The sequence below is a fragment of the Triturus cristatus genome, chromosome 6, assembly GCF_964204655.1.
Source record: "Triturus cristatus chromosome 6, aTriCri1.1, whole genome shotgun sequence".
NCBI classification, from domain to species: Eukaryota; Metazoa; Chordata; class Amphibia; order Caudata; family Salamandridae; genus Triturus; species Triturus cristatus.
Window position 1 is genome coordinate 484579459 of NC_140589.1, and position 144179 is coordinate 484723637.

Below are 144179 nucleotides of genomic sequence, written 5' to 3' on the forward strand. Positions count from 1 at the left end.
TGCAATCCATCCTGCACACTGCTCATTTGGCCACTGACCTCCATAAGGCGCTCCACCATGATTTCTTATAGCATGTCTGCTCAATTATATGGACAGAGACACAGCGCTGCAGTTGGCCCAGGAAAGGGTCCTCCTCAATACCAGGGTTCGAATATCCCCATCTTCCCTGATTTCACTCCAAACGTACTGGAAGCTCGGCGGAAATACCCCTTTAGACGCCAAGGGCTACAACAAAACTATCCATGCTGGATCTTCATAGAATGACCATGCACCCCCGGATGCTAATGGGACACAGGGACACAGGTGCCCACCCACCACATCTCGAAATGAGAATGGGGGTGTGGTTGGCTGCTGGATCTGATATCTGATACCCTTGCTTCCTTTCTTGTATATACATCAGCAATGACTCATATTCAATATCTCCTTGCTTGCATATCCGAATTCATGGTGGCAAGCACCGCATTCCAGCTTTGACTCGTTACTTTGTAGGAACTGCTGGAGACCGAGTTGCTCCCATGCCCCCATGGTGAACACCATTTTAGATTGTTGTGGTTTATGTTTTTCTTTCTTTCTTGAGGGACTAAATGGGATTCACAGGATAATGTTGGATCTAGTGTGGGTGGTACTCTACTGTGGGACTCTTTTACTAGAGTTGAAATGTTTTTTGATGTTGCACATAACATCTTAGCATTCACCACCTACACTGTTGTAGGGGACAAGGCCCTTGGTCCGATGTATGATCTAACTCTACAACATGGTCAAGTCCATCGACCTAGGTGTAGTTACCTGCAATCTACGCGGTATTAACAATGCCCGCAAAGGGAAACAGGTACCGACATATCTTAATAGATATTCCAATAAAACTGGTTTTCTTCAGGAGACCTATTTCTCCCCATGTGCTGAACATACGTTTGCTAGGAACTGGGACACACATTGATATTTTTCATGTTACATTTCCTACTCGCGTGATACCTGTATCTTAATTCATAAAACTGTACCTTTTCTTTATCACTCCAACTACTCGGACATGGCAGGCAAATATCTGTTAATACATTCAACGCTGGGAGACAAAAGTACATTATTAGTCAATATATATGCCCCTAACACTGACGACCCTGATTTTTTTTAAACCTCTTTTCCCGACAGGACAGATTTGAGGTGTACCATTTTATTATTGGTAGGGATCTTAAATTACCACTTTGTTTGGACACAGATTCCGCTAGCACACTCCCGTTTGACAAACATAGGGCCCGAGACTTATATGCTGCATTATGCATGATGCATGGCGTACCCATCACCCTACGCAATCCAGATACACCTTCTGTTCAGCGTCCCATTCGGTCTGGACTCGATTAGGCTATTGGCTATTGTCGGCCACAGCTCACTAGTGGATATCCGAGGTAACAGTGCTCCCCAGAACCCTCTCAGATCACCGTCCAGTATTATTGAAACTTCAGATTACATATGGAAGTGGCCTCGAGTTCAGCTGGTGTTTCAACAATGATTCTCCCTGGGACCAAGTGTTCTGTAATGAGATTCATAGGTCCATTCTTTAATATTTTGAGCATAATGCAGGAACTGTGCCCTCACAGGCGACCTTGTGGGAGACTTTTAAGGCCTTCAGCAGAGGTATGTGTATATCCAAGCAGGTGGGTATTCTTAGAGATATCCGCATGCAACTAAGCTGGATTGAAACAAAACAGCTGGAGCATAGTGAGGAGACTGATCGAGCGCCTGGACTGACTCGATGGGCAGAACTACTGGCCGAATATCGCGAGTTGGCAGAACGGGAAACCGCATATCAGAGTAAACACTCCCAAGCTCATCGCTACTGTGAGGGCAAGCGACCTGGCTGCACCCTTGCTTTCATTCTACACCCCAACAGATCGGTTAAATATGTCGCAGACTCCGAGCGGAGAATGTAGGGGCCATTACGAGCACAGAACGTATCATGGCCACGCTCTGTACTTAATACCAAAAATTTTACTCTTCTCAGGCAACTAACTAATGACCCTGAGACACTATCAGCATACCTAGCGGATGCTGCCATGGTATGGCTTGAGGATGGTCAGAGACAATTCCTCACTGAGCCACTCACCTTAGAGGAGGTGACCCAAGCTATTGGCACTCTAGATGGCTCAAAAGCGCCTGGGCTCGACGGACTAACAGGGGGGCATTTTATAAAGTGTATAAGCAACAACTTGCACCAAGATTGTTGGCATTATACAACAAGGCCATGCAGTTTGGCACTTTACCCCCCATGCCCCGAGAGGCAGTCCTCACCTTGCTGCTGAAACCCGGTAAATATCCTGGTAATTGTGTGTCACATCGCTCATTATCTCTGTAAAAGTTAAATAATAAAATGTTGGCCAAGGTGCTAGCAACCAGATTATCCTTGCTAATGGAGGAGCTTGTCTCCTCAGCACAGTATGGGTTCGTTCCACACCAGTCCACCTCCTTTAATCTCCTTACTGCTTTTGCCGTGCTTGAGAAAGTTTCTCCCGCCATGCCCACTGTAGTGGCATTTCTCGATGCAGAGAGGCCTTCGACGCCCTCAAGTGGCCTTTTCACCGGGCTGTGCTAGGCAAACTGGGCTTTACCCCCAGTTCATATCACTAATTATGCTACTATATTCCAATCCGACGGCCTGCATTAGAGTGAACGGTGCTATATCAGATGCGTTCCTGATTCTGCGTTGTATTCGGCAAGGGTGCTCATTATCCCCCCTTTTATTTATAATGGCAATGGATCCTCTGGTCCAGGTGATGCAGGAGCGCTATTTGCATCGTGGGTTCCAACTCACCCATGGGCTTTACTAATATCACTGTATGCAGATGGCATTTTACTGTTCATCTGCAACCCCCACCTCAATCTCCCCCTTCTTAAGCAGGAGATAGTCAGATTCAGTGTCTTCTCAGGCCTCAGTATAAATGTGGCCAAATCAGAGCTATTTCCGTTAACGGACACTACGGCTCCTCCCCCGGCTGAGCTCCCCTTTAAATGGGCACCGAAACTAAATACTCGGGCATCCTCATCCATAGAGAAAGGAGCAGGTACTGCAACGAAATTACGGGCCAGCTCTGTCAGATCTCAATGCACAGGTGGAGCGTTGGATAAAACTACTTTTGACCAAGTGCTCCAGCAAAGTGGAAGTAATTCTGTGACTTCTCCCCAGACCCGCTCCATCACCGGGTGCTCCCAGACCATGTGGTCAAAAACCTTCCTCATGTGCTTTACATCTGGGGCATGCAGAAGATGCTGTAGGAAACATGTGCTTGATTCGCTGCGGAGTGAGGTGTGCCTGATACGAATAGTTAAATTGCGTGTAATGGAAGTGTGGATTACATGAAACCTCCATTACATGTTGTAACACCTGGGTCTAGAGACTGTCTGTGAGTTGCATCTCGAGGTATGCCATTCATCAGTCTTTAGCCCTGTCATACGACTCACAGTGGGAAGAGTACAACGCAACATAAAGGGCCATAATATTTTTCTTTGTGACAGGATTGCGTGCAGTGGTGGTGTAGTGTAGTGATCGCATGCTGTCCGGCCTGATATATCAAGAAATGGCCTGCCACAATGCCATATGTGTCCATAATCTCAAAAAGTGGATTAGTGCAGCCACCAAGAAAAAGTCACCCATATGGTCAATCTCTGCCTCTCTCCAAGGCGACATGTTATGGTGTTGTTGGGTCACCTCCTGGAGTGCCATCAACTGTCAAACTGGGATCTGTTGGGAGTATGGAGGATGGGGCCCATTGCCTTGCTCATATGCATGCCAGCACACATGTCCTATCTTTATTTGATGCGTCTCATGTGGTGGACGAGCCCTGGGGTCCAGCAGCCACATATATATGTGTCCATCCAAGAAGCTTGTGAATGGTTGCTCTCTCCGGTCAAGGGGCTGTGCCCAGCCAGCACATCGGCCACTGCAGCTGAGCTGCTGCATAGTACAACTCATAATTGGGACCACCCTCATGAAGCAGGCACTGGAGTATGAAGAACACCACCGTATCCTGCCTGAGCCCCATATCAGCTCCAGCAGGAGACCATGGAGGTCCTGAATGAAGCGCTTGGTGAGGGAAAGTGGTAACGCTGCAAAGTACAGGAGTCATGGCAAGATAAGCATTTTGAAGATTAGCCCCCGGCCCAGTGGGGACAGCTGCAAGAACAACGATAAGGGAGGGACTTACAGATGTAGTCTGGGGCCCTACCCATGTTAACATTGCCCCCCAAAACTAAAGTCCTTATCCGAGTGGTAGATCTGTGCAACCAAGTACTTCAGCATGTCACGGTGCTATTCCAGCTCAAACCGTGGCAGGGCCCTCCTGCTATGCTCATGAACTGGAGAGAGGGGGAACAGGCAAGACTTAGAACAATGCATTCTGAAGCCTGATGCTATTCCAAATTCCACCAGTGTCTCCATCAGGGCTGGAAGTGTGGCAGTGGCATCATACATATAGATAGGGTCATTCATCATGTGCTTATAAAGAAATGATTTGGTGCTTGTCATGTACTAGGAGACCCCAAAGCTGCACTTGCAAGCTCAGGCAGCACGCCAGGGGCGCCATGGTCAGGGTACAAATAAACAGGGATAGTGGCAACCCTCACTGGTGCCGCTATGTATGTCAAAGCTGTCAGATATCAACTGTACCATCCTGACTCTTGCTTTTGGGTTCTTATAGAGGGTGCATATCTAATTAAGGTACCCCGGCCCAATTACAATTTCCTCCAGAGTCGCTAGAAGGTAATTCCACCCCAGTATGTCAAACTCCTTATCTAAGTCAAGCGACACCACCAACTGTTCCCCCGTCTCACTCAAGTCAGGTTTCATCAGATGAAGTAGTCCTCGTATGTTGAGAAAAGAATTGCATTCTGGAATAAACCCACATTGATCTACGTGCACTAGGGTGTTAGCAACAGGGAACAGCTAATTAGCCAGGGCCTTCCCTAATATGAGCTGACCCTTCTTCCTTGCTTACTTAAAAACTTCCAAGAGAATCTTGGAAAGGTGTGCACTGAAGGTGGCATAATATTCTAGTATGACTCCATCCGTACCTAGAGTTTTATTTTTGTGCAATTTGGGTGATATCCACCCGTATCACATCAATTTGAAGGAGCTCATCCAGTTCAGCTCATTGGAGTGGAATCAATTGGTAACGGTAGCCCGTGAAGAAACCCTTTGATCCTGTTAACGGGGGGCTATGTACACCTGCATACAGGGAGTGATAGTACTTTGCAAAAGTGGCATTAATGGCCACTTGTGTATTAACCACCATGCCACCACCCAACTTGATTGCTCCTACTGATGGGTGTGCCTAGTACTCTTTAACGAGCCATGCCAATAGCCTGCCCGAGCGATCCCCTACGCATGGAGAAGGGGAAGGCTGATAGTTTAGTCATGTTTCCCCTACGGCCCCTCTGGATCCCTGTGACTCTTTCTCAGCTGACTGTGTCTTTCCGTCCCATCGGCCCACCATGACACCTCAGTCTCAAGTAGTGTCAACTCCCACTCCATGTCCAGAAGCTTCATGTGCAGGGCCTTACGTACCCCCTGACGTAGTGGCAAAGCATTGCCCTCTGATGACCACCTTCTGGAAATCCCACTTCAGCGCCCTGGAGGGGGTGGTGCCTGGGTTAAGTTTGAAATATTGAGTAATGCCTTGGTCTGGAACCTCCAGGGCTGTAATGTCATCAGCAGTGGGCAGTAATCTGAAAGGGTGCGCACCAAGGACTCCAGCACAGTTATCTGCGTGCCCAATGGTTCATTGAAGAGAAAAAGATCAAGATTACTTTGGAGGTCATGGACCAGGCAATAAAACAAGCCAGATTGTCCATAACCAGATGGTGCAAGCGTCATATATCGAACACGCTCTTGTTAACCATCGAGTCCTGAAAGTAATGTGACACCCTGACACACATAGTGTAGATCAGCGGAGGGGTGGAGCAGTCCCGGGCAACATCAGGAAGACAATTAAAGTTGCTGCCCGATGTGCTTGGATATTGTATGGGTCCCAGAAAATAGCTGGGGTGAGGAGACCTAAAAAAGTAGAGTGAATAGTGTTGGGGGCATAAACAACCACCAGCATGAGGGGAGCACCATCCATTTCTTCTTCCACCACCTAGTACCTATTCTCGGTGTCAACTCTGTGCATGTCTTTCACAATTGGTACCCCCGGGGCAATCCATATTATGACCCCCTTTGCATATGGGATGCCGTAGTGCTATACACCTGCCCCCTCCATTTTGCATGTACTTTTTGTAAGTCTGCCTGTGTCAAATGCATCTCTGGCAAAAAGCTATGTGTGTGCAACGCCGCCTAAGATATGTATGAACCCAGTACATCTCTGTGGTAGTGGCCATGCCCTTCACATTCCAGGTCAGCACGTTATAGTGTGGAGTTGTGTGGCCTGTAGGTGTGCCCATTGGGTATGGTGGTAAGTAGTGATGAATCACATTCAACGATACCCATTCCCCAAAACTTAAGTGTGAAGGCAACCCCAAATGTCCGAGCAACGATAAAGAGACCAGTGGAGTACAGGGCCACGCCACAGAATTATATGTAGAAAACTTCATCTGTGCATCAAAAGAAAACACAAGATTTGAAACCCACTGACCAGGACTCCCCTGAGTGACTAGCCATAACCATCCAACAAATGAACAACAACCAAAAAGAAATGTGTAATAAAATACATGTCCTGTTTGGAGAGGTCAGGGCTCACGGACACAAGGGTCTTCTCCAATGATCTGGGCATTCAATCTTCTCTCGTGAGGTTCCAAGGTGTCTCCAAAAGTTACTGGTGCACAATCCACACCACTTCTCACACAGCAAAGCCCAAACCCCCACCCTATATAGCAGATTATCCGCCAGTCATGGTGTCAACTCCCACCCCTGGGAGTACTCCCAAGCAGGGGCCATTGTCGTGTAACTCCTACAAATCTATATAGGATCTGTGCGTTTAGATAACATAAACTAGGGGACTGGTGTCCAGATTGATTCCAGGAACCCCCAAAGGATATGTTAGTCTGTAGACCAGCTAGCTCACAGTGTCACTATGAGCCCTTCTTACCAAGGAGTGAATAGTTCCTGCAACTATTGAACATGACAACCCTGACTCCTCAGGGATCGTGGAAACAGTACAATACATTACAATCAGTCACTCGTGCTTACATTGTCTCAGAGAGATACACAGAATAAACAGTGGGGACATTTTCAATAAGTATTTATTGAACCAGCATAATTCTAGTATAGAATACGTGTGCTGCAACAACCATGAGACAGAAACAGATATATATGATTATATGATTATGAGCACTAGTAGAGTAAAGAAAAGGTAGAATTCTACCATAGTGCTAAAACAAATGACTATATGCAGGCATATAGATATATAACAGTAAAAATGCGTACTCCTACAATGCAGACCCTAACTAGATGTACCTACATTTACCTAGCATGGATGTAGTTGTATAGCCAAGAACCCCCTTAGGGTAGAGCCAACCTCATTACCTGATGTGGGAGAGCGAAGAACCCTGTCTTGGTCTCGAGATGGACACCCCGCAAGGGATGTCAGACCACTGCGTGCTGCAGTGTCTGCATGCAGAGACCTCAGCATCTCACATCAGCATGTCCGGATGTCGCCTTCCTAACAGAGACCTAGATGAACGACTCCTCCGCACCCGACATCGCCATAGCCATCCAGACGGCTATAAGATCACCCGCAGAGACCGCACCAACAGAGTCAGAGAAGGACTCGCCATCGTCCACAAGACAGCATCAGGGTCTCGACCAGCACCGACGACACTCTCAGCACTGCCGAACACATTCACTTCCAGATCTACACAGAACCCAACTCCACCCTCAGAGGCATCCTCATCTACAGACCCCCCGAACCCCGACCCCAGTTCAGCAACTCCATTGCCAACTTCATCAGCACGCACGCCCTGACCTCCTACAACCACATCCTCCTTGGAGACCTGAACTTTCACCTATAGAACAACAATGACAGCAACTCGACAACCCTGAACGATAACCTCGCCAACCTCGGACTGAGGCAACTCGTCACAATGCCTACCCACTCCGCTGGCCACACACTTGACCCCATCTTCACTGCAAGCCCCCACGTCGCCTTCAGCCACATCACCGAACTCCTCTGGACCGACCACCGCTGCAGCCACTTCTCCTTCCAGAAACCCACCACACACCACCGCACCCAACAGATCCCTCGCTGCTGCTAGAGAAAAATCACCGAAGACCAACTACACGCAAACCTCGCTCCCAGCCCACCCACCGAACCCTCCAACACCAACGACGCTGCCCAGAGCCTCAGACGCTGGATCGAGTACTGCACCAACAGCCTCGCCCCGCTGAAGAAACCCCCCCACAGAGACACCAGCAAGAGAGTCAGCTGGTTCACCCCAGAACTCCTAGCCTCCAAGCGAGCCTGATGGAAACTAGAGAAGAAATGGCACAAAGAACAAACTCCGGACAGCCACGCAGCCCACAAGGACGCCACCCGCAGCCGCCATCACCTCATCAGAACCGCCAAGAGGACCTCCTTCAAAGACCGCCTCGACAACAACGCACACAATAGCAAGGAGCTCTTCAACATCGTGAAGGAACTCTCCAACCCCAGCTCCAACACCAACGACATCCCGCCGTCACAAACCCTGTGCGACTCCCTCGCCACCTCCAACGCAAGATAGCAGACATCCACGACAGCTTTAACACCCAGACAGCCCCAACAGACAGCAACCCAACAGACTCTCCGCACACCATCGACCACGACCCCCTACTAGCCTGGACCAGCGTGAGCATCGATGACACCATCAAGACCATGAGCACAATCCACTCTGGCTCCCCGTCTGACCCATTCCCGCACCACATCTTCAACAAAGCCAGCAGCTCCATCGCACCCCACCTGCACAACGTCATCAGTCTCTCCCTCGAGACCTCGACCTTCCCATAGAGCTGGAAACACGCCGAGATCAACGCCCTACTCAAAAAACCCAAGGCAGATCCTAGAGACTTCAAGAACTTCCAGCCTATCTCACTGCTCCCGTTCCTGGCCAAAGTCATCAAGAAGTTCGTCAACAGACAGCTAACCCGATACCGCGAAGAAAACAGAATCCTGGACCCTTCCCAGTCAGGGTTCCATAGCAACCACAGCACCTAGACTGCCCTCATCGCCGCCACCGATGACATCAGGACACTGCTGGACAATGGTGAGACCCCGGCCCTCATCCTCCTGGACCTCTCTGCCGCCTTCGACACCATCTGCCACCGCACACTACGCGTACACCTCCACGTCATAGGGATACGAGACAAAGCCCTGGAATGGACCACCTCCTTCCTCTCCAGCAGAACCCAGAGCGTCCGCCTCCCCCATTCCGATCCAAAGCCTCCGAGATCATCTGCGGCGTACCCCAGAGTTCCTCCCTCAGCCCGACACTGTTCAACATTTACATGGCCCCACTCGCACACGTCGTCTGACAGCATGACCTCAACATAATCTCCTACGCGATGACACTCAACTGATCCTCTCTCTCACCAAGGACCCGATCACTGCCAAAGCCAACCTCCATGAAGGAATGAAGGCCGTCGCCGACTGGATGAAGACCAGCCAACTGAAGCTGAACACGGATAAAATGGAGGTCCTCCTCCTAGGCTCCAACCCTTCAGCCTGGGATGACGCCTGGTGGCCGATGGCACTGGGGGCAGCCCCGACACCCACCGACCATGCACGCAACCTGGGAATCATCCTCGACTCAACGCTCTCCATGACCAAGCAAGTCAATGCCATCTCCTCCTCCTGCTTCAACACCCTCCGCATGCTCCGCAAGATCTACAGGTGGATCCTGACAGATACAAGAAGAACAGTCATCAAGGCCCTCGTCAGCAGCAGACTCGACTACGGAAACGCCCTCTATGCAGGAGCCCCAACCAAGCTCATCAAGCGACTGCAACGCATCCAAAACGCCTCGGCGTGACTGATCCTCGACTTACCATGCCACGGCCAAATCACCCCCCACCTGAGAAACCTGCACTGGCTGCCCGTCAACAAGAGGATATCCTTCAAGCTCCTCATCCACGCACACAAGGCACTCCACAAGACCGGCCCAGCCTACCTCAACAAACGACTTTCCTTCAACATCCCCAACCGCCAGCTCCACTCCGCCGACATCGCACTCGCCACCGTCCCACGCATCCGAAGAACAACCACCGGCGGGAGGTCCTTCTCCCACCTCTCCGCCAAGACCTGGAACACCCTCCCACTGAGCCTACGACAGACCCAAGACCTGCTGACCTTCAGAAGGTTACTCAAGACCTGGCTGTTTGATCAATAGCGCCCCCCCCAGTGCCTTGAGACCCTCACGGGTATGTAGTGCGCTCTACAAATGTTCGATTGATTGATTGATGTCAGAATGGGAGTTTTTCTCCTCTTGTTTTCCCAGTGAAGATGTAGTGCTTATATACCCAAAAGGTACCCTCAGGGATTCTACCTAGAAATATACAATGGGCATGTCGGGCACGGATGAGATAGAGATGGCCCTTACACAGAGTTATTATGCAGAAGATGGTGATCCTGCATTGATACTGAGAATCCTAAGGCATAATGAATTAGGCTAGTTTTCGGAGAAGACCACACGACAGTCATGTAGCACCTAACTAGGTAAAAGGTTAGCGCCAGACCCGTTATGTAGAACAAAGGTAGGACAGATGTAGGTAAAGGGTCATGTAACTCCCTAGGCCTATATTGGGGTACATTGGGGTTCATAACACCATGGAGCCATTGGTATCTGACTGTCAGAGGCATGGTTTGACTGCAACGCCTCAAAAGAGTTCTGGTCATATTGCAGCACCACTTGCCCTGCCTCTGCTCTCTCCCTGGCTGTCTGTGCCATGAAGGGGCAGCCCCAGGTCCCCCCTCCTCCTAAGCCTCAGTTGCAATGCCAGCCATTTACTAACGTTCCGGTCATCTGATGTGGGCTTCGCAATTCGCATGGCATGAAACCAGAATTATGCATCTCCAGGAGTCAAGAAAGAATGGGTTCACTCATCATCCATCAATTCAAGTTTAGCAGGATAGAGAAGAGCATACTTCAGGCCTAGCTCCTGGAGGAGTTGCTTGACCACAGTATGCAACTTGCGAAGATGCTGCATGTCCACAGTAAAATCTGCCCTCAAAGTGCCAAGGACCTTTCATTCAAAACAACTGCAGAATCAAGTCTCAGGCTCTATCATTAAGTTGTTTTGCACTTACAGTACACGTATGGGCCCCCAATGGTGGTGACCTCCCTGGTAGACAATGTGCTCTCTTCACAAAGAAGAATTTAGGTACATTGCCTGTCAGTACTGTGGGCATCTTCCACTATTCGAGGAAGAGTTCCATACTCAGGCCCCCCCACCATTCCAGAAAGCTCAAGAAGTGGACATTATTATGCCTCGAGAAGCCCTCTGCATCCTCCGATGTGGAGAGGTCATCTCCACCCTAATGTCCTTCAGATGGGTTTGGAGTTTCTGCAATGTGGGTTGCATCATGGTTAATCTGGATTCAGCATTGTCCACACAGTCCACCAGTTTCCTGTGGTCTGTACAGAGCAGGTTCACATCCAAGGAGACTGCCTTGATCTTGGACTTCAGCGTGGCTTTTGTGTCCAGAATTGCCTGCAATATCTTTTCCAACTGTAAAGAGTTACTGCGGAGAGTGGCCTAGCGTGCCGACTCCATTATCAGGAGGAGCGGAAGGGCCCGCTGCATCCCCAGTGCCTGAGATGAAGTTCTTAGCAGATTTCGTCTTCACCATCATGCCCACATTGGTATCAACCCCAAGTGGATGCTCCAGCAGGTTCTAGAAAGTGCACCATCGCCCCTGACTCTCCACCAGGTTTGAGTCGTGGGTAAGTGCAGTGCAATGCTGGAGCTGCGCGTGTGTTAGAATAGAAATATTCATGTTTGTGCATTGCCCTATGTAAGTTAGCACTTGCGGCACCATTTTCTATTCAGGTGCCATTTTGAATCATGATCGAAACTAATACTTTGCTATTTCTGAGAAAAGACCTAGGTTAGGTTTTGTTTCTGCAGTTTTGGGGTTTAGCTTCACTAATGAATAGACTGATCATATTAGTGCATACCTTTCTGACCAGATAGAGGCCTTCTCCCACTTGTCTGGTGGTGGGTGCAAGGTGAAACGACCTTGGGTTGTATTAGGTGGTGTGAGATATGAGAACCAAAACTTATTTTTGTATTTCACTGTCCAGCTGCCCCTGCCTGGAGAATGTCACTGTGGGCATGCCTTTGCCCAGTCATGAAACGTACAAAATGTATCTTTATGCTTGTTGATTTCAGTCCCTCTGCAGCACTCCTAGTGACTGGGCAGACTGGGCTCCCATCTGAGTGTATATGAATAAACAGTTATTGGTTTGTATTATCTACTGTCTGACCAACTCTTCATTTAGTATGGAAGGCTTAGAGGTGGTCATTAGTGACCCGGTGACCCTAATTGGGCCACTTCCTTCACATGGTGTCTGTCACATTCCCTCATAGGAACTGAATGTAAAAGCTTGTGGAATATTATCAAAAATGCAAACAAATACTATAATCTGCTATCAATTAAAAGACAACTTTAGGTGGAAAATGGCTAAAGGGTAACCGATGAAAAGTAGGGGATTTGAGATATTACAGCCCATGCAAAAGCTGTAATATTTAGTATCCCCGTAGTAAGAGATGTTAGAAAACACAAGAAAGGGTGCCAGTTGGTAGAAAAATACTGTGCTCACCAAGCCAACATAAGGCCATGTCCAATTGAACCCAGGTAATTTATAAACCTTGATGATACAAAATATTAAAGTCAGTATGGGCCATTAAATCTGGAATTCCCCAAAGGAACCGGATGTGAAAGTTTGCGGAATTAAATCAAAAATGTGAAAAGAGACTGCAATCTGGTATCAAGCCAAAAGGCATCTACAGTTGGTCAATGGCTAAAAGGTAACCCTTGAAAAGTAGGGTATACAAGATATTACAGCAACGCATGAGCCGTAATATGTGGTATCCCCATGGTAAAAGGTGTTTGAAAACTCACAGGAGGGTGCCATTTTGCAGAACAATACTGTGCTCACCCAGCCAACATAAGACCATATCAAATTGAATCCTAGTAAGTTCTAACCCAAGGAACACATGGATACTAAATATTATAGCCTGTATATGCTACTATATTTGGTATTCGCTAAAGGAACTGGATGTAAAACCTTGTGGAATGATGTAAAAAATGTGAAAAGAAACTGTAGTCTGCTGTCAAATAAAAGACAATTTCAAGTGGTCAATGGCTAAAGGGTAACCCATGAAATATAGGGGATACGAGATATTACAGCAATGCGTGAGCCAGCACATTTGGTATCCTCATTGTAAACGATGTTGGAAAGCAAAAGGAAGGGTGCTGTGTGCCATAGAAATACTGGGCTCATCCATCCAACATAAGACCATGTCAAATTGAATACTGGTAAGTTCTAACTCCCGAAACACAGGGGATGCCAAATATTATAGCCGGTACAGGCCATTATATATGGTATTCCCATAGAGAACCTGACGTAAATCTTGTTTAACAATGTAAAAAATGTAAGAAGATACTGTAGTCTGTCATCAAAGAAAAGACAACTTTAAGTGGTCAATGGCTAAAGGGTAACAGCTGAAATGTAGGGGATACAAGATATTACAGCAATGCGTGAGGCATAATATTTGGTATCCTCATTGTAAAAGATGTTGGAAAGCAAAACGAAGGGTGCTCTTTGCCATAAAAATACTGGGCTCAGCCATCCAACATAAGACCATGTCAAATTGAATACTAGTAGGTACTAACCCCAGAAACTCAGGGGATACCAGATATAATAGCCGGTATAGACCATTATTTTTGGTATCCCCTAAGCGAACCGGATGTAAAATCTTGTAGAATGATGTAAACAATCTGAAAAGATACTGTAGTCTGCTATAAAATAAAATGCAACTTCAAGTGGTCAGTTGCTAAAGGATAACCCATGAAACATAGGGGATATGAGTTATTACAGCAATGCGTGAGCCATAATATTTGGTATCCCCTTTGTAAACGATGTTGGAAATCAAAATGAAGGGCGCTCTTTGACATAGAAATACTGAGCTCATCCATCCAACATAAGACCATGTCAAATTGAATACTGGTAAGTTCTAATCCCAGAAACCCTGGGGATACTAAATATTATAGCCGGTAAAGGCCATTATATTTGGTATCCTCTAAGGGAACAGGATATAAAATCTTGTGGAATTATGTAAAAATTCTGAAAAGATACTGTAAACTGCCATCAAATAAGTGGCAACTTCAACTGGTGAATGGCTGCAAGGTAACCTATGAAACTTAGGTGAAATGAGATACTACAGCAATGCGTGAGCCATAATATTTGGTATCCCCATTGTAAACAATGTTGGAAAGCAAAAGGAAGGGTTATAATTAGCAAAGAAATACTGTGTTCACATATCAAACATAAGGTCATGTCAAACTGAATCCAGGTAAATTCTAATCCAAGAAACACAGGGGATACCTGATATTATAGCCGGTATAGGCCATCATATATGGTATCCCCTAAGGGAACCGGATGTAAAATATTGTGGAATGATGTAAAAAACTTGAAAAGATACTTCAGTCTGCTATCAAATGAAAGACAACTTCAGGTGGTCAATGGCTAAAGTATAACCCATGAAACGATGTGGATCCGAGATATTACAGCAATGCATGAGCTATAATATTTGGTATCCCCATAGTAAACGATGTTGGAAAGCAAAATGGAGGGTGATATTTGGCATAGAAATACTGTGCTCACCCATCCAACATAAGACCATGTCAAATTGAATACTGCTATGTTCTAACACCAGAAATACAGGGGATACCAGATGTTATAGCCAGTAAAGGCCATTATATATGGTATCCCCTAATGGAACCGGATGTAAAATCTTGTGGTATTCATGTAAGAAATCTAAGAAGATACTGTAATCTGCTATGCAATAAAAGGCAGCTTTAACTGGTGAACGGCTAATGGGTAACCAATGAAACATAGGGGATACGAGATATTACAGCAATGCGCAAGCCATAATATTTGGTATACCGATGATAAACGATGATGGAAAGCACAAGGAAGGGTTATAATCATTTGGTATCCCCATAGTAAACGATGTTGGAAAGCAAAAGGGAGGGTGATATTTGGCAGAGAAATACTTGCTCACCCATCCAACATGAGTCCATGTCAAATTGAATACTGGTATGTTCTAACACCAGAAATACAGGGGATACCAGATATTATACCCGGTAAAGGACATTATATATGGTATCCCCTAAGGGAACCGGATGTAGAATCCTGTGGTATTCATGTAAGAAATCTAAGAAGATACTGTAATCTGCTATACAATAAAAGGCAGCTTTAACTGGTGAACGGCTAATGGGTAACCAATGAAACATAGGGGATACGAGATATTACAGCAATGCGCAAGCCATAATATTTGGTATACCGATGATAAACGATGATGTAAAGCAAAAGGAAGGGTTATAATCAGCATAGAAATACTGTGGTCATCCATCCAACATAAGACCATGTCAAACTGAATACTGGTATGTTCTTACCCCAGAAACATAGGGGATACCAAATATTATAGCAAGTATATGCCATGATATATGGTATCCCCTAAGGGAACCGGACGTACAATCTTGTGGAATGATGTAAAAAACGTGAAAGACTACTGTAATATGTTTTCCATTAAAACGTGACTTCAAGTGGTCAATGGCTGAAGGGTATCCTATGAAACGTAGGGGGTACGAGATATTACAGCAAGGCGTGAGCCATAATATTTGGTATCACCATTGTAAACGATGTTGGAAAGCAGAAGTACTGTGCTCACCCATGCAACATAAGACTATGTCAAATTGAATCCTGGTAAGTTCTAACCCCATAAACACAGGGGATACCGAATTTTAAAGGCGTTATGGGCCATTATATATGGTATCTCCTAAGGGAAGCGGACGTGCAATCTTTTAGAATGATGTAAAAAATGTGAAAAGTTACTGTAGTCTGCTATCAAGTAAAAGGCGACCTCAAGTGGCCGATGGCTAAGGGGTAACCCATGAAACATAGGGGATACGAGATATTACAGCAATGCGTGAGCCATAATATGTGGTATCCCCATAGTAAATGATGTTGGAAAGCAAAAGGAAGGGTGTTATTTGGTATACCAATACTGTGCTCCCCCATTCAACATAAGGCAATGTCAAATTGAATCCTGGTAACGTCTAACCCGAGAAACACTGGGGATACCAAATGTTATAGGCCGTATAGGCTATTATATTTGGTATCCCCTAAGGGTACCGGATGCAAACTCTTGTGGAATGATGTACACTATGTGAAAAGATACTGTAATCTGCTTTCAAATAAAAGTAAATTTCAACTGGTCAATGGCTAAAGGGTAACCTATGAAACATAGGGGATACGAGATATTACAGCAATGCAGGAACCATCATATTTGGTATCCCCATAGTAAGTGATGTTGGAAAGCAAAAGGAAGGGTGCTATTTGGTATAGAAACACTGTACTCCTCCGTCCAACATGAGGACAAGTGAAATTGAATCCTTGTATCTTCTAACCCGAGAAACGCTTGGGATACCAAATATTATAGGCCGTATCGGCTATTATATTTGGTATCCTCTAAGAGTACCGGAGGCAAAATCTAGTGGAATGATGTACGAAATGCGAAAGGATACTGTAGTCTGCTGTCAAATAAAAGGCAAATTCAACTGGCCAATGGCAAAAAATTAACCCATGAAATATAGGGGATTCGAGACATTACGGCAATGTGTGAGCGATAATATTTGGTGTCCCCATAGTAAATGATGTTGGAAAGCAAAAGGAAGGGTTCAATTTCATATAGAAATACAGTGCTCCCCCATCCAACATAAGGTTAAGTCAAATTGAAACCTGGTGACTTCTAATCAGAAAAACACTGGGGATACCAGATAATATAGGCCATATAGGCTATTATATTTGGCATCCCCTAAGGGCACGGATGCAAAATCTTGTGAAATGCTGTAGAAAATGTGAAAAGATACTGTATTCTGCTCTCAAATAAAAGGCAATTTCAAGTGGTCAATGGCTAAATTGTAACAAATTAAACACGTGATACAAGATATTACAGCAATGTGTGAGCCATAATATTTGGTATCCCATAGTAAATGATGTTGAAAAGCAAAAGGAAGGGTGCTATTTGGTATACAAATACTGTAATCCTCCATCCAAGATAAGGCAATGTCAAATTGAATCCTTGTAACTTCTAACCAGAGAAACCCTTGGAATACCAAATGTTATAGGGCGTATAGGCTATTAAATTTGGTACCCCTTAAGGGTACCGGATGTAAAATCTTGTCGAATGGTGTACAAAATGTGAAAAGATACTGTGGTCTGCTTTCAAATAAAAGTCACTTTCAACTGGTCAATGGGCAAAGGGTCACCCATGAAACAGTGGCTATGACATATAACGGCAATGTGTGAGCCATATTATTTGGTATCCCCATAGAAAATGATGTTGGAAAGCAAAAGGAAGGGTGCTATTTTGTATAGAAATACTGTTCTCCGCTATCAAACATAAGGCAATGTGAAATTGAATCCTGGTAACTTCTAACCCGGGAAACACTGGGGATACCAAATACCGTAGGCCGTATCGGATATTATATTTGGTATCCCCTAAGGGTACCGGATGCAAACTTTTGTGGAATGTTGTACAAAATATAAAAAGGTACTGTAGTCTGCTATCAAACAAAAGTCAATTTCAACGGGTCAATAGCTAAAGGGTAACCCATGAAACATAGGGGATACAAGATATTACAGCAATGCAAGAGCCATAATATTTGGTATCCCTATAGTAAATGAAGTTAGAAAGCAAAAGGAAGGGTGCATTTTGGTATAGAGATACTGTGCTCCCCCATGCAACATAAGGCAATGTAAAATTGAATACTGGTAACTTCTAATCCAAGAAACACTTAGGATACCAAATATTGTATACGGTATGTAAAATCTTGTGGAATGATGTAAAAAATGTGAGAAGGGATTGTAGTCTGTTATCAAACAAAAGGCAACTTCAATTGCTCAATGGCTAAATGTTAACTCGTGAAACATAGTGGATACAAGATATTACAGCAATGCTTGATCCATAATATTTGGTATCCCCATAGTAAACATTGTTGGAATGCAAAAGGAAGGGTGCTATTTGGCATAGAAATACTGTGCACACCCATCCAACATAAAACCATACCAAATTGAATCCTGGTGAATCCTGGTGAGTTTTAACTCATGAAACACAGTCGATACCAAATATTATAGCTGATATAGACCATTATATTTGGTATCTCCTAAAGAAACCCATTGTAAAGTCTTGTGGAATGATCTAAAAAATGTGAAAAAATACTGTATTCTGCTATTGTTAGAAATGGGATTTTTGGTAGGCTAGAAACCACCACTCCTGTCAGGATAAGGGAGTTACACTCCTAAACTAATCCCTGCTCACCCCCTTGGTAGCTTGGCACGAGCAGTCAGGCTTATCTTAGAGGCAGTGTGTAAAGCATTTGCACATAACCAACAGTAATACAGTCTAAGCACTACAAAAGGACACCACACCAGTTTAGAAAAATATCCAATATTTTTATATACTTAAGATAAGACCAAAAACGATAAAAATCCACAATAAAGTACTTAAAAATCTTCAGTGATCAAAATATGCTTGAAAAACAGTTACTTGATGTCAATAGCCCCGTCCTTGGCTATCCCTGCGTCGTGAACAAACAAATCCAAACAGTTCTGGCTGACCGCAGCGTCGCGGGCCAGCTACGGTGTTGGGAAGACCCACAAACAGTAACTTTTAGAAATGCTGGCCATCGGCGACCTCTTGTTGAGCTTCCGAAAGCACGGCGTCTGCAGGCGTCGGTTCCAGAGGTCGGTGCAGGAGTCGTCGGGACCTCGAAATCACACGCATTGCAGATCGATCTCCTCTCTGTTGGAGTCAGGAGCACTGGTGTCGTCAGGCATCGGGTGCTGTGTTGCGAATGACAGCGGTGTGGCGTGTAGTACCCTCAGGTCGTGGTGCGAGCAGCGGTTCGGAGGCAGCATCAGATGGCGTCGCTGGTGAGACCAGGGTAGCAGTGTGAGGTGAAGCCGGTGCTCATCTTGGTGCTGGCCAGTCACGGTGCAGGCAGCGGCGTCATCGTTGCTGAAACGCTGTAGTCAGCTGAAGAACTGGAGTTGATGAGTGGTGAGTTTTGTAACTTTATGAGTGTGGCCTCGAACCACGGTGCATGCAGCGGCATCCGTTTTGGCGTGGAGCATCATTGTCAGGGATACCAAGGCATCATCATGAAGCGAGGCGATGCAGAGTGCAATGCCCACAGTTCGCGGTGCGAGCAGCGGCTCGGTGGCGGCGTCAGCAGGTGGCGTTGGTGAAACCAGGGTCGTGGTGCGGCATTGTGGCAGTGCCTTCTGCAGTGTCTTCAGTCGGCAGCGGCATTGTAGACGTTGCCGGGTTGCTTTTCTTCTGTTGCAGCACAAAACACACATTCCCCAGTGCTGAGGGCAGAAGAGCTTGAAGTCTTTGCTGTTCCTGAGACTTCTTGAACAGGGGGAAAGCTCTACCTCAAGCCGTTGGAGAAACTCACAAAGTAGATTGTAGAAAGTTCAGTCCAGTCCTTTCACTGCCCAAGACAGAGGCAGCCACTGCAGGCCAACACAGCAAAGCACACAGCAAAGTGGTAGTTCCTCCTCACAGCTTCTCCAGCTCTTCTTCTTGGCAGTCCTCTTCGTCCAAAAGAGTTCTAACATTCAGGGGTCTGGGCCCCAATATTTATATCCCAAAATCCTTTGATTTCTTAGGCAGAGAGTGTCTGTGCCCAGCCAGAACCAGTTCTGCCTTCTCTGGTGTGACTTCCTGGCAGGAGGTGGAGACTGCATGGTCAGATGCAGACCAGGCCCTTTGAGGTGCAAGGAAATCTCCTCCCTGTTCCCCAATTGCATCCCAGATCTATTAAGCCCTTTCCTAACCCACCTTGACTATCTGGAGCCACTCCTGCTCCCCAGCCTTCTGTCATCCAAAACCCAGACAGTCAATTCACATTCCAGCAGAGGCACACAGGATGACTGAGCAAGAAAATACCTACTTTCTAAAAGTGGTATTTTCAAACACGAATGTAAAAATCACCTTCTCTAAAAGATGCATCTTTAGATTCTGAGTTCAGTCATGCTAAACTTTATTTTCCTACCTAATTCCCCTGGCCAGTTATGTTTATAACATGTTATAAACAAACTACCCATTCTGTCCTATGGGGAACAGTTAGCCTTGTAATAGGGAAAAACGAAATTGGCCGTAATTCGCTATCAGGACATGCCACACACACCATGGCATGTCGTACCTTTCACATACACTGCACCCGGCCCTCAGGGGTACCTTAGGCCTACCTTAGGGGTGGCTGACATGTAAGAAAAGGAAGGTGATTGACTGGCAGGTGTGTGCACTGGCCAAGTCGACAAGGCAGTTACAAACTGCGCGCAGACTCTGCAATGGCGGGTCTGAGTTACCTTTTCAGGGCTACTCACGTGGGTGGCACAATCAGTGCTGCAGAACCACTAGCAGCATTTGATTCACAGGCCCAGGCACACTCTGTGCACTTTACTAGGGACTAAAAAATAAATCAAATATCCAATCATGGAAACACCAATCCATAACACAATTTACCACAAGAGCATTTGCACTTTACCACTGATCAGCAGAGAGAAAAGTGCACAGAAACACTACACCAGTCAAAACTGGGAGGTCAGAAAGCAAAAACTCAGGAGAAACACATTATCGGCAAGAAGAGGATGTGGTCCGTGGGCTAAACTGCCTACTTTGGTGCTAGAAACCAGAGTTCGAGCCTCGAGGTCGCGTCCACATCCTGTGATTCTGGGCAAATCACTTAATCTCCCAGTGCCTGAATGTGTAATGTAAATACGGTGCTCATGTAAAGAGCTCCAATACCTTCGGGTCGAGTTTGCGCTATATAATTATGCAAAAAAAAAAAAGAAACAATGACAAAAATAGTAGGTCTGCATTGGCATCCAAAATGCGAGACATATTGGCTTTTCCAATGCTTGGTCTACTTTTCGTTTTTTTAATCTCTGCCATTGTTTCCCTTCTCGGTCATTCTAGCTCCTCGTGTTATTTTTTTTTACTATCTGATTTCATTTCTTTTAAAATAACAAAATACCATTCTTTTACTCTGACCTGCATTTAATGTTCATTTATTTTCCTTCTTTTTGCTGCTCCCGGTTTGCTTTCTGTGCAGCTGTGGGTCCGCGATTAAAGAAACGTCAGGTTATTTATAGCCTGTGTTTATTTGGTGGTATCCCGTGAAATCGTCTATCCCTGCACTCAGCCCGAGCAGAGCTCGACTGCTTCTGTCTGAACCTGCCCGGGTTGAGTTTGTTCTCCAACACCGGCACTCCAGCTCAACAGCCCCGTGCCACATTGTCACCGTCAACCACATCATCCTGGCACAGCGGCTTGAAAACCTTGGTATTTCAGGGCCGGCCCTCTCTTGGCTCAAATCTTATCTCTACAATCGCTCATTCCAGGTGGCGGAAGGCGACTTTATCTCCAGGGAGACCCCTATACGTTGCGGAGTGCCTCAGGGCTCGTCATTGAGCCCGACGCTCTTCAACGTGTATATGTCGCCCCTGGAAAAAATTGTCATCCCGTATGGTATTAAACTCCTGACCTACGCGGACGACACTCAGCTGGCTGTCTCCCTCAGTCGGCCAGATAATCTCACCATCGACCTGCACTCCTGACTGGGGGACATAGTCAGCTGGATGAACGCCTCCCATCTAAAACTCAATGGGGATAAAACGGAGATAATGGTGATGGGCATTCAGTCCCACTTCCGACCGGAGTCTCTATGGCCCCCGTGCATGGGTCCTCCCCCAACCCCCAAAACTGACATCAACAGCTTGGGGATTTGGTTGGACCATAACCTGACCCTAAACACCCAGGCAAGGAAAACGGCTGGAACCTGCTTTGGCTTACTACGTACCACCCGCAAGATCCTCCACCTGCTTCCTTTCCAGTCAAGAAAGCTACTCCTACAGGGCCTCATCCTGTCCAGATTGGACTACGGAAATGCCCTATATCTCGGTGCACCAAAAAAAGTCACAGCCAGGCTGCAGGTGGTGCAAAATGCTGCCGCTCGGATTCTCACGGGCACAAAAAACCGCTGCTCTGCCAAACCGGCGATCAGAGCACTCCACTGGCTGCCCGTGGAGCAAAGGGTGCAGTTCAAGGCCCTGTGCCTAACCCATAAAATCCTTCATGGAAAAGCCCCGCCCATCCTTAAAGACCTCGTGGTCCCTCATACCACGACTAGAACCCTCCGATCCTCTAATGCCCACCTTACCCAAATACCCAGGATTAAGAAAGCACGCTCCGGAGGCCGGCGGTTTTCCTATCAGGCGTCCATGATGTGGAATGCCCTTCCACTGGACCTCCGTGCCCAACCTAACCTTCTGCCCTTTCGAAAGTCTTTAAAGACTTGGCTGTTCCCTTAACCACCTTCACGCTTCCGCCTGATCTATCCAGATTTTCTGTCAGCGCTGGGACGCTCTCGGGCAGCCATGCGCTTTAAAAATCTTATTCCATTCCATTGTCAAAACATTGCTAACAGTCTAGCTCAGCCAAACAGCTTAACTATTATCTTGATAGGTCATCAACCCTACCAGTGCACAAGCAACCCCTGTTGATAGCAAGCATTAAAAATGCAACAGGTCTCGTCTTTATTAAAGTCTTAGCAACGCTGTTTTCATTTATTTTCTTTTTTTAGTGTTGCTTTTTAGTAGTGTTTTTCATACTTTCATGTCCTTAATATGCATATGTTTCTATGTATATTTATGGCTGCATCAATATTTGTATTAATATAAATATGCGGATGTATTTATTTATGTTCCTAGATGTATGTATATATACACATGTAAACATACATATTTCGAAATGCACACGCATATATATACATATATATATATGCATACATATGCATATGATATAGATGAAATATTGAATAACAGTAATAAAAGCAAATGTAAAAAGCTTTTGATTGCTCTCTAGTGCCTTTAGTCAAAGAGTAAACGTTTTAAAAAATATGACGCTGTTTTGGCATATTGTGTTTTAGAGAGTGAGTAGTATACAGTGAGTTGAGAGTGGGTAGTAGAACATGAGTAGTAGAGAGTAGCAAAGAGTACGAGAGTAGCAATAGGTAGTAGAGAGTGTCAGTAATAGACTAGTAGTGTGATTACTAAAGTCTGTAGTAGAGTGAGCGTTAGAGAGTGAGCACTAGAGAGTATTAGTAGAGAGTGAGTAGTAGATAGTATAGAGTGAGTAGTAATCTGTAATAGAGAGTAGGGAGGAGTAGGCAGTATAAGAGAGTGAGTAGCACATATCAGAGTAGTAGAAATTGAATAGTAGAGTAGCAAAGAGTACTAGAGAGTAGTAGAGGCTAGTAGAGAGTATCAGAGTAGTAGTGAGTAATTAGATAGTAGAGCGAGTAGTATATAGTAGATTGAGTAGAATAGAGTGAGTAGTAAATAGTAGGGAGAGCAGTAGATAGTGTTTAGAGACGAGTATTTGGCTGTGAGTTGCAGAGAGTACTATAGTGTAGTAGATAGTGAGTAGTAGATAGTAGAGTGAGTAGTAGGTATTTGAAGTAGTAGAGAGTGGGCATTAGATAGTAGAGAGGAAGCGATAGATAGTAAGTAATGCAAATAGTAGAGAGTGAGTAATAGAGATGTAGTGAGTAATAGAGAGTAGTAGAGAGTGAGTAGTTAGTACTGGAGAGTATTAGACGGAGTAGACAAGAGTATTAGAGTGATTTGTAAAGAGTGAGTAGTAGATAGTAGTCTAGAGAGTAGAATAGAGTTATAGGTGGAGTGAGTAGTAGAGAGTAGTAGTGCTTGAGTAGTAGTGATTGATTAATATACGAGTAGAGAGTAGTAGAGAGTGAGTCGAGAATATTAGAGGTTGAATAGAGAGTATTAGAGTGAGTAGTTGAGAGTGAGTAGTTGAGTAGTTGAGAGTGAGTAGTCGAGAGTGAATAATAGAGAGTGAGTATAGTAGTAGTGAGTACTGGAGTGTTTTAGAGAATAGTTGAGTGGGAGTAGTTTTGGGTGAGTAGTACAGGCTGGCAGTAGATAGCGAGTAATACATGAGTAAGAATGTTCATACATATTGCTAAATATGTATTTATATATTTCTCCTTTTATACATATATATGTATGCATATTTGTTGGAGTATATATGCATTTTTATGTGCATACTCTTGAATATGTTTATAGAGTGATGCATATGTATGCATTTGTGAATATATATTTGCATACATGTAATGTAGTTTATTTTGCATATTGATAACTAGTAAGCAAATGGGGTTGTCATGTTTTTTATTAAGTTTACAGGTATAAAAAAAATATGGAACATATTTTTATAGTGCTATTTTATGACGTTTGCTTAATGTACAAGTTGACAATCTTCAATTATGTCTATTATGCAGCCATTGGAAAACATGACATCAATTGTTTTTGGCAAGTATGGCATTAGAGCGTCTCCAAAATCGTCAAAGTCTGCTCCTATATCTAGAAAGTCCATTAGGATGGTATTGCTTATGTCCATAGATTTAAAATGTTCACTGTCTTGAACTTGTACTGTTAGAGTACTTTTTTCTTGGGATGAATTTTCAAGCCCATAGATTGTGATTGTCAGCTTCTCCTGAGGTGGTTCTATTATCTGCAAAGTAAAGAAAATGTGTTAGTAATGTAAATTCTGTCTGCACTTATTGTATTGGCTGTAGGCCATTAGTGGCCTGATATGATTTATTGGTAGTCCATGTGCTTTAATTTAGTATTTTAGAGGCGATAGAAAGACACAGATAGAGACAGAGACATTTAAAGGCACAGTGTAATGTAATGAGGTGCTTATATAGCACTCTATCACCCGACGGGTATCCTGACGCTTAAAAAGGAGAGTCACCAACAGAAGTTAATAGGAGCAGCCGAGGTGTGGCACAGGAAGCTAGAAGAAGAGAGAGTTAGAGTGGGGGACAGGGGTAGAGATAGATAGTGATAAAGACATACAGTTGAACATAGAGAGAGATATAGAGTGATTTGGAGATATAGAGAGTGAAAGTTATATTGGGGGAGATAGTCATAGATGGAGGGAGGACGAGAGAGAGAGTGAGAGATAGAGTGGGAGGTGGAGAGAGAGAGTGAGAAAGAGGGAGAGAGGCAGAGGCGTTTGAGGGAATTAGAGGGAGACAGACAGAGTGGAAGATATGGAAAGGGAAAGGTAGACTGGATGGAGATAGGAAGAGACCTAGAAAGGGAGAGATAGGGATATGGAAGGTGGGAGGGAGATGGTTAAAGGGAGGGAGCGAGAGAGAGAGAAGAAATGTAAAGAGTGTGAGAGAGAGAGTGAGATATAGAGGGAAGGAGAGATTTAGAGAGAGGCAGGTATAGGGAGTGAGTTATAGGGAGGTAGGCAGAGGGAGAGAGAGAGGGAGACAGTAAGAGTGGAAAATGTGGGAGAAAGAGAAAGATTTGGTGGCAGACAGGAGGAATAAGTGACTTAATGAAGGTATGCAACAACATACGGGCCTTTTATTCATGCCTACATTTGTTTTACCTCTATATCCTTGGTTTCTTAAAGTAGTGATGTTACTCTATTGATGTACCCTTTCTATAGGTCCTTTCCAATATGTGTTCATTTTCACTGATGTGGCAATTGCTCATAAAGCACATACTAGGCAGGAAGGTAGAAGGAGTGAGTTACTGGTAGACAGAGGGAGGGCGACAGATGGAGCTAGGGAGAGAGAGAGGGAGGCAGCAAGAGGGGGAAGTGTAAAAGATAGAGAAATAGAGAGAGGGAGAGAGGGAAACAGAGAGGGAGAGATAGGGAGATGGAATGTGGGCTGGAGATGGTAAGAGAGATAGAGAAGCAATGGAAAGAGATAGAGAGTGAGAGAAAGAGTGCGGGAGAGAGAGATAGAAGGAGAGAGATATAAATAGAGGGAGGCATGTATAGGGAGGAAGGCAGAGGGAGGAAGGCAGGGCAAGAGAAAGAGACAGGGTGACGGCAAGAGGGGTAAATGTTAAAGACAGAGATAGAGTGAGCGATGGAGACAGGCAGGAGGAGAAAGAGGTGTTTGTTGTGTTTTGTGGCTTAATGTAGGTATGTCTCCACAGCAGGGCCTTGTTTTGTTATGATCACAGCGTATTGCATTTCTGTAGCCTTTCTTTTTCCAACTGATCTTTCTGCTATTGGTGTACATTTTTAACTGGTCCTTTTTAATACTGTCTCATTCCCAATGGTGTGGCCTTTGCTCATAAAGCACATAGTAACATTGTCCCTATGAAATAAAGTTTGAGAGTATGCACGGTATGTAAGTCAAATTAATGCAGACATGTATTTTTCCTTATTGTACTTACTTGAAATTGTGTGTGTCGAGTCGAATTTAGTATTTTTTGCCCATTAAACTCATGTACAGTTAAATTAGTTATTTTAATATATGTTCCAAGTTGTATAGGAAAGTCTGTTGCCTCTCTCCATAGTGTTATTTTAACACTCAGTCAGTTGTATCATCTACTGTTAGCGATTTGAGTTTTGTTTCGTGGCCTCCAATAAATATAGTTTTGGTTGCTTCTTCCTGCAAAAGAAAAAAAAAGTTTGTTGTAATTTAAAAAAAATTAGTTACAGTGGAGTAGGATTGTTGTTAATATTTTTTTGAAGAACCATATACAGATAATTTTTAGGGGGGGGAAAGTTTTGGTATTAATATTTAAGACTTTAAGTACAGAATCACTAAACTAGTGATTATGAAGTTGTTAAATTGGTATGGGAAGGTAACTGGCTAAGAAAGGAAATCCTGTCTTTATTAAAAGTTCTGTTACCCAGCAACTTAGTTGGAGACATGCTTTATCTTTTGGGGCTCTCTTGAGTTTCCGAATGCAAATTAGGTGTGCTTCAAAACCAGATCACAAGGTAGTAAAAATCTTTTGCATTATCTCATGGATGATATTTAAAAAGCAAAGTTTTTTTAGATGGGGGTTACTTCTAATTACACTGGGGTATAAGTACTGAAAAAAGCAAGTAGTAATTACGTTGTGTTAAACCATATACAATATGTGATGGTAAGTATGGAAGAAAGGAAATACAGCAGCATTTATGTTGTGGTGAAATATGTGCAAGATGCGATGCTAAGTGTTCAAGAAAGGAGCAACTTCTCTGTGCTCAAAAACACCTGATGACAGTGGGGTGGTATTGTTGTTTATATTTGTGTGTAAGATACTTTAGCCCCTTGCCTGCTCATGACGGAACCACTCCGTCATGAGCCACGGGTGCCGTGTGCTCATGACGGAGTGGTTCCGTCATGCTGCGGCCGTTGCGGCCGCTCCTCCCACGCGGCGCTGATTCCCCGCCTGTGCGGGCGAATAATGCAAGTGGGCGGAGTCGAGATGGAACCACTCCGTCATGAGCACAGCGCGCCCGTGGCTCATGACGGAGTGGTTCCGTCACGAGCATGGCGGCGCCGCGCTCACCCCGAACCCCCCCATCACCGCGGCAAAATTCGTGCCATGCCGAAGGGGTTAAAAGTTCCCAACAAAGAAAGTAGTAAATATGTTAAGATAAAATATTGACAAGATGGGATGCTAAGTGGGCATGAAACAAAATAGTTTTTTTTTTAAAATACTGCACACTCATTAACATAGTTTGTGACATGCTTTATCATTGTTGTTCTACCTTAGTAGTAGAATGCAATGTCGGTGTGCTTCCACAACTGATTACAGAGGAGTGGGGTTGGTTTTGTAGTATTTTGTGGAAGATACGTTAAATAGAGAGGAGGGAAGAGTAATCTATATATGTGTATATGCACATATTTATGTATTTGCATGTGTAGCCACATATAATTTTTGTAATAGGATTCTAAAGCAATTTTTGCGACATTACTAAATTGTATCCCATTAACGTAAACCCAATTGTGAATACTCTTGAATGCATTTTTACTTCAAAAGCAACGTACCTCCGATATAGACCCAGATATGCTCATTAGCGATTTTAAGTTTGCTTCTTTGACTGTTATGATTGGTGAAAGTGGAGGAGCAGGTGGTTGCAGAATGTATGCAGCTCCTTGCGTAATTGATTGTGGTATTGTTAAAGGTGGCATTCTTGAAATTTTGGTCTGCTTAGTTAATATTACCATATTGTTCTTGATAAGATAATTTCTAATGATAATTCCATTCATTTCTTTTGTTTGGTTATAATAATCGTCATTGTAGTAAGTTGCTTTTATTGACCCACTTTCATCTGCTAGAGCAAGATGGTATAAAATTTTGTTTTCTTGCTTAGCATTCCTGTAGTGGGTTTTGGTCGAACATTTAATGATGTTAGCACGTATTGCCTTTTGATAAGGTTTGCTTTCTTTTTGTTTTGTCTGTTTAATTTCAAGTATAGTAATCATCTGAAACGAGAAAAATATGTGAGTATACAGTCTGTACATCAGATTGACAAACATACACATTGGATGAAAATCAAAAAAACTTATTAAATTAAAGATTTTGCATATTAAACTGCTACCCATAATGCTTTATGATCACTGTAATATGACTCAAATATACCATAGTGTGTTAAGTCCACATTAGTATAGATAAGATCTAGTATAGAATTGTAGTCTGTTGTGTAGTCTTGTATTTTTTTGGTTACATCTAAATTGGTTGTGCATATATTGTAAGAGTAGTGTTGTGTTTAGTGAAACTTTTGTTAAATCTATGTTGAAGTCACCCATGATGATATATTTATAATCAGGATAGAAGTTCAATAGGTTTGTTAATACTTCTAATAGTTTTTGTAAATGTACATGTGGTGGCTTGTATAGTACTATAAATAAGTAATCACAAGAATTAAAGCTCTAAAATGTAAAATGTCAATTTCGTGGTGCGTTTCATAGATTGGCAATAAGAAAATGTTTTTTTGTAATAAATTGCTATTCCATGCTTTGTTGGTTGTTTGTGGAATTTATCACATAAGACTAGATGGTATTGTTCAATTAGAAAATTAGTGGCATCTGCTTTTCTAGTTGTGTTAATTTCAGTGAGGCATAGGATATCTGCATTCATGATATTATTGTCTGTTCTTATTGCTTTGTAATGTTTTTGTAGTGATCGTATGTTATGTACAATAATATTAAAATGTTGGTTAGTCATGTATTGGTGGTATTGATATTTGCAATTGCATATTTTGCCTTAATCGGGTCATTTCTTCATGTACTTTAGGATGTACAACTATTTTGTCTTGATTAAAGTTTTTTATATATATGTTTGATAATGACTTTGCTCTGCTTAAAGCTACATAATGCAAATGATGTATTTTGCTATTGTTAAAGTGTATATAAAGTGGTTCAATAGTTTCTCCTTGTGTCCTATGTATAGTAAGTGCAGATGATTGGCGTATGGGAAATTGTTTGCGTATAATAGTGATAAATTTCTGTGTAAATTGGAAATGTCGTGCGACAGCATGTATAGGTGTCAAATAGGCAAAATGTTGCTGTGATATAGGTGTCTGTCTTGCTGCCTTGTTAATTTTCAAACGTTTTCATGATCAAAATTAATCCATATTACATTACGTGTGCTATTTATAATCTCAACAAATTAAACTATACCTGTAGCACCATTTGTTAAGCCATCATTAACATTTATTTTGCAAGTTAAAGCATATCTTAATTTTAATGCAATATGTAATATGTAGGGGAGGCCCATTGTTTTAGTTGGGTCCGTGGGTAATTGCTTTAGTATTTTTTTCTTTACTTGTTCTGTTAGATCAGATGCAACTGTATCTATTGCGTTTGCTGTGTACACAGGATAGTTAATTATATGCTTCAATAAAACTTCATTGTTAATGTTATTAACTTCCTTATTAGTTGACATAATATAAGGTATAGTTTTACTAATGTCTTCTGGTGGTTCTACTTCTCGTGATTGTATCTGTATTATATAAGGGTGGGCGTAGTTCGCGAAGTAGCACTTCGCGAAGCTACGCAAAGTGAAGTTCGCACTACGCGAGCTACGCGTAGCACTTCGCGAACTGCGTAGTAACATGTTCGCACTGTGCAAGATGTTGTTTTCAATGATTGCACAGTGCGGACAAGCAACCGGCACTGTGCAATCATTGAAAATGGCATCTTGCACAGTGCGAGCTGTAGTTTTCTGCTGCTCGAGTAGATTTTTACTCGAGCGGCAGCTTTATCAACGCGAACTGGTAGTTTCTCATCGCGAGCGGTCGCGAGCATACGCGACCCCTCGCAATGAGAAACCTGACCTCCTCGCGTTGGGAATCTCGCCGGGAGGTTTATTTTCCATGCTCGCGATCGCGAACAAGGAAAAAGTCTCGCCAGGATGTCATTTTGCTTGCTCGCGGTCGCCAACTTGACGTTGAGGACCGCGAGCAAGCAAAAAATGACCGCAGCACTACGCAACACTACGCTACGCGTGTTCGCACTGTGCTACGTGCAGTTCGCGTAGTGCGAAGTAGCGCGAACTTCGCAAACTACGCGAGCGTAGCGTAGTGCTTCGCCCAGGCCTAGTATTATATCTGTGTCTGTTTGTTTCCCTTCTCGTAATCAGTTTAGTAGTTCTGCAAAGGGTAGGTCATTTAGTTGCCTCATAGTTTTGGTTAGTTCAAATAACCTAAATTGTGTTTGCCATAAATCAGTACTTACTGGTCCATAGGAATGCCTAGAATTTTCAAATATGTATGTGTCAAAAACTGGCTTTAATTGATAAAAATCTCCAATTGCTAAAATGGATTTCCCTCCAAATGGGAGGTTAGACATCTTGATTTCTTGGAGTCTATTATGGATGAGTCAGTGGTTTAAGAGTTAGGATTTGTGAAAATGATATTTTAAAAGTACTATGTAGTGTTTTACCATTAATGTTATGGTCTGCTTTGCCTGTTGGAGCTGTAAGCAATACATAGATGTTATCTGGATTTTTGCCTGTTTTTGTATTGTAGTAACGTACTAACGTTTGGTAAAGTGCAGTAATAAGGAAGCTTTTACCAACTCCTGCACCACCAGTACAAAATGTGTAGCATGGTGTTTCTTTTGTTTTTATCCAATGCAAGTGATGGTATATAAATTGGAGTTGTTCTGTAGTTAGATTTTGCATTATAGCATCATATTGCTCATTTGGTATTATATTATTAGTTAGTGCTTCTTCTACAGTTGTACTACGAATCCCTAAATCAAACGCCAAGTCATATAGTAGTTGTTCATTAATTGGGGCTTTATAACCTATGTTGTGTGTTGTTTCTGTATCTATTGGAGGTATTGTTAATGTGGGCAATGTATTGTTGTCATTGCTAGTAGTTGTGAGTGTTTCATTATGCTTATTATATTTGTTATGATTTGAGTCAACTGTGTCTTTAATTTCTAGATATTGTTCATAATACGTATCCTTATTACCAATTATTAGTTGTTCTACTCTCCAGGGGTAATAAAGCATTAGCAATTCTCTGTAATAACTTTCTGAGTCATTTTTTTTGTTAAACCTGCAATAGCTAATTATTTTGGGTTTTTTGCGTTTAGTAAAGTCAGCTCCTATTGTTTCATCCAGAAAGTTAATCTCAAGTTCTTCCTCACCTGAGCTATAAAAGTTATTTTCGGTGAGGAAATTGTCATGGTCAGCTTTTATTTATTTTTTTCCTGGTTTTATTTTTTTTCATTATACATAGATGCATAGTCAGCTAATGTACATTTTTCTAATGGTTTTGGTCGTTTACTGTACTTAACAATAATATTATTATATTGTATGCTACTAGATGTATCTGGCAAGGAATTTATAGTATCGATGTCTCTCAATAAGTATGTACGCTTTTCTGGTGGGCTAGTGTTGATGAATACGAAAGATCGAGAACTCTTCCGTAAAAGAATTTGAAGTATTAGATAGGTTGCTTCTTGTGCACTTATTTCTGTACAGTTTAAGAACTTGTTACCTATGTGCTTAAGTTGATCTTTAATACTTGGATTATGATATACTTCTTTTGCTGCTTGTGCAATTATTCTGCTCATTCCACGTTGGGATTTACTAATATATGAAACAATATCTACGGCACATGCATATGCATCTAGTATGTATTGTATATCTATGTTTGCCTGCCATGCTTGTAAAATTGTAGCATTGTAGTTATTCATAAAACATTCAGCTGGTGTTCTTTTTATAAACATTTTTTTTTTGTTATAATAGACTGTACACATAAAATATATTGTTTTACATCTATTTGCATATAATCTAAAAATTGACTATAAGTGTAACTTTGGAATTCTTGTGTGTTCATTGTTTCTTGTATTAGCTAAATTTGCTGTACAAGCTCCTTATCAGTTTTGTCTAGTGGTAATGGTTCTAATATTAAAGTTTCAGGCATTGGGTATTTTGGGTACTGATATTTGCATGTTCTTTTTTGTTTGATGCGGCAATTTTTGGTATGTCCATGCCTTTGTAGGGGTAATTCATCCTCTATATTTGGGTCTTGTGTGTTTGCACATGTAACATACTTATTTATAAAAGTAATTACTTTATTCAACTCCGATGTTTCATACTGTGGAGCATTTTCAATCCATATTAAAGCATGTATATGTGGTGATCCCCGTTGTTGGAATTCAACTCTATAAAAGTAATCTAGAATTTTTCCAATTGGGTTACTTTCATGTAATAAAATACAATTAAAAATTTTCCTAACTTGAAAGTCAAAATGTCTTGCACATGTTATTGGATTCTGTTGTATTAATGTGCATTTTGTTTCCCATGACATATTTTCAAATTCTTCTTTTGTACATTCTTTTCTATTTTCAGTACGTAATAATATGTTAATTAAATGATACCATTTTGTTTCTGCATCTGATAATGTTAAAAAAAAGGTTGGGATTCCCAATTGTCTAATCATAGCAAAAAGGTCTTTTTTGCAATGCTCCCAATAGGGCGGGGAACTACGAATAGTTTTAAGTATCTTGTACCCCTCATTAAATTGCAAAATGCTGTCTACTTTTTGTTTGATGTCTTTAGTAGTTATAATGTTGCCATTAGTAAAGTATTTTCTGAGTGATATATATACTTTGCTATGTATTTGTTTAATGTGCAATTTTTTTAATTTAAATAAAATATTTCTCTCTATCATAACTTCGTAAGTCCCATTGACATATTGTGCTGTAATGTATTGGTACATGTCTATCTTTATTGGTTGGCCTTCGCTGTCCACAAAATATTGTAGGGAAAGATAAATATTCAGAATCTTTATCTTCATATACACCTCTTGGTGTGTTATATTCTGCAGGTGCTAAACTTAAGATATTAATGTTTTCTGTAGTAATAGTTTCATTAGTTAACATAGCATCTAAGTTACCTGCTGCAATGTTGTCTGAGGAATCAGATGTATTGTTTGTATCAGATGTTTCATTACAAGGTGTTAAGTTGTTAAGTGGAGAAGTGTGGCTCAATGGTTAGAACAGGCAGACCCTGATGCAGAGTTCTGGCCCAGGACCAGGGTTCAATCCCCCGCCTGGGCGGGTATTGGATTCAATTCCATCGGACCTGATAATTCTCTCCTTGGTGCCTATTCTAATCGTGGGTCCCACGCTGCAACTCTGGGCAATAGCTTGCTTAATCTCCACAACGGCCCCCACAGCTCTAAGGATGCCTGCCTTTCACCTTGGGGTGCCCAGGAGTGGACATCTCACAGGAAATACCAGGAAGGGTTCCACTGTGGTATGAGTACAAGCGCCGGGATGCCTCAGGGTAGCTGTGCGCTATACAAATACTTCACATTTACATTTATATTTGCAGGTGTATATTCCGAATCTGGATTAATGGTGACTCCATATTCCTGGAACATACTGCTAGTATTTGCTAAATATACAGCTGCACGTTTGACTTTATTTGGCCTAACATTCTCAAAATGTGTATATGATTTATAACTTAACTTTCTTTTTAATTTTATGGGAATTGTCATGTTATCATTCATTTGTAGGCCTGGGCGGTAAATTCCGTTCCGCTCGCGGAATTTGCGGAATTTAGGTAATTTCACGTTCCGCGGAGAATGCGGAATCACCCAAAATTCAGCTTTCCGCGGCTTCGCGAAATTTTTGCTTGTTCGCGATCTCAAAATGCATGTTCGCGAGATATTTCCCCCCGAGCACGCAATCAGCGGTCGCGAACAGGAAAAAAGCATCGCGAACAAGTAATTCTGCGTGTTCGCGGAATTTCTGCGTATTCGCGGAGATTTTAAACCATTTCGCGGAGATTTGCATAACGCGACTACGCAAATTCCGCCCACCCCTATTCATTTGCCTGGGTAATACAGTAACTGTTGTCATAACATCTGCAGGCACATTAATTACTGCACCTGAGAGTGATTTTTGGAACCCACGTGGAAGTGTTCTAATTTGCAAAAAGGGAATTCTTGGTGATACCAATCTTTCCTCTAAATTATGCAAGTGCGATTCTGGTGGTGTAATGGGGAATGTCATTCCATTATATAAAGAACAGGGTGGTATTTTGTCCTTACAAATATATGTGTAACATGTATTGCATATATCATCAGTTTTGTATTTGCTAATGTTACATTCTATAAATGTTGCCTGTTTTTTTATAGTGTGTGTTTTTTGCATACATTGTTTATGCCATAATTGATTGCAAATAGTGCAAGCATGCTCTGGTCCATCTGCTATTTGTGCATGAAAGTTACAAATGATATTATTGGTTGTTTCTAAGGGTATATTGGTAGTACTGTTGTCTGCATTCTGTCTGTGTTCTGGTGTCTGTTTTCTTTTTCTATTACTAGGTTTCTGTAGTGCTTGGCTTGTAGCTGGTGTGTGAGGATGAAATTCAGCAGTAGGTATCAATGTGTTTGTTAGTGCATTAAGATTGATGTTATTTATATTCGAAGACACATTATTTAGGGTTCTAGAAGGCGGTTGTTTATTTGCTTGTCTATTGCAGTTTGTGTTTTGCACATTTGTATCTTGTACTTGTAAGGTAGTTAATGGCATATGTGTAAATGTATTTGTATGTGTTTTTGTAGTATGGACATATAGCTCCTTGATAGTTTTTACTTTTTTTGACTGTGGTTTCTCTGTGTTGCTCTAAGTGAAGTTTTGCTAATTATGTTTATTTTTACTGGAGTTAATTGCAATGTAATAATATCCAAATGTGGTAACTTTACTTTATTTGCAAGCTTTATGATGTATTCTAAAACTGTATTATAGGAATTGATTTTAATAGCAATGCACGCTCCATTAGGATGAGGTATTGCTTTCTCATCTTGGCTATGTGAATCAAATATAAAGTATGCATGGTTAGTCTTAAATACTGAAATTCCATATGTATCCAGCATGATTATTCAGTGTAGAACTTAATGTTCTTATAATGTTTACATCCAAAGGCTGTGCTGGTTTTATTATGTCCTTCATAAAGTTGTTTGGGAACCTAATTGAATATATGGTATTATTGTGCTCTATGTAATTTGGCAAATATTGTGGTTGCATAATTATATGTTTCTTTATGGAGTGCATCTCTGTATATAAAGCATGTCCTAGATCCATAATGTAATGTACATCTTGGGTATCCCAAGCAGATGCTGGTTTCCAGTAGTTATGTAGAATTGCAAATATACTATTTGGTAGGCATTGTGCACATATTGGTGTCTCTCCAATGTTTGTATCCCCTTGATGTCTTTTTGTGGAATTTAGAAAAAATAATTCTGGCTGTGTCTGTGCTAAAAAATGATTGCCTAGATTGTTATCCTCTGTTAAATGGTGCCTTTTTGTCAATATGCTATTGCTAGTATTTTGCAGAACTATAATTGTATTATCTTCAGTAATAGGTATGCATGTATGATGGGAATCATCTGTATATGTGTTTGTATGTACATTATCTGTTGATGAAGTTGGTTGTTGTACAATATTTGTGTTTATGCTGTTACTATTTACTGGTGTTGCACTGTATTTTTCTGTGTTGCACTTAAGTGTTTTCTTAACTACATTTGCATATGTGTCAGTAATATTTGTATGTTGTAGTGTAGCTATGCTATTGAGGTTAGTTGTGGACATCTTTTTAGGTGTAGGTAGTGTTGTAGGAAAAATGGTATTTGGATATCTTTCATTAATATGGGTATTATATAATGAGGTAGATGGCTGGTCCAACAAACTACTGGTATTTGTTTCCCAAATTTTATTTTTTGCTGTTTCTATACGACTTTGGAGTGTGTGTGAAGAAGAATTAGTACATGCTTCAGTAGAATACACGCAAATGGTTTTTAGTGGTAGAGAAGTAGCACTTTTTTCATTAATTAGCAATGCCTTATGAAGTGAATTTTTCTTAATGGTATTTATAGCTATAGGAGTTCATTCATATGCTACGCAATTAGAATTTGGTGGCTTTAGACTATGTGCAAGCTTAGTAATGTGCTCTATAAGTTTTTCTAAAGTTATTTGTATAGTAATACATGTACCATTTGGGTGAGGCATTCCTGTGGTATCGCGGCTATGTGAATCAAAGACAAAGTATGTATTGTTATTGTGTATAATGGATATAACATACATATCCATGCAAAGCCATACACTAGAATGCACATTTAGGGCCAATTGCAAAGCTGTTTGTATAGTTGGCAACAATGGATCGAAAGCTCTTAATATGTTCCCATAATAAGGTTTATTAAGCTTAAAAGAATAGATGGCATTATTGTGTTGTGTAAAATTTTGCAAATCGTCTGGGTGCCTAAGTTGCTCTTTAGTAATGGAATGCATATCTGTATATAAAGCATCGTCTAAGTCCATAATATAATGTATATCCTCTATAGTCCATGCATTTGCAAGTTTGTTGTGGTTGTGTACAATTGCAAATGTGCTATTTGGCAAACATTGTCTACCTCTTGAAGCAGGTGAAAATTTTTCATGCCCTTGATGATAATGTGCCAGGAGTATTTTAATCATATTTACAGTAAAACTGAAACTATGTGTTTGCAAACCGAATGCAATAAATTATATTAGATATGTTTCTGATATATTTAACTGCATTTATTTTGGACTTTACCTGTTATATATATATATTTATATATATATATATATATATATATATATATATATATATATATATATATATATATATATATATATATATATATATATATATATAGATAGATATATATATATATATATATCCCAATCCCCTGCAAAAATCCAAAGGATGACGACGCCTTGTCCTGGCTCAGACTAGTTTATTGTACAGTCAGCCGGTTGTACGCGTTTCGCCTGCCCTGCAGGCTTGATCACCAACAGTCGATACAAACTTAGACTCATTATTTACAAACTTTTTTTTGTGCTCGTGACAGGTCACGTGATGTGACTCCAACTTTAGTGCATTAGAAAACAGACTTGTAGTTTCCAACGGGAGATATCGCCATTTCGCTAATAGCTTATTAACACAAAATTATCAGTGCAAGTCATTGCTCTTTAAATTACAATATTTGATCTAGCGCACACATTACTTTGCCCAAAGATCGTACTGATTACGTACAAGTGTAAAATTCATTACACATTTGGTCGTTTGCTTAAAAGAGATATATATTAATATATATCGGCAGCGATATTATACAAACCCATGTGGGTATCGTCAAATCGACTATATGTGATATTTCAACAACAAGCTGGTTACATTATGCATGATTAACATGATTAACAATTAAGCCCAAGTGGGCCTACGACTCTCCCTTTGCTAATACAAAAAATGAAAACAATGTGTACAGTGCACAAACTCAAAAAAAAACAATTTTACCATTAAAAACAATCACGAGGGGGATTGCTGCTATTGTCTAACATTAACCATACTCAGGTCTTTAAAGATGTGTTATTAAGTCTTCCTCCATATTGAGACCTGTGGGGGTTTGTGTATTGAGTGCAAGGATGTAACAAGATTCAAGTTTCCTCAGGTTTTTCTCTCGATTACCCCCTCTTGCATTGGGCGGTAGGCAATCAATGACAAAATACGATAAGCCTTTCTCATTTTTCTCATGGTGAGACTCGAAATGGCGTGCCACAGGATAAGTACTGTCGCCATTTCTAATAGCCCTCAGATGTTGCAAGACCCTCTTATGAACCGGATGGATTGTGCTGCCCACGTACCTCATGCCACACCGGCATTGCAGGACGTAGACAGAAAAATCTGTCTTACATGAATAGCATCCTTTGATCTTCTTTGTTCTTTTCGAGAGGCCTAATGAATAGGAGGTGGTATTCTTGCCGTAACTGCAGGCCTTGCATTTGTTGCATTTCGTAGAGCCTACTCTTCTCGTTAACCAGGCACTACCCATTGAAACCTGTTTCTTCGATGTTACCATATTAGTCACTAACATCTGTTTAAAAGAGCGAGCTTTCCTAAAGGTCATCACTGGTTTCTTCTGGACTAGTTTCCCCAGCAGAGGGTCATTGCGGATTAAGTGCCAATGTTTGGAGAGAATGCCCCTAATTTGTCTATGGCTTTTATTGTAGGATGTAATCATCCGTATTTGATTATCTTTGCCTTTTTGTCGATTACTTTTACTCTGACTCTCATTAAAGAGAATATCCTCTCTAGTTCTTTTTTTGGCTCTTGTTACTGCAAGCTAAATGACCTCATCTGCATACCCTCTGGCTTTAAAACGGTTATGCATACAGGTGAGCTCTTGCTCAATTACTGCCTCCTCACTACAATTCCGAATTGTTCTTAAGCTCTCGCCATAAGGAATGCTTCTAATCAGGCTATAGGGCTGAAAGCTTTTTGCATGCAGTAATGTGTTGCTCGAAGTTGGTTTCCTAAACAGTTTAGTGTGCACTTTCTCCTCTTTGATGTAGATCGTGAGGTCTAAAAAATTCACTGCGGTTTTACTGATTGTGCTCGTAAATTTTAGATTTAAATCATTGATTTGCAATTTGTCAATACATTTTTGTGCCGTTACTTCCGACCCCTTCCAGATAATGAAAAGGTCCTCAATATAACGACTCCACAGCAGCACATTTTCCTCCCATTCACTCTGATGGGTGACCCAGACCACCTGCTCCTCCCACCAGCCCATATGCAAATTCGCATAGCTGGGGGCGAAGCAGGTGCCCATCGCTGTGCCGCAGATCTGATGGTACAGTTGGTCATTAAAGAGAAAAAAGTTATTTTGGAAATCATAGAGAGCAGCATTTGGGTGTGTGACCACAGTTTAATTGGGCGGCTGCCCAGAAAATGCTTAATGGCTTTAAGGCCATCTTCATGTCTAATGCTGGTATATAGTGTGGACACATCTATTGTAACCAGCAACAGATCTTCTTCCCAAGGGAGGTCATAGATTTTTTTTTTTAAATCTCCTGTGTCATGGATAAAGGCTGGAAGAGTTCACACCAGGGGACATAAGAAGGAATCAATGAATTTGGATCTGTTTTCAAAAGCCCCCCCTATGGCAGATATAATTGGACAGCCTGGGGGGTTCTGTATGCTCTTATGTACCTTGGGGATCAGATAGAATACTGGTACAACAGGATTGACAATTTTTAAAAATGCTAGTTCATCTTGTGTCAACAAACATTGACTGTACCAAACATAAAGCTGATCATTAAACGCTTTATAACTTGAGTGCATCATGGTATCATTAATCTTGGCATAGTTACTGGAGTTGTTCAGTTGTTTGTAGGCCTCTGTGAGGTAACTGCTCCTGTCCCACAGGACAATATTACCCCCTTTGTCAGCATTGCGAACTATGCAAGTGTCATCTGTAGCAAGTCTGTTAATCAGTGCAGTATATTCTTGTTGGTGCTTGGTCAACGTTTTATATTTGACGCTTGTACATTTTTCTAAGTTTTTTAAGTCATTCACGACTAGTTCATTGTAGACATCCACCGAATCTCTAGTGGTTTGCGGAATGAATCTAGTGAGTTAGTGAGTGAATGACTGTCTCAATAGTGTCTTTATGTGTTTATGAGTAGCTGCATATGTTTTAAACTAGTATATGTGACTATTGGTGTATATAAGTGAGTATATGTGAGTGTGAGAGATTGGAAGAGTTCCTGTATGAATAAGTATGTGTTTCTATAAGTGATTGTTTAAAAGACTAAGTATGTGTGAGTTTCTGTAGAAGTAAGTGTGGTGGGGTGTGTATAACTGTATATGCAAGTAAATGGATGTTTGATTCTTTATTAGCATGAGTGACTATGTGTGTGAGTAACTCTATGGATGAGTGGCGTTGTGTAACAGGATGTATAGGTGTATGAGTACATATGATGAGTGAGTACATGTATGAGTAACTGTATAGGACTGTTGGTGAATGAGTGGATGTGTATGTGGATCTTAGAAATACTGTATAGGTTGTTGTAACTGGTATTGGTATGTCCATTGTTTTGAAAATTGTAGTTTCTATTTTTGAATGTGTGTATCAAAGGTTATATTAGGGGGAGAGGAGGTCTGCCACTCTATCACAAAGATGATGTCATCAGTGGTGTCATAAGTGATGTCATTTGCGATGTCATCAGTGATGTCATGAGTAATGTCACTGACAATGTCATGAGTCATGTAATATGTGACGTCATCAGCAGTGCATTGCGGGCGCGCAAGTTACAGTTAGCTGAATTAACTATAACGGGGGAATTTCAATGGTTTTGTATGAGTGAAAAGTCCAGCTAACTATAACGCCCCTGAAACCTATGGTTTTTTCAGTGAATTTTTAAGGTTTTTTAAATGCTAATTCCTAACTATAACGTGCCTGAAACCTATGGTTTTATCAGTGAATTTCAAAGGTTTTTTAAATACTAATTTCTAACTATGCCTACTGAGATAGGACTTGTGAAGAAAGAAGAAAAACGCACAGAAAGAAAAAAAAGAAATGCAGAAAGAAGCAACAGAAGTCCTCAAAGACGAAGAAAAGTGCAGGAAGAAGGATAACGTGCCGAAAGAACAAACAGAAGAGCAGAAAGAAGCCTTGTTGCAAAATCATCCTGTACCCTCAACTTTTTCAGACGGATACTTGTGGTAACTGAGTCTGACTAACCAGTCCTAGAGCCAGTGCTATGTTAAAAGACACTCAGAATACAGTGAAAACACCTACATACACTAGGGAACACTATGCGTTGGGGTCCCCCTGTGATTAGCATGACCTCCTCTGTAAGCCCCTAGTATGTCATAGGGCAGGCGATTGTAAAACTACCTCTTAAAACACGCCTCAGAGTGTGGTTGCACACATCACCTCAGGCCCCGTCCCCTCCCTTCCCCACTGTGTAAACACGCTTTGTGGCTGTTTTAAGTTGGGAGGTTAAGTCCCCTTGAATCCTGAGGGTCCCTAGGAACTAGACCACTTTGTACCTCCAGTAAGCGCCACAAAGCTGCGTTGCAGAGAGATGTAAAAAGGGGCACGGCCTAGACCACCTCTCTGCAACGCAGCGCAGCGCAGAGGCACTTACTGGAAGCACCTGGTGGGCTACTTGGCCCCCAGGGTCCCTCAAGATTGAAGGGGAATTATTTCCCCAACTTAAAACGCGCCACAGGGCATGTTTGCACACGTTAACTCAGGCCCCGTCCCCTCCCTTCACCACTGTGTAAACACGCCCTGTGGCCATTCTTGGTTGGGAGATTAAGTTAATTTGAATCCTGAGGGACTCTAGGGTCCAACTAGCCCACTAGGTACCTCCAGTAAGCGCCACAGAGCTGCGTTGCAGAGAGGTGTAAAAAGTGGCATGGCCTGGACCACCTCTCTGGAACTCAGCTCAGTGGCGCTTACTGGAAGCACCTGGTGGGCTAGTTAGCCCCCAGGGGCCCTCAGGATTGAAAGGGAATTATTTCCCCAACTTAAAACGCGCCACAGGGCGTGTTTGCACACGTCACCTCAGGCCCCATCCCCTCCCTTCACCATTGTGTAAAACGAGCCCTGTGGCCGTTCTAAGTTGAGAGATTAAGTTCCCTTGAATCCTAAGGGTCCCTAGGGTCAAACTAGCCCACTAGGTACCTCGAGTAAGCGCCACAGAGCTGCGTTGCATAGAGGTGTAAAAAGGGGCGTGACCTCAGAACACCTGTCTGCAACGCAGCTCCCTGGCGCATACTGGAGATACCTGTTGGGCTAGTTGGCCCTCAGGGACCCTCAGTATTGAAGAGGAATTAATTCCCAACTTACAACTGGCCAGGGGGCACGTTTGCAGAGTGCTGCAAGGAGGGGGCGTGGCCTCCGGCGCGATGCCGGTCTTTTATTTATTTGATTTTTTTAAGAAGGAGGGCTGTGTGGCCCCCCTTCTTTTTCTAATTTATTGGCCCTGGGGACCCCATCCACCAGGGCCTGCACCCTAATTTTTTTTGTTGAAAAAAATTATTTTGGAAGGGGGCCGCGTGGCCCCCCTCACAAGGCCTTAATCGGACCCGGGGATCCCAACCCCCGGGTCATGGCCTTTTTTTTTTTTAATTCTTTAGGAGGGGGGCTGAGTTGCCCCCCTCCTCAGGCCACTTATGGCCACGGGGACCCCATCCCCCGGGGCAGGCCTTTGTGTTTTTATTATTTATATATTTATAGAAACACCTAGGACATGCTGGACAAACCGTATGTACCTATCACCATGATGATTTGCGTGATATTCATTAAAAGGCGACTATGCATACAATGCATCCACGTGGAATGTATTTACACCGCTAGTGAAGCTCTGACGTGTCTGACGCCCTACCTTGCCTAATCCCGGTGCTCCCACCAGTGGGTACTCTCCAAGTAGACACACTTGTCGTTTATTTATACAAACATGCTATTGACGGGCACATTTAATACACACTCACACCAAGCAATTCAAAGGGAATTCGACAAAATTTCGACCAAACTATGCAAGAAACCCCCCTCACGGTTAATAAAACATACATCCACCATCGGATGTGTAATACTTTTTATTTTACTCTCTGGAAAGGAGACGAACCTCACTTGAGAGTCACAGCGTTCTCCTGGCTGAGCCCAATGCTGTGTTACACCCACCAGTGCCCGCCGAGTGCCACACACCTCTGTGTTGTATTCCACCAGATAGTGCGTATGCTATGATATTCTCTAGTCCATGTGCACTGTAACACCACCCCATGAATATGTCATGACACACTTGCCTTCGCACGGGTTATATTGCCCCATCTAACGTACCTTCCTTGATGCCTATGTTATAACGCACAGCGCTATGCCATACATATTACAATCTGGGATCCATATCTTTGTCACAGTGCATATACAACGTTACACTCCCCTGCACATATTTTATATTACAACTTTAGAGACTAGTTAGGTTACACAACACTGCCCTGTGCATATTACACTCCAAGGTGCATATCACATAGCACGCGCTAGTGCCTGTGCTATCTCACGCTCTCCAATGAATCTGTCATTGCGCACAATGTATTGCATATTATATTTCACGCCCAGTTCATCTTATATCACACTTTTTGGTGCATAGTTTATACCATATACTATATCAAGTATCCATTTTCAATCGTGCTCTCAGGACTATGTTCTATATAACACTGCGTCCACCTACCCTTTTCACGGGCATTACATTTTGCGATGGGGGTGGAGGGTCAGGGGGTGTTTCTGCCAAGTGATCCCGGAGTCACAGTCACTAACATCCTCTTCTTCCTGAATAAAAGTGAGATTATGCTGCATACTTGTTCATATTTTAAGTAGTTCGCACAGACCCACATTTTAAAAACAATAAAGTTCCTAATACCCACCTTCTCTGAACAGTTAGCATACTGCCCTATCCACCTCCTCCCTATCCTCTGTTGTCTGAATCCATGGACTTGCCTCCTCCCTCCTGCCATCCATGGTCTGATATGCTGCCACTGCCCTCCATTTAGCATGATGTACCAGTCCACTCCTCCTGCCCATTCTATGGCCCATCATTTACCTCCTGCTTAGCCTCTGTGCTTAGCTTGCTGCCCCTATTCTCCTTCCCCCTGCTCTCCTATGTCTTTGTTCATGCTTCTGCTCCATCCTTTTTGCCCACCATGTTCCATGGACCTGCCACTCCTATCTACTCTGAGTGTTCTGTTGAGCTGCCACTCCCCTCCCACCTGCCTAGCATTGTCAGATGACTGTAACCTGTCCCTGCCACCTCGACCATGCCTGTCGACATGCCATGTCCCTATCCCCTTCCTCCTGTCCTCCATGGTCCATTTTACTGCCACACCCTTCTGCCCTCCCTGGTCTGCTGTGCTGCAACTGCTCCTCCTGCCTGCCCTGCGCGGTCTGTTGTGAGGCCCCTTCCCCTGGACTCTCTTGTCTGTGCCCAGGTCCTGACCCTCCCTTCTATCCTCCATGGTCCTTTGTGCATGCCCCTGCAGCCTCCTTCTTGCCCATCATAGCCATTGTGCTGCCACTAACCCCTTCCGCTTGCCATGCATGGTCTTCTGAGCTGCCGTGGCCCCTCCCACCTTCCCTGTGTGGTCAGCTAGCTGCCCCTGACCCCCTCCCACCTTCCATCCATGGTCTGTGTGTATGCCATCATAGTCTCACTTTTGCTCTACATGGTGTGTCTTGTTTCTAGTGCCCATCCTGCCTGACCTCCATGGTCATCTTGCTTCTCCTGCCCTGCCTGCTTGCCCCCATCCCTCTGTTGCCATGTGCAGACCCCTATTCTCTCCCTCCTGGCTTGTCTGTTCCATTGTAATACCCCTGATCCGTCCCTCCTGCCCTTTATGGTCTGTTATGCTGCAGCTTTCTCTCCTGTCTGTCCATTATGGTCAGCTAGCTACCATTGCCTCTTTCCCCTCGGTTCTCTGTTGGCCATGTGCATGGTCCTGTCCCCTCCCTATTGCTTTCTATGGATTGTTGTGCTGCACTCCTGTCCCGCATGCCATGTGTGGTGTATTGTGCTGCTGCAAACCCTGATGCCTGCCCTGTAGGGTCAGTTTGGTGCACCTCTCCATGTCCCTCCTGTCCTCTGTTATCCGAGTCCATGTCCCTACCCCAATTCCTCCTGCCTACCATGATCCAATGTACCATACTTGCGAACATTTTGAACTTGGTTAGAGGGAGATTTTGAAAAAAACTGGGGTATTGATTTTCACCTTTGAGTTACATTGAAAAAGAGGAGATTGTAGACAGGAGACAGATCAAATAAAGCCCATTTGAGCTTAAAAACATTGGATGTTTCCTGGCTGAAACGGGTATGTTGGCATGTATGGTTGTACTACCACTGCCTCTTCCTTCTGCCCACAATGGTCTATAATATTGCCACAGCCTCTCTTGCCAGTCCTGTATTGTTGGTTTCTTGCCTCTGCTGCCCTTTCCACTGCCCTCCATAGTCTGTTGTGCTGCCACTGCCCTTCCTGCCTGCCCAGCATGGTCAAATTGTTGCCTCTGCACTCTCCTACCTGCCTTCAATTTTCAGAGTCCGTGCCCCTGGCCTCTGCCTCTCAACAGTATTCCAATGAACAACTAGATTGCTAACATTCTATATGTATTACAAAAGTGTGGAACGCCTCACGTCATCTTGATGTAATCAAAACTGTAATACTTAGAGCATTTCCTTTAGAAATTACATATATGTGAGGGTCTTGTTTGCATCAAAATTATGGTTAGTGCTCTAAAAAACTAAAATGAGGACATATTTTCTGAGTTTTCAAATAGCGACAAAGATCTTTTAAAATATGTATAATCTTTATGTTTTTTTATCCAGTTGACCACTAGGATGTGGTGTTACTTCCAGAGCTACAGACTTTGCAACTGGGGAACCAGGTTGGAGTTTCTGCTTCAGCTCAACGTTCTGTGATTTTGGTCAAATCACTTAATCTCCCCATGTCTACATTCAAAATGAATTTGATCTTGTGTGATGTAACCAATTCTCACGTAAAGCACTCCAATACCTGACAAGTCTGCTCTATATAAAACTGCAAATACACAAAAAAATAAGTGTTTTGCACACTTCTGTCATTGGGCTGCGTGTGAGCTACATCTGGGTAACATTTGTGCTGCATTTGGGCTCTTTGGTCTCTGGTGGCCATCTTGGGAGATTTATTTGTTATGAAGTTTCCTAATTTCCTCATTTACTGCAGTCTCCTCAGTAGGAAATGCTTTCAGTTTTTTACTTTGATTCCATCAAGAAGGTATTCAGATATGTCACACATTTGCCATAAATTCTGAACGTTAGCACTCTAGTTGCTCATTAGATCACAGTAGTAAAGCTACTGGTCACCACGGAAGTCTGCTGCTGGTATTAAAAGTGCATGTTTCAGTCTACATATCATAATTTTTTAATGAAATAGAAGGGGATTTGAGAAGTCACTCAAAATGTGCCCTAATTTTTCTTTCTTCAGCACTAATCATCATTTCTATGGTAAAATGAACCCCCTCATTGTGTTCCTTTTTAAATTAAATGTTTTAAGTGTTACCAGTTTATTCCAATCAAGATGGCTTCAGGTGTGCCATACTTTTGTCATAAGTAAGACAGTAAGTGCTCTAGTTGTTCTTAAGAACACTCTGGGACATTATGTCATTGGGCTATACTTGGGCTACATCTGGGTGATATTTGGACTACATTTGGGCTCTTTTGTCTCTGGTGGCCCTTTTGGGAGACTTCTTTGTTATGAAGTTTCCTAATTTCCTCATTTACTACAGTCTCCTCAGTAGAAAATACTTTCAGTTTTTACTTTGATTCCATCAAGAAGGCATTCAGATGTGTCACACATTTGCCATAAATTCAGAATGCGAGCACTCTAGTTGCTTATTAGATCACTGTAGTAAAGCTAGTGCTCACCAGGAAAGTCTGCTGCTGGTATTGAAAGTCCATGTTTCAGTCTGCATGACAGAAGACACCATCCGCACGATGAACTCTATCCACTCCGGATCTCCGACCGACCCCTGCCCTCACCACGTATTCAACAAGGCCGATGCTGTCATCGCACCCCACCTGCGGGACATCATCAACACCTCCTTCGACACCGCCACCTTCCCTGAGAGCTGGAAGCACGCCGAACTCAGAGCTCTACTAAAGAACCAACAGCGGACCCCACCGAACTCAAAAATTACCGCCCCATCTCGCTCCTCCCGTTTCCAGCCAAAGTCATCGAGAAGACCGTCAAAAAGCAGCTGGCCGCCTTCCTCGAGACGAATGGATCCCTCAACCCCTCACAGTCTGGCTTCCGAGCCAACCACAGCACCGAGACTGCCCTCATCGCTGCCACCGATGACATCCGAGCCCTGCTGGACAACGGAGAAACAGCGGCCCTCATCCTCCTAGACCTCTCCGCAGCATTCGACACTGTCTGCCACCGCACCCTAGTGCAGCGCCTCAGCAACGTCGGAATCCAGGAGAAGGCACTGGAATGGATCATCTCCTTCCTCGACGGAAGGGCACAGAGAGTCCGACTACCACCGTACAAGTCAGAGGCCACCGAAGTCATCTGCGGCGTCCCTCAAGGATCCTCGCTTAGCCCCACCCTCTTCAACGTCTACATGAGCCCCCTTGCGGGCATCGCACGCCAACACAACCTCAACATCATCTCCTACGCCGACGACACCCAGCTGATCCTCTCCCTGACCAACGACCCCGCCGCCGCCAGAGCCAACCTCTATGAAGGGATGAAAGACGTAGCCGAGTGGATGACGACCAGCCGCCTGAAACTGAACTCAGACAAGACGGAAGTCCTCATCCTGGGCTCCTCGCCCTCCGCCTGGGACGACTCCTGGTGGCCCCCCGCCCTGGGCACCGCACCCAAACCGACAGACCACGCACGAAACTTGGGCTTCATCCTGGACTCCTCCCGCTCCATGACCAGACAAGTCAACGCCGTCTCCTCGTCCTGTTTCAACATCCTGCGCATGCTACGGAAGATCTTCCGGTGGATCCCCACCGAGACCAGGAAGACGGTCACCCAGGCCCTCGTCACCAGCCGACTGGACTATGGCAACGCCCTCTATGCCGGAACCACCGCCAAGCTCCAGAAGAGACTCCAGCGGATACAGAACGCCTCAGCCAGACTCATCCTCAACATCCCCCGAAGCAGCCACATCTCCGGACATCTGAGAGACCTGCACTGGCTCCCCGTCAACAAGAGAATCATCTTCCGTCTCCTCACCCTCGAGACGAATGGATCCCTCGACCCCTCACAGTCTGGCTTCCGAGCCAACCACAGCACCGAGACCGCCCTCATCGCTGCCACCGATGACATCCGAGCCCTGCTGGACAACGGAGAAACAGCGGCCCTCATCCTCCTAGACCTCTCCGCAGCATTCGACACTGTCTGCCACCGCACCCTAGTGCAGCGCCTCAGCAACGTCGGAATCCAGGAGAAGGCACTGGAATGTATCATCTCCTTCCTTGACGGAAGGGCACAGAGAGTCCGACTACCACCGTACAAGTCAGAGGCCACCGAAGTCATCTGCGCGTCCCTCAAGGATCCTCGCTTAGCCCCACCCTCTTCAACGTCTACATGAGCCCCCTAGCGGGCATCGCACGCCAACACAACCTCAACATCATCTCCTATGCCGACGACACCCAGCTGATCCTCTCCCTGACCAACGACCCCGCCGCCGCCAGAGCCAACCTCCATGAAGGGATGAAAGACGTAGCCGAGTGGATGACGAACAGCCGCCTGAAACTGAACTCAGACAAGACGGAAGTCCTCATCCTGGGCTCCTCGCCCTCCGCCTGGGACGACTCCTGGTGGCCCCCCGCCCTGGGCACCGCACCCAAACTGACAGACCACGCACGAAACCTGGGCTTCATCCTGGACTCCTCCCTCTCCATGACCAGACAAGTCAACGCCGTCTCCTCGTCCTGTTTCAACATCCTGCGCATGCTACGGAAGATCTTCCGGTGGATCCCCACCGAGACCAGGAAGACGGTCACCCAGGCCCTCGTCACCAGCCGACTGGACTATGGCAACGCCCTCTACGCCGGAACCACCGCCAAGCTCCAGAAGAGACTCCAGCGGATACAGAACGCCTCAGCCAGACTCATCCTCGACATCCCCCGAAGCAGCCACATCTCCGGACATCTGAGAGACCTGCACTGGCTCCCCGTCAACAAGAGAATCACCTTCCGTCTCCTCACCCACGCACACAAAGCCCTACACGACCAAGGCCCGAGCTACCTCAACAACCGCCTCAACTTCTACGCTCTCAAACGCCATCTCCGATCAACCAGCCACGCCCTCGCCGCCGTCCCCCGCATCCGAAGAGCGACAACAGGAGGAAGGTCCTTCTCCTACCTGGCCGCCAAGACCTGGAACTCCCTCCCGACCGACCTGTGCCTGACCCAAGACCACCTCTCCTTCAGGAAGAAGCTCAAGACCCGGCTGTTCGAGCAGTAGCGGCACACCCCCCCCCAAGCGCCTTGTGACCCTCCGGGTGAGTAGTGCGCTTTATAAATGTCTTTGATTGATTGATTGATTGCATGTCAGAATTGTTTAATGAAATATAAGAGGATTTGAGAAGTCACTCAAAATGTGCCCTAATTTTTCTTTCTGCAGCACTAATCATACTTTCGATGCCAAATGAACCCCCTCGTGTTGTTCCTTTTTAAATTAAATGTTTTAAGAGTTACCACTTTATTCCAATCAAGATGGCTTCAGGTGTGCAATACGTTTGTCATAAGTAGGACTGTTAGCGCTCTCGTTGTTCTTTAGAACACTATGGGAAGCTGCAGTAGAACACAAAGGAATCAACTGACAGTCTCTGCCCTTGTTGGATGTACATGTGTTACTGAGAATGTCAGACTTCATTCTCACATGACTGAGAAAGATAATGTGAATTTACAGCAAATATGCTCTCAGTTTAACTTATAGATCACCTTCCAAACCTCTGTGGGAAAAGCATGAGAAAGTAGTTTTCTCTCAAACATGATTCATTATTTTACAGCAGAAGGCTTATTCACATGGTTAAATCACCTTAGAACACACCACAATTCCTAAAATGAGTATGGTACCATCAACAAATGATTTATAATGTAACTAAAGTCTTAAAACCTTTTATTAACTGCAATGCTTTTAATGAGGTGCTATCATGTATATTGGTCCCAAGATGGCTGCCAACACTTCTTGGATGAAGTACTGACAGCCAATCAGATCTCACGATGAGATGTGTGGTTAGGCTCCGTCAAGATATATCTATCTTTTTAACCCTAACTTTCTCAGGAACTACTGAACGGATTTACAACATTTAAGCAAAAGGCACAAGTCTAAACTGAGGACCACCTCTTTGCCAAATTTGGTGTAATTCCGTTTAGCAGTTCGGGCTGTAGCTGCGTCAACAGGTCCTATGGTAAAATGCATGGGGAAAACATGTTTTGGGACCCCCCTTTTCTCTCGGCCCCCGCTTGATGAACCACCATGACATTTTCAGGATAGTAGCAGACTGGGGCGGGCCAAAAGTTCAGAAACTTTTGTGAGGATTCGTCTATCGGCACCAACGTTATTCCAAACAGAATGTTGCGAATTTCCTATGGAAAATAGGTCCTAACTACAACTACCTACTGGCGACTGCCAGTAGGTAATATATATACATATATATATATATATATATATATTTTTTTTTTTTTACTCCAAAGCACCCTAAACTAGCTTGTTAGTGGCTGTGAAGTATCTCTTCACTTAGAGTCATTTGTAGCCTTACGCGTTTCGGGGCTTCTTGCCCCTTGTTCACAGGCATGAAAAGCAATGGTGCAGTGTCATTTCATTTAAATAGGCGCATTCCTCAGCATGTGACCAATTCATATCACCTACGTTGCATGCTGGGATAGGAAGTCCTATGTAGCTTTCTTCAGTGCTTCAAGTGTAATCATCACCATGCACAGTGTTCGTTTTTCAAATAGAGAATGCCTGCTCCTCATTGGTAGTTTGAAAAGTGGTGGCAAACAAGAAAGGACGGCAGATTAGTTTGTGCAATACGGTTGCCATGTTAGTGAGGTGAAGTATAGATGATACTTCAAGTCATTCCGCTTGACTTTGATGTCACAATTGTTTGCGTGATGGAGATTCCAAACGCTTATCCTCTCTTTCATAGCCACACATATAACGTGTTTTCGTCCTCTCTTCGATCTTAGCCCCAGAGAGAGAGGACGAAAACCTGACCTGAGGTAGTCCTCAGGTCAGGCATGTGCCTTTTGCATATATGGTGTCAATCTGTTCAGTAGTTCCTGAGAAAATTGCATTTAAATGCACATACATATCTATAGCCGCGCACTGTCCGTGCACCGTATGCGCACGGTGCGCGCACACTAATCAGGAAGTGTCGGCTGCCATTTTGTGTGTTGTGTGTGTGACAGGGAAAAAGAAAGGTGGAGAACGTGAAAAGGGTGCAGGGTAGAGAGTTCCTGACCCCCTAGCCTTTGTCAGGGGGGCCCTGAAGGACCCCGAAGGGTGAAAAAATCATTTTATTTTTTTTCAAAAAATCGCGTGGTGCTTGCACGGTGCACGCACCCCCAGCTGCCATTTTGAGTTTTAGAGGAAGAAGAGAGCTAAAAACACAAGTGGAGAACGTGAAAAGGGGGCAGGGTAGAGAGTCCCTGACCCCCTAGGCCTTCTCTTGGGGACCATGAAAGACCTCTTAGGTCGCAAAAAAAACAAACATTTAAATAATATCGCGGGGTTGCGCGCACGGTGCGCACACGGTGGCAAAAAAAACCATTAAAAAAATAGATTAAAAAATCAAGTTTAAGTGTTTAGATGTTGGTTGGCTCTAAAAAGAGCCGTTGTGTTTATTGAGTGTTTTTTGGTACCTACATCGTCAACAGAGCGCTCCCAAATTGTCAGCCCACCAGTACCTTGCCTTCAGGACTGCACTCCCTGCGCTGGCATTGCTGGCATTGCATCCCGCTAGCTCCGGTCTCCCGCCGCCGTGTCCTCATCGTTCGCGGCCGCGGAGCAGAGACCGGAAACTACATTCCCCAGCACCTCTTGCGGCAGGAGAGCCGCCGAAGCAGATTTTGGCGCCAGGAGGCGCATAAAACTGAGCAGCAGCCCCCGCGTCGCGGGACCGCGCGCGGGCTAAGCCCGGGCAAAGGGCGGGCCGTCTACGGCCGTCAGAGGCCGGGCTGGGCCACCCCCCTTTCATCCAGACTCACAAGTGAGTAGCTGTAACTGATATATCATCTCTAAGTACTTCTCAATCATGGCTACTAGAAGGGCTACTAAAGCTACGCCTGTGGGGATGGTAGCTGGGACACTTGACCAGTTTATAACAAGGGCAGCCTCGGTACTGGAGCACAAAATTGAACTGACACAGTGTCGTTTATCGCAAGACCCAGTCTTCCTAAGAAGATCTTCCTTGGGTATCATTGCTCATGTCAGCTCACCTGCTCACACCCAACCTAATTTAACTATCGAGGAGCACCCAATTATTCCACCAAACACTGGGACCGGTACTGATGCCCGGGTCGAAGACTCCGCCCAACTATTACGTAGGCAGTCCATCAACACCACTATGGCCCCAATTGAGTTGAACCCCAACAAAGAAAAGGACTTTGGGCCTAGGGAGGGCGCTATACCAAAGAAGAGAAAGGCCGTTACCTCGTCACGGGGAGGAAAATCGAAACATTCAAAAATTATGACGAAATCTCCTCCCCGGACCATGGTCCCCACGGTATCTTTGGAGTCCTGCTCCCCTGGGACTCCAATAGATACCCTCGCTGAGAATGGCTCACCACCTGTAAATTCATGTCCCCTGAACTTAGACTCACTGGTGGGAAAACTGAGCCTTGTTCTATCTTCTCTTATCCAGCCCGTGGAGCAAATGCTGCAACATTTAGATGTCAGACTTGGAAAAATGGAGGCATTATTCATGGAAAACATGGCCACTACTAAAGACTTATTGGCCATACAAACACAAGCTAAAATCTTAGTTCCTCCACCTAATGCTACCAACCCACAAACTGATATCATTCCAAAAGATCAACCTTTAAGGCCCAACATTCAGGGCTCAACAGTGGGCTCTTTTATTACTGACTCTAGTAATAGTTCCAATCTCGCGGATAAGGTACATCCCATTCAACCGCTGTTACCGGCATCCCTACCAAACTCTGCTATTCCAGTGGTGGAGCATGTTGCCGAAAACACCAACTCTCAAGTTTTACCATGCATTAATTTACCTCCCGATTGCGCTCCATATGTTGTTCTTCTAACAGAGGTTCCGGAATTACTAAGTAACAAATCGGAATCTTATGAGGAGCTTAGGAATGAGACTATGCATTGGTTAAACTCATATAGACCCCTGCCTAGTCTTATTTATAGCAAAATTCTGCATGTCAGAAGAGTGAGGTGGGTGGGCTTCAGACCTAAAAATGTACGAGGAGATTGTATAATTATTAATTTTGAGGATTCTAGGGCAGTTGATCACATATGCAGTTGGCAACAACCAAGCTCTAACACAATGATTAAAACATGGAGGCTAGACTACTTTTATCCAACAGTTCATTCTTATTCCTCCCCAGAACACGGGGGTTTGATCTGAGGCCATACCAAGAGGACCCCTGGCAGCTCGCACCCAGAAGTAGGGGTAGACCGCCTAGGGGGGAATTGATGGGTATCTCGTTACATAATCGATACAGCTTGCTTGATCAAGTTGACTGACTTTTTGTGCCGTCCCGTCGCCCCCTGGCCCACCTAATTGATGCTTACATAAATGATGAAGTTTCTGTAACTATTAGAAATAAGCATCCAGTGGTGGCTAATGTTTTATCCAACCCCAGATCGTCTAAAGAGGCTGATGTAGTGCCCAATGCGAACTTGCCTACAACATCTGGGGAGTCTAGGGACGTCCGATCATCCCCTATGACTCCTAATAGCTCATTGGTGCCCCAATCTCATTATATTGGTGTTCAGACAGATTCTAATCTACTTGACGATGTGACACACGACCCTGCTGCTCCCTGCGATGAGGGCAATGTGGGAACTAAGTCTCTAAACTCTAGAAGCTCCCTAAAATTTTTATCATGGAACATAGCAGGACTTGTTTCTAATTTAGATATTCCTGATTGGTACACCTTCGTGGATTCCCATGGGATCTGTCTATTTCAGGAAACATGGGCTATGGCTCCCACCCATAGAGCAGGGTATGTAACATATGCAGAACCAGCAGTTAAAGGTGCAAGGGGTAGACCGTCAGGGGGGTTGTGTACTTGGATAGGCATCCACCTTGGATTTACGTTGAAACGAATGGTGACAAATAGTCCGGATCTCACATGCATACTGATGTCACATAAGAGAACACCCAAGCTGGCCCTGATTAATATTTATTCGCGGCCAGTAAAACCTGGTGGCACTTCAGACACTCTGGATATGCTAACCGCGTTACTACATAAACTGGGGGGCGATGTAGTATTGTTGATTGGAGGTGACTTTAATTGCCACTTTGAACCATTACATGGGGTTCCCACAATGACCAAGGCTGAGGACGAGACCTGGTCAATTCCTCCCCCTATTGCTTACCCTGTAAAAAACTGGTCAGCTTTAGCTTTACAACTGACCTCCCTCTCCCACACATTCTCCCTCAGAGCCTGTAACGGTTGTTTTAATAGCGACATCCCTGCTCACTTTACCTATAACGGCCTGGGGCACACATCAATTATAGACTACTTTCTGGTGAGCCTGATATTTTGGTCTAACATTTTGGATTTTACCATCTGTCGGCGCTCAGAAAGTGATCACAACCCTTTGACAACTGAGTTGAATCTTCAACTAACTTGTAGGGAGAGTGTTAAAATCAGCTCTCCTAGAACCGATTTAAGGCTAGTACAAGGTGGGAGAAGAATTCGATGGGCAGCTGCAAATTCCTCTGCAGATATAATGCCAAATCTATATAGAAACGTAGTTCCCCTACTCGAAAAAACCAATCAGGTTATCAGTGACACTAATGCTATGGATATGTCTGTATTTACAGCTATCCATGGTGAGATGCTCTCTTTGTTAACGGACACCTTTTACAAAGTAGGTCCCATTAAAACCAAGCCATGTCTCGGTGGGAATCCCTGGTTTAATAGAGGTTGTAGAGATGCCAAACTAGCATTACTACTGGCTCTAAACCAAGGAAATAGTCATCACATCATCCAGGCTAGACAAACCTATAAGAAATTGATAAAAAATGCTAAATCCGAATGGGAGGCTGATCGCTGGGCCGCTATTTCAACTGCCCTCGCAGCAAAGGATGCGAGGTCTTTTTGGAACCTTGTCCATACTGGGAATCCAGAAGGAGGATCTGCAACTATCCCCAATATATCAGAGGAAGCTTGGTCCTCCCACTTCAAAGATCTCTACTCTCTCTCTCCCTCCTGTACCCAGGTGGCTCCGCAGAGTCCTCTGCCTGTGATTCCCATTCTGCCCGTGCAAAAAATTTCATTGGCCGAAGTAAAGATGGCAATACTTAGGATCCAGCCCAAGAAAGCTCCGGGGCTCGATCGTATCCCAGGTGATCTATTTAGAGAAGAACCATCAGTCTGGGCCCCTAAACCTTTTGGTTTTTTTCAACGCAATCCTGGAGGGGCAACCTTTGCCTAGCTCCTGGTTTGGGGCGGAGATCATCCCAATATATAAGAAAGGCTCCCCGCTCCTACCCTCAAATTATAGGCCAATTAGCCTCATCGATGTCACACAAAAAACTTACGCCAGGGTATTGCTACAACGTTTGGAGAGCTGGTCTAGTGACAATAACATTCTGACGCCACTTCAGGCGGGATTTAGGGCGAAAACCTCAACAATTGATCAACTATTCCGGCTACAAGTGATATATTGGAAGCATGTGGCTTTGGAAAGGGGTAGTCTCTATCTTACTTTTGTCGACTTAAAATCTGCTCTCGACATGGTGGATAGAAAACAATTATGGTCCATCCTATTATCAATGGGGGTTCCACCCTACTTATGCCACCAATTTAAAATCTTACATGCTGGTACTTTTGCAAAAGTACGCTTCGGTAAACAAGGACAGCTAACCGGAGCCTTTCCGATTGAGAAAGGTGTTAGGCAGGGCTGTGTCCTTGCCCCAACCTTATTTTCTCTCTTTCTCAATGGGCTTATCGAAGACCTCATGGCCATAAAAGATATAGACTCCCCCAAAATAGGCACCCGTAAATTTCCCGCCTTAATGTTTGCGGACGACACGCTTTTGCTTTCAAAATCTCCAATGGGGATGCAGCGCGTGTTAGACCAATTTTCCAATTTCTGTTTAAAAAGAAACCTGGTGATTAACATAGACAAGACTAAGTACATGGCTTTTAATGCAAAAACTGTCAACTGCCCCCACCCAACAATGGGTGGTAGACCTCTTGAAAGGGTTTCAACATTTGAATATCTGGGTGTGATTTTAAATGATAAAATGTCTTGGGGTCCCCAAGTGGCAAAGTCTAATTTAAGACTAAGGCAAGTAGCAGGGGGCATTCTTAAAGTACAGAAGAGTTGTACACTAAAAATAGTTAGTGCCCCGCTTGAAATCTTTAAAGTGAAAGCTAGGGCCTCCTCTCTCTACGGGGCAGAACTTTGGGGTCACACACCAATAAATACCCTATCTATAACTGAAAATAACTTTCTTAGACAACTATTGGACCTCCCTGAAAGCACTCCTCTACTCCCATTAAGACTTGATCTTAATGTCCGTCCAATTGCAGACGCTATTGCCATTCGACCGCTACTCTATTGGAAGCGTCTCTGGAGTACACCTGAGTTGGCGAGCTATAGGGAGGAACTACAAATTGTCATGGCTTCTATTGGTTCTGGAAGGATTCCCTGGCTAGCCTTTGTAAAACAGTCACTTATATTGAATGGCTTTGAGGAACTCTGGTTAAATCCTGAAGTTTCCTGCTCAGCTATTCCAAAGAAGTTTCTGAATAGTGTAGTCAGGGAAAATAACCTAAGTATCCATTTCCGCTCAGTAAAATCCTCAAGCCTAACTGATAATTTTCTGGATGTAAAATCCGTTTATAGCTTTGAGTCTGCGATTGATTTAATCCAACCAACACTAGCCAAGAAACTGTATCTACAGTTTAGATATGGTACACTGCCATTTTTTTCAGTATCTGATAGGTGGAAGGGGGGAGCAGTACGACCCTGCCCGGGCTGCACTGTTGAGGATGAAACCCCGGTCCATGTTATCTTATTCTGTCCTGCTTATGCTTTTATCAGGAAGCCATGGATAATACAGTTGTGTAAGAACCTGGGCATAAAACATTATTTGGCCTTTTTTAGGATACTAAAAACAGACACTAATCCACTAATTGTTTGTACAGCAGCCAAATTCCTACACTTAATGTGGATTGTTCGAAGGAATTTGATTAATAATGTTATTTTAACTTAAGACTAGCCAAATTGAATTCAAGAGAGCAAGAAATATTTTATCTTTTTTAGGATTGTATTGTTATGATATCTTTTTAAATCATGGAATTATTTATATTTTTAACGGATCAATTGTTTTTAAATTATGTAATGTTGTGTAACTGCATCTATGAATCGGACTGTCTGTTTCTTTGTTTTGTTTATGTGCTTTTATGGTAAATCCAACCGCAATAAAGCTATTTGAATTGAATTGTAAGTACCGATGCAGAGTCTAAAGTTCAAAAGGAAGACTCTGTTGCCTTCATCTGTGAAATGAACACCATCTCCTCTATAAATGCCTTGCATGTTGTAACGCAAGTTGTTGTGGTATATAGAACCCATGCCATTGTCTCTGAGGAAAGCAGAAACAGACTTATTGACGTGCTTTCTTGCTTTGTCAATCTGCGGACAATATTGGTTGGACCAGTTCCACTTTTGCCTTTGGCATATATTAGAATATACAAAGGAAGTTTGTGGAAAAAGTGACATCAATTGCACAAAGGTGTCCTTAACAAGCATTTCCAGACCTACCCCAGTTAAAGTGCCTAGGTCATTTCCACCACAGTGCACAATTATAAGGTCAGGCTGTGGAAGATGTAGAAAGGATTTCACCAAAGGCATTAATTGGTGCCACTTTAACCCTCTCTGACCAATCCATTTAATGTCTACATTTGGCAAAGCAAGGTCTTTGAAAATACCTCTTTTTTCTGCATACTTTTCACTCCAGAAGACATAGCTATAACCAACAATCCACACTGTGAACATCTTTCAAGGAGATCTGGATGCACTCAGAAGGTGTCTAGATAGTTGTAAAATGGAGGTTTACATACTTTTTTTTTTTAAAAAGAACTCATTGGCTGTTTCACACCTTTCTACACTAAAAACTAGGCTGTATGTTTAGATTTTAAAAAGCATGTTTTGTATTGGTTCAGAAAAATGTGTTCCCACAGAACATTACTTTGGATTTGCTGTTAGGTTTGAAAAGTCAAGCACTCTTGCTCTTTGGATTAGAAACATTGTGTGCTGAACTTCTGACCTCTCTGCTCACACCAGTGTTCCATGACCTGTTGCTATGGTAGAAGGCAGAAGTCATGTTGGGGGTAGGGATCATTTGGAAAGGGTTGATATTTGCAACCAATAGAAATGTGTGTTTCCATTTGAAAAAATGTGGGAAGCACTGTGATTTGAAGTTAACATGTATATGTGTGAAAAAAGAGAGGGAAACATTGCCATTTACTGGTTCTGCTGAGAGGTGTACAGTTCAGAGAGTCTGGCTCTGATAATCTGCTGTGTGAGTGCCACATTTCTTTCTCAACTAACTACTTTTAAAGGTGAGTTATGAATTTGAGAGGGGATGTATGTGGTGCATATTGATAAAAATAATGTAAATGAGATTCTTGTTTTAAAGTTGTGTTTTACATTTTATGTTTTGGAAGATATTTAACTGCCTTGAACTTGTCAGATATTATGGAGTATGTCTTCACCATAAGTAAAGGTGTACTGGTATCAGCCAGGAATATTGTAATCTGCCTAGAATCACACCATGAGTCTGTGTGCACAAAGGAATTGTTGTCAGAGATTTAATTTGTGGTGGTCTGGTTCTGTAAGACTTGCATTCGTAGGAAAGGGGCAGCTTGTTTTGTTGAAGTGTGATGGCTAGCATTCAGCACAAATCAATATCTCACAAAAGAGAGGCAAATGCTAACACATTTGAAAACAACAGGGTATATTTTCCTTCAACTCCTGCCATGGGTGAGGTAGATCCTACATGTTCAAAACTGCAATTAACCCTTACCCCACATGTACTCTTACATACATCTGTGCAGTCTTCATGCAGTTCTGCAAGCGTCCATGCAGATCTCTCTTGCACCTGACAATACACAGTCTCCAGAAGCAAGCTCTTAGCACACAGACAGTTGCTTCTCCTGCACTCCCATGCAAAGTATTCAGCACTGTGTGTTATTTTAGATAGTAGTGTGTAACGGTAACACATTCAATGTCACCAAGGCTCATTTCCTTTGCTCTAGCCTAATCACTCACTCAGGTTCCACATGCTCATGCTCTCAAGTAGCTGTTAGGACATGTGCTCTTTTCTGTCTCTCTAAACTATAAGGAAAATGTGTCAGGCTCTTACAGTAATTATCACTTGCAAAACCACAGCGGTAAATGTGCTTTGAAATTGCCAATGAAAAATCGTTTTCTGCCTAGAATCACACCATGAGTCTGTGTGCACACAGGAATTTGTTGTCAGAGATTTAATTTGTGTTGGCCTGGTTCTGTAAGACTTGCATTCGTAGGAAAGGGGCAGCTTGTTTTCTTGAACTGTGATGGTTTGCATTCAGCAGAAATCACTATCTCACAAATGAGAGGCAAATGCTAACACATTTGAAAACAACAGGGTAGATTTTCCTTCCAGTCCTGCCATGGGTGAGGTAGATCCTACATGTTCAAAACTGCAATTAATCCTTACCCCACATGTACTCTTACATACATCTGTGCAGTCTTCATGCAGTTCTGCAAGCGTCCATGCAGATCTCTCTTGCACCTGACAATACACAGTCTCCAGAAGCACGCTCTTAGCACACAGACAGTTGCTTCTCCTGCACTCCCATGCAAAGTATTCAGGACTGTGTGGTATTTTAGATAGTAGTGTGTAACGCTAACACATTCAATGTCACCAAGGCTCATTTCCTTTGCTCTAGTCTAATCACTCACTCAGGTTCCACATGCTCATGCTCTCAAGTAGCTGTTAGGACATGTGCTCTTTTCTGTCTCTCTAAACTATAAGGAAAATGTTGTAGTAAGGACTCCCTTAATACGTATATGCATTGTTAAGTTAGCATAACCACGTTAGATGTTAGAAAGCCATCTTGCTGCTTTTGCACACGACACTGCGTCTACATGTTATTGTTTAAATAAACTGCTGACTCGCGCTTTGCCTCACACGGAAGCAATCTGTTGTTACCATCCCGAGCTCTGCTCAGCGACCTTGGTCTGTACAGGGTGTAACAAACAGTCTGGGTTGTTAGACAATGCATGTTTTCACTCTAGGTTGATCGACCCACTATTTAGCCATAACACACGGGCAGCTGTGAATACCTGAAAGTTGGTGCTTTTAATATTGCAGACATCATGTTTAATATTCAGACCGAAGACGAGCCTTCCTGCGAGAAGACTCCTGATGCTCCTGTGATGTGATTTCACTAAGCTGATCTTTGAGGTATGGGGTCCCCTATTCAAGCCTAAGAGACCTTCTATTAGCATAATAATAATATTAGCTTCTTAGTAAAGGGAAGGTGGTAGTATCCACTGTCATTATAACATGATTACTCCTTTTATATTCTATGGTATTGTAACGATGCTGATGGTTTTAATTATAATCATTTGTCTGCTTGTATTAGCCAAAGTACTGCATCTGAGGACACGTGGTCTATAAAAATAAACTCTTTTTATTTTCACCGTGTCTCCGTTTATTCTTGTTGTGGACTGATGTGAGAATAATATACGAACAGGTATTTCCGATTCCCACCATTCCTGAGAGTATAATGAGTCGCTTGTTCTGGGTTGTCTTTTCATTGGGACCGCCGAGCTAAAATCTCGGATAACGAATGGGACACTTATGCTAGCCGGATACTGGGTTCTGGGTTCTGAGGTGAGTTTCTGGTACACCACAATTCACTGAGGTCCTGGGGTTCTACGCATAGTTCTGTGTATAAGCAGAATCCCTGCAACAATGTGTCAGGCTCTTACAGTAATTATCACTTGCAAAACCACAGCGGTAAATGTGCTTTGAAATTGCCAATGAAAAATCGTTTTCTGCCTAGAATCACACCATGAGTCTGTGTGCACACAGGAATTTGTTTTCAGAGATTTAATTCGTGTTGGTCAGGTTCTGTAAGACTTGCATTCGTAGGAAAGGGGCAGCTTGTTTTCTTGAACTGTGATGGTTTGCATTCAGCAGAAATCACTATCTCACAAATGCGAGGCAAATGCTAACACATTTGAAAACAACAGGGTAGATTTTCCTTCCAGTCCTGCCATGGGTAAGGTAGATCCTACATGTTCAAAACTGTAATTAACCCTTACCCCATATGTACTCTTACATACATCTGTGCAGTCTTCATGCAGTTCTGCAAGCGTCCATGCAGATCTCTCATGCACCTGACAATATACATTCTCCAGAAGCACGCTCTTATCACACAGGCAGTTGCTTCTGCTGCACTCCCATGCTAAATATTCTGCACTGTGTGGTATTTTAGATAGTAGTGTGTAACGCTAACACATTCAATGTCACCAAGGCTCATTTCCTTTGCTCTAATCTAATCACTCACTCAGGTTCCAAATGCTGATGGTCTGAAGTAGCTGTTAGGACATGTACTATTTTCTGCCTCTATAAACTATAAGGAAAATGTGTCAGGCACTTACAGTATTTATCACTTGCAAAACCACAGTGGTAAAAGTGCTTTGAAATTGCCAATGAAAAAAACTTTTCTGCCTAGAATCACACCATGAGTCTGTGTGCACACAGGAATTTGTTGTCAGAGATTTAATTTGTGTTGGTCTGGTTCTGTAAGACTTGCATTAGTAGGAAAGGGGCAGCTTGTTTTCTTGAACTGTGATGGTTTGCATTCAGCAGAAATCACTATCTCACAATTGAGAGGCAAATGCTAACACATTTGAAAACAACAGGGTAGATTTTCCTTCCACTGCTGACATGGGTGAGGTAGATCCTACATGTTCAAAACTGCAATTAACCCTTACCCCACATGTACTCTTACATACATCTGTGCAGTCTTCATGCAGTTCTGCAAGCGTCCATGCAGATCTCTCTTGCACCTGACAATACACAGTCTCCAGAAGCACGCTCTTATCACACAGGCAGTAGCTTCTGCTGCACTCCCATGCTAAGTATTCAGCGCTGTGTGGTATTTCAGATAGTAGTGTGTAGCACTAACACATTCAATGTCACCAAGGCTCATTTCCTTTGCTCTAGTCTAATCACTCACTCAGGTTCCACATGCTCATGGTCTCAAGTGGCTGTTAGGACATGTGCTATTTTCTGCCTCTATAAACTATAAGGAAAATGTGTCAGGCTCTTACAGTATTTATCATTTGCAAAACCACAGTGGTAAAAGTGCTTTGAAATTGCCAATGAAAAAAACTTTTCTGCCTAGAATCACACCATGAGACTGTGTGCACACAGGAATTTGTTGTCAGAGATTTAATTTGTGTTGGTCTGGTTCTGTAAGACTTGCATTCGTAGGAAAGGGGCAGCTTGTTTTCTTGAACTGTGATGGTTTGCATTCAGCAGAAATCACTATCTCACAAATGAGAGGCAAATGCTAACACATTTGAAAATAACAGGGTAGATTTTCCTTCCACTGCTGCCATGGGTGAGGTAGATCCTACATGTTCAAAACTGCAATTAACCCTTACCCCACATGTACTCTTACATACATCTGTGCAGTCTTCATGCAGTTCTGCAAGCGTCCATGCAGATCTCTCTTGCACCTGACAATACACAGACTCCAGAAGCACACTCTTATCACACAGGCAGTTGCTTCTCCTGCACTCCCATGCTAAGTATTCAGCGCTGTGTGGTATTTTAGATAGTAGTGTGTAACGCTAACACATTCAACGTCACCAAGGCTCATTTTCTTTGCTCTAGTCTAATCACTCACTCAGGTTCTACATGCTCATGCTCTCAAGTAGCTGTTAGGACATGTGCTCTTTTCTGCCTCTCTAAACCATAAGGAAAATGTGTCAAGCTCTTACAGTAATTATCACTTGCAAAACCACAGCGGTAAATGTGCTTTGAAATTGCCAATGATAAATCGTTTTCTGCCTAGAATCACACCATGAGTCTGTGTGCACACAGGAATTTGTTGTCAGAGATTTAATTTGTGTTGGCCTGGTTCTGTAAGACTTGCATTCGTAGGAAAGGGGCAGCTTGTTTTCTTGAACTGTGATGGTTTGCATTCAGCAGATATCACTATCTCACAAATGAGAGACAAATGCTAACACATTTGAAAACAACAGGGTAGATTTTCCTTCCACTCCTGCCATGGGTGAGATAGATCCTACATGTTCAAAACTGCAATTAACCCTTACCCCACATGTACTCTTACATACATCTGTGCAGTCTTCATGCAGTTCTGCAAGCGTCCATGCAGATCTCTCTTGCACCTGAAAATACACAGTCTCCAGACGCACGCTCTTAGCAAACAGGCAGTTGCTTCACCTGCACTCCCATGCTAAGTATTCAGCACTGTGTGGTATTTTATATAGTAGTGTGTAACGCTAACCCATTCAACGTCACCAAGGCTCATTTTCTTTGCTCTAGTCTAATCACTCACTCAGGTTCCACATGTTCATGCTCTCAAGTAGCTCTTAGGACATGTGCTGTTTTCTGCCTCTCTAAACTATAAGGAAAATGTGTCAGGCTCTTACAGTATTTATCACTTGCAAAACCACAGTGGTAAAAGTGCTTTGAAATTGCCAATGAAAAATCGTTTTCTGCCTAGAATCACACCATGAGTCTGTGTGCACACAGGAATTGTTGTCAGAGATTTAATTTGTGTAGCTTTCATTGTGTAAGACTTGCAGTCGTAGGAAAGGGATAGCTCATATGATATGTTTTGAAAAGCTCATAAAAAATATAGTAATATATATAAATTACATAAAGGTATTTTTTTTTTTTGTTTCTTTCAGGTATTGCTGAACAAGACTGAAATAAATTAAAGATGCCTATAAAATCAAGAAAGAGAAAAGATTAGCAACAACATGTATATTTGAAGACAATTGGACAAAAACAAATAGTTGAAGAACCTCATGTTGGAAAAAAGAAAAAGCCTTCTGGTAAGCAGACTAAGGATTTTTTTAAAAATATCCTCAAACCAAGAAAAAATGTGAAAATATATCCACTGGAAATAGTGTTTCAAGTAGAAAACAACAAGACAATCAACAAAATATACTAAATGCTAATGTACAAACAGAAGTAAGAAAGAATGACATAAAAAGAAAAATAGATTTTAAAAACATTCGTAGAAAAATGTTTGAGAGAAGAGTGATGTCCAATTAGCTAAAGGATGTGAAAAAATATAGGAAGAAAGCCACATTTTATAAGAAAATAAACATATTGAATCAATTGTTGCAAAGGCTTTGGAATTGAAAAGAAAACTATTCATTTTAATTTTGAACAGGATCCGTACATTAGATAAATTAGTGAATGTAATGAAGTCAAAAAGCAAAAGAAAAATAGAAGTTAAAAAAAAAACTTTTGTAAAGTGTTCTTAGGAGAATGGAAGCATAGTTCAAGTACAGAACCATTTTTTAATGAAGAGAGTTATCTTCAAAGTAATAGTTTGCTGCATGCAGTTGACACCAGTGGTCGAGCTTATGAAGTTAAGGATGGTTATGTAATGGAAAAGGAGAAAATCGTTCCAAGAAATGAGGAAGAAGTGTTAGCTGATGAGGTTATGGGGAGACGTCCTAAAGCCCCAGTGTACACTTGGAATTGTAGTTGTATTTGTACTGTACGACAGGAATCTATTGATACCTTTCGTGACTATTGTAAAAAAAAGTGTTAAATAGAAGATTAAGGTGCTCCAAAGACTAGATCCCTGCAGAGTGAGAGAGAATACTGGTTTGCAAGGACCTTCTCTGGCTTGTCTTTCTAGGAAAGTTTGTCAAAGTGTTTTTCACCATTTTAGGATGCTGGCTGTTCATCATACTGAAATGAGAAAGTTTGAGAGAAGATTGTATTTTGCTAAAAGTCCAGCACTAAAGTTACATGAGTTGAATAGTGCTCTGTTCCGTGGATCTGTAACAGATGTGAAGAAGGTTTGTGAGGATATTGAGTTTTGTTACTTAGGTCCAGAGCAAGAAAGTGCAGGAAATGACACAGTTATTGAAGAAAATGTGGAAGAGAATGTAGAACTCACTGTTAGTAAAACAGTTGAAGATCAAGTGACACAATTTACTATCATCTCTAATGAAAGACCAAATATTACTTGTATTTGTTGCCGGAGAAGCCATTACAAAAATCAAACAAGGAATGTTGATCTCTATAAAAAAAGTGAAAAAGAAAATAATTCTAAGTGGATGGATTTTGCTACATATTTATTTCTGGAAAATTGTTTTGATTTGGGTGAAGATCACCGTGTTTGTAAATACTGTTATAACAAGTTAGAAGGAAATAAAATGCCTGCTAGAGCTGTACATAATAATTTAGAATTGCTTGATATTCCTGCAGAACTTAGTGATTTAAATACGTATGAGTCTATACTCATTCAATGTGTCCATCCGTTTCAGACTATAGTTCGTATGGAGCCCAAAACAAGCAAATTACCTCCTACAGATTTACAAAGAGGTTTCAAAGGAAGAGTTGTCTATTTGCCATTAGATTTGAAAAAAAATATTGAAACAATTGATGCAGATAGTTTGGAAACTGAACCATTAGTTAGTCTGGTTAATGGTGTACCTACAAAGAATAAGAACATTTGGCAGGAGCTGGTGGATATACGAAAAGTACAAAGAGCAAATTTATATTTGAAAAGAAATAATAAATGGTATAAAACAGTTTATATGGAAGAAGATGAAGAATATTTACTAGCAGACACAGGAATACCAACTGGGCAAATTGAAAAAGTGGATAAGTCAAAAGAAGAAGAAATTTATGAACATTTCAGCATGCATCCTCTTCATTCTAAAGAAGTTATGGGAAACACTATTGATCTCTTTCAGATGAAAAAAGCAAAAGGAACTCCCGTGAGTGTATGGGAGGAGAGCTTGGAAGCTTGTTGTTTTCCCCAGCTGTTTCCTACAGGAAAAGGTGGACGATATGATGAACGTCCAGTACAGATTCCTGCTTCTGAATATCGGACTACAAGATTATATGCAGAAGATCCAAGATTTCGTCAAAGTATTCCTTATTTGTTCCATGTTTTATTTGAAAGTGACTTGTCAGCACTATCTTATGCAGTAAATCACATTTTGAAAACTGGAGTACATCTACATAATGTGTCTGCAAAGGATTTTATGAACAAAGTGCAACAGCAAGATGATCATTTGGAATCTCAATTGATTAATCTAATGGCTTGTCAGCGTGGGACTAATGAATATTGCTACCGACGCCATGGAGAATTGGAATGTATGTTACGGAATTTAGGAACTCCTACATGGTTCCTTACCCTTAGCTGTGCAGAGTACGCTTGGGATGATTTACTGGATTTTCTTCGAGAGGCAAATTCAAATATTGAAAACATCCAAGACAGCAGGAGAATTGTGCTCATTGGATCCGGTTAATGTTTGCAGATATTTCAATCATAGATTTGAGGCTATGATGTCCTTCATCTGCAATAAAAAAAATCCACCTCTTGGAGAAGTTGTGGATTTCTTTTGGAGAAAAGAGTACCAAGCAAGAGGTGCTCCTCAAATTCATATGCTGTTGTGGATCAAGGATGACCCAAAATTTGGAACAGATTCTGATGATGCAGTTTTATCTTTCATTGAAGAATATGCAACATGTGCTATACCTAAAAGCACAGAAGAAAAAAACTTAAAATAGCATGTTTTACATTTCCAAAGTCATCGGTGTGGAAAATACTGTCGACGAAAGTAGAAGAGTAAAGATAAATTCTACACAAAATGTCGATTTGGATTTCCACGACCTGTTCTTTCAAAAGGAAGAGTAAACAGTTTTATGTCAGCTGTGCGACATACTATTACAAGAAAATCACCTAAGAATACCTACAACCTAAGAAGAAAAGAAGAGTCAAAATATATAAATGACTACAACCCAGTCATTTTATCCATGTGGAATGCTAACATGGATATTCAGTATGTAGCTGACAATTCTATTACTGTTGCTCGGTATGTCACATCTTACATCACTAAATCTGAGAAAACGGAATTGAAAGAAATGTGGGAAGAGATTTCTCACGAGAAGACTGTCAGTAAAAAGCTATACAGTTTCAGTTTAAAGATGTTATCGCATCGAGAAATTGGCTCTTACGAATACTCAGATAGGTTATCATCTGCAAGTCTGTACTCCAAATCCAGAAGAATAATTTGGGTAAATTTAGGCCTTGCAGGAATGCGAAATCGGGTACTGAAATCTATTTGAGAAATTGAATATTTAGCAGAGTACGAACCTGAAAGTACAGACATTTTAAGAACAAACATGTTGGACACATATTACCCAAAGAGAAGTCATCATCTTGATAACATGTGTCTCTATGAAGTGCTGCAGAACTTCATTTATAAACGGAATGCCACAGAAGACATCAACATTGGAAAATATAAAGTCATTGGTGAAGAAGGATGTTTGGTAAAACAAACAAAAGGAAGTTTGATTAATCACAGGAAGCTGAGTTGCAACACTACTGACAAGAAGGAATTTTACCACTTAGCACTTTTACAGTTGTTTAAACCATGGCGCTCAGAGGATGAATTACTTGGACAATTTCAAAGCTATGAAGATTCCTTTAATGCATGCAAAGATACCATTGAATGCAGTACTTTCACAACTTATGTACAAATGTTAAATGAAGAAATTGAACAAGAAGCAACAATTGCAGCTGAAGTATCTAGAGACAGTTCTCAAGACAGTCAAAGCTCTGTCAAGATCCCCTAGGACAACCAATCGTAGAAAATGAAGCTGCAATAGCCATGACTGAAGTGGAAACAGCTATGAATCAAGCTCAGGAAGATTTAATACACTTACCAAATTTGGAACAGCAACTGAATGATGAACAACAACAAATTTATGAGGAAGTCACAAAACAAATTGATCATGGATTACTACATGAAAATAAAGAGTGCTCATGCACATCAATTGAACCAATCAGAATCTATGTGAGTGGACAAGCTGGAACTGGAAAAAGTTTCTTGATTAAAGTAATTAGAAGCTACCTACAGAAAAAAACTGATTCAACTTTGTCTTGTGTTGTTACTGCTCCAACTGGTTTAGCAGCATATAACATAAAAGGAATTACCCTCCATCGTTTGCTAATGTTACCAGTAGAGAATGAGAACAAAATACAATACCACAAGGTAACAGGAGAAGCATGTTTTGAAGTTTCAAGAGTATTGAAAAAAATGAAACTTCTCATTATTGATGAGGTAAGCATGGTATCACACTTAATGCTTGCCTTTGTGCATTTAAGAATACAGCAATTTCTAAAGACAAACTATGATGTGCTATTTGGAGGAAAACATGTTATCGTTTTTGGGGATCTACTGCAGCTCAGTCCAGTTAAAGGACAACCAGTATTTCATACTCTTACACATGAAGACACGAAAAAGTCGTTAGGAAGTATAGGTAATGTGAATATTTGGACATACTTTGAGTAAAAAGAACTCATTACCAATATGCGGCAAGCAAATGATGATGAATATGCAAGTATTCTCAAAGGTATCAGAATTGGACTACTCACAGAACATGGCAGAAAAGCTTTACAGAGTCGATTGCTATGTAATTTGTTTCCAACAGAACAAATAGTTCCAGAGAAAATATACAAGAAAATTGCTGGAAAAAATACTGTAATCTGCTTAATGCCAACACTACATGAATGCTCTATATTCAATCAAGAACATTTGAAATTTGAAAATGAAGAGATTGTAAAACTGGAAGCTGTGGATAAAACACAACATGAAGGAATAACTATTATATTGACAAGCAAATTGACAACTAAATTGGATTCACTAGAGAAAAACATCTCGAAAACAGCTGGTTTAGAAAAGAATCTTTATGTATGTATGAACTCTCAAGTAATTTTAAGACGTAATTTGGATGTAGAAAAAGGTTTAGTGAATGGAGCTATGGGTAAAGTTGTGGGTTTTGTTAATTACCAGAAAAAAGTTGGAATTGAATTTTTAAAAATAACATTTGATCAGATTGAAGAGGTTAAAGACATTAGTCGTTGTTCAGTTCGTTTATTGCTTGTGAAAGACTTATATGTACGTAGGAAACAGTTTCCATTTTCTCTAGCATATGCTGTAACTATTCACAAATCACAAGGATTAACTGTAGATAGTGCTTTTGTAAACATTGGATCTACTGTGTTTAAAGAAGGTATGGCATATGTTGCTTTGTCACACGTGAAAAAAATATCTGGTTTATTCATGATAGACTTTGATGAGTCAAAAGTTAGTGCTGATGCAAACTGTGTAAAGGAATATAATAGATTAAGAAGAAGCTATGCTCCTCATTTAGGTCAGTATCCTGTGTTTGAAAAACGTGGTGTTTGTCAGAAAAGGAGAATTGAGAATATCTGTAATGAGGATGTACAGAAGAGAAAACAAAAGGAGAGTGATGTGATTCCAAGCAAAAAGAAAAAGGACAATGTTGAAGAGGTTGTTGGTTGTCATTTTGAAAATAGCTCTGGTGTCAACTGCTACGCTAATGTACTGCTGAATGTTGTATTTTATCTTGAAAGTTTGCAAGAGCAGATAATCCTAAATCATGAAAAAAGATTCTGTTCTCTGCTGAGTTTTCTTTATGAGAAGCTGAGTAATGATAAAACTAAAATAGAAAGTGCTTCTGATGTTAGAAATCTTTTAGATGTATGTTCAGGATGTACACAGTTTACTCAAAATGTCCAGCAAGATGCACAGGAATTCTTAATGTATATGCTTATGGTACTGGAAGATGAAGGGGTAGAAATAGAAAATATTTTTGGTCTCTCATATAAATGGGAACATAGTTGTGAAAACTGTTTGAACACATGCAGCTCTAATGTTGATTCTGAAAGGTTCATATATTTAACATTACCAGAGAGTAAATCAGTGACTTTTAGTAAATTAGTTAAAGATGCAAGTCACAACATGGAATGTTCTCAATGTAAATCAGACATGTTATCAACGTTATTTTTAAAGAAATATGGACAGTATGTAATTTTAATGATGCAACGTTGTAGAGCTGATGGATCAAAATTGGACACTTTAATAAGTAAAATTACAGGACATCAATTATCAATATCTGGAAAAACTTTTGTTGCAGTTGCAATAATTTTCCATGATCGACCTTCTATAATTTCTGGTCATTACACAGTTTATCTAAAATGTGAAAGAGGCTGGACACTGTGTAATGATTCTAAATTGATTTTCAAGCAACGTTTGCCTGCAGATTTACCAAATTCCTACTTAATTTTTCTAAAACCAACATTTTAGATACAAATTGCAGTATCAGAAGAAACCATTATTTCGATTTTATTGGATTAACATTGGATATTTCACCAAAAAAGAATTTTAAAATTACCATTTGGCCTCATGGAAAGATAAAAATTTCTATTGTGGAATTCTTTGACAGATATTTTTTTGGTGTATGAGCTTAAGCAACAAGATTTACAGACGTTATTTATTGCAAATAGTTATTGTTCTTAGATGATATTTTTCATATGTATGTTACATTTCTATCAAGGTATGTTTTACTGAGAAGAGATTCAGGGCTTTTTTTAAACAATCTTTCAGATTGTTAATTGTTTTGCCCGCTGTTAAGTGATGAATGCAATTGATTTCACAATTTGCAGTGAAATTCAGTATATTCTGAAAACAGCAAAAAAAGGGGAAAAAATTACTTTGTTAAATATGAAAATATGTGTACTGTATTCTAAAATGTATTCTTAAATATTAATACTTTTTTCTTTTTTTTCAGATCGAGAAAGAAAATGTAGGAAATGTAATCCTTTTTTCTAGCAATTAAAAAAAACATTTATTTATAATTAAGTTATTTTGTTGGTCAGGTAAGTTTGAAATATCTGTATTTCTCACCCCTTCACTTTCATTCCCCTTCTCTCTGTCTTCTTCCTTTACTGCTCTGTAGTGGGTTCGGGGTGACAGATACGCAGGATCAGGCTCAGGGCTCTTAATAGGGTTTTTATTGTACTCCACTCCCCCTGGGTGACTGCTGTCGGTAGTTGGCTAGTCCGTCCGGACGTTCTCTTCCGCGAGCTGTCTCTTTTCCCTGCCGGTCACACGGTTAGGTGGTCTGATCTGGTCTCTCCAGCGCACGTGCCCCAAAAAACAAAGGAAAAGCAGGTATCAGAGGGATGCTGTGTACCGTTAGGATTTAGGGCCGGGAGTGAGGGACACCGTGGTGGGAAACACTCGCTTCGTGCCTAGGTGCTCAGGGGAAAGGTAATTGGTCCAACAGGAGCTGTATTGTCTACAGGTGGCTCTACTCAGTTGCATTTCCCCTTCCCCACCCACCCCGCAACTTTCCCTCGTACCTGCTCCAGCCACGCTCCTCCCCCGGGAACGTGGCAGGGCGCCTCACGGATACAGTGGCCTCCTGGCTTGTAGGTCTCTGGTTCCGTAGCTGTCTCGCCGTGGTGGGTTCTTCCTTCTACCGCTCGGTCCTCTCGGTCAGCCTTCCTCCTCCACTCCAGCTCCCTCGGCTCCACTCTCCTTCTCTCGGGCTCGCGCACCTCCGATGTTCCCAGCTCCGCCTCTCGCTTCTCCGCTCTCCTCCGCTCCAACTCGCACTCCTCTAGTCTCCTTTGCTCCGACTCCCGCTCCTTCGCTCTCCTCCGCTCTCGCTCGACCTCCGGGGAAACGCCGTCCGTCGCCTCCTTCCTCTGACTCTCCTTTGAAGTCCCGCCGGCTGAGACGTCATCCAGGGGTGGGGCTTCCTGGCACAGAAACTCTGTCTTAAAGGAACGGCATCCTTCTTCCATTGTCCAATCGAGGCGATTGTACGGAGCCCAGTCGTCCAGATGGGGTTGTCCCTCAGGAGCCTGTATGGTGACAGAAGAGTATTTAGGACAGTCTTGCACCGGATAGTAGCAGGCAGGGGTGTCTAGGTCTGTATTGCCCCCTGCCCCGTCACATGCTCTTTCGTAACTCCCTTACTCCTTCTATACAACTCCCTTCGGTTTACTGCCTCCATCACTACTTTTTCAACCATGTATCTCTCCCTGTCTCCATGTGTCTCAGTCAGTCTAACTGCCTTACTCCTTCTCAGTTCCTTGCTCTCTGTCTCTGTTTCTGTCTCTCTCCCTTTGTCTGTCTTACCCTTAATTTCCTTAACATCTCTGGAGCAGATTAACAAGGCCTCTGCGCCACCACTACGTCACTTTTCATAACGTACTGGTGGCGCAGGGAGCTCCTTCATATTTACAAGGAGAGGAAAAGCCACCCTGCGTGACTTTTCCTCTCCACATAAATACAGCCACTTCACACTCAGCACTGTGTGTTGAAGGGGCGTTCCATGGGTGTTGTTGTGGGTGTTCCCACGCAACACACAAAGAACTAGACACATCTCCTGGTTTACGAGAGATCGTAACTCTGGAGATGCGTGTGAATGCTCCGCCACCCTAGCGGTAGCGTTGCGAGGCACAATGAGGAGAAATGTTTTTATTTCTCCTCGTTTTTTCCTCTTTTAGTGTGTCCTCCATTCTACAGCACGCATTGAAAGAGGAAAAAGCCTCTTGTGATTGTTTTTGTGCAGGAAGGTGTCCCTTCCTGCACAAGAACAATCTCCCCACCACGCAGGCATCATTGTACCATGGTGCAAGGGAGCCTGCGCCGGCGCATGGCTGCAGTTTGTATGCCTGCGCAGGGGAAGCATAGAGATGCGACAAAAAAAATCGTAAACAAAAAAAAAATTGATAGAAAAGTTTAAGTGTTTGGATGTTGGTTGGCTCTAAAAAGAGCCATTGTGTTAATTGAGTGTTTTTTGGTACCTATAAGTAAGTATCGATGCAGAGTCTAAAGATCAAAAACAAGACTCTGTTCCCTTCATCTGTGAAATGTACTCTTGCTCTTTGGATTAGAAACATTGGGGCAGATTTATGAGCCCCTTGCGCTACTTTTGCGTCACTTTTAACATGGGAAAAGTGATGCAAAAGTGGCGCAAGGGGCTCATAAATCTGCCCCATTATATGATGAACTTCTGACGTCTCTGCACACACAAGTGTTACATGATCTAATGCTATACTAGCAGGCAAAAGTCATGTTGGGGGTAGAAATCATTTAGAAAGGGTTAAAATATGCAAAAAAAAGAAATGTGTGTTTCCATTTAAAAAAAATAAAAGTGGAGAATGTGAAAAGGGACCAAGGTACAGAGTTCCTGACCCCCTACCTTTTGACAGGAGGTCCCTGAACGACCATGAAGGGTGAACAAAAACTTTATTTTATTTAAAAAATCGAGGGGTGCGCGTACCGTCGGAAAAAAAAAATGATAAAACAAAAAAAGTGGCTCTAAAAATGTGTTAATTGAGGGACAGAGGAAGGAAAGAATTGCAAAAATTATAGGGTGTCGCACGTGTGCTGCTGTATCTTGATCTCTATTAGGGGAATGCTGGTCTCCGACAAAGCAAGAAGAGCATGACACGTATTGCACCTTATATGCACCCTCTCAAACAGAGGGTGTATGTCCAGAGGAGCTGAAGAAGGTGAAGCTGCCACCGCAGATAAAGTGCTCGGCTGAGCTGCCGATGATGTACTCGGGTGAGCTGCTGCCGATGTGCTCGGCTGAGCTGCAGGAGGGTTTTCTCTAGTAGCTCGAGCATAAGCCACAGGATGTACATCCCTAACGTGCCTGATCATAGTGAAGATACTAAAAGAGTACTTCTTTTTAGGATCTCCTCTTGATAAGACACGACCACAAAGAGTGCAGGTTACTTTGGGAGCATTCACCTTCTTCTGCCCCTATGGAAATGTGAAATATTGCCAGATAAAAGAATCTTTCTGTTTCCTCTGTCTCTGTTTCACAAGAGTCTCCTGCTCACTCCCATAAGATGACTGCTGCTCTGCCATTGTATCACCAAAACAGTTCAGCTCCTTCTCCCAGGGAATAAGAAGAAATAAGGAGGGAAGTGGGTGTGGTGTTGGAAGTTTCTGGAACTGAAACTACTATAAACCAATGAAAAGTGTTGTTTCTTGATCATATGACTTACCATGCGCGCACTGTACGCTTACGGTGCGCGCACGGTACAAGTACGCATGCGCGTACGGAGCATGCGCGTACGCATGACGAACGAAGTACACATGCGCACGTAAATCACGTACGCATGCGCACACGGAGCATGTACGCATGCAAGCCACGTGCGCGCACCGTACGCGTACGGTACGCGAATGGTGCGCGCACGGTAAAAACCCTTTAAAAAAAAATCTAAATGTTTAGAGATTTATAAAAGATATTAACTATGCTGTTCAACTATATCTAAAATTTTAAAAAAAAGCTGAGCCATTCCATATTGCAGGATACAGTAAACCTATAATCATATACATAGGTAGCATATTGTAAAATAAATAAATAAAAAATATAATAAAAGAATGATAAATTAGCATTTAAAAAACCTTGGAAATTCACTAAAAAAACCATAGGTTTCACACACGTTATAGTTAGGAATTAGCATTTAAAAAACCTTTGAAATTCACTGAAAAAAACATAGGTTTCACACATGTTATAGTTAGGAATTAGCATTTAAAAAACCTTGCAAATTCACTGAAAAAACCAAAGGTTTCACACATGTTATAGTTAGCTGGACATTTCGCTCGTAAAGAAACAATGAAATTCCCCCGTTATAGTTAGTTCAGCTAACTATAACTCGCGCACCCGCAATCCACTGCTGATGACGTCACATATTACATCACTCATGACATGGTCAGTTACATCACTCATGACATCACTGATAACATCTCAAATTACATCACTGATGACATCACTGATGACGTCACCCATGTGATAAATTACCACATCTTCTCACACCCTAATATCACCTTTGTGACTCAAAAGTTAAGAGTTCCATTCTCAAAACCATACATACTACAATACCAATAACTACATACCCACTTATTAACTATTAGGTCTACATACACCTCCACTCATTCACCTGTACAGTCATTCATACTTACAGTCACTCCATACAAAACTATCATATGCATTTATACACCTATATAGACACTCACACACTACCAATCATCCATAGAGGTACTCTCACACCTACTCAGTCATGCAAAAAATCACACTCCCATTTACTCACCTATGCAGTTATACACACTCAAGTTCACTTACTCATAAAAATAGTACCACATTATTACGCTCTTATAGAATCATTGATACAAGCACACACTCATCCATACAGTCACTCTCACAATCACACACTCTCACATCTACCCACTTATATACTCTTACACGCATATATACTGCCTTTCACATATGTAGTTACTGACAAATGTACCACTGAGATATAGATTCAATCCCTAACACACCCATACATACACTCACTCAACCATACTGTCCATCACAGATGCACTCTTAAAACCATGCACCCATAGAATCACCCACTCACACATCTATGCATAGAGTCACACACGCCCTACCCACACAAACACTCAGGAACTCATACAGATACTGAGACAAGCAATCAATAACTCATATAGACACTCACATAGGTATTCACAAAACCATGCAGCCACTTATACACCAACATACAGAAACATACATACATTTACACAGTTTAGTCACTAGTCTGCAGTAAGATACATTTAATGACTCACTTATAGAGTTAGTTACGCACCACAGAAAATCATCCATTTATACACTTGTACACCCACTCATTCTTCAACAGGCCTTTCCCTATATATATTAAACATATTAAAATTGTTCAGAAACACATACTCAATGGATGATGTCATCAGTGATGTCATCAGTGATGTCATTTGAGATGTCATCAGTGATGTCATGAGTGATGTCACTGACCATGTCATGAGTGATGTAATATGTGACGTCATCAGCAGTGGATTGCGGGCGCGCGAGTTATAGTTAGCTGAACTAACTATAACGGGGGAATTTCATTGGTTTTTTACGAGCGAAATGTCCAGCTAACTATAACATGTGTGAAACCTATGGTTTTTTCAGTGAATATATATATATATATATATATATACTATTCTTCATAGATTTATCAATTGCTTCCTATTGTTAATGGTGTAGAGACAAAAACAAGTACGATACTTTCACCTTGATGATGTTTGGAACGGGTATCAGCAACCTGTGGTGTTCTGGTAGGGGATTAGAAAGCTGGGAAAGAATAAATACAAGCATTAATTGAGAATGTACATATTAGTATATGTTAAGAATGAAATAGCCAAAGAGAGTGTGTAGTAGAGTCAGTAATAGAGTGAGTAGTACAGTAGTATAGTGTGTGTAGTAGAGAGTAAGTAGTAGAGAGTGAGCAGTAGAGTGTATGTAGAAAGAGAGTGTGTAGTAAGGCAGTGAAAACTGTGAGTTATTATGAGTTTATAGTAGAATGTGTAGTAGAGAGGAGTGAGTGTAATATAAAGTGAGTAATAGCTATTATTATAGTACTCAGTGTGTAGTAGTGAGTGTGTAGTAGAGTAATAGAGAGTGCATAGTAGAGAGTATGCTAGTAGAGTATTAAGTCTGTAGTAGAGTAGTAGAGAACTTGTACTAGAGAGTCGTGATTGTTGTATAAAGTGAGTAGTAGATAATAGCAAAGTAGTGAGTGTGTAGTAGAGAATGTGTAGTAGAGAGTGTGGAATACATAGTCTGGAATATGGAATAGAGAGTGTGGGATAGAGAGTGTGGTAGTTGGTGTGTAGTAGAGAGTGAGGAGAGTGAGTAGTAGAGTGTGTCTAGAAGAGTGTGTGTAGTAGAGTGTGTGGCAGAGAGTGTATAGCAGAGAGTGTGTAGCAGAGAACGTGTAGCAGAGAGCGTGTAGCAGAGAGCGTGTAGCAGAGAGCGTGTAGCAGAGAGCATGTAGCAGTAATTAGTAGAGTGCAACAGAGTGTGTATTAGAGAGTGTGTAACACAGTGTGTAGCAGTGTCTGTACTAGAGAGTGTGTTGAAAGAGTGCATCATAGAGAGTGTATAGCAGAATATATAGTAGGGAGTAGTAGATAATGTACAGTAGAGTAATAGAATGTAGTAGTGGTGTGATTAAAGACAAATAAGAAGAAAATAGTGGTGGAAAAAGGTGACAGTGCCTCACGTAAGTAACACCATGGGAGTATGCAGATAGGTTCTCACCTGCATACTCATGTTCTCATCATCAGCAACTGCCAACTCATAACAGAAAAGTGTTGAAAATTAAGTAAAAGAAAGTGAGGCAAGTCAATAGGACAGTAAGTAGTAGACAGTGTATAGTACAGAGTTTGTAGAAGAGAGTGTGTAGAAGACAGATTGTAGAAGAGAGTGTGTAGAAGAGAGTTTGTAGAAGAGAGTGTGTACAAGAGAGTGTGTACAAGAGTAAGTAGAAGAGTGTGTGTAGTAAAGTAGAGGGTGTGTAGTAGAGAGTGTGTAAGAGAGTAGTGATTGTTGTATACAGTGAGTAGTAAAGAATACTAAAGTATAGAGTGTTTAGTAGAGAGTGTGTAGTAGAGAGTGTGTACTAGAGAGTGTGCAGTAGAGAGTGTACAGTAGAGAGTGTAGTAGAAAGTGAGGAGAGCGAGTAGCAGAGAGTGTGTAGCAGAGAGTGTGTAGCAGAGAGTGTGTAGCAGAGAGAGTGTAGCAGAGAGCGTGTAGCAGAGAGTGTGTAGCAGAGACATGCACAGTCTTGCTGGCGAGATGTAATGTTTTAGGTTAGATTTCTCTAGTAGACATTTAGCCCCGCAGCGCATTGCCATTGGCTGGCATCACCGTTTATGCTAAACGGTAGTCAGCCATTGGAAAGGAGCGTTTCGTGACGTACACTTTTCTCTTTTAGAAGCGTCCCAGTTAAATTGGCTTGTTTGCTTTATGTTTGTGATAAACGATGTGTTATCAATCTGGGCGTATTTACCCTTTTTTATTGGTCCCAGGAATTTTTTGGGGGGGCGATGTTCTTATTCACTTTCTTTTGTTGTTTGTTTGCAGGCGGACAGATTCCTGTTTTCTACTGTGTGCTTTTCGGATATTGAAGGTAAGCAATTTGTCTCAGTTTGTTTGTACTAATGTTTTTGTCCTTTGTGCTTTCTCTTACAGGCTGACCGTCGGAAGCACCGAGCGTTGACCACCGACTGCTTGTCGCCGGTATGTATGCAGCTCTGCCAGCATCTGTAAGGTAAGTGATGTTGTCTTACTTTGTTTGGACTAATGTTTTATTTCCTTTGTGCTTTCTTTTACAGGGGGACCGTCAGAAGCAACGAGCGGCGACCACTGACTACTGTCGCCGGTATGTATGCAGCCCAGCCAGCATCTGTAAGGTCAGGAAAGTCAGCAATAGAGTGAGTAGTACAGTAGTATAGAGTGTATAGTAGAGAGCATGTCGTAGAGAGTGTGTAGTGGAGAGTATGTCATAAAGAGTATGTCTCATACAGATTGTGTTATACAGAGTATGTAGCAGAGTGTATATTAGAGAGTAGTAGCGAGTTTGCAGTAGAGTAGTAAAGTGTAGTAGTGGTGTGAATGAAGACAAATAAAAAGAAAAAAAAAGATGGAAAAGGTTGACAGTGCCTCACGTAAGTAACACCATGGGAGTATGATGATTTCTTCTCAACTGCACACTCATGTTCCCATCATCAGTAACTGCCAACTCATAACAGAAAAGTGTTGAAAAGTAAGGAAAAGAGAGTGAGGTGAGTGAATAGTAGAATAAAGAGTAGAGAGTGTGTAGTAGAGAGTGAGTAGAAGAGTGTGTGTAGAAGAGCGTGTGTAGAAGAGAGTGTGTAGAAGAGAGTGTGTGGAAGAGAGTGTGTAGAAGAAAGTGTGTAAGAGAGAGTGTGCAGGAGAGAGTGTGTAGGAGAGTGTGTAGAAGAGAGTGTGTATGAGAGTGTGTAGAAAAGAGTCTGTATAGTAGAGAGCGAATAGTAGAGAGTCTGTATAGTAGAAAGTGTGTAAGAGAGAGTGTGTAGGAGAGAGTATGTAGGAGAGAGTGTATAGGAGAGTGTGTAGAAGAGAGTGTGAAGGAGAGTGTATAGAAGAGAGTCTGTATAGTAGAGAGGGTGTAGTAGAGAGTGAGTAGTAGAGAGTGTGTAGTAGAGAGTGTGTAGTAGACAGTCTGTATAGTAGAGAGTGAGTAGTAGAGAGTGAGTAGTAGAGAGTGTGTAGTAGAGAGTATATAGTAGAGAGTGTATTGCGGAGAGTGAGTAGTAGAGAGTGTCTAGTAGAGAGTGTGTAGCAGTGAGTATTAGAGTGTATAGAGTAAGTAGTATAATGTGTATAGTAGAGAGTGTGTAGTAGAGAGTCTGTATAGTCGCCAGTATGTATGCAGCTCTGCCAGCATCTGTAAGGTAAGCGATGTTGTCTTAGTTTGTTTGTACTAATGTTTTTGTCCTTTGTGCTTTCTCTTACAGGCTGACCGTCGGAAGCACTGAGCGTTGACGACCAACTGCTGTCGCAGGTATGTATGCAGCTCTGACAGCATCTGTAAGGTAAGGGATGTTGTCTTAGTTTATTTGTGCTAATGTTTTATGTCCTTTGTGCTTTCTTTTACAGGGGGACCGTCAGAAGCACCGAGCGGCGACGACCGACTGCTTTCGCCGGTATGTATACAGCCCTGCCAGCATCTGTAAGGTCAGGAAAGTCAGTAATAGAGTGAGTAGTACAGTAGTATAGAGTGTATAGTAGAGAGTATGTCATAGAGAGTGTGTAGTAGAGAGTATGACGTAAAGAGTATGTCTCATACAGATTGTGTTATAGAGAGTATATAGCAGAGTGTATCTTAGAGAGTAGTAGAGATTGTGTAGTAGAGTAGTAAAGTGTAGTAGTGGTGTGGATAAAGACAAATAAAAAGACAAAAAAGATGGAAAAGGTTGACAGTGCCTCACGTAAGTAACGCCATGGGAGTATGCTGATTTCTTCTCAACTGCACACTCAGGTTCTCATCATCAGCAACTGCCAACTCATAACAGAAAAGTGTTGAAAAGTAAGGAAAAGAGAGTGAGGTGAGTGAATAGTAGAGTAAAGTGTAGAGAGTGTGTAGTAGAGAGTGAGTAGTAGAGCGTGTGTAGAAGTGCGTGTGTAGAAGAGAGTGTGTAGAAGAGAGTGTATAGAAAAGAGTGTGTAGAAGAGAGTGTGTAGAAGAGACTCTGTATAGTAGAGAGTGAGTAGTAGAGAGTGAGTAGAAGAGAGTGTGTAGAAGAGAGTGTGTAGTAGAGTGTCAATAGTAGAGAGTGAGTGGTAGAGAGTGAGTAATAGAGAGTGAGTAGTAGAGAGTGCATACAAGAGAGTGTATAGTAGAGATTGAATAGTTGAGAGTCTGTATAGTAGAGAGTGAGTAGTAGAGAGTGTATAGTAGAGAGTGAATAGAAGAGAGTGTGTAGAAAAGAGTGTATAGTAGAGAGTGAATAGAAGAGAGTGAATAGTCGAGAGTCTGTATAGTAGAGAGTGAGTAGTAGAGAGTGAGTAGTAGAGAGTGAATAGTAGAGAATGTATAGTAGAGAGTGTGTAGAAGAGAGTGAATAGTAGAGAGTGAATAGTAAAGAGTGAGTAGTAGAGAGTGTGTAGAAGAGAGTGTGTAGAAGAGAGTGTGTTGAAGGGATTGTGTAGAAGAGAGTGTGTAGAAGAGAGTGTATAGTAGAGAGTTAATAGTCATGAATAGCATGCGTGCTTACGTTTCTTTTTGTATTGCTATTGTTGGTGTTTACTTCGTAATTGTGTTATCAATTTTGCGAATATGCTTGTTGTCGTTACTTAGTTACGTATGTCATGTCGAATCTGCAGGCATTAGTATCTTCTGGTAAGTTCCATCATTCGTGGTAGGGCCGAGCAGGGCGCATCCACTCGAAAGTAAGTGTAATGTATGTTTTGCAATGACGTGTCTTGGGTTATTTGGATTTGAATTTTTTTTTCAACTTCTAGGCGATGCAGCTGGGTGGGTCGCTGCCAATGTAAGGTAAGTATAATGTATGTAGGCGTGTAGCAGTGTGTGTAGCAGTGATTGGTAGACTGTAACAGAGTGTGTAGTAGAAAGTGAGGAGAGCGAGTAGTAGAGAGTGAGTACTAGAGAGTGAGTAGTAGAGTGAGTAGTAGAGTGTGCAGCCGAGTGTGTGTAGCAGAGAGTGTGTAGCAGAGAGTGTGTAGCAGAGAGTGTGTAGCACTGAGCATTAGAGTGTATAGAGTAAGTAGTAGAAAGTGTATAGTAGAGAGTGTGTAGTAGAGAGTCTCTATAGTAGAGAGTGAATAGTAGAGAGAATGTATAGTAGAGAGTGAGTAGTAGAGATTGAATAGTGGTGAGTAGTAGAGAGTGTATAGTAGAGAGTGTATAGTAGAGAGTGTATAGTAGAGAGTATATATTAGAGAGTGAGCATCAGAGAGCGTGTAGCAGGGAGTGAATAGAGCGTGTAGCAGAGAGCGTGTAGCAGAGAGCATGTATCAGAGAGTGTGTAGCTGAGTATGTGTAGCAGTGATTAGTAGAGTGTAACAGAGTGTGTAGTAGAGAGTGTGTAACAGAGTGTGTAGCAGTGTGTGTACTAGAGAGTGTGTTGAGAGAGTGCATCATAGAGAATGTATAGCAGAGTAAATAGAATGTAGTAGTGGTGTGATTCAAGACAAATAAGAAGAAAAGAGTGGTGAAAAAGGATGACAGTGCCTCACGAAAGTAACACCATGGGAGTATGCAGATAGGTTCTCACCTGCATACTCAGGTACTCATCATCAGCAACTGCCAACTCATAACAGAAAAGTGTTGAAAAGTAAGGAAAAGAGAGTGAGGTGAGTGAATAGTAGAGTAAAGAGTAGGGAGTGTGTACTAGAGAGTGAGTAGTAGAGCATGTGTAGAAGAGTGTGTGTAGAAGAGCGTGTGTGGAAGAGAGTGTGTAGAAGAGAGTGTGTAGAAGAGAGTGTGTAGAAGAGAGTGTGGAGAAAAGAGTGTGTAGAAGAGTGTGTAGAAGAGCGTGTGTAGAAGAGAGTGTGTAGAAGAGTGTGTGTAGTAAAGTGTGTAAGAGAGTAGTGATTGTTGTATACAGTGAGTAGTAGAGAATACTAAAGTAGTGAGTGTGTAGTAGAGAGTGTGTAGTAGAGAATGTGCAGTATAAAGTGCACAGTAGAGAGTATACAGTAGAGTGTGTAGTAGAAAGTGAGAGCGAGTAGTAGAGAGTGAGTAGTAGAGAGTGTGTAGCAAAGAGTGTGTAGCAAAGAGTGTGTAGCAAAGAGTGTGTAGCAAAGAGTGTGTAGCAGAAAGTGTGTAGCAGAAAGTGTGTAGCAGAGAGTGTGTAGCAGAAAGTGTGTAGCAGAGAGTATTAGAGTGTATAGAGTAAGTAGTAGAAAGTATATAGTAGAGTGTGAGTAGTAGAGAGTGAGTAGTAGAGAGTGAGTAGTAGAGAGTTGAGTAGAAAAGAGTGCGGAGTAGAGAGTGTGGTAGAGAGTGTGTAGTACAGAGTCTGTAGTACAGAGTGAGTAGTAGAGAGTTGAGTAGTAGAGAGTTGAGTAGTAGAGAGTGTAGGAAAGATTGTGTAGGAGAGAGTGTGGGAGACAGTGTGTAGTAGAGAGTGAGGAGAGTGAGTAGTAGAGTGTGTGTAGTAGAGTGTGTGTGGTAGGGTGCGAGGAGTAAAGTGTGTAGCAGAGAGTGTGTAGCAGAGAGTGTGTGGCAGAGAGTGTGTAGCAGTGAGTATTAGAGTGTATAGAGTAAGTAGTAGAAAGTGTGTAGTAGAGAGTGTGTAGTAGAGAGTCTGTATAGTAGAGAGTGAGCAGTAGAGAGTGTATAGTAGAGAATGAGCAGTAGAGAGTCTGTATAGTAGAGAGTGAGCAGTAGAGAGTGTATAGTAGAGAATGAGCAGTAGAGAGTGTGTAGCAGGGAGTAAAGAGAGCGTGTAGCAGACAGCGTGTAGCAGAGAGCGTGTAGCAGAGAGTGTGTAGCAGAGAACGTGTAGCTGAGTGTGTGTAGCAGTGATTAGTAGAGTGTAACAGAGTGTGTAGTAGAGAGTGTGTAACAGAGTGTGTAGCAGTGTGTGTACTAGAGAGTGTGTCGAGAGAGTGCATCATAGAGAGTGTATAGCAGAGTATATAGTAGAGAGCAGTAGAGAAAGCACAGTAGAGTAAATAGAATGTAGTAGCGGTGTGATTCAAGACAAATAAGAAGAAAACAGTGGTGAAAAAGGGAGACAGTGCCTCACGTAAGTAAAACCATGGGAGTATGCAGATAGGTTCTCACCTGCAATACTCAGGTTATCATCATCAGCAACTGCCAACTCATAGCAGAAAAGTGTGGAAAAGTAAGGAAAAGAGAGTGAGGTGAGTGAATAGTAGAGTAAAGAGTAGAGAGTGTGTACTAGAGAGTGAGTAGTAGAGCGTGTGTAGAAGAGCGTGTGTAGAAGAGAGTGTGTTGAAGAGAGTGTGTTGAAGAGAGTGTATAGAAGAGAGTGTGTAGAAAAGTATGTGTAGAAGAGAGTGTGTAGAACAGTGTGTGTAGTAAAGTAGAGGGTGTGTAGTCGAGAGTGTGTTAGAGAGTAGTGATTGTTGTATACAGTGAGTAGTAGAGAATACTAAAGTAGTGAGTGTGTAGTAGAGAGTGTGTAGTAGAGAGTGTGCAGTATAACGTGCGCAGTAGAGAGTGTACAGTAAAGTGTGTAGTAGAAAGTGAGAGCGAGTAGTAGAGAGTGAGTAGTAGAGAGTGTGTAGCAGAGAGTGTGTAGCAGAGAGTGTGTAGCAAAGAGTGTGTAGCAAAGAGTGTGTAGCAGAAAGTGTGTAGCAGAAAGTGTGTAGCAGAGAGTGTGTAGCAGAAAGTGTGTAGCAGAGAGTATTAGAGTGTATAGAGTAAGTAGTAGAAAGTATATAGTAGAGAGTGTGTAGTACAGAGTGAGTAGTAGAGAGTTGAGTAGTAGAGAGTTGAGTAGTAGAGAGTGTAGAAAAGATTGTATAGGAGAGAGTGTGGTAGACAGTGTGTAGTAGAGAGTGAGGAGAGTAAGTAGTAGAGTGTGTGTAGTAGGGTGCGAGGAGTAAAGCCTGTAGCAGAGAGTGTGTAGCAGAGAGTGTGTAGCAGTGAGTAATAGAGTGTATAGAGTAAGTAGTAGAGAGTGTGTAGTAGAGAGTGTGTAGTAGAGAGTCTGTATAGCAGAGAGTGAGTAATAGAGAGTGTATAGTAGAGCGTGTATAGTAGAGAGTGAGCAGTAGAGAGTATGTAGCAGGGAGTGAAGAGAGCGTGCAGCAGAGAGCATGGAGCAACGAGCGTGTAGCAGAGAACGTGTAGCTGAGTGTGTGTAGCAGTGATTAGTAGAGTGTAACAGAGTGTGAAGAAGTGTGTGTACTAGAGAGTGTGTTGAGAGAGTGCATCATAGAGAGTGTATAGCAGAGTGTATAATAGAGAGTAGTAGAGAATGTACAGTAGAGTAAATAGAATGTAGTAGTGCTGTGATTCAAGACAAATAAGAAGAAAACAGTGGTGAAAAAGGGTGACAGTGCCTCACGTAAGTAACACCATGGGAGTATGCAGATAGGTTCTCACCTGCATACTCAGGTTCTCATTATCAGCAACTGCCAACTCATAAAAGAAAAGTGTTAAAAAGTAAGGAAAATAGAGTGAGGTGAGTGAATAGCAGAGTAAAGAGTAGAGAGTGTGTACTAGAGAGTGAGTAGTAGAGCGTGAGTAGAAGAGCCTGTGCAGAAGAGCGTGTGTAGAAGAGCGTGTGTAGAAGAGCGTGTGTAGAAGAGAGTGTGTAGCAGAGAGTGTGTAGAAGAGAGTGTGTAGAAGAGTGTGTGTAGAAAAGAGTGTGTAGAAGAGAGTGTGTAGAAGAGAGTGTGTAGAAGAGTGTGTGTAGTAAAGTAGAGGGTGTGTAGTAGAGAGTGTGTGTTAGAGAGTAATGATTGTTGTATACAGTGAGTAGTAGAGAATACTAAAGTACTGAGTGTGTAGTAGAGAGTGTGCAAAATAAAGTACACAGTAGAGAGTGTACAGTAGAGTGTGTAGTAGAAAGTGAGAGCGAGTAGGAGAGAGTGAGTAGTAGAGAGTGTGTAGCAGAGAGTGTGTAGCAGAAAGTATGTAGCAGAGAGTATTAGAGTATATAGAGTAAGTAGTAGAAAGTATATAGTTAAGAGTGAGTAGTAGAGAGTGAGTAGTAGAGAGTGAGTAGTAGAGAGTTGAGTACAAAAGAGTGCGTAGTAGAGAGGGTGGTAGAGAGTGTGTAGTACAGAGTGTGTAGTACAGAGTGAGTAGTAGAGAGTTGAGTAGTAGAGAGTTGAGTAGTAGAGAGTGTAGGAAAGATTGCGTAGAAGAGAGTATGGTAGACAGTGTGTAGTAGAGAAAAGTAACTTACTGTGTTCCAGTAGCAGAAGCAGATGAATTTGCTGGATGTATACCGGATGGTTAGTCTGAACAAATGGCTGCAACGCTTGCTTTTCCTGTGTAAGTGCATGTGAAGGTATAACAAAAGGTAGTTAGTTCAAGGAATACATAAAAAAAATAAAATGTGTACACTGCTTGTTTCTGTTGCATGTAAAAGAAGTGCTGTTGTGTACGTGTATGTTATTTTCTGGGTGTTAAACTTTGTGAAGGATTCAAAGTCTGTGTAGGCAACATGCGTGTGTGTACACGTGTTTAATTAGCGATGCACAAATAAGTCGAGTGTCAGAAATGCAAAGTGAAATAAAAAAAAAAACAATATCTGCACAGCAAAAAGGATAGAAGCAGTTGTGCAGGAATGTTAATTGGGATGAAAAAGGAAATAAAAAAACATGACGGTAAAAGAGAACCTGCGCAATGGCTAAAAGTATGGAAGCTGTTGTGCATGGATGTATATTGACATGAAAACGTGCAAAAAAGCATGATGGTAAAAGATAAGGTGTGCAGTACTCCTAAAATGCTATAGGCTGTTGCGTAAGTTTCTAGAATGCTATGCACTAACTAACATGGTGGTCAAGGACGACATACAACGTTTTCGAAACAGGCAACAGTTAAGATCCCAAATCCACCCCCTGGTGGTGTTCTCCGAAAAGGTAGAAGGAGACAGCTTCTGGGGTACAGACAACCGCAACCAAGTTCTTCACAGGTGTTTACAATACCACTTGCTATTTTATAAGCTTGGATGTTTCAACCCCCTTCTAAGAGTGCCTGCAATTCTAGTTTACGCTATTTGGATAAAGGAATCACGGGCCATATTATCAAGTCAGGCGATAAATTTATCTCCGCTTTAGCGGCAGAAAACCACCGCTAAAGCGGCATTAATTTTATCGCCAGGCTTGAAATTATGCCCCCACCTCCCTCCTGCCGACTCCCCCAAAAAGCTACGAAGTGCTCAAAAATAAAAGGCTGGTATGTACGGCTGTAAAGTAGTTTTCCAAACTCAACACAATGGACAAACAAAAGCTTTGTAATGAGTGGTAAAAGTATCTTGCAGAATGTACCGTGCCACAAAGTACGTTGGGAAAATAAGTGTAGTGTAAAATAAAAAAATAAAAGGCGCCGCAAAAGTGCAAGGCTAGAGGCGTGTGTCTATGTTTTGTAAAGTTTACGATGGCAAAATAAACATAGTAAAGTAAAATATCCATATGGCGAGTCTGAAAGGCAGGAAGCGGTGTGTATGAAGAATAAATTGGTATATACGCTAAAAGGTAAACTAGTACAAAACACAAAAATATCTTTCCCAAGTAGTACTAAAGGGAAAAGTAAGCGCTAATGGAAGTAGTGTTTCACTGTACTAAAAAACAGAAATATTAACAGACGTAGGCTAATCGTTCCTTTAACCTGACAACAGATAGAAGTTTGCAAATAATAAAGGGTACTTTGTTAGTGGTATGGAAACATAGTTCGAAATTAAAAGCTGGCAAGAAAAAAAACGTGCTAAGACTTATTTAGTTTCAGTAAAAAAATGTGCAACAAACGCAGTCTAATTGTCAGTACTACGGAAACAGAAACAAGTATTGAAAGCAAGACCTACAAAATGATAAACACTTTCATAGTTAGACTGTTTCCACATAAAATGCGCAACAGATAGAGGTGAATTGTTGGTACCATGGAAACTGTTACAAGTATTGAAAGCTAGACCTACAAAATGATAAACACGTCCATAGTTAGATTGTTTCAATATAAAATGCGCAACAGATACAGGCGAATTGTTGGTGCTATGGAAACTGTTACAAGTATTGAAAGCAAGACCTACAAAACGATAAACACGTCCATAGTTAAATAGTTTCAATATAAAATGCGCAACAGATACAGGTGAATTGTTCGTGCTATGGAAACTGTTACAAGTATCGAAAGAAAGACATAAAAATATAAACGCGTTCAGAGGTATCTTTCTTCAGTGTTAAAGATGGCACAGATGCAGGCTAATAGTCATATATAAACAGTCAAAAGTATTGACAGCAAGAAAAATGTTATGATTAACATTGAGTAGAGGCTATGTTAAAATACGTTAACATAGGTTCTAAGACAGCAACACGAAAAATTACTACAATTGCAATGTTAGTGGTAGACTTACCGTTTTCTAGTAACAGAAGTGGATCAGCTCACAAGGTATAAGGAAAGGTGCCCTTACAAGAAATGGTTCCACTGGTTGAAAACTCCTGCTTAATTACACTGAAAAGAAAAAAGAGCAGTTACTTGACATGAATAACAAAAGAGGGCAACACTTGTTGTTTGTAAACTGCATGTAGGTAAGATTTTGTTGTCTAGCCGTATGTTAATTTTTAGGTGTGAGGCTCCTTCAAAGGATGAAAAGGATGTCGAGGCGGGAGGTGATTGAGGTGTTAGTGGAGATGTGCGAGTCACGTTGAAACTGAATGTGAAAGCGTGCATGTAATCCATGGTGTTGGTGTGAAAGCGATGTGGCTCCAAGTCGTCTGCCTTTGCAATCAGACGTTCTGCCTGTAAAAGAAAGAAAAAAAAAAAAAACCTTAGCAAAACAAACACAAATCGCTTATCTTACAGATGCTGGCAGGGCTGCATATATACCCGCGACAGCAGTCGGTCGTTGCTGCTCGGTCCTTTCGACAGAACGCCTGTAAAAGAAAGAAAAAGACAAAAACATTAGTACAAACAAACTAAAACAACATCGCTTACCTTACAGAGGCTGGCAGAGATGCATACATACCAACGACAGCAGTCGCTCGTCTCCAGTCGGTGCTTCCGACGGTCCGCCTGTAAGAAAAAGCACAAAGGACATAAAACATTAGTACAAACAAACTAAGACAATATCGCTTACCTTGCAGATGCTGGCAGAGCTGCATACATACCGGCAACAGCAGTCGGTCGTCGCTGCTAGGTGCTTCCGACGGTCCCCCTGTGAAAGAAAGCACAAAGGACAAAAACATTAGTACAAACAAACTAAGACAACATCGCTTACCTTACAGATGGTGGCAGAGCTGCATACATACCGGCTACAGCAGTCGCTCGTCGCCGCTCGGTCCTTCCGACGGTCCGCCTGTAAGAAAAAGCACAAAGGACATAAAACATTAGTACAAACAAACTAAGGCAACATTGCTTACCTTACACAGGCTTACTTGGCTGCATGCATACCGACGGATGCACCCAGTTGTGGCGGCCCAGTCCTTCCGACATCAGCTGCGGTCCGGCTAGAAAAAAGGACAAAACATTAGTAAAAAAAAAGAAAGGCAACATAGCTTACCTAAAGGTAACATCGCTTACCTTACATCTGCTGGCATGGCTGGCATCGCTTTCCAAGTGCAAAAAAAAAAAAAAATCAAATTCCCAAATCCTGCTAATGGAACAAAAAAAAACCAGTATAAACAAAAACAATTCAAAGCGTACTCGAAGCATACCTCTAAGTAAAATAAGAAATAGACTTGAATGACAAGGGAATACGTGTAAATACAATTTAAAACCCCCCAAAAATGTAGCTGTCAGTTCTTTTACATTTTTTTCATCCGGAACGTATGATGTTGTTGTCTAGCCGTATGTTAATTCTTCGGTGGGAGCCTCCTTCAAAGGATGAAAAGGATGTCTAGGCGGCAGTTGATTGAATTGTTCGTCGGGATGTGCGAGTTGCATCGGAACTGAATGTGAAAGGATGCATGTAATAGATAGTGTTGGTGTGAACGGGATGTGGCTCCAAGTCGTCTGGCATTGCTCTAAAGTACTGTTGTTTCCCTGAAAGTAAGACGCAAGTATAACATACAGAAAATGAAAGCATGCACCCCAAAAACACAAGCACATCTAAAACAAAAATTATAATTAAAAAAGATAGAGAGGCCTACCTACCTTACCTTAAAGTAGCTGTGTGCCGCCCCTGTATCGTAAATGGTGGAACTTTCCGGAACATCCGAATGCACGCACATTCAACAGTAAAAGAACGTACATTTACAATTCTGAAAAGCATATTCAAGACATTTACTACAAGCGCATCACGGAGGGAAAACACAATAAGAAATTAGAACAAAACATAAGCCGAATCAAGAGAAACAAACGTACTAATAATTTTACAACATTACATCGATAGGCAATTCATAGAAAATCTTACCTTAAAGTCGCTGTGCCCCGCCCTTGTACCGTTAATTCTGGAACTCCCGTGAACATACCAGTGACCGCAGATTCGAGAATAAAAGAACATATGTTGCAATTCACGAAAGGCATTTTGTAAGCCGTTAAATAAAAACAACTCAAAATCGATAACACAATTACGAAGTAAACAGCAACAATAACAATACAAAAGAAACATAAGCATGCATCAATTATTTTGCGAAAACTACAAATATGAACAAAATATATAAACAAAACAGGATACATACGTTACACTGACTACATTTCCAAAATAAATATACATATAAGCCAAGACACAACATTGTAAAACATACATTACATTTAACTTCGAGTGGCTGCGCACCGCCCGTCCGTCCCACGAATGATGGAACTTACCAGAAGATACCAGTGGCAGCAGATTCGACATGACATACGTAACTAAGTAACCCCAACAAGAATAATCGCAAAATCGATAACACAATTACGAAGTAAACACCAACAATAGCAATACAAAGAGAAACGTAAGCACGCATGAATTAATTTCAGAAAAATACAAATATAAGCACAATATATAAACAAAAGAGGAAACATACATTAAACTGACTACATTTTCTAAATAAATATACATATAACCCAAGACACATCACTGTAAAACATACATTGCACTTACCTTCGAGTGGCTGCGCCCCGCCCGGCCGTCCCGCGAATGATGGAACTTACCAGAAAATACCAATGGCAGCAGATTCGACATGACATACGTAACTAAGTAACGACAACAAGCATATTCGCAACATTGATAACACAATTACGAAGTAAACACCAAAAATAAAAATACTAAAGAAACGTAAGCACGCAGCAATTGTTTTTCGAAAACTACCAATAAAAACAAAATATAAAATCAGGATACATACATTAAACTGACTACATTTAAAAAATAAATATACATAGAACCCAAGACACAACATTGTAAAACATACATTACAGTTACCTTCGAGTGGCTGCGCCCCGCCCTGCCGTCCCGTGAATGATGGAACTTACCAGAAGATACCAATGGCAGCAGATTCCACATGCCATACGTAACTAAGTAACGACAACAAGAATATTCGCAACATTGATAACACAATTACGAAGTAAACACCAACAATAACAATACATAAGAACGTAAGCACGCAACAATTATTTTTGAAAACTACCAATAAAACCAAAATATAAAATCAGGATACATACATTAAACTGACTACATTTAAAAAAAAATATACATATAACCCAAGACACAACACTTACCTTCGAGTGGCTAAACACCGCCCGGCCGTCCTGCGAATGATGGAACTTACCAGAAGATACCGATGGCAACAGATTCGACATGACATACATAACTAAGTAACGACAACAAGCATATGCGCAACATTGATAACACAATCACGAAGTAAACACCAACAATAAAAATACTAAAGAAACGTATTACCTTCGAGTGGCTGCGCCCCGCCCGGCCGTCCCGCGAATGATGGAACTTACCAGAAGATACCAATGGCAGCAGATTCGACATGACATATGTAACTAAGTAATGACAACAAGCATTTTCACAACATTAATAACACAATAACAAGGTAAACACCAACAATACCAATACAAAAGGAAAGTAAACATGCGTCAATTAATTTGCGAAAACTACAAATATAAACAAAATATATAAAAAAACAGGATACAGACATTCAACTGACTACATTTAAAAATGAAATATATAACAACGGCCTACATACATGACTTACCTTACATTGTCTGCGGCCCGCCCAGCTGTACCTCCTAGAAGTGGAAAACAGAAGAAAACAATGCAAAAAACCATAGATACGTCATTGTAATTAATAATTTTAAAAATAGAGAACTTGTACCTGTGTTTGCACGTATTGGAAATCGGTCGCTTCGTGGCGTGCTTCGGAACAGTCCTGAAAAGAAGAACACACACAAGTTAGGGACACAAAAACATAGCAATTACAACAAAGAGCAAATTAACAAAACCAACATCGCTTACTTTTCAGATGCTTGCAGGGCTGCATAGATACCGGCGACAGCAGTCGGTCGTCGCCGCTCGGTGCTTCTGACGTTCCGCCTGTAAGAAAAGGCACAAAGGACATAAAACATTAGTACAAACAAACTAAGACAACATCGCTTACCTTACAGATGCTGGCAGAGCTGCATACATACTGGCGACACCAGTCGGTTGTCGCCGATCGGTCCTTCCGACGGTCCCCCTGTAAAAGAAAGCACAAAGGACATAAAATCTTAGTACAAACAAACTAAGACAACATCGCTTACCTTACAGATGCTGGCAGGGCTGCATACTTACCGGCGACAGCAGTCGGTCATCGCCGATCGGTCCTTCTGACGGTCACCCTGTAAAAGAAAGCACAAAGGACATAAAACATTAGTACAAACAAACTAAGATAAGACAACATTGCTTACCTTACAGATGGTGGCAGAGCTGCATACATACCGGCGATAGCAGTCGGTCGTCGACGATGGGTCACTCCGACGGTACCCCTGTAAAAGAAAGCACAAAGGACATAAAACAGTAGAACAAACAAACGAAGACAACATCGCTTACCTTACAGATGCTGGCAGGGCTGCATACATACCGGCGACAGCAGTCGGTTGTCGACGGTCGGTCCTTCCGACGGTCCCCCTGTAAAAGAAAGCACAAAGGACATAAAATCTTAGAACAAACAAACGAAGACAACATCGCTTACTTTACAGATGCTGACATGGCTGCATACATACCGGTGACAGCAGTCGGTCGTCGACGATCGGTCACTCCGACGGTACCCCTGTAAAAGAAAGCACAAAGGACAAAAACATTAGTACAAACAAAGACAACATCGCTTACCTTCAATAACCGAAAAGCACACAGTAGAAAATAGGAATACGTCCGCCTGCAAACAAACAACAAAAGAAAGTGAATAAAAACATCCCCCCAAAAAATTCATGGAACCAATAAAAAAAGGGTAAACATGCCCAGATAGATAACAAATCGTTTACCACAAACGTAAAACAAACGAGCCAGTCCAATTGGGATGGCTCTAAAAGCGAAAAGTGTACATCACGAAACGCTCCTTTCCAATGGCTGGCCAACGTTTAACATAAATGGTGATGCCAGCCAATGGAAAGGAGGGGTGGGGCTTAAAGCCCACTAGAGAAATCTAACCTAAATAAATCTCGCCAGCGAGACTGCGCATGTCTGCGCAGCCTACGCTAGCCGAGACCTAAAAAGCGCTAGAGCAGACCCCCTCAACCAAAGTTAGAAAATCAAATAAACAAACAAATAAACTAAACTTAAAGGAATATTGGGGGGTTGGTGAGGCAATGCACCAAAAAAGATGCTAAACACAGTGTTTCTAGAGCCCTGTGAAATCCATAAGAACTAGACAAAACATCTTAATAACACCACCCACACAGGGGAACCCCAAGAAAAAGCAAGGATACCCAAATAACTCACATCAAGGAGCTACCAGTAAAAACCATTAACAAAACCTGGAAAACCTCTAAAACCCGTAAACAAAGTCTGTCACAGAGAAGAGTTGGAGCACAGAACATGCACCAGTATACCATTTGGCCTGAGCAGAGCTCCCGGAGTTTCTCTCCGTGGAAGTCCGTGGAGTTCCTGAGTAACTCCAAATTCAGCGAAGTTCCTCAAGCAGGCAGAGTATTGCTCGACCACACCTACCTTAGAGCTGCAATAGCAGAGAGAGTTACAAGGCAGTATTAAGATGCACCGGCGAAGCTTGTCTTAGAGGTGCAATAGCAGAGGGAGCTACAAGCCTGGATTGAGGTGCACCGGCGGAGCTTTGAGTTGGTCTTAGAACTGCAGTAGTAGAGGGAGTTACAAGCCTGGACCAAGGTGCAATGGCAGAGCCGTGTGTGCTTCAAGAAGGATTAAAGGCGGACCCCCTGCATTCGCCCATAAGCACCCTGTTCCCACTGTTTCCGAGGTCTCACCTCACATCATGGGTCCCACAAGGCCCAGGGGTCTCCCATTCAGATGCATGAGGTGAAGGCAGCTCAGGAAGATGAGGTGTATCACTGGCAGCCAGAGGAAGCATGAGACAGAACTAGGCAAGGTTTGCTGGGCATAGGCCACACTCCCTCCAAATACCATCCCCTTATACTCAACACAGTGTCAAAAACCACGAGTTAGAGTTGAAGCCGCACAGTTCAGCAGGAGAATAGTCGGGAGGTCACAAGCAGGTCAGAGAAAGACAGGCACCCCTGACCAGAGGGCCTGTGTCAGGTATCACATGGCGATTGTTAGACAATACACCAGATCTGCCCAACTGACACTGCTACATTTCACAAAGAACTTTATGCCTGCTCATTACTAAAATAAACTGAAATGCTACATTGATAGTATGAATTGAAGGATCCAGTTTGCTGAGATCCCCAAATAACATTAACTTGAAATTGAAAGGAACTAATCTGACCCGTCATAGTCTCCACAGACAGGATCAAGAAGTACAGATTCACAGAACACAAACACTGATGTATGGGTTATCCTGCTCTAGGTCACACACATGTGATTAGATGTTATCTAATTCTGTAATGTTGGTGCATCATTGCTATGCATACCATGTCGGTGAATGCCATACCACATCGAAGCAGGCCATGATACTGCGACCAGCTCACCATGCTGACATTTCACAACTATGAATGCCATGGTGGTGTGATACAATTATGATTGTCATGAACACTTAGTAAACTGCCACAATGCACTCCGTATTTGTGCACATAGCATTGCTTGACATGTTAGTGCACTACATGCATGTTATATGTGAGTGTTCTCAGCTATGCATGTAATGTTAGTGTACCCGAGATGTGTATGATATATTGGTATGCTGCAGCTATAAATGTCATGTTAGTGCAACACAGCTATCCATAGTGGTGTTTTCTAGTTATGAATGTCTTGCTGTTGTGGAACAGCTAAGCATACCATGTGTGTGCACTACGGCTATGCATATCATGATGTTGGTCACCTATGTACATTGTGTTTGTGTAGTACAATTATGCATGCCATGCGTTTATCAGAGCTATCAGTGTCCATCTTGAACTTCACTGTTACGGGTGTCATGCCAGTGTGTCAGAGCTATGCTCCTTGTTAGTGCAGCACTATTATGCACAATGTAGTTGTATACACATCTAGACTTCATCTAGACTTGACAAATTAGTGCATCACAGCTGTCTCTCCCATGCCTGAATGCCACACCAATGAATATTAGGTCGGTTCACTGCAGTTTTTAATGTCATATTAGTGCGCAAGAGGTGTGTGTAAAGATCTTCCCCAACACAGAGATTGAAGTTGGTAATCTTTATTTGTAGTACACAGGATAGATACCTCCAGCTTGCTCTTCCAGCTTTGCAATCCTAACAATCCCACTTCAAACATCAACATTCCATCCTAGCAACAAGCCTTACATTCTACTATGTAATAAACTCTACACATCTTCCCCCTTACATATATTACAAAAATAAAATGAATAAGAAAATAGCAATTTATACATCAAGAAATGAACCACATTAACACTCGTGGAATGAGATTAATCATGTACATCCTGATCAGGAGCACGACATTTGGAAACATTTCCTGTACTCCAAGCGGAACCATCCGTCAAAATAAGAATGTTCTTCTTCACCACTCTAACTTGCATAGGCTGTGAAAACTTGCTCTCTCCTTTGATAACAATTCCCTCACGCTTAATAGCCACCCAATCTCCAACTTTTATGTCATGATCTTTAACACCTTTCCGGGTATTATAATGCCACGCTACAGTTTTCTGTTGTTCCGCAACATCATTCTTGACTGCACTACGATCAATCCATACACATTCCTTATTCTTAAGCCAACCTGGAATCTCTTTCACACCCGGTTCTCGCCCTTTAAGAGAGATAAAAGGAGAAACACCTGTCACTGAGTGTGGTGTAACTCTATACGACCACACTAATTTCTTCAGTTCTTCCGACCATGACAAGCCATTGGAAATAGAGAGTTGGATGTTCTCCATTATCAACCTATTGATCCTTTCTACTAAACCATTGGCTTGGGGTCTGAATAGTGCAACTTTCTCATGATTGATTCCCATTTTGGAGAGGAATTCTTTCATTTTGTTGGAAACTAACTGAACTCCATTGTCTGACACAAGTGTTTTTGGCATACCTTTATTTATGAACACTCTTTCCATAAAACCAATTACCTTCTCAATTTCGATGCAGTCCGTACTCTCAACAACAAACCACTTAGAGTGGTAATCTACCAGAACCATTAAGAATTTGCTCCGAGAGCCAAGCTTCAAAATGGGACCCAGAAAATCAATTGCCACTCTTTCCCATGGAGGACTAGGAAATTCCGGACATGCAAGTGGTGGTTGCCTTACAATTTTTGTCTTGTCACTTCTGGCACACGCATAACAATCCTTGACAAGCCCTTCAACCTCATTATCCATGCCCAGCCACCAAAACGACTGCCGGACACGTCTTTTGGTCATATTTCTACCTAAGTGACCTTCATGAGCTATGTTTATTATCTTGCATCTGGGACTATCTGGCGGTACCAATTTATTTCTCCTCCAGAACTTCCCCTCACTTACACTCAATTCTGCCCCTACATTCCAATAACTTCTGAAACGAGTGTCTTGACTATAACTCTCTTTCCATCCTGCCGACACGCATACCATTACTTCCTGTAACACCTTATCATCTAACATTGCACCCTCCCATTGTTCTTTATCAAATGCTTGCTCTTCATTACACTTAATCGCATTTACACCGTCATCCAAATCTCCTTCAATGGCATCCACTGGCATTCTGGATAGGTAATCAGCCACAACATTCTTCAAACCTCTCATGTACTCCATTTCAAAATGATATTCAATCACAGATAGAATCCACCTAGAAATTCTCGGAGTGACATTTCCTTCCAATCCCCTACCACCCTTAAACAAATGCACTAAGGGTTTGTGATCTGTGCGGACCTTAAAAGGCAAAGCCCCAAACAAAATAACGTAAATGTTTTATGCCTCAGCAACATGCCAAGGCCTCCTTTTCAATGACCGAATAAGATAGCTCTGCCCCTTGAAGTCTCCTTGACGCAAACCCAATAATCCTTTCATCACCATTATACACTTGAGTTAAAACTGCTCCAATGCCAACAGCACTAGCATCTGTGGTGACAAATGTCTTGGCATTTACATTGAAGTGTCCTAAAGTAGGAGCATGGAGTATACAGTACTTTATAAGTTTGAATGCTTTGTCACACTTCTCATTCCAATCAAATACAACGCCATTTTTCATTAATTGCCTTAAGGGTTCCACTATTTCTGTAAATTCACTCACAAATTTGGAGCAATATTCCGCTAGTCCTAGAAAGGACTTCAGTTGTTCCTTATTGATTGGAATAGGAGCATCATTAATGGCAGACACAATGTTTTTCTTAGGTTTGATTCCTGCCTTAGATATCTCATGAACCAAATACGTCACACAACTTTTCCTCAGCTGACACTTTTCTCTTTTTATAGTCAGCCCATGCCTTTCCATACGTTTTAAAACTTCCTCCATTACTGCGTCATGATGTTCACCATTTCTCCCTATAACTAACACGTCATCCTGAAAGAATAGAACATTCTCAACTCCTGCAAATACTTGTTGCATGACTCTTTGGAACACCGCCGAAGCAGATGCCAGGCCGAATGGCATACTGCAATAGCGGAAAGCACCTAATGGGGTTACAAACGAAGTAAGGTGCCTTGATTCCACACTGAGGTCAATTTGGTGATAAGCTGACGACATATCAATAACACTGAAAAGCACTCCACCTCCCATAGCAGTCAACATTTCAGAAATGTTAGGTAGCGGCTGCCTATCTACCCATATGTTCCTATCCAAGTCGCGCAAGTCCACACACAAACAAATTTTATTTCCATCCTTGGGGGCGACTACAATGGGCGCCAACCATTCTGAGGCCTCAATAGGCTCAATAATCCTTTGGCTTAACAATTTATTCAACTCGTCTTGAAGAGGACCTCTCATTAGATGGGGAACATTCCTCACTTTATGGACAACTGGCACAGCATTATGTTTTAGAACAATTTTGTGAGAAAAGTTTACAAGTTTCCCTAATTTGTCTGAAAAAACATTAGAAAATGTTTCCATCACGCTTGTTTCATAATCATCAATGTCATGAACGACAGCAGATTTAACCGGTTGATCAGCATTTGGATTTAGCATTATCCCAAGGTCCTTCTGGTGACGCCAGCCCAGTAAATTAGATCCCTGCTTTGTCAGGTATACTCGACCGTAAATTCGTTCCCTTGCAAAGCCTATTACCATCCACTTAAAACCTAGTATATCTATAGTTTTACCACTATAACCTACTACCTTTATATCAGGAACATCCCAATCTTCCATCTTACTTGCTTCTTTCCATACTTTGATATACATGTCCTTGGACAACAGTGTGTACAGGCTTCCGGAATCAATCAACATTTTCACATCATTCCCGTCCCAACTAATCATTGAGTGAGGTTTTTCTAACTTATCAGTGCTTTCCATAGCAATATCATTACTATTGACTACATTACACCTCGCTTCACTAGGGATGGGCGAACCATCCACACAGAGCATTAACTCATGAACACTCTCACATGTGTCATCTACTTCTTGTACATACTGGGTTTTGGAATTGCACACTTTGGCAAGGTGTCCCCTCCTACCACATGCTATGCAAATAGCATTTCTAGCCATGCACCTAGGATTCGAGGCAATATGACCAGGAGCACCACACCAATATCATTTAAAACTGCGTGGAGTAGTTGTTTGTGTCATATTCCCTGATCGCGCGGTGGCCGCTGGTATATTATTTCCGGTACGTGGACTTTCTGCGGACTTAATAATTGGTTTAGACTGTGTTTTCCCTAAATATTTCACTGTTTTAGTTTCGTCAACATAAGCTTGGATCTCTGATCTCTTAGGATTTAAATCTTTAGACCCTGAATCTTTTGACACTACTTGTTTCGGTACTATTGAGTTACTACATTTGTCCATTTCTCTTATCCATAAGTCAGAATGTTCAAGTCCCTTAGCTATTTGTATTGCCTCTTCTAACTTACAATCTTTAATAAGGAGCTTCTCACGTACCCTTTTATTATTAGTGCATCTGACAATTTGATCACTTATGAGTGAATCACCTAATCACTCAAAACAACAAGTTAGAGAAAGTCCCCTTAACGCAGCTACATAACTTGCAATATCTTCATCTGGCCTTTGTACACGACAAAAATATTTATGTCTCTCTAGCACAACATTAATTTTGGTAATAAACCTCACTTCCAACATTTGCATGCTCATCTAATAAACGTTATTAGTTTGCCCATCACCCATTCCCAGGGAAATTTCAGGAAGATTTTCGTACAAACGTCGCCCCTCAACGTCTAAATGATGGAGTAAAATGGCCTGTCTGCGTATGGGTCCATATTTGTCAGCCCCAGTTGCTAATATATATGTTAAGAATAACTTCTTCCATTCCTTCCAAGGAATGGGAGGGTCACCAGGTGTTGGAAGAAAGGAAGGAGGCGCTGCTAACCCCTGATCTGCCATAGTAGTACTGGTTAAACAATCATGTATAGTTCACTTGGAAAAAAAATGGTTAGTAAACACTAAAGGAATGTATATGTCAAAATATTGTGAATTATAAGTTATTGAAAGGGCTCCAATGAAGCGTTTAAGAGCAGGCTGTTGAAGCAGCACTGTAGACAGATGAAAACGCTGAAATGTTATCCCAACTTGTTAAAATGGCCGCCGTGCATGTAATACGTCGTTTTCTATAGTCGATTGGGCATGTTGAGAAGAACGAACACTCTCTTGTCACAGTACGCGCGCATGCACCATGCAGACAAGCCGAAACGTTTCCAGGAATATGATGAGCGTGCTGCGTCGCGGGGAGACTCCATGAGGGAAATCCAAAGTAAGTTGAAAGACGCTTGCCTCAACGTTCACATGCCAGCAATAACATGCATGCGACAGTCATAATAATCGCCCACGAAATCAGCAAAGACTGGACTTTTAATGTTGCAACCACGGAAAGAATATGGAGTGTACACCATGCAATTCCCAAGACTTTGAAGGCATACTCGAGGTTGTTGCGCAAATCGCGCACATTGAACACCCAAATTAAACGTAGATTGCCCAATCCTTAAAGTTTCAATTAAGGAGAACTTTGTAGCATTTTACGAAGTACGTTTTGTAGACGTTTGGGGATATTTTCTTAGCGTAATGAATGTTGGAAGAGCTAAATAAGGTCGAAGAAGGTGCAGGATACTAGCAAGATACACAGTACATACCAGGAGATGGGTGTCTTGATCATTTATCCAAGGAATTAGCCAGTTCTTCTTCTTTAAGTAGTGGGTTCTTCTTGATAAAAACTCAGTGGTTTATCCAGGGGTGGAGGTACTCGCAGTCTGCCCCCTGCGCAGCTCAAGTCCATCGTCGCCAATGTAAAGATCTTCCCCAACACAGAGATTGAAGTTGGTAATCTTTATTTGTAGTACACAGGATAGATACCTCCAGCTTGCTCTTCCAGCTTTGCAATCCTAACAATCCCACTTCAAACATCAACATTCGATCCTAACAACAAGCCTTACATTCTACTATGTAATAAACTCTACAGTTGGCATGCCATGTTGATGTGTCACAACTAAGAATGTCATGGCCCGTAACAGAAAAGCATGCCATGTTAGTGTGTCACAGTTAAACATGTGATGTTATGTTAGTGTGCCATAGCTTTGCTTGTGATGTTGGTGTGTATTGTAGACATGTGGTCGTGCACTACAGCTACAGTTGTAATGTTGGTCTCAGAACTATTAAAGTGATGATATTGGGCCACATCTGTACATGTAATTGTAATTGTAATTGTAATTGTAAAAATATTTATTACGCGCGTTGCTGCCCGTAGGCGTCCAAGCGCTGAGTTGAACAGAGAGGTGAAGGGAAAAGGAGCTAAGGTACGCAGGATTTGGCAAACAGCAGTGTCTTCAAGTTTTTACGAATGAGAAAAGGTCTGGGAGTGAAAGGGGGAGAGCATTCCAGAGCCTGGCGGCATTCAAAGAAAACAGCCTGCCCCCAGACCTGGCTTGCTTCACTCTGGGAACGACGGCGAGGAACGCCTCCGTCGACCGAAGGTTCCTGTTAGGGTGGTAGGGGATGACAAGGTCGTTGTTAATGGCTGGGCCCGTTTTCCAGAAGGCGCGGTGCGCCAAGCACAGTGCCTTAAAGGCCACTCGCTGCCTCACTGGCAACCAGTGGAGACTTTTTAGAGCAGGTCTAGCCGACTGGGTGCGCGGGACTTTCAGCAGAGAACGTGCTGCACAATTTTGCACAACCTGCAATTTTCAGAGGATCATCTCAGGAGCCCCCACATATAAGGCATTGTTCGAGTCCAGGCGAGACTGGATGAGACCTTGTACAGCCACCTTTTTTGCCTCTAAGGGAAGTAGCGGGAGAACCTTCCTCAAGATTCTAAGTAGGCCAAAACATGAGGCGGACAGTTTTGTGGCCTGGGTGGAGAAGGAGAGTTTGTTGTCCAGCCACACTCCCAGGCTTTTTAGACTTTCCTTAGGGGAGGGGGGGGGTCCCAGAGTACTGGGCCACAAGGAGGTGAAAGGCACAGGAGAGGTTGGGCCTAGGAGCATGAGCTCCGTCTTTTCTCCGTTTAGTTTAAGGGAGGAGTTGGTCATCCATCCCTTGACGTCCTCTAGGCATTTTAACAGATTGGCTGGGGAATGCCTGTTATTCCCAGTTGCCAGCGAGACCACAAGCTGGGTGTCGTCGGCGTATGACACCATTTTAATGCCATACGGTTCGACAGCACCCGCCAGCGGCCCCATGTACACGTTAAACAAAACCGGGCTTAGGGAGGAGCCCTGTGGTACTCCACAGCTCAAGGGTTTGTTAGAGGAGATTGTCTCACCGTCGAAGATCTGAAACGACCTCCCAGACAGAAAGGAGTCAAACCACCTTAAAGCATCACCTGAAACTCCGATGTTATGGAGACGGTCCAGCAAGGTGGTATGGCTGACCGTATCGAAGGCGGCACTTAGATCAAGGAGGATCACTGCCACTGATCCTCCCTGATCCAATATCCTTCTAGTTTCTTCGGTGACCGCTAACAAGGCGGTTTCCGTACCATGCTTTGGTCTGAAGCCTGTCTGGGATGTGTGTAATAGAGAATGCTCCTCCAGGAACTGGACCAGCTGTGCATTTATATATTTCTCTAGCACCTTGCTGGCCCAGGGGAGAAGTGAGATGGGGCGGTAGCTGGAGTGGTCATCTGGGTCTAGGCTGGGTTTCTTCAACAGCGCCTGTACCATGGCTTGCTTCCAAGCTGTGGGGACAGAGCAGGCAGATATGGACGAGTTTAGAAGATCCAGAATTACAGGCAGGGTGGCTTTGCTAGCCTGCATGAGGACTTCTGGAGGGGCAGGATCACAGGGAGAGCCCGACTTGACCTGTCGTGCCACTTTGCTTAAAGTGTCGAGGTCCAGAGGAGGGAAGTGATCGAGAGAAGGCTGGTCAGGGTGAAGAGGTGGTCTAGGGGAGGGTAGATTAATCACATCCGGGGTTGTAGCTGCAGTTGGAAAGGAAGAATACATTTTTAAAACTTTATTGTAAAAGAAATCTGCAAGCTCGTTGCATTGGTCCTGGGTTTTGTTAGGAGGGGGTGCCGTATTGGCACTGGAACATTGCTTTATAATTTGGAAAATTTCTTTGGGCTTTGATTTCGCTTCTAAAATTTTCTCAGCGTAGTGGGTTGTCTGGGCCGCTCTGATCCCTTCTCTGTAGGCTTTAATCGCCTCTTTGTAGGAGGCCTTTTTGTCTGGGAGGAAGTCTAAACGCCAGGCTCTCTCTCGTTGCCTGCAACGGCGTTTTAGCTGTCTTAGAGAGTCAGAGAACCAAGGGGCAGATTTCTGTAGTCTCTTCGAGGAGGATCTATGAAACGGGAGGATTGAGTCTAGAGAGTGGTTGATCCAACTTTCATAGTTGACGTTTGCCACATTAGGGTCTAAGCAGGGTGCCGGGCGAGTGGAGTCCAGGTTGTGCAGCCAGGCTTCCAAAGGGATTTTTGACCAGTTCCTCCTAGTGGTGACTTGAGGAGGTAATTTGGGGGTTTTAAGTGTGACCCAAGTAAACGGGACCAAAAAATGGTCTGTCCATGGAAGAGGAATGGGTTGATCAACAGTTATATCCAGGCAGTTACTGAATATAGGGTCAAGTAAGTTGCCTTTTTCATGGGTCGGGGCTGTAACCAGTTGGGGCAGTTGGAGAGCTTCCAGATCGTCTAGTAATTCCTGAGCAATGTGGTCTGAGGGGGAGTTAAAATGGAGATTAAGGTCCCCTAGGATCGTGTGGTTGGCGGAAGAGAGGATTCTTTCCGCTATAATTTCAGGAAGAGACCTATGGAACATTTTTACAGGCTCAGGGGGGCGGTAGATCAGGGTGCCTGAGAAGGAGCTGTTTGCGTTGAACTGTATGCAGAATGCTACACTCTCGCACTCAGAGATAGTTTCTGCTGTAGTACGGCATCGGTATTGGTTCTTCAATATGATCGCCAGACCTCCGCCTCTCCCTACCTGTCTATCCAGTCTAAGGATATGGTAGCCTACGGGTAGGGCTAGAGCCACATCTGGCTCAGAATGAACAGTGAGCCACGTTTCAGTCATGAAAACCGCGTCTGGCTTTTGCTCCTCAAGCAGCATGGCAATCTGTGTGCTATGTTTTGGTAAGGAGCGGCAATTTAGCACGTACATACTGTACTTTTGTGCCGCGGCCGACGGGGATTTGCGGAAGGAGTGTTTGCACCCCGGACATCGGGCGGGTAGCTCTGTGGGAGCATAGATATGGGAGCACTGGGAAGTGGCAGTCCTGCCTATGCTGTATAAGGCCGCCAAGCTGTAAGTCCTGCTCTGAATAAGGTGGGAGCCAGGGTTTGTGGCCCCGGGTCCCGACTGGTCGCGGACGGGCGCAGACGGGCTTGACTTGTGCGCGACTTCGGCGCGCAGTCGGCGCTCCCGCTGCGCTCGTCCGCTGCGCTTGCGTGGAAAGCACATTTGAAGTGAGGGGGTGTGGGCGTGGCCTATAAAGTGGGCGTGGCCTCGCAAGAGCAGCGATGGCGTCCCTGACAGAATGATGTCCCAAACAGCGCTAAATCCGCTGGTTTGTAAGATCCTGTCAGGCGCTTCAGCCCAGAAGAAGGCACAGGTGAGAGTGCGAGTGAGTTAAAAGCACAACAAAAGATTCAACAGATTTTAAAAATTCTACGAGTTTCCCTCCAGGTTCCGCCTCAGAGGTCAAAGTTCAACTAACGCGCTGGTGCTCCGCGCTGTAGTTATAGGCGGGGGTGTGGGCGTGGCCTATAAGGTGGGCGTGGCCTCGCAAGAGCAGCGATGGCGTCCCTGACAGAATGATGTCCCAAACAGCGCTAAATCCGCTGGTTTGTAAGATCCTGTCAGGCGCTTCAGCCCAGAAGAAGGCACAGGTGAGAGTGCGAGTGAGTTAAAAGCACAACAAAAGATTCAACAGATTTTAAAAATTCTACGAGTTTCCCTCTGGCTTCTGCCTCAGAGGTCAAAGTTCAACTAACGCGCTGGTGCTCCGCGCTGTAGTTATAGGCGGGGGGTGTGGGCGTGGCCTATAAGGTGTGCGTGGCCTCGCAAGAGCAGCGATGGCGTCCCTGACAGAATGATGTCCCAAACAGCGCTAAATCCGCTGGTTTGTAAGATCCTGTCAGGCGCTTCAGCCCAGAAGAAGGCACAGGTGAGAGTGCGAGTGAGTTAAAAGCACAACAAAAGATTCAACAGATTTTAAAAATTCTACGAGTTTCCCTCCGGCTTCCGCCTCAGAGGTCAAAGTTCAACTAACGCGCTGGTGCTCCGCGCTGTAGTTATAGGCGGGGGGGTGGGCGTGGCCTATAAGGTGGGCGTGGCCTCGCAAGAGCAGCGATGGCGTCCCTGACAGAATGATGTCCCAAACAGCGCTAAATCCGCTGGTTTGTAAGATCCTGTCAGGCGCTTCAGCCCAGAAGAAGGCACAGGTGAGAGTGCGAGTGAGTTAAAAGCACAACAAAAGATTCAACAGATTTTAAAAATTCTACGAGTTTCCCTCCGGCTTCCGCCTCAGAGGTCAAAGTTCAACTGAGGGTGCCACAGCTACACCTGCTTTACATGATATTGGTAAAGAAAGACCACATTGGTGCAACACTTGACTTACAAGGAAACCAGGAGGAGGTGGAAAGGGCAGTCGAGTGGTCCTGGTCAGACATGGCCTTTTTTCCCAGGACAGTGGATCTACGCATTCTTCCTGGTGGCCACAGCCCAGCCAGAGCATTAGCAGGAAACCTGAGAAAGCACCGGGAGAGTTTTGTCTCAAAGGTACAAACAGTCCTCAGATCAATAGGCCCGGCTCATAATATTTTATTTTGGCAAGGGGCAGCAGGCCAAACTCAGATGAATACCCAGGCTGCCAGACTCTGAAGTTATTGGCCTAATCTATATTCTGGTGCAGATTAAGGTTTTCCTTCTCCCATAACTGGACACATTAATAACTTATTACCCAGGTCTGGTGTCAGGCTCTCTGCTGCTAGGGCGTAATTTCTGTACAAACTACAAAGGTTATGTATTCTGCATCTGACAACATTACTTCAAGGAATGAGCCATGCAAGAATATGGTCTCCTCCTTCACAGACAAATGAGCAGAGTCAGCTGTAGCCCAGCCCATTGCTGCGGGTGTTGGCTGTCCAGACCCACGTGGTGACACAAGTAGCCAGCCACAGCTATCACTCCTCGTGAAAGGAGGACAAGCTTGCTGACCCTTCTCCCATGGTCAGCGAGCAGCAGTCCCAGGGAGGCGGAATGGAGTCCAGCACCCCGGGCGTGGAGGAAGGGAGTTCCACAACCCAGGTGAAGCTTATCTTCTTCTTGTCCCAGCCTCTCACCACAGCTCTGCTGGATGGAGAAAGGAAGCAGTGAGGTTGGGTCCTTCTATGCAGCTTTGACAGCAATTACTGCCATTGTCTGTGAATTAAAACAATCCAGACAAGCTCCAGTAGCTTCCCCAAACTGTCAGTGGGATGCCAAGTTGGTAGGGAAACGTTTTCATCATGCACTGTGCTAACAAACCCAGTTTTGGCTGCTGAACTTCACGCTCTAAGCGGAGCGCGGAGTTGCAAAACTCTGCGAACACCACCAGTAGAGCAGAGCTTACCACGCAGGCCTATATACAGTCGGTATAGTAGCACTGCAGAATAACGGAACACCACAGGACAAGATCGCGGACCAACTCGACCTGTCAATCAGCCGTTCCATCACTGCACTGCATTTCAGTGACAACACAATAACAGCCACAGCCGACCAAAAGGTCAGGGAGAACGAGAAACTCCCTGCACCATAGAAGCAAATGAAAGAAACCCATCTCCAACACCACACAACTAATAAAAATATGTGAGACCGGCAGTTCCTTTGCTGGCCAACCAAAAACCACCATAAGTTCAAACTCCTGAAGGACTCAAACACCGCAATCTACTCAACAATTGCTCCAACTGCAGAGCTGCTTGTCCCTCTCACATCAACCATCTGCATTGGTGGTCAAACTCCTAGCAAAACTCTACCTAGTGACTCTGGTGCAACGTTGATCCCCGCACCTGATCCAACTGCCAACGAGTCTAACAGCATACCAAGTCATCACAAGGAAACTCCTGATGACACAGAAGATGCAGTGAGCAGGAGCCCAAGAGCTACAATAGCGCAAAAAAGGAAGAGGACCTCAAGGTGGTGCTTACCCCCTGCAAAAACAGACCACATAGTCAAGTAGCAACGGGGAGGGGGGCAAAACTCAGACTTAAGTAAATACACAGCCCGCCCATGATTTGGAGAACACCAACAGGACTGCCTAGAAATTTGGGGATTGAACTCCCTTGCTGCTTGAAGGGGCTTTGCCCAAAGCAGACCCATGACACAACCCAACTGGGGAGGTGAGGGAGGCTTAGGAGGGCCAAAAATCAAGGTACAGACCAATACGGCCCAAGACCCCTTAACCTTGGAATTGAACACTTCTGAATCAGAAGAGTGAAACAAACTGCTGGTCCCATATGCGCCAGAGAAGGACTACGATAGTGCAGCTGAGGAAACCCAATCAACACCCAGGGGCTAGTCCCTGGAAAAGCACTAAAGCAAACCAATTAGTCAAATAACTGCATCTGGCCTTCCATGCTGAAATGTCAGTTAATGGTCGACGGCTAGGTATACCATGCAGTCAAAATGGACATACAAATTGAGTTCCTGAGCACCGTAGCAGTCCATGTGGCTGGTATCAATGTTAAAATTGGTCACTTGATCAAGCTTATCAAAAAAGCTCAAAATTATATAATGGAACGTACCCCCTGTTGCACATGCTCCCCTGTTATGGATAAGCTGACCACCCTGCCTGAGGTTCTGAAGGGGATTATTGAGGATTTAAAAGTGATCAACAAGGTAAAATCAACATTGGAATCGCCCTCACAGCAAAATGCAAAGTACCCACTAAGGAAACCTTGGCAACTGAACAAATAGTGGAAGGTTCCATGCTGTCCCCCTTAGATCTGCAGAACAGCTTATTTTGTACCCCAACAGTGGATAACCCCTCAAGAAAAGACAAGGAAGAGAGGAAAGTGACTATGGACAAAAGCGGAACCACTACGTTAGATGGTCACAGAAAGAATGACCCACCACAAAAAGCAATTACCTACCAAAAAGGCACTAACCCCACCACCCTAACAGGATGCAAGAAAAATCTAAATAAAGTCAAATATGGAAATCATGAAACAAAAATGAACTGGCTATGGAACTGTACCACCTTTGATAACACATGTCTGAGACAAGGATGAAACAACAGAGGCACGCCACTATTGAACGGGGCAACATCCAAACAAAATATTATTGAAAAACAATAAACAATTACTTAAATATGCAGACATTGAAACCCAAAGGGTCCAAATCAGGGATCCCACTGTGCCCCCCGATCTAGACCCTGAATCCCACCCAGCAAACAATGCAGAAGTGGACACTTCAGAAATCATCACGCACCTTCCAGACTTAAACAATGACAAGCACAGGACTTTAGAAACTCTCAACCAGGGCATTGACTGACTGACTGACTGAGGGTATTTGTAGAGCGCACTTATGCCGAGGCATCTTGGCGCTAGGTAGGAAGACCTGGGAGTTGCACTGAGGTTAGCATTGTGCAAAGAGCCTGGTTTTTATAGCTTTCCTGAAAATGGTCCGTGATGGCTGAAGTCAGAGCGTAACTGGGAGGGAGTTCCACAGCTTGGCTGCAAGAATGAAAAGCGTTTGCCACCCCAACTAACCCTCTTCATCTTGGGAGGAAGAACCAGCCCAGTGTCCATAGACCTTAAACAGCGCGACGGGATGTAGCGGGGGAATAATGATTGTACGTCTTCCGCCCCACCTCCATAGAGGGCTTTATGTACAAGGCATAGAGCTTTAAACTCCACCAGTCGTCTCACTGGAAGCCACTGTAGTTGTTTAATGCTGGCTGAGGTGGAGTGATGGTTGGGTAGACCATACAAAACTCGGGCTGCAGCATTTTGAAGTGACTGAAGCTTGTTAAGCTGTTTCACTCCAGCACCCAAATAAAGGGTATTACAATAATCTAACCTCGACAGAATAAGGGCACCAATCACCATTTTCCTAAGGGAAAGTGGGATGAATGGAAGGATTTTACGCAGTATCTTGAGTGTAAAAAAGCAGGAAGAGACCACTTGGTTAATTTGGGGGGCACAGGTGAGATCCTTATCGATGAGAAAACCGAGATTTCCTTGGCCACCGGCGAAGGACATGTACCGGCTTCAGGAGGCCACCAGCATTGGGTCCAGATTGAAGGTTTCTTGCCAAATTCTAGGATCTCAGTTTTTTTGGTGTGAAGCTTTAAAAAGTTGACCCTCATCCATGACATCACCGAGGAAAGACAGTCGCAGAATCGCTCTACTGACATGCTGTAGTTTTCAGTAACTGACACCATCAGTGGTGTATCGTCGGCATAAGACACAAGCACTAGGCCATGACTTTTGATCAATCTGGCCAGTGGAGTTACGTAAATATTGAACAGGGTGGGCGAAAGTGCCAAAACCTGGGGGACTCCACCCGGGAGGGTGAACCGTTCCAATCTCAAACCTTCCAAATGTATTATCTGTTCCCTAGAGTTGAGGAAAGATGTGAGAAGGGACAGGGCTTTGCCGCTGACTCCCATGGACTGCACCCTGTTTAGTAACACTGTGTGGTTTACAGTGTCAAACGCTGTTGTGAGGTCTAGCAATATTAGGGCTGCCCTGCCACCGTCATCCAACACCCTTCGAATCTCCTCAGTTGCCATGATCAGAGCTGATTCAGTGGAATGTCGAGCTCTGAACCCATGCTGGGAGTGATCCAGAAGGTTATTTTCCTCAAGGTAGGTAGTCAATTCCAAATTAATGGCTTTCTCCATGATCTTAGAGGTCAGAGGCAAACAGGAGATATGGCGATAATTTTTCGCCTCCAAAGGTTCAAGTGAAGGTTTTTTTTAAAATAGGCCTAATACAGGCCATTTTCGATCCTACTGGAAAGGTCCCTGTTCTGATAACTTGATTTAACAAAGGGGTCAGAGCTGTGCCTACCTCGTCCGCAGCTAAATGTAAAATGTATGGGGGACAGGGGTCAAGTGGAGATCCTGACTTAGTTAGTGAGAGTATGTCTACCACTTGCTTTTCATCCAGACTGGTGAACTGGGTTAGGCTACCTTGGCAAGAATGTCTTTCCCATGTATCAATGAGGTTGGTACTGTTGACCTGCTGTAAGTTCAGAAGTTCTTCATAGACCAACTTCACCCAGGTCTGGAAGAAAACTGCAAGGTTATCCACAAAGGCTTGGTCAGGGACAAAGACAAAGTCCCTCGGCCGTCGGGACAGTGCTGTGACTGTTTTGAATAGTTCTTTGGAGGAGTTTGTGGATTCGAGGATTTTAGAGGTAATATAAGCTGTCTTAGCTGATATTATTGCTCCCTTGTATTCTTTTAGTGTGGAGCCATAATCGGTCTTATGTGCTGAGCTGTAAGAGGAACGCCAAATGCGTTCCTTGAGTCTGCATTTTATTTTTATAGTTTTCAGCTCTGCAGAATAGCACGGAGAGGAAACAAGTGTTTTCTTTACCCACTTGGTAACTTCCAGGGCCAGCGGATTTATAGCCTGGGTTATCCAGTTGTTAAAATCCAAAGCAGCCTGATTGGGATCTGCCTTAAGAGTTGACACCACCGTCGTCATAAATAGGAGCAATGGAAATGAAAAAGAAAACTCTGAATCGACTCTCAAAACAAGGAAGCCAGAAAGTACTCACGGCAGGACATGCCTCTCTCAAACTGCTCAAGGGGGTGCACTTTGTTCAGCAGGAAAAAAGGAACTGACAAGGATCCTGCAAGCATGGGAGGAAACTCAGACCCACCTAGGCTCCAAGCAATCCACAGGCTACCTCATCCAAGTGGATTGCTCCAACATAAGCCCACACATGGTCCACCTACTCCGATCAGGCTATACGCCTATGGAGTTCCAACTTACTCGACATTGACTGACCGGCGCACAGCAGTGACCCTTTCAAAAAGGTTGTCAAGCTTCACCCTGTTTCACCCAAAATATCGCTCAGTGGGAAACTAAGACATTAAAAACTGGAGGAACATCATCAGACTGTTAATGTCTGGAGATCTGCAGTAACAGCCCAGAAAGTTTTAAATGAAAGCAAGCAATTAATGGACTGGGGGATCAGAGTGGAATCCTTTTTTGAACAGGGGTACCTGCATCCCCTGAGGTGGCTTAGAGATACTGAGATGGAAATTTTGAACTTTTCATCCAAGCCATACTCAGTCCTTAAGTATGTGAAAGGGGCATCACCACCAAAAGCAAACAAAGCCACCTGCCTGAATCTACACACCAATCCAACGACCAAACATAGTGAAGAGTCCCAGGGAGTTAATACGTTTGGATCATGGGAATAATTAAACGACAGCCTCCACCAAAGTGAACTGATGCTACAGAAGGAGACCCAGATCAAAGAACTTCCAATTTTAGACTCTGCCCATGGAACATTCATGGTCTGAGGGACAAGTTGGAAGACCCTGAATTACTAAGGTACCTCCAATCCTTTGCTGTCCTAGCCCTGCAAAAGAAAATTTGGACCACGGATCCAGTATTCCTTTTCGTTTATCCCCACAATTGGATCCTGTTGGACTTGGCCCTTTTTGCAGGGTCATCCCTGAACTTTTTGCCTTCCTCCTATATATAAATGGTGACGGGAGATTTCAACATGAAGCTGCTCGGCCAACCCATAAAGATCGAAATCATAGAAGCACAGGAACGTCAATAGGAAATCCCTGAACAAGCACAAATAAAGCTAGGAAGGAGGGACTCATTGGGCCAAATTTTGCTTGGCAAACTGGAACATCTTGGTGTGTGGGGCCATACATGGGTGATTTAAAGGGAATATCCTTCCAGCCCTATCGTTTCATTCTAAATAGGGAAATTTACTAATAGATTCCACATTGGTATCCCCCCCCCCTACACTCACTCCTCTCCTTTAGACTGGGGCCAAGACCGGAAAGCGATCACCTCCACCATGAAAAGGATCTCACCTTCAGTCCAGTGTGACAATGGCCTGCCTCAACTCAGCAGACCAGAAAACATTTGCCCGGCCTTTAAAGTATCTCCAAGGAGTAGAGGGGGACATAAACAGGACTACAGTTATTTAACTGTCGCAGAGTCAGCAATCAAACCATGCTCCTCTCGCAAACTGGCTTGCTTGAAATGGACATTTTAACAGATTTTTTTAAATTGCAATATTATCCTTAACAAATCATATTCTCCATTTAAATCACAATTATAAAACCATATAATGATTTTTTGTTTGCATTTTCAATTTGCTCATTGAACTGATCTTGACCAAACGACAGATGTTTGCACTAGCACTTTGTATTTTTGTAATGATTTTAATTAATCTTACCATAACGATTGACTTGAACTGACTGTTCCTTTTCAAAATGTTCACGTAACAGGCGAAAACAAGTGGTTTTTATAGATTGTAACTGTATATTGGTGGTATATTGCACATGCGTTTTTTCTGAATGTTTTATTATGTATTTATCTTCTTAATCAATGATTGACTGTGATCTGTATTTGTTTACAGGATGCCTTGTATTGCATTGTGCTTTTATGGCTGTTTTTTACTGCAGAAAGAACGTTTTTTAATCGAATCACATCGACAAACAATAATCATATGGGAGACTGAAGGATAATGAGTTGTTATGCAAATGACATGGGTGAAAAAAACGAAAGGAAGATACCGTACACGCATTCCAAACATATTATACGGCCTAAAACTAAGCAGCCCCACCAATGATGAAGAACGTCTGGTCCAACAATGAGACAGAGTCATAATGCCGTAACGAAAGTATACCAATATCAAAGGGCTACTTGCTAACGTGTCAAGACCACAGGTTGCAATAAAAGAACAATGGTGCAATCATAACTCTAAATTTCAACATAATATTGATTACAATCTGATAAACCTATTCAGCAGACAAGATCACGCATTTGATTGATTCGTTTTTTGTGTGGTACTGACGATATACCTTGGTTGAAAACTCGAGCATTTGGCCACTCTGTCCACAATGAGATCGGAGGAATGTGTACCAAACAGAGAGACATGAGCAGGATCAAAGGTGTTCGGCATGGAAGACATTGTTGATACCCATGACACATTCACTCGAAACGAAAAGCAGACCATGAGAACTTCACTTAGGGACACTAAACAATTTATTTAATGTAATTAAACAAAAACGCACGAATGCAAATTGTTGCACACTATTGTTTAGAAACACTGTTTAATTGTTTTCTGTTTTCTCCTTATGTCCCCATGTTCACTTCTAATGGACTGCGTGATTACACACAATTAAATTGTGTTTTAATAACATGGAGTGCAACTTCGACGATGCATCATAACAGCAGGTTGAAACACCCTGGTGTTTTGTTACTCACACTTTTGTAAAAAATAAATAGCAATTTTATTGCAAACTCCCCGAGTGCTGCTATTCTTTGGAAAGAAGATATTTCAGGATTTGAACATCGTTTGCACTGGCACCAGCTGGAAGAGAGCAGTATGCCATTTGGCCAAGTTCTATCATATGTATACTTTCACTGAATAAAACCAAAGTTAAAAAAAATAATGTTACAGTTAGGTGTGATAAAAAGATCTGTTTTAGTTACGTGAATTTGTCAGTGACAACATTGACTTTTTCAACTAAAAATACACGGAAAATCACCAGTTATAGTTTGCGGAGCTAAATATAACTTACGCTCCCACCATGCACTGCTCATGACCTCACATATTACATCACTAATGACATGCTCTTTGACATCATTTATGATATCACTGATGACATCTCTTTAGGTGGATGTTGGGACCAGGTCCAAAGTCAGAGCATCCCGCATCAGCAGGAAGCAGAGGTGCTGAGGTCTTGGAAGCTGGTGCGCAAAGACGAAGGGGGAGACTTGAAAAAGCACTGCACAGAGGGACATACAGGTAAGTCTGGAGGGTCTGCTCAGAGGGAGGAGGTTGCAAGGGCCGGGGAACCATGGGGGCAGGGTTGGCTGGTTGGTGCTGGGGCCGGTGAGGCTGGGAGCAGAGTGGACACGTCAGCCGTGCATTGTGCATCTTGAGGTCCTTGCGGTCAGGAGCAGTTAACTTGGAGAGGCAATCTCTGGACAGCTGAGCCACTTCAGAAGTGGGTCTTTGGTATCTTGACATCCCTCGATGGGTGCTTGCTTTTGGTGCTCTGAAAGTCCGGATTGGACAATCCTCTTGGTGTTTGCCACTGCGGGTCCGGTACCGCGGGTATTGGTATGCTACAGGTCCTGTAGGTCCTGGTGCTCCCAAACTTGGTGGAGAGGCAGATTCCATCTCCAGAGCTGTTGTATCTTTTCTTGCTTTGGTGCTGCAGTTAGGTCACCGGCCAGCACCAGATCGGCAAATCAGACTTCACAGGATTGGTGACTGTGGTGTGCAGAGGAGTGATAACTTCACTCCAAGGGAGCTTCACAAAAATGACTTGAAGACTAGAGGTGCTCTGGGGTTCTTGATGTCCATTCAGGTTTCTGGATGACACAGCAGCCCCAATTGTGGAGTCCTGGGAGCAGCAGGCAGGGTTTGGTGCATTTTTCTTCTGCTGCAGGGCTTCAGGTCTCGGGCAGTGGGTCTTTTTTGTCCTAGTCTTCTCCTGTCCATCAAATCTGATGTTCAGGTCACAGGGTGTCACCGAAATACTGAATTTAGGGGCATTACAAGGGGGGACAGCTAGTAGCAAATGAGCTACTTACCTTTAGGGTGTCTACAACCTATAGTGACCACTTCATGTGGGAAGAGGCACTACCCTAGCCCTGATAGGAGGTTTTCTCACCATCCCTAGATAGTGGAATATCAGGAGAGGGGTTCACCTCTCCTGCCCCACCCTAGGGGGGCAGGCTAAGTGGGAACCCTCCTCCAAATGTCACTCATTTTCCTGCCTTCCTCCAACCAAAAAAAGAGCAGGAAAGGGGGCCTGGGCTCCCCCACTATCTGGAGGTTGCTTGGTTAGGTTTCAAAGGTGGCATTGTCTTTGAAGCTTCCTGCCCTGGAAGGCAATCCTGTCTTGGAGGAGGTGTGAAGCACCTCTGCCCAGAGCAGGCTTTGTCTCTGTCTCTTGAAAGCTCTGGTTCTCACCCCATGAATTCAGTAACATATCTGGTAATGGCAGAGTGGCGAAAACAAGTCAGAAATCATTCCAGTGCTTGGTATGTTTTTAGGGGACCCCTGAAAAGGTCTCCTTTGTGAATTCATCAATAAATCCAACCCTGGCATCAGTGATGATTTATTAAGACAAGATGTTTGGTACCAAACACCTTAGAAATCAGGGAAGCCATCATGGAGCTAGGAAACTTGTGCTGTCAAGTATCCAGTCCATATGCTCTGTATGGCTTTCTTGTGCGCTTACAACATTCCAGCATGGACAGGACATTGCAGGGACATATCTGCTCATGCTGTAATGCCCACACACATGATATACTGCATCGTACCTTAGGGCTAAAGGCCTGCAGTAAGGGTGACTTACCTTTATCCCATGAAGTGTATGGAAGGTACATCACACAGGGCTGTGTGCCATAACAACTCTTCAGATTTCTGTGCACCAAGACATGCAGCCTGCAATGGTAGAGTGCATAGCCTTGGTGAGAGGTCCATGGGGTGGCACAACCAGTGCTGTATCCCCAGAGAACCCTCTTCAGGACCCATGCCCGAGGCACCTGGGGTACCACATATTAGGGCCTTACAGGGGTAACTGAAGTTGGGCCAATCATGGTATAGTTTTTGGGAAAAAGGTCTGGCACTGGGAACCTGGTTGGCAGGAACCCAGTGCACTTACAGTTCAAAATTACATCAGACATCAGGCAAAAGGTGGGGGCTAACCATGTCAAAAGAGGAACTTTTCTACATGACCTCCCCAAACAAAAAAGGATGAGAGTAACCTTCCCCTAGTGAGTCTTCATCATCTAAGTGGAAAAACATGGAAAGTCTATCTGTATTGGCATGGGCAATCCCACGTCTGTGTTCTACTTCAAAGTCTATTCCCTATAGGGATAAGGACCACCTTAGCAGTGTGGGATTCTTACCTTTCATCTGCAGTAACCATCGGAGAGGCCTGCAGTAGGTTTGAACAATAAAGTGAGAGCCAAACGAGTATGACCTTAGCTTCTTCAGGGACAGGACCACAGCAAAGGCTTCCCTCTCAATGGCACGCCAATGCTGTTCTTTGAAAGTAGCCTTCTATTGCTGAAAGCCACGGCCTGATTTGACCTTGTTCCTTTTATTTGGGATAGGACTGCTCTTGTCCCATCCTCAGAGGCATCAGTCTGCACAATTAATTGCTTGACATAATCTGGAGCTTTCAGAACTGGTGCAGAACAGATTGCTTGCTTCAGAGTGTCAAACACCTTTTGACAGCTCACAGTCCAGTTCACCGTTTTGGGGTTTCTTTTAGAGATCAGGTTTGGGAGGGGTGTACCAATGGTGCCATAATCCTTCACAAACCTCCTGTAGTACTCAGACAAGCCAATTAAGGCCCTGACTTGAGTCTGGGTTCTTGTGGCCACCTAGTTCAGAATGGTCTGGATCTTGGGTTGTAGTGGTTGAACCAGGCCCAAGTATACATTCTTCCCCTGACCTATCTGGCACTACTTGCCTTGATAATAATGAGCTTGCTCTTCTCAGAGCCTCTCATACTTTCCCAAGGTGGATCAGGTGATCCTGCCAGGTGAAGCTAAAGACAGCAATATAATTTAGATAAGTTGCACTGTACGATTCCAAACCAGTAAGGCCTTTGTTCACCAACCTTTGAAAAGTGACAGGTGCATTTTTCAGTCCAAAAGACATCACAGTAAACCGATAATGCCCATCTGGGGTTGAAAATGCAGGTCTGTCTTTTGCCCCTGGAGTCAGACCAAACTGCCAGTACCCAGATGGGAGATCAAAGGTAGTCTCAAAGGTAGTCAGATACTCTGCTTCTCCCAACCTGTCAATTAATTCATCTGCCCTTGTAATTGGGTATGCATTGGTTTTGGCCACTGCATTGAGGCCCCTATAGTTCACACAAAAAGTAATTCCTTTCTTAACACCCTGGGTATGGGGTTTGGGTACTAAAGTCACGGGGGTGGTCCAGGGGCTCTCAGATGGCTCTGTGACTCCCAATTCCAGCAAATTGCTCTTTTGCACATGATCAGATTGCCTTTAGATTTTGTTTTTGACAGGTAGGCTTTCACCAGTGTCCACATCATGGGTACACTAGGTAGTCTGACCAGGGGTCAAGAGTGTAGCTCAGCAAAATGATTTAGGTCTTGCCTGCAATCAGTCTGCTGCTGGGTAGTGAGGGTGTCTGATACGACCATTCCTTCCACTTACCCATCTTTTGGGTTGTTTGACAGGAGGTCTGTGAGAGGTTCACTATCTGCTTACTAATCCTCATCAGTAACCATGAGCATGGGCACATCTGCCCTGTCATAATAGGGTCTAAGTTGGATCACATGGATGACCCTCTTGGGGTTCCTGCAAGAGGCAAGTTCCACCAGGTAGGTTACCTCCCCTCTTCTTTCAAGGATAGGGTATGGTCACTCCACTTATCTTGGAAGGCCCTAGGGGCCACAGACTTCAAAATCTAAACATTTTGACCTGGTTGGAACACCACCATTGTAGCACTTTGGTCATACCATTGCTTCTGGATGTCTTGGCTTGCCTCAACATTTTGATTTGCTTTCTCCATGTAATCAGCCACACTGAATGAGAGGCCAAGTACATAGACCACTATCTCCTGTTTAGGTTAAACAAGAGGTTTCTCCCATCCCTCCTTCACAAGGCACAACAGTCTCCTAACAGGATGACCAAACAAAGGTTCCAATGGGGAAAGCCCCTAGGCCATTCTTCCAAACTCCAGCATCTCTTTTTCACTCTGGGCTCTGCTCTGTGCTCTGGTTTTTAAACACACCCATTGTGGGATTCTGAACATTTCTGCATGGATTCTCTGTTCCGCTTCAGCCCAGGCTGAGTACTCCAAATCATTGCCATGCAAACAATTAACTGGTATTGATGAAGAGACTACTACTTCCTTTTTTCCAGAAACCCCTCCCCAGTCAAAGGAAACCATCGCCATGGGATGGGTTTTTGTCACATTGTCAGTGTTGGTGACTGGATAGGTCCTTCTAGTCAGTTACTGTTCTGAGGACACCAGTTGCTCAGTCACCATGGTGATGCTCGTGCCAGTGTCTCTCAGGGCTTCCATCCGAACCCCATTAATAATAGTATGCTGTCTGTATTTTTTCATGCTAGTGGGCCAGACAGCTAAGGTGGCTAAGTCCACATACCCTACTAGAGTCGCCTCAGTGAGCTCCCTGACATGGTCAGTGCTCACCTGATTTCCCATCTGGAGATTGGCCACTGCATTTACTGCAGGTGGACTAGAGGCATTTGGTTTATTTTTACAGCTAGGGTTTCCAATTCGGTGTCCTAGTGCTCTACAGTCATGACACCAAGCCTTTTTGGGATCCAAGTTCTCACCCTGGTACCCTCCCTTGGGCTGTCATGAGTTTCTGGGCCACACTCCTAAGCAGGCTTTTGGTGGCCTAAAGATGATTCATTTTTGTTTTTCCCTCTTTGGACACCATCTTTCCTTTGGGGGATATTGGGCTCTTTTTTTGAGCTCCCCCACCAGCGGTAGATCTGGTCACCCTTGTTTTGACCCAGTGGTCTGCCTTCTTCCCCAACCCTAGAGGAGAACGCAGACCTAGCTTTGACAGATGCTGATTTAACTTCTCATTGTAACAATTACTCAAAAGATGTTCTTTCATGATTAAATTGCACAGCCCTTCATAGTCATTCTCATTGTTACCTTTTAACCAGCCATCTTGTGTTTTTACTGAAAAGTAAATGAATTCCACCAGGACATCAGTCAAAAAGTGGGAGCTAACAATGTCAAAAGAGTCTCTTTCCTATAGTAACTGAGTTGTTGTGTAAGTGGATGTATGAGTGCTGGATTGGGTGTGAAAGTGGCTGCATGAGTGAAGCATGTTTATAGGTAAGTATGTGGGTGTGTGTGGCTGTATTGGAGAGTGTATATGTGAGTGGATATAAGGGTGATCGAGTGGGTGTGTGAGCAGTTGCATGCCTGTGTGAATGGGTATGTGAGTGGTTCGGTGGGTGTCTATGAGTGTGTGACTGTCTGCAATAATGTGAGTGGGTGTCTGAGTGCCTGTATGGGTCTGTGAGCGACTGTGTTAGTGGCTGTATGGATGTGTTAGCAGGTGTGGAGGTAGCTGTATGGGTGAGTGAGTAGCTGTGTGACAGGCTGTATTAGAGAGTGAGTGGGTGGGTGAGTGGCTGTATGGGTGACTGAGTGGATATGTGACAGGCTGCATGGGTATGTGAACGGGTATGTGAGTGGCTGTATTGGTAACTTAATGGCTGTGTGACAGTCAGTATGGGTAAAGTAATGGGTATGAAAGTGGATGTATGGGTAAGTGAGTAGTTGTTCAAGTATATGTATAGGTAAGTGAGTGGGTATCAGTGGCTATATTGGAGAGTGAGAGTGTGTGTGACTGGCTGTAATGTAGAGCGAATGGATGTGTGAGAGGTTCTATGCATGTGTAAATGGGTGTGTAAGTGGTTTTGTGGGTATATGTAGGTGTGTGAGTGGTTGTATGAATGAGTGAGTAGCTGTGATAGTGGCTGCATGGGTATGTGAGTGGATATGTGAGTAGCTGTATTGGTGAGTGAGTGGCAGTATGATTAGCTGTGTGGGTGTGTGAGTACTTGTATGTACATATGATGACCAAGTGGGTGTGTGAGTAGCTCTATGGATGAGTGACCGGGTGTGTGAGTAGCTGTATGAGCCGGTGAATGGGTATGTGAGTGGTTGTGTGGGTATGTGAGTGGGTATAAGAGAGGCAGTATGGGGGTGTGAATGGGTATATACGTCATTGTTTGGATGCCATTGGAGATGTCATTAGTGATTTCATTTAAGGTGTCATCACTGATGCCATCAATGATGTCACTGAACATATCATGAGAAATGCAATATGTGTGGTCATAAGCAGGGCATTGTGGAGTAAGTTATAGTTAACTCAGGAAAGTATAACTGCTGAGTTCATATGGTTTTGTAGGAGTGAAATGTGAAACTAGCTGTAACATCCCTATAACTTTGTTTTTCAGTGAATTTCTAACGTTTTTAAATTGTATTTCTTAATTATAATGTCCCTGTAACCTTTGATTTTTTCCAGTGAATTTCTTAGGTTTTTCAATTCTATTTCCTAACTATAATGTCCTTGTAAAAAAAAAATTCAGTAAATGTCTAAGGATTTTTACTTCAATTCCCAAACTGTAACATACTTGTAACCCTTTTTTTTTGCTTTTCAAAGGTTTATAAAAAAAATATTTCCTAACTAACCTGTAAGCTTTGACAGTCTGTATGTGAGTGGCTATATAAGTCAGAGAGTGGGTGTGTGAGTGGCAATCTGCATCTGTGAGTGGGTATGTGGGTCTGTGAGTCGGTATGTGAGTAACTGTACGCATCTGTGAGTGGGTGGTTAAGCGGCTTTATGGGTTGTTGACGGGTGGTTAAGTGCTGTTTAGATGTGTGAGTGGGTGTGAGATGTGTTTTGTATGTGTGAGTTGGTGTCTCCGTGGGTGAATGGGTGTCTGTGTTGCAAACTGCTAAGATGGACGGGGCAACCCAAACGGGCTATGCAGCCTAGTGATTTTGGACTTTTGCATCTTTGTAGTCATTGTAAAGGAGAAGAATGGGCTCTACTCTCACCAGGAGAGGTCAAGAAAGACCCATTTGTCACAGTCACCACAGATTGCACTCTGACAGATGAATCATGCATTTGCCTTTACCAAGGATATCATATTTGTTTCAATGTGGAATTGCAAAGAAACCACATCATGTTTGCTTTTGTAAAGCACAGGAAGTTAGGATAATTTGTCCTTTACAGAGCTGGAGCTTAAACTGGGGCACCTGCAATGTTTATGTTTGTAAGTGCTTTCCATTGAGTTTAAATTTCTGTGAAATGAGCTTCAGGGGCAGAAAGCAACATTACCTGCTTGTTTATCCAACAAGAGTCCACCGTTGTGCATAGAATGTCTAACCAGCTGGAGTAGTTTTTACTGGTCAATTAGTAAGTGTTGCCTCATTTGGTAAATGCCAGGTGCATATTCTACAGAATAGCTGCATAATGGTTCATAAGGAAATGTCTCCAATAACCTTCCCTGCATTTTGGCAATGTTATTTTTCCTCATGACATCGACTCTACAAAGAGGTGAATCTCCACCAAACATGGGCACTTTATCCCAACTATATGAAGCAAGTTCATCTATGTTTTGTGCTGATATCCTCATTTTGCTAGGCCTTCAAGAACGTGGCACCATTTACTTTGACATCAAGAAACGCCTACCCCGGGTATTCATTAAATCGGTGTGATTTTTAGAAAGTGAAAAAAACATTTACACACATTTTAATTAATATCTGTGATCAGTAGTTTACTAATATAACATATAAAGTGAGATTTTCCTTAACAATGTAATGGTTGAACACTGTTTTATTCTATTTCCCATAATCGCAAATATGTCTGAATTCATGATGACGTCATGAATATCACATGACTATGGAAGAAAGAGATTTTATTCGACAAAATACTTTTGATTAGTCTAGAAAGGGGGTCCCCATCCATTTTTCTTTCCTTCAGACTTCCAGAGATGAGATTGGAGGTTCACATTTCAGTACCTGCACTTTTCAATTTGAATATTGATTTGGCTTATTTTTGGGAAATTATTTCCAAATAAAATGGCATCTTGTGACAGGGAAGATCAGGAGCCACACCTTGATGAAGACAGTTATGTGGAGGAGGAACCCCCAAAAAAGCTACAATGAATTGTTTGGGACTTTTGTACTATTCCCTCTGGGGAGAAGAAAGTAGTTTCTATGCATGTGAAGTGCTCAATATACAAGAAGAACCTCTCTAGGCATACATCCAAGAAGTATTTGTGCGGCACAATGAGTATGTTATGTCATCTGAAGACATACAACTCTAAGGAGTTGACCGGAGCACAGAGGCAGCAAAGAGCAGGTGATCTGTTTGCCCTAACTGCAACACCAATTTCCCTACCATCTTAGATCCAGCAAAAGTTCCCAAAGAACTCACCCAAACTCCAAAGAATTGCCACTTTTTATTTGGACTGCAAAAAAGTTTTAACTTTAGTGGAACAATCTGTTGCCTCATTTTTGGACTCTGAAAAAGTGCATAAGTGTTATGTTTTTGTGTTTTCTATTTTTGAATGACACTTGTTTGCCCAGTTTAAAGTTTTTCACCTAAAACACATTCCAGTTGTCATTTTAACCATAAAAGACCAAAAAACACAAAATATAAAAAAACTCAAAACATTTTAAAAATCACAAAAGAAAAGGTTCTAGTTAAAACCATTTTTCTTTGTTTAAAAAAGGTAAACTGTGTGTGTGTATGTATGGGAAAGTGTATGAGTGAATGAGTTTCTGTGTTAGTGAGTGGGCGCATGAGTGAGTAAGTGGATGTATAAGTGTTTGAGTGAATGGGTATGTGGATGAGTGAGTGGATGTGACAGTGGCTGTATGGGTTCTGATATACTGTGTAAGTGCTAGTATGTGTATGTGGGTGGGTGTATCAGTAGCTGTATTGGTGAGTGAGTAGTTATGTAAGTGGGTATATGGCTATGTGAATAGGTGCATGAGTGTCTGTATGGGTGAGTGAGTGTATGTGTTAGTATGTGTATCGGAGAGTAAGTGGTTGTGATGGTGACTGTATGGATGTGCGAGTAGGTGGGTGAGTGACTGTATGGGTGAGTGAGTGGGTATGTCAGTGACTGTATGGGTGAGTGAGTGGATGTGTCAATGACTGTATGGGTCAGTGAGTGTGTGAGTGAGTAAGCGTGTGACATGTTGTATGATTGAGTAAGTGTGTGTGTTAGTAGCTGTATAGGATAGTCAGTGTGTGCGCATCAGTGACTTTATAGGTGTGTCAGGGGATGTGAGTGGCTGTATAAATGAGTGAGTGCATGTATCAGTGACTATGGGGGTGAGTGAGTGGGTTGTATGGCTGAGTGAGTGGGTATGTCTGTGAATGTGTGGGTGAGTCAGTGAGTAGGTATCTTAGTGACTGTATCAGTGAGTTAGTGAGTGAGTGGGTGTGTGACAGACTGTATGGTTGAGTGAGTATGTGTGCTAGTAACTATATGGGTGAGTGAGTGGGTGTCTCATTGACTGTATAGGTGTGTGACTGGATGAGTGTGCATCTATATGGGTGAGTGAGTGCATGTGTCAGTGACTGTGTGAGTGAGTAAGTGAGTGAGTGAGTGAGTGAGTGAGTGAGTGAGTGAGTGAGTGAGTGAGTGAGTGAGTGAGTGAGTGAGTGAGTGAGTGAGTGAGTGAGTGAGTGAGTGAGTGTGTGAGTCTCTAAATGGGTCTGTGAGTCAGTGCATGACTGTCTAAGTGGGTCGGTGAGTGGGTGTGTGAATGGACCAGTGAGTGGTTGCATGAGTCTCTGAGTGGGCCTGTGAGTGAGTGCATAAGTCTCTCTGTGGATATATGAATGAGTGCATGAGTCTCTTAGTGGGTCTGTGAATAGGTGTGTGAGTCTCTGGGTGGTTCTTAGAGTGAGAGCATAAGTTTGAGTGAGTCTGTGAGTGAATGCATCAATCTCTGAGTGGGTCTGTGAATGCATGTGTGAGTGTCTAAGTGGGTCATAAGTATGTGCATGAGTGTCTCAGTGGGTCTGTAAGTGACTGCCTGAGTCTATGAGTGTTATTGTGAGTACGTGTATGAGTGTCTCAGTGGGTCTGTCAGTGGGTGTGTGAGTGGGTACATAAGTCTCTGAGTTGGTGTGTGAATGGATACAAGAGTGTCTGAGTGGCTCCGACAATTGGTGTGTGACTCTCTCAGTGGGTCTGTGAGTGGATGCATGAGTCTCCGAGGGAGGAGCTGCTGAGAGTGCACTGGGAGTAAGCATGCTATCAGCTGATTGTGCAGTCAACCATAAATGCACATCATAAATCATGAAATCTAGGCTCTCCGGAGTCGGAAAATGTTATCATCACACCCACAGTGCTACTGCGGCATACATGACTCAAGCCATGCCTGGCAGTACCAGCATGAGGAAGTATTAGGCAGTGGCACATCACTAGTGTCTGCCATGGTCATAAAAACTGTCTTCTGGATGTAAGGAACTCTTACTCTTGTCTTCGGCCCTGGCACAGCACAGAAGAATCTCATTAATCATCAAAGTGTTTTGATCTGGGGGCTTGGGAACATGGCTGTTATTATTTTCCAGCAAGGTGTCTGTCCACTGTGAGTGCACAGTGGACAGGCCAGCTAGAGGCAGACACTCAGGTGGCAGGCAGTAGCTGCAAGGTTTTGTTTTTTGCTGTTTCCCGCAGCCGCTGCTGCCACAGTGGCTCCTTTCTGCATGTGCAGCAGAGAGCTTGTGATGAATGGCACCACCTTACAGAAGGAGATGTATAGGCCCGGGGGCCACAGCCACCCCCAGCCATTGTCTGGCAGACAATATAATAATCACATTTGGATGAAAATACTGGAGGACCACCATTGTGCCATGAATTGACTCCTCTAAGCAGCGCAATGCCAGCAGGGCAGCACAGTTACAGTGAAATCTGAGATGCTGCCCAGTACACAGAAACAGCATGCTGCAGTGGAATGAACACTGTCCATAGGCAAGGGCAGGCTTCCTAGCAGACACCTCAGTGACTGCAATCAGCCATGGCAAAAGTCAGTCTGCATCCCCTCGGTTCCCAGCACAGCTGGGCCCCAGTTCTAAGATGCTCTCTGCCGGCTCATCCTAACTAGGCAGTCACCTCTTGTTGGTGTAGGCAAGTCAGTCTGATAGCAGAGCACTGGACAGAGTGCAACAAATTTTTTGGTCTTTCAAATATTGAAACTGCATATACAATTATGGTGCACAAACGTGTAATTTCTGATATTTATGTTTATCTCATCTTCATTGTTTGATTTGCTTAGCAGGTGCTGTTAGCTCCCGCCAAGAAAAAAGATTCAGCTATGTGCTGGAGTGGTCACCCTAGAACATTTCAGGAGCCAGCGCAGGGGGGGTGGTGGTCCCCAAGGCCATAACTGATACCAGGAGGGGGGCTGCATGGCCACCTCTCTATTGTTAATGGCAGCTCTGTGGAGGGGGTGGCCCCCAGGGCGGGGGTCTGTGTGGAACTCCTCTATAATGTTAATTGTAGCCCCGAAGAGGTGAGGTCCATGGTGCCCCTATTCATTTTATTTATAGCCTCAAGGAGGTGGTGGTGGTCCCTGGTGCCTGGGTTGTCCACCCAGCCCCCAGTATGAAATTTAACATAGGCCCCGTGGAGGTAGTGGTCCCTGGGGCTCGGGGGTCTGCTTGATGTGTTGCGGTGGTTGTTCCAAGGTGGGGCTCATGTCCCTGCATTAAGTTTAACATAAGCCCTGGGGAAGTGGTAGTCCTTGGGGAATAAAAATGCCTATGGAGGGGGGCCCCTTGAACCCCCCCTTTAATTTCATAAATGAGGCATGCCCCTTGAACCTGGCCAACTCTGGGCTTAATTCAAAACAAGCATGACAGACCGCACTTGATTTTTTTAAACATTTACAGTGATATTTGTGAGTAGTTAGAGAAAATTGTAGTGAATACAAAAAGAAAAATGCTCAAAGTCCCAAGATAGGTGCCCACACTTCCTGGTTGAATTTTTGGCAGCCAATCAGAGCTCTGCAGTTCTCTGCACACGCTTGTTATTTAATTTGGATTCCCTTTAATATCTCACAAATTACTGAATGGATTTACAACATATAACAAAGAGCACAATCCACGGGCCAACAGCTAGCTTTCTTCCAAATTTGTTGTAATTCCGTTAAGTGGTTTTGACTGCAGGGGGTTTTAAGGAGTCTATGGGAATTAGCATGAGAAAAGCACTTTTTTTACGTCGACTTTTTTTATTATAGATTTAGAAAGGGAGACAGTCATCACCATACAGAGCATAAGACATTGGAGTAATATAACGCGGCTGTGGGGCTTCATACAGTAGCAGTGACATGAACATTGAACAAATACCATATATCATAAGGCACATTTGAATTGAAAGATTAACATTAAATGAATTCTATAAGCGTATCATCAGCAACAGGTGAGGCTGGACCCTTGGTAATGACCAAGTAACATAACTGGCGGAACAAGATGGAACAGGGGGAAAAAATGTCGAAGTGAGGGAGGGAGGGCAGGGGGGAAGGAACGAGCCCAGGGCAGTATCAGCTAAGTCATGTGTAGTACTTGAGGAGAGGAGGGTCCCTCAATGGACCCACTTATCAAAGAGTCAGATCGAGAAATCCCTCGGGTGTATGGCAAGAGAACATCCTCAAAAAGTTGAAGGGCTCACAGCTGGGTGGGAGTGTAGCTGGAGTGCTCTAGCGTGAAAAAAGTGATGGATGAGCTGCTGCTAAATGTGGGTAAATTTGGTGTTGTGTGGGCGAGTCCGCCAACAATTCCATTGCCATGACATGCCAGAGGTGCATGAACAATGCTGAGATAGGTGGTGCGGTGGTATTCTACCAGTGAAGGGCAATGGTTTGCATTGCTGTCCCCAGCATCTATCCAATGAGGTGCCAGATGTAGTGAGTCATGGCAGCGAGCCGGGAGGCCTGATGCCCAGCAAAGTCACAATGGGGGAAATTGGTATGGGAAAGCCAAGAGTATCCTTGACTTGGACCGGACAACCAGATGTAAATGAAGTCCCACATCGCTGAATGACATTACCAACAGAGAGGGGGGGAGAGTCGGGAGAATTTTCTGCAGGCGCGCAGGGGTATAATACTAATGTGTCATCAGTTTATAAGCTGATTCATGCTGGGGCATGCTCCTGTAGATTTTGGGGATGACTCGCCAAAGTTGGTCCCAGCTTTCCTGTGTTATCTCGTCCCCCAAGTCTTCTAGCCATTGCCTCTGATATGTGTGGTGGTGAGTGGGGGATGAGTGCTGTAGCACCTTGATTGTGCAGGAGATAAGGCCGCAGGTACCCTCAAATGCTCGGACCAGGGTCTTTAAGGGAGTGAGTGATCTGGTTGTTCCCTGAAATTAGTTAGGGGTGAGCAGCCAGTGTCAGAGTTGATAGTAATGTAGCCTAGAGGATTCTGTGAAATGGAAGGATTTCTTACATTGTTGACACATACATATGAGGAAATATGAATTTTATGATCAGTTATGTCCCCTATCGTAGACCCCAACGGCTCCATGTGCATGCTACAAGTACATGTATGTTCCCTCCAGTTCCAGTTATGAAGACGCAAATACATGTGCGTCCACCGTCAACATGTCCTCTTTCAGATCCGCCATGAATGGGTCAGATATTCCATTCCTAAGTATGAAAGGCCACCGACTTTATGTGGTTCACTTTCCACATTTTACAGATTTAGGCGAGTAGGCCCTGAATTCTGCCATCAAGCCTTTTCCTGCCTTCTGCCTCTGACAGCTCCAGTCCGAGCCCGCATCTGTATCCCTGAACTTTGTCCTACTCCCTGCGCGGCTAACGGTGCCTGATCCGGCCGTTGCCTGCCAAAAACTGTATTTCACCTTCAAGATTATCTGCTTCGCTCCTCATCCGATGCATTCCTGTCTAGTAGTTTAGGTAAACATTCTTCCAGCTACCGAGCAAAGGGCCAGGCCTCACTGTCCTCATGCAAGTAATTCATAGCCCTGTTACTATGGAGGATTCCTGCCCCCTCGCATCTCATGTAGACACTTAGACGCTTGTACACGCACTAACAGTCAGTATAGAATAGATTCCGTCCCAGAGACCTTTCCTTTTGGATAAAACAGTTCTTTAAACATAAGATATTAGATATGATTTGGGATTAGGTTGACATGACTCCTCAGACTTCTGTCTCCACATGTAGAGCTAAATGTCAAGTCCCCTTCACCCTCTAGTTGCACGTCAATCACACGTCATGCGGCTGCGCACGCATCTCTGCCAAGTATTTCTGCTGACATTGCAGGATTCTCTTATGGATCCACCCACTTGTGACATCATGTTTAATGACGTTTCTAGTTACGCCTATGTTTACGCCTTTTTCCATTACGTATGTGTATCATTATCTGTATTATCAGCTGTTACGCCTCCTGCATCTGTCTTAATGTAATGCTTTCATATAAATACCTTTACTTGTCAATAATGTATTGCCTTTCCCTTCCTGAACCTTCGTGGTGATGGAATTTGAAGCCTACGGTTCGAACTGTAATTCCTTTGTAGAGGAATAAAGCCTTTCAGAACCTCTAATACCACGGATTCTGCCTCTTATTTTTACTGAGTTATTCTTACTAGACTTTACCATAACATAAAAAATAGTACCGGTAATTAAATATTTACCACACCCTCAAAGAGGTCATGAATTGTGTAGCCTTCGCCCTGAATGTGGTTGTAGGTCTGGGGGAAACATAGGGTTGCGAGCCACTGGGGTATTGAGGGAAGGAAGTTAGGCTTCTTGGAATTGCTATTTTGTCCCAAATGTCCATGACCGTTTTCGTGGGAATATATGCACTACGGGGTCGAGCCGATCTGGGGTGTCAGGCCAAATCCCAAAGGGGTCAACAGGCAACTGCACGGTCCATATGACGAAGTCAGGTTAAGGCCCAGGTATCGGATCGAGTGGTTGGGCCAGTGCAAAGGAACAAGGGATTGTAGATGATGTACCTCTGAGGTTGGGAGAGTTAGGTCTGGGGCTTTGGATATGGCCATACTGATTTTAAAGACTGAGGCCTTTTCAATCGACTGAAGGAGGGAAGCTAGCGCTGTTAAGGATAAAATGGGTCAGTTAGTGAGAATAAGAGATCGTATGCAAATAAAGTCACTCTGTGTTCGTGGCCTCCAAAGAAAATGCCAATATGTCCACCAACTGGCGTGTAGCAATGGCAAGGGGTTCTACCACCAGGGCAACGAGTAAGGGGGAGAGCGGGCATCCCTGCCTAGTGCCTCTGTGTATAGAGATCGAGGAGGTGAGATGGCCGTTGATGCAAATCTGTGCTGTGGGGGAGACTTAAGATGCCATGAGCTTGGAGATCATGACCGGGCCTAGGCCCATTTTTTGTAAGACCACACACAGAAATTGCCAGTCAATGCAATCTAAGGCTTTCTCTGCATCTAGGGATACCAAGCAGGCCTGAATGTCCCGGCGTTGGACCTTCTTGACGAGATGGGCAATTTGAAAGTAGGCAGAGGCCCAGGCAGCTTGTGACACCTATGGAACTCACCTCATTTATTGGGAGAATGGTCTTTTGTATAGTGAGTCTAAGGTTGCCTAGCCTGGGCCAGTCCATCTGCTGCTGGTACCCTTACGCTTCAGAGCCTTCCTACTGCCGATGTTTGTGCAACCTTTTATTTAATCATAGTATTTGTGTACATATTTGGGCATAATCCCTATAATGAGAGAGTGTTCCCTCTAGTCCATGTGTGCTAGGCCCCAGAGAAATGAGGGAATCAAGCTGGCTATGCAACTGAGACGTATTATGGAACTGTGTGCAGAGTCAAACATGCCTTTTAGATTTAGTCTGAAACGACATATGCTAACATCTCCTGCACTTTGTGTGTGCTTTCTAGAGACAGACTCTTGGAGTGCTGAGAGGGGTTCAGTGGACCTCACATAAATCACCCTGCAGACAGGATCAGTCAGTCACTTCACCTGGCTGGAAGTGGGTCTCTCTCCCCGGCTTAAAGTGCAAACATCTTGCTGGCTGCACTCCCTATTTGTTAAACCTGTCATCCTTAGGGTAGTCTTCATCCAAACTGCTTACCTCCATTTTTGCTGTAGCTTTTGGTTGGCCTTAGGACTCTGAGCACTTTACCACTGCTAACCAGTGCTAAAGTGCATATGCTTCTCAACTAAACATGGTGAAATTGGTATATACGTGATTGGCATATTTAGATTCAATCAATCAATCAATCAAAGCATTTGTATAGCGCACTACTCACCCGGAGGGTCTCAAGGCGCTTGGGGAAGGGGGGTCCGCTACTGCTCGAACAGCCAGGTCTTGAGTTGCTTCCTGAAGGCGAGGTGGTCTTGGGTCAGGCGGAGGTGGGTGGGGAGGGAGTTCCACGTCTTGGCAGCTAGGTAGGAGAAGGATCTTCCTCCCGTTGTGGCTCTTCGGATGCGGGGGATGGCGGCGAGGGCGTGGCTGGTCGATCGAAGCTGGCGGGTGGGAGTGTAGAAGTTCAGGCGATCGTTGAGGTATCTAGGGCCCTGGTTGTGGAGAGCTTTGTGTGCGTGGGTGAGGATCGGAACGTGATTCTCTTGCTGACGGGGAGCCAGTGCAGATTTCTCAGGTGTGCGGAGATGTGGCTGCGTCGGGGGATGTCCAGGATGAGTCGTGCTGAGGCGTTCTGGATGCGCTGGAGTCTTTTTTGGAGTTTTGCAGTGGTTCCGGCGTAGAGGGAGTTGCCGTAGTCCAGTCGGATGGTGACGAGGGCCTGGGTGACCGTCTTCCTGGTTTCGGTGGGGATGCACCGGAAGATCTTATGTAGCATGAGTAGGATGTTGAAGCATGACGAGGAGACGGCGTTGACTTGTCTGGTCATGGAGAGGGAGGAGTCCAGGATGAAGCCCAGGTTGCGTGCGTGGTCTGTTGGTTTGGGTGCGCTGCCCAGGGCAGGGGGCCACCAGGAGTCGTCCCAGGCGGAGGACGACGATCCCAGGATGAGGACTTCCGTCTTATCTGAGTTCAGTTTCAGGCGGCTGTTCTTCATCCACTCGGCTATGTCTTTCATCCCTTCGTGTAGGTTGGTTCTGGCGGTGGCGGGGTCGTTGGTGAGGGAGAGGATCAGCTGGGTGTCGTTGGCGTAGGAGATGATGTTGAGGTTGTGTTGGCGTGCGATGGCCGCGAGGGGGCTCATGTAGATGTTGAACAGCGTGGGGCTGAGTAATGATCCTTGTGGTACGCCGCAGATGACTTCGGTGGCTTCTGATCTGAACGGGGGAGGCGGACCCTCTGTGTCCTTCCGGCGAGGAAGGAGATGATCCATTCCAGTGCCTTCTCCTGGATTCCGATGTTGTTGAGGCGCTGCACTAGGGTGTGATGGCAGACCGTGTCGAACGCCGCGGAGAGGTCCAGGAGGATGAGGGCCGCTGTTTCCCCGTTGTCGAGCAGGGTTCGGATGTCGTCGGTGGCTGCGATGAGGGCGGTCTCGGTGCTGTGGTTGGCCCGGAAGCCGGACTACGAGTGGACTCCATTCGTCTCGAGGAAGGCGGCCAGCTGTCGGTTGACGGTCTTCTCGATTACTTTGGCAGGAAACTGGAGGAGCGAGATGGGTCGGTAGTTTTTGAGGTCGGTGGGGTCCGCTGATGGTTTCTTCAGTAGGGCGCTGAGTTCGGCCTGCTTCCAGCTCTCAGGGAAGGTTGCGGTGTCGAAGGAGGCGTTGATGATGTCCCGTAGATGGGGTGCGATGACGGAGTCGGCCTTGTTGAAGACGTGGTGAGGGCAGGGGTCGGTTGGTGATCCGGAGTGGATGGAGTTCATCGTGCGGATGGTGTCTTCGGTGTTGACCGGGGTCCAGTCGCGGAGGGTGGTGGTGGGGGGCGTTGGTGCGGTTGTAGGGTGCGTTGGCTGTGTGCCGAAGCTGTTGTGAATGTCTGCGATCTTGCTGTGGAAGAATGAGGCGAGCGAGTTGCAGAGGTCTTGCGATGGGGTGATGTCGTTGTTTCCGGCGCTGGGGTTGGAGAGCTCTTTGACGATGTTGAAGAGTTCCTTGCTATTGTGGGCGTTGTTGTCCAGTCGTTCCTTGAATGTGGTTTTCTTGGTGATGTGGATCAGTTGGTGGTGTTTTCGAGTGGCGAGCTTGAGGGTGGTCATGTTGTTTGGTGTCGGGTCTCTGCGCCAGGCTTTCTCGAGGGCTCGGCAGTTCTTCTTGGAGCTCTTGAGTTCGTCGGTGAACCAGGATGCTTTCTTGCTGCCGGGTCTGCTGGGAGGGGTCTTCAGTGGAGCGAGGTCGTCTGCGCAGTTGTTGATCCACCTCGTGAGGTTGTTGGTGGCTTAGTTGGGGTTCGCTGAGCTGGCGGGAGCGTTCTGGCTCAGGGATGCGGCGATCTGGTCGGCTGTGATCTTGTTCCAGCTTGTGCGGGGAACCTGTTGCTGGTGGTGGTGGAGCGTGGTCCTTCTGAAGCTGAAGTGGACGCAGCTGTGGTCCGTCCAGTGGAGTCCGGTGGCATGGCTGAAGGAGATGTCCTTGCAGGAGGAGAAGACAGGGTCGAGCGTGTGGCCGGCGTAGTGGGTGGGGGTGGTCACCAGTTGCTTGAGTCCGAGGTTGGCGAGGTTGTCCAGCAAGGTGGTGGTGTTGCAGTCATTGTTGTTCTCCAGGTGGAAGTTGAGGTCCCCGAGGAGGATGTAGTCAGCGGAGGGGAGGGCGTGCGGACTGATGAAGTCGGCGATGTCTTCGCTGAATTGTGTGCGTGGTCCCGGGGGTCTGTAGATGAGGGTGCCTCTGAGGGTGGTCTTGGGGTCAGTGTGGATCTGGAAGTGCAGGTGTTCGGCGGCTGTGAGGGTGTCGTCGGAGTTGGTCGTGATGCGGATGCTGTTCTTGTGGACGATGGCGATGCCTCCTCCGGTCTGATTGACGCGGTCTCTCCGGGTGATCTTATATACCTTTAGGTCAATTGTAAAGTGGTGTAACATATACCCAGGGCCTGTAATCTAAATGTTACTAGTGTGCCTGTAGGAGTGGTTATGCCAACCACACAACTAGCCATTCAAATCTGTCGCAGGCTTGTCATTTCAGGCCTGTGTGTAGTTTACTATTCCGCCTGCCGGCCTTTTTAAAAAAGATAGCAGAAGTGGTGAGCCCTGGACTCACAGAAATGTTCAACTCTATATTCAACACTGGAAATTTTCCATCTAGATGGAAAGATTCCTCTGTTCTTCCACTGCTAAAAGAAAACCAATCTGGATGGGTCCAACCCGAACAACTATCGTCCCATAGCCCGGCTGCCGCTGCCAGCCAAAATAATCGAGAAAATTATGAATAGTCAACTAGCCCAATTTATTCGCGAAAACAATCTGCTCGATAACTCCCAGTTTGCTTTCCGTCATGAGCATAATATGGAAACTGCTCTCATCAATACCACTGAAGAGATCAGAGCGGTGATGGATGGAGGCGGTACTCCTTGATCTGTCAGCCACTTTCGATACTGTGGATCACTCTCTTCTGGAGCAGTGGCTGGAGAGGCTGGGGGTCAAGGGAGTTGCATTAGCCCTGCTGTCCTCCTTTCGCAAGGACAGGAGACTCACAGTATCAGTAGATGGGTATCATTCGGAGCCATATACCCTCGCGTGCTGAGTGCCACAGGGCTCTTCCTTAAGCCCATTTAATATCTATGTTTTGGAACTGGCTTCTCTGATTTTGGGTTTAGCCTGACATCCTACGCCAATGACACCCATATAGTTGTGGCTGCCTATAGAAATCATGCCTCTTCGGCTCAACAATTTCAGAATTGCATGAGTGCAATAAATAGATGGATGGGCACACATTGTCTCAAACTCAATTCTGAAAAAACCGAGGTCCTAATTTTTGGCAACATGCAACCCAACTGGCGCAACCTGTGGTGGCCGGCAGTGATGGGTGAACCACCAAAACCAGCATACAGGGCAAAAAATCTGGGAGTATGGTTCAATAACAAACTAGCACTCTCACATCAGACAAATGCCTTTGTCTCTGCCTCCCATTTTCTCATTAAGAAAATAAGGAAGATCTTTCCTTACATCTCCACGGACACTAGGAAGACAGTGGTAACATCGCTGGTTCAGTCAAAACTGGACTATTGTAATGGGGTCTATCCGAATATACAGAAGCAATGTCTAAAAAAGCTTCAGACTGTTCAAAACTCAGCGGCTCGGCTGCTGGTTAACATCCCCAGCCACAAATCTGTTTCCAAAGAGATTAGTGGCCTACACTGGCTCCCTGTAAAACTATGGATCAAATTCAAGGCACCATGGCTGGCATACAAGGCACTGAGTAGCACAGGACCATTCATTCTCCAAAATCGCTTCATCTGGTATGAACTAGCCAGACAACTTCACTCTACAGGGGCCAGACTTCTGGCAGTACCTAGAATTCTATCTTCTCATTGGGGTGGCCATAGTTTTTTCCACGGCATCGCTAAACTGGAATACGCTCCCCATTGAGCTCAGAAGTGCCAGCTCCCTTACCATCTTTAGGAAAGAGCTAAAAACCTGGTTATTCCAGAATTAGACGCGCGGTCGGGCTTACTGTGTTCTCAGCGCCAAGTATTTGTGCGCTTTATAAATCCCACTAACATTAACATTAACTTTGACTTGGCATTTAAAGCCACTTGCGAAGCCTTAAACCCCCGTTGTATTAAATATATGTCATCCCTAACGTAGGTCCTAGGTAGCTCTAATGGCTGGGTACTGTACAAGTAAAAGGTAGGACATGTACTTGTGCATTTTATATGTCTTGATAGTGGCAAACAGCTAAAATCGTTTTAACTACTGTGAGGTCTACTTCTCTCATGGGCTTCAATTTGGAATTCCTTAGAACACTTTTGAGCTGTAATTCCTGATTTGAAAGGAGGAGCTGCAACATGTTTCATATACTTGGCATAGTAATGCAAAATCCTCATTAGTGATAAAGATGGATTTAACATTACTATTTTAGGATTGCCACTTTTAGAAAGTGGACATTTCTCTGCTCTTAACTTAGTTCTGTGTTCCTTGCAACCTATCTCCAATACACGTCAGGGATGGATGATAGCTACATTCTGTACATTCTCCCGAGACAGCCACAATCACACGAAGGGTGGGTATGACACAGAACTAATCTGCATTCATCTACATTTTGACAGCTCTTCCTGGGCAGGAAGAGGGAGGGGGAGCTGGCACTTACACCTCAATCAATCAATCAGTCATTCAGGGTTGGTAAAGCGCAACTATTCACCTATGAGGGTATGAAGGTGCTGGGGGAAGTGGGGCTGCTACATTGAGTGCTGAGGTCACCCAAAGAGCCAGTTTTTGAGGTCCTTGATGAACTGAGGCAATGTTGGAGATTGCCAAAGGTGGAGGTGAAGGGTATTCCAGGGTATGGCTGTGAGGTAGGGGAAGGATTTTCCTCCCGTTCTAGTCTTGCTGATACATGGGACGGTGGCCAGTGAGAGCAGGGCTGATCAGTGGTGTCTTTTGGGGTCATGCAAGGAGAGATGCTGTTCAGGTATGCAGGTCCGGTGTTGTGAAGGGCCTTGTATGCGTGGGTGAGGAGTTTGAAGGTTAATGTTCTTTCGACTGGAAGCCAGAGGAGATTGTGGATAGCCTGGCAGACAGGATTGGGATGAAAGGGGACCTGTGCAATTTAAGGAGCTACTATGAAGTCACACCCACTTCAAAGGCACATTTGGGTGTAAGTATTAGAGCTCTGACCCTACCAAGACAGTACACCAATGAACCTGTGAAGAACTTTTGCAGGAGTAAGGACTGGTGTGCTACAAGGATTGCCACTCTGTTTGATTGCTGTTCTGAATGAACTGCTTTCTTCTTTGCTGAGCTGCTCTGCTGATTTCTACCCTGCTGAGTACAAGGAGTGGACCCATCTCACTTGAACCCAGAGTGACTCCATGGGCTTGCTGGCTTGTCCCTGTTCTGAAGTCTCAGGGCCATCAAATACTTCCTGTAACTTCCCAACAGCACCTGGACTTTCCCATCTGTGAGTCATGCCTGTCAAGTGGTCCCAATCCAGACCTGGGCCCTTGAAAGGTATTTTCTGCTGTCCAGAATTATCAACATTGCCGCAGTGATGACTTTGCATCGATTGGAGTAGACACATAGCCCTTCGACACCAATGCAGAAGCTGATCAAGGACATTGACCCGATGGATTGTGTGGCTTGATGACAACAGACAGTGTGGCTTGGCAACGACCAAGTGCCAGATTTTAAAGGGGTTCTTCATTGCCTGTGCAGGTCAACTCCGACGCATTGAGCTTTCATCGTCAATGCTTTGCTTCATCCAAGGTACTTCCTCAGAAGGACGTGCGTGAATGCTGTAGCCAGCCTTCCCTCCATCGCGGTAATTACAAAACAATGGGTATGACCAAGAAGCGTCACTAGGACCTTGGTGAAATACGGTACAAGAAGGGGTGGTCCCAGTGGAAGCAACCTATAACATTGATTTTAAATGTGCTTGCTAAATTAATTACAAACAATCCTTTGCATGTTAAACACATTTAATCATATTGAACACTTTAGCATGTTCAAAACACAGCACATGTCTCAGTACAATTGTACAGAGGTGCCCCAGATAAGGGGAGGGCAGGATTCGTGCAGTAATGTGTGAAAGTGAGGGTAAGTGAGAAAGGGAGGGCAGTGACCAATATATACATCAAAACATGAATGGTCTGTCCAGCCTTCATCAAGGCTACAAACTATTTGCAAAACCATGATGTTATATTTGACTCAGTGAAAAAATCACTGTTGACCACATTTGGCACAAATTGTGGAGCTGTTGACGTTTCGACCCAATAGTAGTGTAGGGAAATCTAATCCTTACAGGAGGGTCTTCATCAAGACTGTAAGGGGCACCTAAGAGTAATTAAAATTAAATGACCATTAGTAATTAATTAAAAATGAAATGACCGTTAGTGTATTCAGGCGATGAAAGAGTTGCAACATCAATTGCTACAAGATAATGGGTATGTAAAATGTCCCTATGTCCACCAATGTCTGCAGTGGAAAAATGGCCAAGCAAGGCCCATGGGCTCAAGAGACAGAGGGGGATTCTTAATAGCAGTCTGAAAAAATGAATATAAAGCCATCAGTAATAAGGAAAACTAGGGCGTGTAATTTAGACACTTGTCATCAACAGCGTCCCCAATTAAAGTGAACAAAAATGTACTCAGTTTGTAGGCTTATTTACATTCCTTTAGTGGTTAGGGCATAGTTAAATCAAAATGCTCCATGAATCTATTAATAAAAGTGAAATTGGAGAATAATTAGCCTCTCCACCAACGTATAAATAGACTGAAGTCTGTTGTTAAATGTAGTGTCTAAGAGTGGGGGAAAAAGACACAAGCCTCCAAGTAAAAAGCACGTCCATTTGCTGGTTTGCATACGAGGCACTGAGCACGTTCAGAATAAATACCGTCTGTCAAGGCTGGGAACTTTGGCTTGATATTTGTTTTTTCAGACTGCCATTAAGAATTCCCCTCTGTCGCTGGAGCCCACGTGCCTTGCGTGGCCATTTTTCCACCGCAGACGTTGGTGGATAAAAGGTAATTTTAGACACCCAATATCTTGTAGCAATTGATGTTGCAACTGTTCTTTATCCATCGCCTGAATAAACTAAAGGCAATTTTAATTACTCTTAGGTGCCCTATACAGTCCTGATGAAGACCCTACTGTAAGGATTAGATTTCCCTACACCACCATTTGGTCGAAACGTCAACAGCTCCACTCTGTGTGCCAAATGTGGACAACAGTGATATTTTCGTGTCTTCATTGTGTTAGTGTGTGTGTGTTGCACAAATACTTTACACGTTGCCTCTATAGATAAGCCTGACTGCTCTGTGCCAAGCTACCTGAGTCGAGCACAGGTTATCTGCTAGTTTGCATCCAGCTTACCCTGACTCGAATTGTGGTCCCTACTTTGACAGGGTGCATACCTCTGCCGACTAGAGACTCAATTCCTAACACTATTTCTATATGATTGGCTTGTAAGTATTTTGCTGCCATGGGGGAATGGGAATTTATTCTACAGGGCACACTGCCCCTCTTAGCTGAAGACACAACTGTAAAAAAGTGTTCCATTATGAAACCAGCCAAACTGCCAAATCAGATTATTACTCACCCATAATGGCACAAAGAGGTAATTTTAAAATGAATACTCTGCAAATCACCTGGTATTCATAAATAGATAGAACCTTTACTTCTAATCATAGACAGACCAGCAGCTGTCCATATGTACATGTGCATGTTTTGTAGACATTTCTTCAACCTTCACACAGCTATAACAACCTACTACTCATGCAGCTTTGTGTTGCATGACGTAGTTGCAAATGCTCATCTATATATGCAAATAAAAGGAATGAAATAGTAAAAAACATGATTTTTTACCCATTGATAAGTATCCAAAGTCAAACCTTGAATCTAGCTAATGGGTAGTGAGGTCTCTGCTGTGCTAAGTCTATTGGTTACAGTAACTAACTAAATTTACATAAGTTGCATCAAATGGAAATTACAAACAGCCACCACCCCACACTGTAAATATGCAATTGCAAGCAACTGCTAAAAGCTACACAGACTTGTTAGCTCACAATTCCGTTATATAATACAGCCAATTCTGTTTTCAATTTGTACAGCCGTACAGTAGAATATAATACTTTCAGCGTGTCCTGCCGGTAAGACAATTTGGCGTGTTGCAACACGCCAAATTTTCTTACCGGCAGGACACGCTGAAAGTATTGTTCCACTATGGGAGATGATATTAGACGAGAAGCAGTCTTGATATGAACTGGATATTGGGTGGATTGGCATCGCAGAACTGACATTGTCAATATAGAAGTATTATATTCTACTTTTGATTTTATGAATACGAGGAGTGTGCACATTATATTTACCGCTCAAGCCCTGAGGAAGTCTTTTGGAAATTTACCATTGACGAAACACGTGTTGGCTGTACAAACTTAAATCGGCTGTAGGCTGTACAAACTGAAAACAGCTGTACAAATTGAAAACATAATTGGCTGTATTATATAACAGAATTGTGAGCTAACAAGTCTTCCAGAGGAATTCTGGAACCTGAATAAAGACTGTGGTTATTTTTTGGACATTACTAAACTTCTATTTTGGATTTTGATTTCTCTTTGCATAATATGGACACATACATTTTGACATTGCTCAGGGAATCATCTGAAAAGTCAAACGTTGTTGGAGATGGATAGGGCTACTGTACAGATTGCATATTCAGACAATATGTGACATTTTACAAATATCATATCTTTCAGGTGGACACCATCCATTTAGGTGATGCTGAAGTAGGAAGCTTGTTCGACCCTAATGCTGAAGGCATGTGCCATGTATACAGTAGTAGATGAGTATCCTGAATTGTGATCTGTTGCCTGTATGGAATCATTTATGGTCTTTAAGCTCCAGATATAGTACACAGCGACTGAATGCTACACATCAAGGGAAATGTATGGCTGTCGTTCTGTCACAGAGCAATCTCAGGATTGCACTACACCAGAGTCCATATGTTGCATTTATGGCTTCAAACTGCAATGCTAAAAAGAGTGGATGCAATGGTACAACCAAGCATCCCATCACCATGGTGCTACGATAGCTGGTTTCAACATATGAGAGAATCTGTGTTGGAATGGATATCTCAGTGAGCAACACATATCTTTCAAGGCATGTTCGACTTGATAAATGTGTTGGTGATTGCTTAGTACATATATATTAGTAAATACAATGATCATGTTAAGTATCTTATCAAGGTAGGCCTCAGCTATGAGGTCAGACAAATATATGATTTCTATAACTATGACACCTCTGCAGCATGTTGATTGGTTGGCCATGTTGGTTTAAGGCAGCACAGTAAGGATGTGTTAGCAGATGTCGACAGTGATGCATATATGTGTATATTTTAGAAAAGGTATGTTATGGTGCAGTATTACAATGGATACATGCAATGTAACTCTATCACCTTCAAAGCTCTCACCATTTATACTGATGACACATGGCGGTCCTTTTATGCAGGGATGGCTTTTACGTTGTGTCACTCACAGTGACACAAGGGCAAGGCTCACGCCTGATGTACCAAGCCACGGCAGCCCACCTACAATGTTTCTGCTTAGGTTTCAATGTCACATGGCCCGTGGGGAAATTGTCGTCTTCCCTAAGTTAGCATGAGCATGCTGCAGACTGTCCACTGCTTTGCACACGTTACTACATGAGCTTATTTTGCAAATGCTTCATTTAATATTTTCACATGAGAACCCACTGCTGTGTTCACGCTTTGCAGGTTCCTGGGATTTAGTCTGAACATTGTGATCAAGGTAAAATGACAATGCCCCTCGTTATTCTGTTCTGGTTAAGCCCTAGCATCTAGACAAAACATACAGATGCAGCTGTTGTTTACGAATTCGTACTTTGGTTTTATTGGCATACACAGATAGGTAGTACACACTTGGAGTGGGGCCTTTCCAGGGAGTGGAGCATGACAGCACCTATGGTGCGGAACTACCCTCTATAGACTGAGGTATGGGGTCTTCAGATAACACCCAGAGGTCTTCTTATATATAATCATCCTGCATCTGTGCAAGGGGAGGGAGGTTAGGTCACTCTGTCTCTCACTATGATAGCTTCTTTTATGATCTACGGATTACTTGCTATGCTGATCATATTGTGTTATGCATTTTTCAGCTTATTGTTGCACGTATACTGCATATTAGAGCATGTTTGTTAAAATACATATTTTAAACTTGTTTGTGTCTCTGGCAGATCTTATTGTGGACAAATACAAGAGTGTGAGTGTAAGGGTGTGTCCTGTAACAGTGATTCCTGAGACAGTTGGGAGTGTTGTGTTCTGGGGTGTTCCAGCACGTGTTCCTCTGTAAGTGAGTAGGAGGGCAAGTTAGATACTATACCTAGTCGGTTCTAGGCTCATGTGTACAAAGGTAGTAGGATGACTCAGTCCCTATATACTAAGGCCCCATAATCCTATGCATAGTTTTGTGTTTGCACACAATCCCTGCAACATCAATCTGTGGATTAACATAATGCAGATTTACGTGATGGTTTGCTACAGCTGCACAACAGATGCATTAAAAGGGTGCTGCATGGGTGTTATAATGCATCCACACCTTTGACTTGTTTTCACAAAGTACAGATTTCACTAGAGAGTTACACTTTAGAATTTGTAAATATTGTGCAACTTATCCTGAAAGGCATATGCCCCATTCAAACAAATTAGTAATACTGCCTGTAAACTACCCACACTTGCACTATTCCACAAGTGTATATGTGTTGTTACTAGGCACCAGAACTTCTATGCACCATCAAAGGCTACTTACGGATGTCTCCATGTATCTTGCTGTACCGCATTACATCAACAAATATTACATCTGGCCCCTCATATCAATCTGAAATATAGACAGGACCACATGATGCTGTAGTATGAAAGTTCAGTTCCTGTGGTGTTTATATCTGTTGGCCACATATGACTAGATATTTGCAGTGGATACAGCAACAACGGATGAAAAATAGACGATTTTAGGGTTGTTTGGATGGTCACATAACACGCACATGGATAGCGTATGTCAGTGCAATGTTCTTTCAATTAAATATGTGTTGTGGTTTGAATAAAGTGGTACAGCCATGGAGGTTTCCTTGCGGAAGTCAACATTTATGTGAACTAAGTCTCAATTGTACGTAGATGCGGTCTGCCAACCACAAATGATGGCAATGAAGTGCTCATACCATATTATGGCAGAAATGCATGTGGACTCATACCATAAGGTATAGTTATTCTTAGATCAAACTATCCTTTCAATATTGATCACAAGTAAAATGTCCTCTTCCTCTTGTGTAGCCATTATGGATGCAGAACAAAACATGAAACGTGCTTCACATAAAGCCCGGTATAAAAAGATTATGTAAGGTGGCTAAAGCTTTTGGGAGGATGAGTTGTATGATGAAGTAGAGAAGGCAAAAGGCACATGAGTCCAAACATGGTCACCTGCGATACCTTCAACATCCACTAGCACGATCACGCCTCATGGACAGAAACAAAGCACAAAGGAAAAAAGACACGCTACAACTAGAAAAATTGACTTAAAACTGTAAAGGCACAAAGGATCAAACGGTAAACCAAGGGAGCTTGTGGCGCATAAGTGTAAAATTTGAGAAACATAATGTATGGATGAGTACAAAATCATAGATTGCCGCAGGCTTTCCTCCGCACCCTGAGCAAAAAATAGTGAACTCCTCTCCCTCCTTCTATCTCACCACATTTCTTTCCTCTTCTTGTATAAAGTTTATTTTTATATGTAGTTTGATAGGTATAATAAGTAGTTTACATGTAGTGTGGATATGCTGTAAGGAGTTAGGTGTAAGTATTACACTTTTAACATTGAATATTTAGGTAGAGTAGTTGGTTTGTAGGAGTGGGGATGATGTTAAATGTATATAAAAAAATGTTAACAAAAATAAAATATATATTTATTTGTTTAGAATTCTGTATTATGATAGTTTATGTATAGAACATAGGATATAGGTTGTGCGCCTATTCATGTCATGTAAGGTGGTTGGGGCTGACGTTTAATGTGTCTTGAGTCATATTTAAGTTAGATTTAGATAGTGTTAGATAGAGGACAATATAGATTAGAATAAGTAGTATTGTGTTTGTATTAGATAGTAAGGTATTTTTTGTGAAAGTTTGTGTCAATAAATACTTTTCTACTTGACATGGATTGTTGATACGTTTCCATAAGGAAAAATAATCTAAAGTTCATCATTGATGGAAAGAAACATCATATCTAATGATTTAGACATTGATTTGTGATGACTGATAAGTTTTCTTGCAAAGTTGCAGGCACATCACCACAGCATAACATTGACTCTCAAGTTCTACAGCACATAACTAGGGGTGGGCAGAACTACTCGAAGTTACAGAAAAGCTCAGCGGGATTCTGCAGAATTTTGCCTACAGGCAGAAAATATGGAGCTTGCATTGTTTGTGCTGCAATTTAGCACAGGTAGTGTGAGCAGCGCTGAATATCAGTGCAAATGTTGCCATTTGAGTTGATTTTGCTGCAGCTCATGAAGAAAATCTACTTAAGCGGCAGCAAATCTACTCGAAGGGGAGTCCCCTGAGCATGACAGCTCATGAGATTCAGTTACCGCCTGCAGTAGAAAATCATTCTAGGGGATGCCAAATCTCACTCACGCTCGCTATCTCACATATTCTGGCGACTCACAGGAGAAAAATTCAGCCACGCTGCAACTGGCAGAATTTAGCCTGAACTCCACATTAAAGAGTAATGCAGAGTTGCCAAAAATCCGCCAATCCCTTGGACAGAACAGAACATTCTGCCCTCTACTATACCTTACATGATAAATACCCACAGATTGCGATATTAGTTGTAGATGAAATGTATTTACATAACTCAAATGATGCACACTTTAGTTGAGTAGCACATTCAATAATGAAATGTTGGCTGCAGAGGAGGAAACCAAAACAGCAAAAAAATATTTACTGATGCTAGACATATCACTCAAATCCAAAATGAGGTACTTTATACTGCGACTCCTCTCCATCACATTACCATTAGCTAAGAAAGATGTTGAATGACAAGAACAGATGAACAAGAGTAACTGCATGTCACCAATTCAAGACTGTACAGCTTTATAATAGTAAGGCTTGATAATCAACCCATACCAATAGAATGACCTAGCCAGAACACACTCACTAATGTTCATGTGGAAAATCAGCTTTGTGCTATAGGTAAATGTACTTTTTCATCCTTTGATGAGTGCTCATCCTCCTTTTGATGCTGTGGTGGTGGAATAGGAGAATAAGGAGTAAAGGTTGTTGTTTTCGCACCACAGAGATCAGATGATAAAGACGTACAGCCCATTTTCCCTAGGACATCAGTGAATGCCAGTAAAGTGGCATGATAACACCTGGTAAGGGCTTGCTTGTTTTGCAACCGAGCAATGACGTTTTTCCTGATATGTAGGAGTTCATCTTGACTTCCATTCATTTTCCCAAAGACTCCAGTCCTTGTTCCAAGAACTGGAATAAGGAACTGATGGATCCTTGCTACTGATGTACATCACGGGAGAGGGATTTATAAGGATTTTGGTCTTTGTCCCCCATCATCATCATCACACCAGCAATGTCTGCTAAGGAGACATCGATTCCATAGAACCAAGAATGGGTGTCTTGTACAGTCCCTTCCAACAACTTAATCGGGTTGAGACACCTATAGACTCATTCAAGTGTGTCCACTGATTTCTCCACCCCCAACTTCACAATTTTCACCATATGGTGCTGGACCCCTACCACTTTCCTTTGAAATATGACATTAGGGTCTTCAGAGTCCATATTGTGAGTATGGTGACCAGGTGAATGATACACTGTCTGTGTTAATTCATTTGGCTACCCAACAATGTTTCTTCCCATGCTACGACCATAGGAGGAGTTTGTATAGTGTCCAGGTGTTGATTGAGGGTGGAGTCAAGATCAGGTTGATCATCATCAATTGACTGCTGTACGATGATCAGACACATGTTACCGTTCTCCATTTACTGATTTACATTTTAGAGAACAGACATCTGTTATGAAAGGTTAACATAACGGTTCCTCCTGGACAGTCATTTTATCATCATTACGTTAAAGCATATCAATATGTCCAAATTAAATGTGTGAAATGTATTACTCAATGGACTGTCGTCTCACTATCACTTTTGATGTTTCCATGTTTCCCTGAGGTAGGGTCAAAACGGGCCAGGTACGGTGTATTTAAAGCATTCCATGTGTAATTTGGAATTTGATATGTCCTGGGGGTGATACAATGATGAATCTAGTTTGTCACCACTGTGAGATCTATATCTCCCGAAGGATGACATTGACTTACCCTATGAAATATCATAAGTGGGAAAAATAAACAGGGATCAAGTAGGAAAGTGGATTTGGTTGCGTAAGGACGTGTATGATAGAACATGTGCAATGGAAAAGTTAT